The 142,511-nt window shown below is 45.5% G+C and overlaps 10 protein-coding genes across 17 annotated transcripts in view; 1 reads left to right on the top strand and 9 right to left on the bottom strand.

Moving 5' to 3' along the window:
• Positions 1–10,611, bottom strand: part of LOC110495044 (coiled-coil and C2 domain-containing protein 1A-like) — a 26,415-nt gene extending 15,804 nt beyond the window's left edge. The window contains exons 1-14 of one of the 2 annotated variants that reach the window (XM_036948999.1): positions 10,438–10,611; positions 9,905–9,994; positions 9,669–9,792; positions 9,411–9,520; positions 8,906–9,133; positions 8,325–8,643; positions 7,861–7,970; positions 4,813–4,885; positions 4,325–4,417; positions 3,999–4,126; positions 3,670–3,742; positions 2,744–2,871; positions 2,266–2,365; positions 1,865–2,037 (exon numbers count right to left, since the gene is read on the bottom strand). In XM_036948999.1, the coding sequence (XP_036804894.1) occupies positions 1,865–2,037; positions 2,266–2,365; positions 2,744–2,871; positions 3,670–3,742; positions 3,999–4,126; positions 4,325–4,417; positions 4,813–4,885; positions 7,861–7,970; positions 8,325–8,643; positions 8,906–9,133; positions 9,411–9,520; positions 9,669–9,792; positions 9,905–9,961 (1,716 nt within the window). In that variant the 5' untranslated portion in view covers positions 9,962–9,994; positions 10,438–10,611. The remainder of the gene's footprint in view (positions 1–1,864; positions 2,038–2,265; positions 2,366–2,743; positions 2,872–3,669; positions 3,743–3,998; positions 4,127–4,324; positions 4,418–4,812; positions 4,886–7,860; positions 7,971–8,324; positions 8,644–8,905; positions 9,134–9,410; positions 9,521–9,668; positions 9,793–9,904; positions 9,995–10,437) is intronic. The other variant, XM_036948998.1, reaches the window with a different exon arrangement.
• A 61-nt stretch (positions 10,612–10,672) lies between these two features.
• Positions 10,673–21,027, top strand: si:ch211-286b5.2 (uncharacterized protein C19orf57). The gene is made up of 7 exons (XM_036949000.1): positions 10,673–10,891; positions 11,112–11,163; positions 11,853–11,971; positions 12,070–13,515; positions 13,590–13,702; positions 17,535–17,612; positions 20,338–21,027. The coding sequence occupies exons 2-7, from the start codon at positions 11,136–11,138 to the stop codon at positions 20,444–20,446; spliced, it is 1,893 nt and encodes a 630-aa protein (XP_036804895.1). The 5' UTR covers positions 10,673–10,891; positions 11,112–11,135; the 3' UTR covers positions 20,447–21,027.
• A 4,184-nt stretch (positions 21,028–25,211) lies between these two features.
• Positions 25,212–26,244, bottom strand: LOC118940081 (putative uncharacterized protein DDB_G0290521). The gene has a single exon (XM_036948314.1). The coding sequence runs from the start codon at positions 26,235–26,237 to the stop codon at positions 25,212–25,214; it is 1,026 nt and encodes a 341-aa protein (XP_036804209.1). The 5' UTR covers positions 26,238–26,244.
• A 12,533-nt stretch (positions 26,245–38,777) lies between these two features.
• Positions 38,778–39,621, bottom strand: LOC110495041. Its single transcript, XM_036948311.1, has one exon. The coding sequence runs from the start codon at positions 39,596–39,598 to the stop codon at positions 38,933–38,935; it is 666 nt and encodes a 221-aa protein (XP_036804206.1). The 5' UTR covers positions 39,599–39,621; the 3' UTR covers positions 38,778–38,932.
• Positions 39,622–44,596: 4,975 nt separating this feature from the next.
• On the bottom strand, positions 44,597–45,437 carry LOC110495141 (nanos homolog 1-like). Its single transcript, XM_021570477.2, has one exon. It carries the CDS (start codon positions 45,430–45,432, stop codon positions 44,788–44,790), a length of 645 nt encoding a protein of 214 aa, XP_021426152.2. The 5' UTR covers positions 45,433–45,437; the 3' UTR covers positions 44,597–44,787.
• Positions 45,438–50,268: 4,831 nt separating this feature from the next.
• On the bottom strand, positions 50,269–52,373 carry LOC110493386. Its single transcript, XM_021567646.2, has one exon. It carries the CDS (start codon positions 52,098–52,100, stop codon positions 51,450–51,452), a length of 651 nt encoding a protein of 216 aa, XP_021423321.2. The 5' UTR covers positions 52,101–52,373; the 3' UTR covers positions 50,269–51,449.
• A 283-nt stretch (positions 52,374–52,656) lies between these two features.
• si:ch211-286b5.4 (afadin- and alpha-actinin-binding protein) lies at positions 52,657–63,800 on the bottom strand. 3 transcript variants are annotated; one of them, XM_036948994.1, is made up of 13 exons: positions 63,626–63,796; positions 63,423–63,497; positions 62,083–62,237; positions 61,408–61,476; positions 61,190–61,313; positions 59,321–59,390; positions 59,009–59,129; positions 57,951–58,104; positions 57,699–57,802; positions 55,478–55,639; positions 55,056–55,167; positions 53,176–53,359; positions 52,657–52,884 (listed from the first exon to the last, which is right to left on the bottom strand). In XM_036948994.1, exons 1-13 carry the CDS (start codon positions 63,687–63,689, stop codon positions 52,785–52,787), a joined length of 1,494 nt encoding a protein of 497 aa, XP_036804889.1. In that variant the 5' UTR covers positions 63,690–63,796; the 3' UTR covers positions 52,657–52,784. The 3 variants fall into 3 exon arrangements, with proteins under 3 accessions (XP_036804889.1, XP_036804891.1, XP_036804890.1); XM_036948996.1 differs by lacking the exon at positions 53,176–53,359 and having other exon boundaries at positions 63,626–63,800; XM_036948995.1 differs by lacking the exon at positions 63,423–63,497 and having other exon boundaries at positions 63,626–63,792.
• Positions 63,801–72,800: 9,000 nt separating this feature from the next.
• On the bottom strand, positions 72,801–95,935 carry LOC110485413 (histone-arginine methyltransferase CARM1-like). Of its 2 annotated transcripts, XM_036948992.1 has the most exons (16): positions 95,723–95,935; positions 94,770–94,895; positions 94,585–94,691; positions 94,075–94,179; positions 93,863–93,973; positions 92,015–92,192; positions 91,199–91,289; positions 90,859–90,940; positions 87,706–87,791; positions 85,162–85,251; positions 83,096–83,233; positions 79,591–79,680; positions 74,788–74,885; positions 74,532–74,615; positions 73,677–73,745; positions 72,801–73,440 (listed from the first exon to the last, which is right to left on the bottom strand). In XM_036948992.1, the coding sequence occupies exons 1-16, from the start codon at positions 95,862–95,864 to the stop codon at positions 73,301–73,303; spliced, it is 1,737 nt and encodes a 578-aa protein (XP_036804887.1). In that variant the 5' UTR covers positions 95,865–95,935; the 3' UTR covers positions 72,801–73,300. The 2 variants fall into 2 exon arrangements, with proteins under 2 accessions (XP_036804887.1, XP_036804888.1); XM_036948993.1 differs by lacking the exon at positions 73,677–73,745 and having other exon boundaries at positions 73,301–73,440; positions 95,723–95,864.
• A 609-nt stretch (positions 95,936–96,544) lies between these two features.
• On the bottom strand, positions 96,545–105,788 carry LOC110485410 (guanine nucleotide-binding protein G(I)/G(S)/G(O) subunit gamma-5-like). 4 transcript variants are annotated; one of them, XM_036948990.1, is made up of 3 exons: positions 105,564–105,788; positions 101,335–101,461; positions 96,545–99,895 (listed from the first exon to the last, which is right to left on the bottom strand). In XM_036948990.1, the coding sequence occupies exons 1-2, from the start codon at positions 105,651–105,653 to the stop codon at positions 101,336–101,338; spliced, it is 216 nt and encodes a 71-aa protein (XP_036804885.1). In that variant the 5' UTR covers positions 105,654–105,788; the 3' UTR covers positions 96,545–99,895; position 101,335. The 4 variants fall into 4 exon arrangements, with proteins under 4 accessions (XP_036804885.1, XP_036804886.1, XP_036804883.1 ...); XM_036948991.1 differs by having other exon boundaries at positions 96,545–99,892; XM_036948988.1 differs by lacking the exons at positions 101,335–101,461; positions 105,564–105,788 and adding an exon at positions 100,518–100,532 and having other exon boundaries at positions 96,545–98,736; positions 98,829–99,895.
• A 4,240-nt stretch (positions 105,789–110,028) lies between these two features.
• On the bottom strand, positions 110,029–121,476 carry LOC110539020 (uromodulin). The gene is made up of 7 exons (XM_036948987.1): positions 121,119–121,476; positions 119,727–119,932; positions 119,378–119,529; positions 111,841–112,086; positions 111,453–111,612; positions 110,602–110,677; positions 110,029–110,474 (listed from the first exon to the last, which is right to left on the bottom strand). The coding sequence occupies exons 1-7, from the start codon at positions 121,390–121,392 to the stop codon at positions 110,455–110,457; spliced, it is 1,134 nt and encodes a 377-aa protein (XP_036804882.1). The 5' UTR covers positions 121,393–121,476; the 3' UTR covers positions 110,029–110,454.
• Positions 121,477–142,511: the final 21,035 nt, after the last annotated feature.

Genomic DNA, 142,511 nt, shown 5'->3' with positions numbered 1-142,511 from the left:
GGAAACGGGATACCGAGTCAGAGAGTAGTCCTCCTCACTGACTGGAGCACTGGGGACCTGTGGGAGGAAACGGGATACCGAGTCAGAGAGTAGTCCTCCTCACTGACTGGAGCACTGGGGACCTGTGGGAGGAAACGGGATACCGAGTCAGAGAGTAGTCCTCCTCACTGACTGGAGCACTGGGGACCTGTGGGAGGAAACGGGATACCGAGTCAGAGAGTAGTCCTCCTCACTGACTGGAGCACTGGGGACCTGTGGGAGGAAACGGGATACCGAGTCAGAGAGTAGTCCTCCTCACTGACTGGAGCACTGGGGACCTGTGGGAGGAAACGGGAAACCGAGTCAGAGAGTAGTCCTCCTCACTGACTGGAACACTGGGGACCTGTGGGAGGAAACGGGATACAGAGTCAGAGAGTAGTCCTCCTCACTGACTGGAGCACTGGGGACCTGTGGGAGGAAACGGGAGACAGGGGAGAGGGGGAGAGGAGACAGGGGGAAGAGGAGACAGGGGGAGAGGAGACAGGGGGGAGAGGAGACAGAGGGAAGGGGGAGAGGAGACAGGGGGAGAGGGGGAGAGGAGAGGAGACAGGGGGAGAGGGAGAGGAGACAGGGGGAGAGGGAGAGGAGACAGGGGGAAGGGGGAGAGGAGACAGGGGGAGAGGGAGAGGAGACAGGGGGAGAGGGAGAGGAGACAGGGGGAAGGGTGAGAGGAGACAGGGGGAGAGGAGACAGGGGGAGAGGAGACAGGGGGAGGGGGAGAGTAAACAGGGGGAGAGGGGGAGATGAAACAGGGGGAGAGGGGGAGATGAGACAGGGGGAGAGGAGACAGGGGGAGGGGGAGAGGAAACAGGGGGAGAGGGGGAGATGAGACAGGGGGAAGGGGGAGAGGAGACAGGGGGAGAGGAGACAGGTGGAGAGGAGACAGGGGGAAGGGGGAGAGGAGACAGGGGGAGGGGGAGAGGAGACAGGGGGAGGGGAGACAGGGGGAGAGGTAGAGGAGACAGGGGGAGAGGAGTGTGTGTGGGGGGGGGGGGGTAAGTGTGTGTGTGTGTGGGGGAGATTGGGTGGAGGGGTGTGTGAAATTGTTAATGTCAAGGGATGAATTTAACACATAAACAAATATGCACACACACACACAGTTACCGACACACTGACACACGCACAAAAGACAGTGAGATAGAGAGAGGTGTGAAAAGTCAACAGCAGGAGATATATATATATCTCTCACACACACACACACACACACACACACACACACACACACGTGTCTTGGTCTCCCCCTGTCCTCTCCATCTGTTCCTGGCTTCTCCTGCAGTCTCAATGTTCCTCCTTTCCCCCCCCCCCCCTCCATCCCTCTTTTCCCTCCCCCCCTCCCTCCTTTCCCTCCCCCTACCCTCCTTAACACACACAGTCCTCCTCTCTCTCCCTCCCTCCATCTCCTCCCTCCTCTCCCTCCCCCTGCCCTCCTTAACACACACAGTCCTCCTCTCTCTCTCTCCCTCCCTCCTCTCCCTCCCCCTGCCCTCCTTGACACACACAGTCCTCCTCTCTCTCCCTCCCTCCATCTCCTCCCTCCTCTCCCTCCCCCTGCCCTCCTTAACACACACAGTCCTCCTCTCTCTCCCTCCCTCCATCTCCTCCCTCCTCTCCCTCCCCCTGCCCTCCTTAACACACACAGTCCTCCTCTCTCTCCCTCCCTCCATCTCCTCCCTCCTCTCCCTCCCCCTGCCCTCCTTAACACACACAGTCCTCCTCTCTCTCCCTCCCTCCATCTCCTCCCTCCTCTCCCTCCCCCTGCCCTCCTTAACACACACACAGTCCTCCTCGTGTTGGAAAACTAAAATGTGAAAGTAAAGCCCTCCACCTTGGTGATGTCTACAGGCAGGCCTCCCTTGGTGGCGCTGATCATCTGGTCCAGTCCTTTAGCGTGTCGGAGATGGACCGCCGCTCCCTGCATGTCCCTCATCTGTTTAGAACGCAGCGCCGCGCGGACGAACGCCTGTCGCCGCAGCAACAGGAAGTCCAACTGCTGCTGGGCTGCACCACAGGAAGGGACGTCACAGGGGGGAGGGAGGGAGTCAGGATGTGGATGTATGTGTGAGGGAGGGGGAGAGGGAAATGTGTGTGTGTGTGTGTGTAGGGAGACAGAGTGGCTAATGTAGAGGTGTCAATGGGAGAATGAATTTGTTCACGCCAAGCGGTGAATTTAACACATCTATGAATATGTACACACACACACACAAACTGACACCAACATACACACACCTTTAAGCCCCAGTCTGGAGCCCTGTGTTGTGTTGCCTCCAGAACCTGGTGTGGGAGGGGTCGGGGCTTTGCCTTTCTGGACTGGAGCTCCCACTGCAGGCTGGAGGGGGAGGGGGGGAGAGAGAGAGACGAGAGAGAGAGAGATGAGAGAGAGAGAAAGAAAGAAAGATAGACGAGAGAGAGAGAGACGAGAGAGAGACAGAGAGAGAGACAGAGACAGAGACAGAGAGACGAGAGAGAGAGAGAGAGACGAGAGAGACGAGAGAGAGAGACGAGAGAGAGACGAGAGAGACAGAGAGAGAGAGAGACGAGAGAGAGAGTTAAGTGAACAGAAGTTAAATATTGTAAGCATGAACATACTACCTATTCTGCGCGTCTAGGACATAGCATCCATATTTTCCCACTTTCCAGAACAATCTTGAGCGTCAAGAAATCTCATGACATCATGTGTATCAGTATAATAGGTCATGGTGGTTACCTTGGCCAATTCCCCTGTTCCGTCCTCGTCCTCTGCGTCTGCGTCCTGATTGGCTAGTTTCATGGCCGTCTCCAGGACGCCCATGAAGTTCTGCTGGCTGCTCTCTGAGCCCTGCAGCGGAGGACAGCCTGGGCCACAACAACACAGTACAGAGTAAACACAGAGAACAAAACCACGCTACGGCGTACACGCCAAAAACACGCTATGGTGTACACGCTACAAACACGCTACGGCGTACACGCTACAAACACGCTATGGTGTACACGCTACAAACACGCTACGGCGTACACGCTACAAACACGCTACGTGTACACGCTAAAACCACGCTACGGCGTACACGCTACAAACACGCTACGGTGTACACGCTACAAACACGATACGGCGTACACACTACAAACACGCTACGGCGTACACGCTAAGGCGTACACGCTACAAACACGCTACAAACACGCTACGGCGTACACGCTACAAACACGCTACGGCGTAACACGCTACAAACACGCTACGGCGTAACACGCTACAAACACGCTACAAACACGCTACGGCGTACACGCTACAAACACGCTACGGCATACACGCCTAGAGAGGTTTGCAGTGTGTGCAAACCTGGTCAAGAACTACAGGAAACGTATAATCTCTGTAATTGCAAACAAAGGTTTCTGTACCAAATATTAAGTTCTGCTTTTCTGATGTATCAAATACTTATGTCATGCAATAAAAATGCAAATTAATTACTTAAAAATCATACAATGTGATTTTCTGGATTTTTGTTTTAGATTCCGTCTCTCACAGTTGACGTGTACCCACGATGAAAATTACAGACCTCTACATGCTTTGTAAGTAGGAAAACCTGCAAAATCGTCAGTGTATCAAATACTTGTTCTCCCCACTGTAGATGATAAAAGCTGCAGCTAAATGCAGGTTACCTGGTGGTACAGGGAGATCAGCCAGGTTGACTGGTCGTCCAGCCTTATGAGACCTGATGGCATCCTGGTATTGCTGTTACACATACATACATATATATACATATATATATATATATATATATATATATATATATAAATAAAAAACATTAGTACGATATATCCAAGCAGGTATACATTACAGTGTGTGTGTGAGACGTTTCTGCTGTCAAAAGCATGGAACTTTTGGAGTTCTTTCTCATTCTTTGTGTGTGTGTGTGTGTACGTGTGTGTGTGTGTGTACGTGTGTGTGTGAACCACCAGTCATTTCTTTGATGTGTGTGTGCGCGTACCTTGACGATGCGCTGGTGCATGCGTGCCTTGCGGTCGTCTCCTTTGCTCTTGGCCCCCTCTGCTGCAGCTTTGTATCTGTCCATCCTCTGTTGTAACGCTTCCCCTACACTGCCTGGGGCTGGGAGGGCTGTCTCACACACACACACACACACACACACACACACACACACACACACACGTCTCCACTGAGCGACCTGGCACAAAATGGCCGCCGTGCATCAACCAGATGGGAGCTACACATTGGTGATGGAGGTGATTTCCCCCTTTAGAAAGACCCTTTATATATCCAATCCGTCATTATTATCATTAATATTATGTGTGTTACCGGAGTCGGCCACCGGGGGAGCTGCCAGGGGAGCTGCCGGGGAGGGCCTGGAGGAAGACTGGGGAGGAGCTGAACGCTCTACCACTGCATCTCCTGAGGAGAGAGAGGGATGAGAAGAAAGAGGAGTTGCGCCGTACGGGGGGGTTGAGATCAGATGTTTAGGGGTCAGGGCAGAATGTACGAAGTGTCTCAGAGTAGGAGTCCTGATCTAGGATCAGGTTCCCCATGTCCTCTTTTTCATTGTGATCTAAAAGGGAAAACTGATCCCAGATCAACACTCTCTCAGAGACTGAGACACTATGAATACAGACCCTGGTCTTCTAGGCTCTAGCAGGTCTTTAGGGATGAGACAGACACTATGAATACAGACCCTGGTCTTCTAGTCTCTAGCAGGTCTTTAGGGATGAGTTTCAAATGCAGCCTATAGGCCCTAGTCAAAAGTAGTGCACTATATAGGGAATAGGGTGTCATTGATAAACCAAGCGCACCTGGAGGGGGAGGTAGAGAGCTGAGGTCCACTGGTTCCCCTCTGTCCAACGCCTCTACTACTGGGTCTAGTTTCTGTAGAGGAGAGGTGGTGGAGAGGGAGAGGTGGTGGTGGAGAGGGAGAGGAGGTGAAGATGTGGTGGAGAGGGAGAGGAGGTGGTGGAGAGGGAGAGGAGGTGAAGAGGTGGTGGAGAGGGAGAGGGGGTGAAGAGGTGGTGGAGAGGGAGAGGAGGTGAAGAGGTGGTGGAGAGGGAGAGGAGGTGAAGAGGTGGTGGAGAGGGAGAGGAGGTGGTGGAGAGGGAGAGGAGGTGGTAGAGAGGGAGAGGAGGTGGAGAGGGAGAGGAGGTGAAGAGGTGGTGGAGAGGGAAAGGAGGTGGTGGAGAGGGAGAGGAGGTGAAGAGGTGGTGGAGAGGGAGAGGAGGTGGTGGAGAGGGAGAGGAGGTGGTGGAGAGGGAGAGGAGGTGGTGGAGAGGGAGAGGAGGTGGTGGAGAGGGAGAGGAGGTGAAGAGGTAGAGGAGGTGAAGAGGTGGTGGAGAGGGAGAGGTGAAGAGGTGGTGGAGAGGGAGAGGTGAAGAGGTGGTGGAGAGGGAGAGGAGGTGGTGGAGAGGGAGAGGAGGTGATGGAGAGGGAGAGGAGGTGAAGAGGTGGTAGAGAGGGAGAGGAGGTGGAGAGGGAGAGGAGGTGAAGAGGTGGTGGAGAGGGAGAGGTGGTGGAGAGGGAGAGGAGGTGAAGAGGTGGTGGAGAGGGAGAGGAGGTGAAGAGGTGGTGGAGAGAGAGAGGAGAGGGAGAGGAGAGGGAGAGGGAGAGGAGGTGAAGAGGTGGTGGAGAGGGAGAGGAGGTGAGGAGGTGGTGGAGAGAGAGAGGAGGTGAAGAGGTGGTGGAGAGAGAGAGAGGGAGAGGAGGTGGTGGAGAGGGAGAGGAGGTGAAGAGGTGGTGGAGAGGGAGAGGAGGTGAAGAGGTGGTGGAGAGGGAGAGGAGGTGGTGGAGAGGGAGAGGAGGAGAGGAGGTGGTAGAGAGAGAAAGGAGAGGGAGAGGAGGTGAAGAGGGATTGGAGGTGAAGAGGGAGAGGAGGTGGAGAGGGAGAGGAGAGGTGGTGGAGAGGAGGTGGTGGAGAGGGAGAGGAGGTGAAGAGGTGGTAGAGAGGGAGAGGAGGTGGAGAGGGAGAGGAGGTGAAGAGGTGGTGGAGAGGGAGAGGTGGTGGAGAGGGAGAGGAGGTGAAGAGGGAGAGGAGGTGAAGAGGTGGTGGAGAGAGAGAGGAGAGGGAGAGGAGGTGGAGAGGAGGTGGAGAGGGAGAGGAGGTGAGGAGGTGGTGGAGAGAGAGAGGAGGTGAAGAGGTGGTGGAGAGAGAGAGGAGAGGGAGAGGAGGTGGAGAGGGAGGAGGTGAAGAGGGAGAGGAGGTGAAGAGGTGGTGGAGAGGGAGAGGAGGTGAAGAGGAGGGGAGAGAAGGGTGGGTGGGTGAATAAAGGGAGAAGAGGTGAAGAGGTGGTGGAGAGGGAGAGGAGGTGGAGCGGTGTAGTCAGGTGGGTGTGTTCCTGTACATTGCCAACATGCCAGATCTCACACTGGCTGGATAGGTCACAGGAGGTTGGTGGCACCTTAACTGGGGAGGATGGGGCTCGTGGTAATGACTGGAGCAGAACTAGTGGAATGGTATCAAATACATCAGACACATGGTTTCCATGGTTTCCATGTGTTTGGTGACATTCCATTTGCTCCGTTCAGGCCATTATTATGAGCCGTCCTCCCCTCACCAGCCTCCACTGGGATAGGTGTTGAACATATCAGCTAAGCACATCATGTGACACAGCAACTTGATGTCAGACTGAGCAGTCGATGACGTGGCACGCAGCTATTGGTTGATGCAATGCAGCAGCTGGCATCTAGTCAGACAGGAACACCACCTTGTTTACTTTTACAACACTACATTCCTAAAGACAATTATGGACTTTTTACTCCATTTTCCCTGACTCCTAAAAGTACTTGTTACACTTTGAATGCTTAGCAGGACAGGAATATGGTCCAATTCACACACTTATCAAGAGAACATCTCATCCCTACTGCCTCTGATCTGGCGGACTCTCTAAACACACAGGCATCTTTTGTAAATTATGTCAGACTGTGCCCCTGGCTATCTGTACATTTAAAAAAACATGACATTTTTTTGCTAATTATAAGGAATTTGAAATGATTTTTACGTTTACTTTTGATAGTACTCAAGTAGTATTTTGCAGAGTGACTTGAGATATTTTCAGTTAAAGTATCTTTACTTTAACTCAAGTATGACAGTTGGGCACTTTCCCCACCAGAACATTCCACCTGGGAAAGTGTGCGTGTCCTTCTCATTTAACTCCTACAGGTTTTACAGGACCTCACTGCTGCCTCGTCTTTCTCTGCCATTTCTGACACTGTTAACGATGACGACGTAGTGGTGGAGAGTCGACTTCAAAATAATTGATTCCTCGACTCCCGGTGTCAACTTCCATTTCTGAGTGTCACGATTCGATTTCGCTAGGAATCAACTCCTACGATTCAGTATTTTTTAGATAGGGGGAGAATGATTGATTACCGTACACAAACACTCAAATCTTTCATAGCGAGCTAGCGAGGGACAGAGAGAGAGAGAGGGGGCACAGTATAGGCAGGTCAGATCCTTTAACCCCTAGTGGAGGTCCATGGAGGTCCTTTAACCCCTAGGGGAGGTCATTTAACCCCTAGTGGAGGTCCATTAACCCCTAGTGGAGGTCCTTTAACCCCTAGGGGAGGTCCTTTAACCCCTAGTGGAGGTCCTTTAACCCCTAGGGGAGGTCCTTTAACCCCTAGTGGAGGTCCATTAACCCCTAGTGGAGGTCGGTCCTTTAACCCCTAGTGGAGATTGGTCCTTTAACCCCTAGTGGAGGTCCTTTAACCCCTAGTGGAGGTCCTTTAACCCCTAGTGGAGGTCCTTTAACCCCTAGGGGAGGTCCTTTAACCCCTAGTGGAGGTCCTTTAACCCCTAGGGGAGGTCCTTTAACCCCTAGGGGAGGTCCTTTAACCCCTAGTGTGTGGGGTACCTTGGCGATGTGGTAGTGTTGTCTGGCCAGCTCTGACTCTCCTCCCTGCTTGGCGTGGAGGGCTGCCAGCTTATACTCCCTCTGTCTGTTTAGAACACACTGCTTCAACTCTACAGAGAGAGAGGAGAGGAGGGAGAGAGGAAGGAGAGAGGAGGGAGAGAGGAAGGAGCGAGGAAGGAGAGAGGAAGGAGAGAGGAGGGAGAGAGGGAGGAGGGAGAGAGGAGGGAGAGAGGAGGGAGAGAGAGAGGAGGGAGAGAGAGGAGAGGAGGGAGATAGGAGTGAGAGAGAGAGAGGAGAGGGGGGAGAGAGGAGGGAGAGAGAGAGGAGGGAGAGAGAGAGAGGAGGGAGAGAGAGAGGAGGGAGAGAGAGAGTGATATAACAACCAGAATGTTCCAGTGCTTAGGGGACTGCGTTGACATTTACAGGCTGGTATCTGTCTTCAAAAAGGTGTATGTGTGGTCTACCTGAGTGTCGTGCGTCTGGTTGAATGGGGGTGAGGGGGGAGATAGCAGGTGTATCCGGGGTAACGGCAGTGTGTTTCTGAGGGGGGACCAGGAGGCGGGGCTTAGGAGGCAGGGCAACAGGCGGAGCCTCCCTCAGAGGCTTCTGATTGGTGAACGGGGAGGGCGTCAGCACTGGGGTTGGCAGCTCCCGCTCTTTGATTGGTTTAGGCTGCTGCACGGGGGCTGGGGCAGACTTTCCACCTGTGGAGACAGGAGGCGGGATTTCCTCTTCGTTGACCGGTTTTCCTTTCTTGGCTGACGTCATCATGGACTGCAACGTCTAGGGGGAGACAACAAGCAAGCAAACATACAATTCAGCTGACTGGAAAAGTAGACCTTCACATATGGCTAGATGAATCTGGGGTAATTCATGTTCCTGGAGCCGCATGTATCAAGCGTCTCATAGGATTGCTGATCTAGGATCAGGTCCATCCTGTCCAGTAATCTTGTTCATTATAATCTTAAGGGAAAAACTGGTCATAGATCAGCACTCCTACTCTGAGACACATCATCATACAACCAGCCCATGGTCTCTGGCTCACCTTCAATCCGCGGTCGTATCTGCGAGCCTTGCTGGTCTCCCCCTCTGCATTAGCATTGGAGATGGCTGTCTGGTACATGTCAATGCGTTCAGCCAGGCAGGCCTCCAGCCCGGTTGCACCACTAGGAGTGCTGGGGGTGGATCGGGGGGTGGAGTTAGAGCTTGGAGTGGTGGCAGGTTTCTGAACCTCTTCATCATCATCGTCCTCCAACACCTCATTCAGCTCAGCCTGGGGATGGATAAAGACACATAAATGCATAAAACACACACAGATAGGGAGAGAGAAAGAGAGAGAGACACACACACACACACACACACACACACAGATAGGGAGAGAGAGAGAAAGAGACACACACACACACACAGATAGGGAGAGAGAGAGAAAGAGACACACACACACACACACAATTCAGGAAAAGTGTTGCCATTGGGAATGAAACAACAACAGATAGGAGGAAGATAAAGGACAAGAGAAGTGTGAAGAGGAGTGTAAACATGGTGGATACCAGGAGATCATCATCATCCTCCAGATCATCATCCCCATCATCATCATCCTCATCAAGGTCCTTCATACACAGAGCCGCCATACGCTCGATATCAGCCATGGGAACTGGAGCTGTGGAGAGGCAGGCAGGTCAGACACACACACACGGTTTCAACCCGGTTCTAGCGGTAGGGTCTGTGGAAGTTATTTCATACAAGATTGGGAGAAGATAATGGGTGAGGATGATGATGATGATGGTGAAGAATAGGATGATCCTCACCTTTTCCTGTCCCTTTCTTCCCCTGGGACCCGCCCATCAGAGCCAGTAGCTCCGCCTCCAGCTCTTTTTCATTTCCTCCTCCATCCATCCCTCCATCCGGAGACAGATCCAGGAGCAGCCCCATCTTACAGAGACAAAGAGAGGGAGAAATAAAGAGAATTGAAAACACAAATGACTGGTGTTATCAATGACCACTTGACTTACAGTTATCAAATCAATTATCAAAATGACGTTACCTGTTTGGCTCGCGCTGCCCCCTGTCCCCTGGGCGGGGGGTTCCGACTGTGACTCATGGAGAGAACCTTGTCAACGGACCTATGGCACAACTACAACAACACAGAGGAACCAAAGAGACCTATTGTAACATGTGGCAAATAGTTCCAGTAGATAGCTACATTCAGCTTTTATCGTACACGTGTTGACAGACAAAAATGGACAGCTAGCTACAGGACTCTGTTGAATTTACACTGCATTTAGCTAGTTGGATACGTTTCATTGATATCATGGCTGCTAATAACACATTCGTTGACTGCTCACGTTTTGTGTCAGTCTCTGACAACGCTTAGCAACAAATGAGTACAGTGACGTTAGCAGTTAGCTAGCTATCAACAGCAAATTCATAGTATCATCCATGGCACAAATGTTGTTTATCCTCATTCGATGTTGAGCAGCTCTGACTTGTAGTAGTTAGCTTGTTAACAAGGTAACGTTAGCTTGCTATAAGCTGCCATGTCATTTGTAAACATTGCCACTAAAATCTTTGTTTTACCTTGTCACACGTTATCCACGGACCATATGGTGAGCGCTTTCTTAGTCCATACGACGACTGATCATTTCGAAAACATACGAGAGAACCCTAGTCACGTATAAATTACTGCTAGTTAGAGAGCTATTAAAAACACGAAAAGGTGTGTACATTGGCTACTTCCTACTTCCTGCATTGGGTAACCATTGGCAACGCGACTATCTCGCTTTACGGCGTTTGAAGGACACGCCCAGAAATCGCTGAAAAATATTTTAACAAGTGTCTAGCTGTAAGGTCCAGTCAAAGTTATATGTAAAAAATCTTATATTCGTCACCGAACATTAGATTTGTTTAAATCTTAGCAAGACAGTTGTGCTTGGTATGCACTGTAGCTATATGTTTCAGTGAGAGTGTTAAACGTTTGATAGCTAGCAAGCAAGAGAGACCACTCACAATCCGTCTTGATCTGCACTGCCAGGTAGGCTAGCTACCTACAGTTGTGACCAAACCAAGAGCTTGAGGAGAAACTAAGATCTCCCATCAAAATTCAAAAGTATTAGCTAGATAGATGTTATTGGCTAGTTGTCTTTGTTTTGAATGAGATGTTTTGTCAGTGTCGTGATATCTGATATTATTGGCAAATCATTGTTAGCTAACTTAGCCAACTGACACGTTGTCTCTGTTTTGTTTTTGCATAGCATTGGAAGAGCTAGCTTGGGAGGATGACCAAAAAACAAAAGCAAACCACAAGTAAGACTGAAATAACCCCCGTTAAATTCACATCAACTGTATATTGGGGCTTAAAACGATCTCCAATACTTTCATTGGCTGAAATCATTCATTCCTAAAGTGAATACCTGGACATAAAACGTTCATCCAACATAGTTGAATTTATCTGATATTTTAATTGAACCAGGTAAGTCGACTGAGAACACATTCTCAGTTACAGCAACAACCTGGGAAATAGTTACAGGGATGAATGAGCCAATTGGAAGCTGCGGATGATTAGGTGACCAGGATGGTACGAGGGCCAGATGGGGAATTTACCCCAGACACCTTTATTAACACCCTTACTCTTACAATAAGTGCCATAGGATCTTTTAGTGACCACAGAGAGTCAGAACCCCCATTTAACGACCCATCCAAAAGACACCATACACAGGACAATGACCCCAATCACTGACCAATATTTGTTTTGACAAGAGGAAAGAGTGCCTCCTACTGGCCCTCCAACACTACTTCCAGCAGCATCTGGTCTCCCATCCAGGACCAACCCTGCTTATCTTCAGAAGCCAACCAGCAGTGGGATGCAGGGTGGTATGCTGCTGGCAAGATACTGAAAAACAAAGTGAAAGGTTGCCAGTCCACCCGTTTGCTTGCTAATGTATGTGTGAAAGAAAGGACAGTTCCTTAGCATGAAGTGGATGTTTTCTCTCCAGGTTTCACACCTCCCCAGCCTAGGTCACTCAGGTCAAGGAAGAGAAAGTGCAGTGATGAGTCAGAGGAGAGCTCCCCCTCTGGAGAGACAGTGGAAGCTCAGCCCTCACACCTAGAACAGGTAGCCACCAGAAGTTCCATTTGCTGGTTGAGCGTTTGTCAGTTACAATTCAAATGTTGCTATGTTCTAACTGATTCCTTCTCCTCTGCTGTGTGCAGCAGGACACTGAGGGAACAGTGTTAAACACCACCTCTCCTCCTAAAGATCCCCACTGCCCTCTGACGGCCTGTACTACTCATCCATCTCAGCAGGCTAACAAAGCGGGAGATACCACTGCACCCAAGCAAGAGGGGGATCCAGTGGAGGAAAGTCCGGTTGTGACTGGCTTCGAGGGAGAACAGGCCATTGGAGGGGCTGTGGAGCGGGTGGGCACAGAGGAGTCAGCTCCAACCAATCAGGATGGTGGAAATAGTCCACACGAAGACCATAGTGTGGAGTCCTCTGTCAAAGATGACAAGGGTAGAGAAGAAGAAGACATCAAGACACAGAGTTTCCTCAGCTTCGCCCCACACCCACTGACTGTAGCACAGCCCCAACCCCAGCCCTCCCTGCTTCCCTCCAAGGAGGTCAACGTTGGGGACGGGGACAGTCAAACCGACAAGAAAGAGGAGCAGTGTGGAGAGAAGAACCCAAAGCCCAATATGGAGGAGCTCGACAGTGAACAGCAGGAGGCTATAGATGACAGAGGTGTTTGTCTGGGTGGTGGGAGGGAGGGGCCACCAGTGGAGGAGGACAGATCTGTGGAGGAACCAGTGAAGAAGAGGAGAAGGAGAATGGGGATGTGTGGTCTGGGAGAGAGGGAGAGGAGGGGAATAGAGTGGCAGAAGGAACAAAAGAGTGTGACGGAAGGAGGGAGGGAGGGAGAAGAGATGGTGCTGGTGAGGAAAGCGGAGGAGGAGAAAGTGGAGAAAGAGAGCGAGGAGGACATCGGGCAGAGTGGTGATAGTGGTGGTGGTTGTGCCAACCTGGTGGCTGTAGAGGGAACTACAGCAGCATCATCCTCTGATCCGTCCCTCCTTTCATTCATCCCTCCATCCGCTCCTCTGGGGAGTACCACTGAGCAGAGGAAGGAAGAGGGGGAGAAGTTAGATGAGGAGCAGCTTCAGTCAGGGGGAGAGGCCAGCCATGCAGACCCCTGCAAAGTGGCTTATTCTGGGACAGAGCAGGTCACAGGAGAGGGTCTCCGGACCGGCCTGGAGGTGGACCCACTGAGTGAGCAGCCTGTGGTGTTGGTGGAAGAAGAGCTAGACACAGAGGGGGTTGTGGAGAAGAACCAGGAGGGGGACAGGGGGGGCTGTGGGTCTAATGAGCCAGAGGAGAGCCCCCCTAGGGCCCCTACACCATCCTCCACCACCACCCCTACCTCTATCTCCCTGGAGGATGGGACAGAGAGGGAGCACCACAGAGAGGTTCAGAGCTCACCTACCCAGAGAGAGGGGGGGGCTGAAGATGGGGTAGGGACTGTGGCCGACCCCCGGGCACTCATTCTGGCCCCGGCTGACAGAGGAGAGTCCACCATGCCTCCCCCCACAAAGCCAGGTCCTGGAATGGAGGGGCACAACCAGGCTCCAGTGACACCTGGTGGCTCGGAGGAGAACAACCACGTGAGTGTTTTTGTTGACGTCTTTGTTTGTTACTTTGTTTGTTTGTTTGAGTCCTGATTGTTTGTATATTTCAGTCCACCACCCCGGACCTGACCAGAGACAACGATGATGCTGCTGTCGTTGATCCGTTTGGAGTGCTGCCTCTGGACGACCTGTCTGACTCTCAACTCAACACCATCACTCTGACGTGAGAGAGGGGGAGGAAGGAGGGGGTATAGGAGGTAGACGCAGGCATGGGGGGAGGAAGGAGGGGGGTATAGGAGGTAAACTCAGGCATGGGGGGAGGAAGGAGGGGGTATAGGAGGTAGACGCAGGCATGGGAGGAGGAAGGAGGGGGGTATAGGAGGTAAACACAGGCATGGGGGGAGGAAGGAGGGGGGTATAGGAGGTAGACGCAGGCATGGGGGGAGGAAGGAGGGGGGTATAGGAGGTAAACACAGGCATGGGGGGAGGAAGGAGGGGGGTATAGGAGGTAGACACAGGCATGGAGGGAGGAAGGAGGGGGTATAGGAGGTAAACACAGGCATGGGGGGAGGAAGGAGGGGGTATAGGAGGTAGACACAGGCATGGGGGGAGGAAGGAGGGGGGTATAGGAGGTAGACACAGGCATGGGGGGAGGAAGGAGGGGGGTATAGGAGGTAGACGCAGGCATGGGGGGAGGAAGGAGGGGGTTATAGGAGGTAGACACAGGCATGGGGGGAGGAAGGAGGGGGGTATAGGAGGTAGACACAGGCATGGGGGGAGGAAGATGGGGGGTATAGGAGGTAGACGCAGGCATGGGGGGGAGGAAGGAGGGGGGTATAGGAGGTAGACACAGGCATGGGGGGAGGAAGGAGGGGGGTATAGGAGGTAGACACAGGCATGGGGGGAGGAAGGAGGGGGGTATAGGAGGTAGACACAGGCATGGGGGGGAGGAAGGAGGGGGGTATAGGAGGTAAACACAGGCATGGGGGGAGGAAGGAGGGGGGTATAGGAGGTAGACTCAAGCATGGGGGGAGGAAGGAGGGGGTATAGGAGGTAGACGCAGGCATGGGGGGAGGAAGGAGGGGGTATAGGAGGTAGACACAGGCATGGGGGGAGGAAGGAGGGGGTATAGGAGGTAGACACAGGCATGGGGGGAGGAAGGAGGGGGGTATAGGAGGTAGACACAGGCATGGGGGGAGGAAGGAGGGGGGTATAGGAGGTAGACGCGGGCATGGGGGGAGGAAGGAGGGGGGTATAGGAGGTAGACGCTGGCATGGGGGGAGGAAGGAGTGGGGTATAGGAGGTAGACGCAGGCATGGGGGGAGGAAGGAGGGGGGTATAGGAGGTAGACACAGGCATGGGGGGAGGAGAGAAGTGCTGATATGCAGATGAGGTAGATGAGATGCAGGTAGATGAGGAAATTAGAAAATAAGAGTGAGAATAAGAATAAGAGCCTCTTCTGTTCCTGAGAGCAAATGAGTCAAAAACTTTTGAGGACCATCTTTCACAGAGTCGCAGAATGTTTTAAACATAAACTAGCTTGGCTGTCAAATGTAGTACATTTTAGCAGTGAACGTAATACATGAACGGCCTGTTATAAACCTTTAGCATTGTGAAAAGTAAAATGGCTTATAACCCCAGAAATTGCGACCACCTGCAGTACCCAGCGATAACCACTGATCTAGATATACCACCTGCAGTATTCAACGATAACCACTGATCTAGATATACCACCTGCAGTACCCAGCGATAACCACTGATCTAGATATACCACCTGCAGTACCCAGCGATAACCACTGATCTAGATATACCACCTGCAGTACCCAGCGATAACCACTGATCTAGATATACCACCTGCAGTACCCAACAATAACCACTGATCTAGATATACCACCTGCAGTACCCAGCGATAACTACTGATCTAGATATACCACCTGCAGTACCCAGCGATAACCACTGATCTAGATATACCACCTGCAGTACCCAACAATAACCACTGATCTAGATATACCACCTGCAGTACCCAGCGATAACTACTGATCTAGATATACCACCTGCAGTACCCAGCGATAACTACTGATCTAGATATACCACCTGCAGTACCCAGCGATAACTACTGATCTAGATATACCACCTGCAGTACCCAGCGATAACTACTGATCTAGATATACCACCTGCAGTACCCAGCGATAACCACTGATCTAGATATACCACCTGCAGTACCCAGCGATAACTACTGATCTAGATATACCACCTGCAGTACCCAACAATAACCACTGATCTAGATATACCACCTGCAGTATTCAACGATAACCACTGATCTAGATATACCACCTGCAGTACCCAGCGATAACTACTGATCTAGATATACCACCTGCAGTACCCAACAATAACCACTGATCTAGATATACCACCTGCAGTACCCAACAATAACCACTGATCTAGATATACCACCTGCAGTACCCAGCGATAACTACTGATCTAGATATACCACCTGCAGTACCCAACAATAACCACTGATCTAGATATACCACCTGCAGTACCCAACAATAACCACTGATCTAGATATACCACCTGCAGTACCCAACAATAACCACTGATCTAGATATACCACCTGCAGTACCCAGCGATAACCACTGATCTAGATATACCACCTGCAGTACCCAGCGATAACTACTGATCTAGATATACCACCTGCAGTACCCAACAATAACCACTGATCTAGATATACCACCTGCAGTACCCAACAATAACTACTGATCTAGATATACCACCTGCAGTACCCAGCGATAACCACTGATCTAGATATACCACCTGCAGTACCCAGCGATAACCACTGATCTAGATATACCACCTGCAGTACCCAGCGATAACCACTGATCTAGATATACCACCTGCAGTACCCAGCGATAACCACTGATCTAGATATACCACCTGCAGTACCCAGCGATAACTACTGATCTAGATATACCACCTGCAGTACCCAGCGATAACCACTGATCTAGATATACCACCTGCAGTACCCAGCGATAACTACTGATCTAGATATACCACCTGCAGTACCCAGCGATAACTACTGATCTAGATATACCACCTGCAGTACCCAGCGATAACTACTGATCTAGATATACCACCTGCAGTACCCAGCGATAACTACTGATCTAGATATACCACCTGCAGTACCCAGCGATAACTACTGATCTAGATATACCACCTGCAGTACCCAGCGATAACCACTGATCTAGATATACCACCTGCAGTACCCAGCGATAACCACTGATCTAGATATACCACCTGCAGTACCCAGCGATAACCACTGATCTAGATATACCACCTGCAGTACCCAGCGATAACCACTGATCTAGATATACCACCTGCAGTACCCAGCGATAACTACTGATCTAGATATACCACCTGCAGTACCCAGCGATAACCACTGATCTAGATATACCACCTGCAGTACCCAGCGATAACCACTGATCTAGATATACCACCTGCAGTACCCAGCGATAACCACTGATCTAGATATACCACCTGCAGTACCCAGCGATAACCACTGATCTAGATATACCACCTGCAGTACCCAGCGATAACTACTGATCTAGATATACCACCTGCAGTACCCAGCGATAACCACTGATCTAGATATACCACCTGCAGTATTCAACGATAACCACTGATCTAGATATACCACCTGCAGTACCCAGCGATAACCACTGATCTAGATATACCACCTGCAGTACCCAGCGATAACCACTGATCTAGATATACCACCTGCAGTACCCAGCGATAACCACTGATCTAGATATACCACCTGCAGTACCCAGCGATAACCACTGATCTAGATATTTCATCTGGTTTCAGTAACATTACTGGTCAGATACATTTATCCATCTTCCTAGAACCAGTACACTATTTTCTAACTTTGTATTGGCTTGTTTTGAAGCCTACGATGAACCCTTATTCCCCATATAGTGCACATGTGGCCCTGGTCGAAAGTAGTGCATTATATAGGGAATGGTGCCATTCTCTGTCTCTCTCTTCCCCTTAACTAGTGAGAAAGAGGAAGAGGAAGGGCATGAAGACGCTACAGAACTGGTCTGTGGCCTGATCAGAGAACTCTCCTACCTAAAGTGAGTCTTCGTCTCTTTTCTCTCCTCTCCCTCCATCCTTCTACTGCTTCACCACTTTCTCCTAGTGATGACCTTTGACCTAATGAACTTTAGAAGTCAGCCTGATCCACCCCACAGATCTCTGAGCTCTGATTGGCTAGATGGCTGTCTGCTCAGATGGACATAGATTAGGATCTCACCTCCTTAGTTAACACAGGAGAGGAGGAGAACAGGGGATGAGGTTCTAAATTCTGCTGTTAGCTGTGTCATGTGTTCCTCTCCCTCCTCCTTCACTACTGTTAGCTGTGCCATGTGTTCCTCTCCCTCCTCCTTCACTACTGTTAGCTGTGTAATGTGTTCCTCTCTCTCCTCCTTCACTACTGTTAGCTGTGTAATGTGTTCCTCTCTCTCCTCCTTCACTACTGTTAGCTGTGTAATGTGTTCCTCTCTCTCCTCCTTCACTACTGTTAGCTGCATCAAATCAAATCAAATTTATTTATATAGCCCTTCATACATCAGCTGATATCTCAAAGTGCTGTACAGAAACCCAGCCTAAAACCCCAAACAGCAAGCAATGCAGGTGTAGAAGCACGGTGGCTAGGAAAAACTCCCTAGAAAGGCCAAAACCTAGGAAGAAACCTAGAGAGGAACCAGGCTATGTGGGTGGCCAGTCCTCTTCTGGCTGTGCCGGGTGGAGATTATAACAGAACATGGCCAAGATGTTCAAATGTTCATAAATGACCAGCATGGTCGAATAATAATAAGGCAGAACAGTTGAAACTGGAGCAGCAGCACGGCCAGGTGGACTGGGGACAGCAAGGAGTCATCATGTCAGGTAGTCCTGGGGCATGGTCCTAGGGCTCAGGTCAGTTGAAACTGGAGCAGCAGCACGGCCAGGTGGACTGGGGACAGCAAGGAGTCATCATGTCAGGTAGTCCTGGGGCATGGTCCTAGGGCTCAGGTCCTCTGAGAGAGAGAAAGAAAGAGAGAAGGAGAGAATTAGAGAACGCACACTTAGATTCACACAGGACACCGAATAGGACAGGAGAAGTACTCCAGATATAACAAACTGACCCTAGCCCCCCGACACATAAACTACTGCAGCATAAATACTGGAGGCTGAGACAGGAGGGGTCAGGAGACACTGTGGCCCCATCCGAGGACACCCCCGGACAGGGCCAAACAGGAAGGATATAACCCTACCCACTTTGCCAAAGCACAGCCCCCACACCACTAGAGGGATATCTTCAACCACCAACTTACCATCCTGAGACAAGGCTGAGTATAGCCCACAAAGATCTCCGCCATGGCACAACCCAAGGGGGGGCGCCAACCCAGACAGGATGACCACATCAATGAATCAACCCACTCAGGTGACGCACCCCTTCCAGGGACGGCATGAGAGAGCCCCAGTAAGCCAGTGACTCAGCCCCTGTAATAGGGTTAGAGGCAGAGAATCCCAGTGGAGAGAGGGGAACCGGCCAGGCAGAGACAGCAAGGGCGGTTCGTTGCTCCAGAGCCTTTCCGTTCACCTTCCCACTCCTGGGCCAGACTACACTCCTGGGCCAGACTACACTGCATGACAGTGGTGATCAGATGTTCTGTATCCCTCCTCCTTCACTACTGTTAGCTGCATGACAGTGGTGATCAGATGTTCTGTATCCCTCCTCCTTCACTACTGTTAGCTGCATGACAGTGGTGATCAGATGTTCTGTATCCCTCCTCCTTCACTACTGTTAGCTGCATGACAGTGGTGATCAGATGTTCTGTATCCCTCCTCCTTCACTACTGTTAGCTGCATGACAGTGGTGATCAGATGTTCTGTATCCCTCCTCCTTCACTACTGTTAGCTGCATGACAGTGGTGATCAGATGTTCTGTATCCCTCCTCCTTCACTACTGTTAGCTGCATGACAGTGGTGATCAGATGTTCTGTATCCCTCCTCCTTCACTACTGTTAGCTGCATGACAGTGGTGATCAGATGTTCTGTATCCCTCCTCCTTCACTACTGTTAGCTGCATGACAGTGGTGATCAGATGTTCTCTATCCCTCCTCCTTCACTACTATTAGCTGCATGACAGTGGTGATCAGATGTTCTGTATCCCTCCTCCTTCACTACTGTTAGCTGCATGACAGTGGTGATCAGATGTTCTGTATCCCTCCTCCTTCACTACTGTTAGCTGCATGACAGTGGTGATCAGATGTTCTGTATCCCTCCTCCTTCACTACTGTTAGCTGCATGACAGTGGTGATCAGATGTTCTGTATCCCTCCTCCTCCACTACTGTTAGCTGCATGACAGTGGTGATCAGATGTTCTGTATCCCTCCTCCTTCACTACTGTTAGCTGCATGACAGTGGTGATCAGATGTTCTGTATCCCTCCTCCTTCACTACTGTTAGCTGCATGACAGTGGTGATCAAATGTTCTGTATCCCTCCTCCTTCACTACTGTTAGCTGCATGACAGTGTTGATCAGATGTTCTGTATCCCTCCTCCTTCACTACTGTTAGCTGCATGACAGTGGTGATCAGATGTTCTGTATCCCTCCTCCTTCACTACTGTTAGCTGCATGACAGTGGTGATCAGATGTTTTGTAAGTAGTAGTAAAAACAGACAAATAGCAACTGAAAATAATATCACTCTCTCCCAATGCATCTCTTCCTCCCCTATCCTTCTCTCCTTTTCTCTCCCTCTTTTCTTTCCTCCCTCCATCTCTATCTCTCCCTCCTTCATCCCTCTCTTTCAGTCGGGTAGTGATGGCTACCCATCGGGAGCTAGAGTCTCTTCGCCGTGGCAACAAGACCGCGAGGCCTCCCCCACGCCGCGTCTTCCCCCCACGACGCTCTGAGATCTAGAATGCCTCCCAAATAGCACCCTATTCCCTATATAGTGCCCTACTTTTGACCTGGGCCCATAGACACTATATAGGTAATAAGGCTCTGGTCAACAGTGGAACACTATATAGGGAATAAGGTGCCATTTGGGACCTACAGCGAACCATCATCGCAATGCCCCCAAAGGCTCATGGGTAACAGTCTTCACATAGCGGAGGCTCACTTGAAGTTGATTTGTATTTATGTTTTGACTTGAATACTTAAGATCAGTTTGAGAACAATGATCCAAAGTATCAACCCAGATGAGAACTGAATGTTTGTTTAGTTATAGGGACACAACGTTATAATAATAATGACGGTCTATAAATCAAATCAAGTTTGTCTGTGTATATAGTGCAGCAGCCTCTAACGTGCAGTTGAATTGGCATAAAAAAGCTACCACCCGGTTTAAGGGTATAACTTAAGGGTTATTTTCTTCTCCTCTGCCTTTCCTAATGCTGAGGACATCAGTTTGGAACAGTATGTAGTTACTGTGTTTTGTAGAATGTGTTATAAAATAAATGATCACTAAGGTGAATCTTTGGTTATTGTACATCTCCTCATCTCAGTCGTGTCTCTATGAAACATGTGGCTTTAATAACTAACCAGTCTAAAGATTCCCAGCATAAAGATCACCTTTACCACTAAGACCTAAAGTCCACCTGTAGACAATGCCCTATATAGTGCACTAGTTAGACCACAGGCCTATATAGTGCACTACTTTAGACCACAGCCCTATATAGTGCACTACTTTAGACCACAATCCTATATAGCGCACTACTTTAGACCACAGTCCTATATAGTGCACTACTTTAGACCACAATCCTATATAGCGCACTACTTTAGACCACAGTCCTATATAGTGCACTACTTTAGACCACAGTCCTATATAGTGCACTACTTTAGACCACAGCCCTATATAGTGCACTACTTTAGACCACAGTCCTATATAGTGCACTACTTTAGACCACAGTCCTATATAGTGCACTACTTTAGACCACAGTCCTATATAGTGCACTACTTTAGACCACAGGCCTATATAGTGCACTACTTTAGACCACAGTCCTATATAGTGTACTACTTCATACCACCAATAAAATAAATAGTAGCATAGTAAATAACAGGAGGCTGTGGGTACCGATATAGAGTCAATGTGCGGGGGTACAGGTTAGTTGAGGTCATTTGTTGGTGTAGGTAGGGGTAAAGGGGGACAACAGTTCTGTTTTTTCCTCCCCAAAGTAGCAGGGAGAAACGTGGCTAAACGTCTAATTCTCTAATGAGAGAGAATTACGTTGTTAATGTTGTATATGACTGTTGTAGCTGGAAACGGCTGATTTTTTTATGGAATATCTACAGAGGCGTACAGAGGCCCATTATCAGCAACCATCACTCCTGTGTTCCAATGGCACAACATTACAACATTAACCATGTCTACACTGTATTTATGAGCACTGGTGTTATTTTAATGGACAAAGGACATTTCTAAGTGACCCCAAACTTTTGAACGGTTTTGGTTGGCCAACATGTGTTTTATGACTGCATATCACCGGCAAGGGTTTTGGTCGGCCAACATGTGTTTTATGACTGCATATCACTGGCAAGGGTTTTGGTTGGCCAACATATGTTTTATGACTGCATATCACCGGGAAGGGTTTTGGTTGGCCAACATGTGTTTTATGACTGCATATCACTGGCAAGGGTTTTGGTCGGCCAACATATGTTTTATGACTGCATATCACCGGCAAGGGTTTTGGTTGGCCAACATATGTTTTATGACTGCATATCACCGGGAAGTGTTTTGGTTGGCCAACATATGTTTTATGACTGCATATCACCGGCAAAGGTTTTGGTTGGCCAACATATGTTTTATGACTGCATATCACCGGCAAGGGTTTTGGTTGGCCAACATATGTTTTATGACTGCATATCACCGGCAAAGGTTTTGGTTGGCCAACATATGTTTTATGACTGCATATCACCGGCAAGGGTTTTGGTTGGCCAACATGTGTTTTATGACTGCATATCACCGGGAAGGGTTTTGGTTGGCCAACATATGTTTTATGACTGCATATCACCGGGAAGGGTTTTGGTTGGCCAACATATGTTTTATGACTGCATATCACCGGCAAGGGTTTTGGTTGGCCAACATATGTTTTATGATTGCATATCACCGGCAAGGGTTTTGGTTGGCCAACATATGTTTTATGACTGCATATCACCGGGAAGGGTTTTGGTTGGCCAACATATGTTTTATGACTGCATATCACCGGGAATGGTTTTGGTTGGCCAACATATGTTTTATGACTGCATATCACCGGCAAGGGTTTTGGTTGGCCAACATATGTTTTATGACTGCATATCACCGGCAAGGGTTTTGGTCGGCCAACATATGTTTTATGAGCGCAACAATACCCACTAAAATTACGTGAAATCAAGCTTATTAAACAGTATTGCCATTGATTAAAAAATAAATATATATTCACATATATGTATATAAATGTTTCCTGGCAGAGAGCCCAAAGAGGACCATTACTTGGAGTAAATCCTGAACGGTTTCAAAATGCCTACCTGTTGAATATCCTCGTCTGCAGCCAAGAAAGATATTATAGAGCATTGGTTAAATGCGGACATTCATACTACGGAAGAGTGGAGAGGTAGACTCAAATAACTGTATTTAATGGAAAAGATCACCCATAACATAAAACTACAGACAGATTTAGTCTACTTGAAAAGGATTGGAACCGCTTGTTGTAAATAATATTGTGTAGACACGACTCAGTCTCAAAGCAACCAAACATATGATAATTGTAGGATAATTATGTTATTGTTTAATTATTATGACTTTAGTTTCTTAGTACTAAAGTTATCTTGTTTATTGTATAGTCTATTTGCTGGTATCTCAGACGACCAGAACCTTAATAATAATCATCACACTTACGTCACAGACAATAATTCTACTAGTTGACTGAACGGACACCTAGCAGGATACTGAAACTCAGTCCGCAATCGGGAATGCGTTTTGGGGCTGGACACAAAGCAGGATACTGACATGTCTGCTCAGAAAAATCGACAACAGTATATATAGCAATACAAACACCATTTATAAAACGGGATTAAATAAATACAACATTAAGGTATATTCATAACGTTCAATAATGCAGAAAAATATATATAGGCTATGGTGTTTAAAATTGTATTTTCTCACGAATTAAGCCACAAAACAACGCACGATATCTGCTGAAATACATTATGTACATGCACGACTTGAATGTGAGATTGTGTTGTCAAATTGGCCTGAACCGGTTTTGAGTGACCATTTACAATTGATTTACAATCAATTTACAGAATAATAGCAAACCACTCAAGTCAATTGGGCACACATCAATTCACGGGAGACGGCCAGGGTTGGGTCACTAACCTTGATTTACAGAATAATGATGATTAATGGCCCATTTCAGGATCCGAGACTCATATTGTCATTGGGGCCTAAACAACAATGGTTTGATGATTGTCCATCTGTGGAACATTCTAGAAGGACTGGGCTGATCCAGAAAGCTGGTTGTGTGTCTTGTGCTGCCCTACTTAGTTTGTTCATTTGGGAGTAAAAGATTGCCTGTTGACAACATTGAAACGGTCTCTGTTTCTTTACATCAGTGTTTCCCAACTCCAGTCCCCCAACAGCACATATTGTTGTTGAAGCCCCGGACAAACTCAGCTGATTCAACTCACCACATCATAGTCTAAAAAACTAGTCAGCCTGTTCCAAACGACTTCTAAGCTAAATATCCACTCCTAAACCCTCTTACAATTGTCCGCATACAGTATGTTAGAGACGCTAAAGGAAGTCGCCAACACAACAGCCTGAACAGTCTCTTCAGCGCGTCTCTAGCTCCGGTCCCACCCATCTCGCAACAACAAGTATCTTCAGGCCTGGGGTAGTGTACCAACGGCCTGGACCAGAGTTAGGCTTCTCCGACTTGAACCAGTGGTGGAAAAAGTACCCACCTCATACTTGAGTAAAAGTAAAGATACCTTAATATAAAATGACTCAAGTATAAGTGAATGTCACCCGGTAAAATACCACTTGAGTAAAAGTCTAATAGTATATGGTTTAAAATAAAATAATAAAAGTTTCTAAAGTAAATGTAAATGCTAAAATATACTTAGGTATCAAAAGTAAAGCAAACCAGGTGGCACATTTTTGTTGTTCTTTATTAATTCACAGAAAGCCAGGAACACACTACAAGCATGTCGCTACAGTCGCATTAACATCTGCTACCCATTTGTATGTGACAAATAAAATGTGATTTGACACTCCAATACTCAGACATCATTTACAAACGAAACATGTGTTTAGTGAATCGGCCAGATCAGATGCAGTAGGGATGTTCTCTTGATAAGTGTGTGAATTACACAATTGTCTTTGTCCCGATGAGCATAAAACATCTGAATAATAGTTTTGGGTATCGGGGAAAATGTACGGAGTAAAAAGTACATCATTTTCTTTAGGAATGTAGTGAAGTAAAAGTAAAAACCGTCATTTAATTAGGGATGTCAATTAAGAACAAATTCGTATTTACAATGACGGCCAAACCCGGACGACGCTGTGCGATACCCTGTCTGTAGTGACGCCTCAAACACTGAGTTGCAGTGCCTTTAGACCGCTGCGCCATTCTGATGCCCAAGTAAAGGACAGATACCCCAAAAACTACTTAAGAAGTAATTTCAAGTACTTCACTAAAGTACTTTACACCAATGGTGAACAATGGTGCATGGTGGCGGCTTGGGCCCCGGTGACCCCGCAGAGAGGGCAAAGACTTAGCTGCAGGTACCGGCACATCATGTCCCCATCTTGGTTCTTGATGCTGTGGGACAGAAACACCGACTCGGGCTGCCCGTTGTATTTGCAGAAGCTGCAGAACTTGCGCTCGGGTGATGGCACCTCCTCCGGTGTGTTTCTCCCACCCTGGTACCAGGTGCGCTCGGGTGATGGCACCTCCTCCGGCGTGTTTCTCCCACTCTGGTAGCAGGTGCGCTCGGGTGATGGCACCTCCTCCGGCGTGTTTCTCCCACTCTGGTACCAGGTGCGCTCGGGTGATGGCACCTCCTCCGGCGTGTTTCTCCCACTCTGGCCCCAGGTGCGCTCGGGTGATTGCACCTCCTCCGGCGTGTTTCTCCCACTCTGGTACCAGGTGCGCTCGGGTGATGGCACCTCCTCCGGCGTGTTTCTCCCACTCTGGTACCAGGTGCGCTCGGGTGATGGCACCTCCTCCGGCGTGTTTCTCCCACTCCGGTCCCAGGTGCGCTCGGGTGATGGCACCTCCTCCGGCGTGTTTCTCCCACTCTGGTCCCAGGTGCGCTCGGGTGATGGCACCTCCTCCGGCGTGTTTCTCCCACTCTGGTCCCAGGTGCCAGCGGGGGATCTGGACGGTGCTGTAGGGGGCTCGGAACCCTTGGTGCTGCTCGGCGATAAAGGAGCGTCTTCATGCAAGAGGACGATTTCGGAATCCAGGGGTTCCATTTCGTGCCATAGGGGTGGTGTCGCCACGGGTGTTATCGGTGACAGCAAGGCTCGCGGCGGAAACTCCTCAAATTCCACCATGGTCGACCATATCCCGGAGTCATGACCCTCAACGGTTGACGGTTCTGGGGTGAACTTGCCTAACTGCATCTCACGCACTAGGTCAGCTAACTTCATGTAGTCACGCCACGGTTCGAAACTCTTGTTTTCGGACTCCATGTAAGGCGGTAGGTCTTGGAGTTGACAAATCATAGCGTTCATATTCCCACTTGTATTTTTTATAGCCCAACAGACTAGTGTCTGATAACGATCAGAATGTCCCAGAATAAAGAACGCTGGGTCTGAACTGACAACTCAACTGAAGGCAAATTTGACAACGTTCACCTTTTAACCTGTCCGTGTTTTGTTTACCAGCCAACCACATGGCGTTGTGAGGAGTCCGTTGAACGTGACAACAGCCAATCAAATGGTTTCAAACTGACAACTGCTGAATTGGTCATTTTAGAAGATCAACTATTTGGGATACAATTTTACACCTCAACAATATTAAAAACGTCAAATATAACTGTTTAATCTATTCTAGGGTCTAAATTGATAGGACTTATAATTCTTAGTTATAGGAAGCTGTTTGATAATAGCCTATTTTAACAAGAAAATATCAGTAAAATAACCGTTAAAATTCAAAACTGCTTTTTTATTTTTTTAATATTATTTTATTTCATCTTTATTTAACCAGGTTACGCCAGTTGAGAACAAGTTCTCAATTACAACTGTGACCTGGCCAAGATAAAGCAAAGCAGTGCGACACAAACAACAACACAGAGTTACACATGGAGTAAAACAAACATACAGTCAATAACACAATAGAAAAAAGTATATTTACAGTGAACTTCCTTGCTGTTTACTATGCTTCGACGTCCTTGCTGTTTACTATGCTTCGACGTCCTTGCTGTTTACTATGCTTCGACGTCCTTGCTGTTTACTATGCTTCGACGTCCTTGCTGTTCACTATGCTTCGACGTCCTTGCTGTTCACTACTGCCAAAACGATGTTATAACACATTGGAAATGACAAAGGAACAACAACTTAAACAGACCATATAAAACATACAATGGAAACGACATAAACAGGCATCCTACTGAAATGACCAGTCCAGACGGGGACGGGAGTTGGGGTAATCGGGGTTTGGAGAGAGGGATGGGGGACGGAGGGGAATACCGGGATCAGAAGAATGGGGAGATGGAGGAATTTAGTTACAGTCAAATAAATACACACGCAACAATCGAATTGAAGAAAGATGACAAAGAAGGAAGGATTTAAACAGTTTAGTAACTAGGTCTGCGTGATAAATGACACCACATTCCCATCCAAAGTATCAACCCAGATGTGAACTGAAAGTATGTGAAGTTATATGGGCCCAACATTATAAATATAATGCAGGTCTGTATATCACATTGTGGGTGTAGCGAAATGCTTGTGTTCCTAGCTGCAACAGTGCAGTAGTATCTAACTATTCACAACAATACACACAAATCTAAAAGTATGAAATTATGAAAATATAAATATTAGGCATTGACTTACATACAGTAGAATATAATTTTAAATTTTATTAATCTAGGCAAGTCAGTTAAGAACCAATTCTTATTTTCAATGACGGCCTAGGAACAGTGGAACTGCCTTGTTCAGGGGCAGAAACGACAGATTTGTACCAGCTCTAACCACTGGGCTGCGCTGTATAGTATATACATGAGATGAATAAAGCAGCATGAAAACATTATTCAAGTGATTCATGTTCCATTATTAAAGTGATTAATGTTCCATTATTAAAGTGATTACTGTTCCATTATTAAAGTGACTAGTGTTCCATTATTAAAGTGATTAATGTTCCATTATTAAAGTGATTAATGTTCCATTATTAAAGTGATTCATGTTCCATTATTAAAGTGATTCATGTTCCATTATTAAAGTGATTAATGTTCCATTATTAAAGTGATTAATGTTCCATTATTAAAGTGATTAACGTTCCATTATTAAAGTGACTAGAGTTCCATTATTAAAGTGATTCATGTTCCATTATTAAAGTGATTAATGTTCCATTATTAAAGTGATTAATGTTCCATTATTAAAGTGATTCATGTTCCATTATTAAAGTGATTAATGTTCCATTATTAAAGTGATTAATGTTCCATTATTAAAGTGATTAATGTTCCATTATTAAAGTGATTAACGTTCCATTATTAAAGTGACTAGAGTTCCATTATTAAAGTGATTCATGTTCCATTATTAAAGTGATTCATGTTCCATTATTAAAGTGACTAGAGTTCCATTATTAAAGTGATTCATGTTCCATTATTAAAGTGATTACTGTTCCATTATTAAAGTGACTAGTGTTCCATTATTAAAGTGATTAATGTTCCATTATTAAAGTGATTAATGTTCCATTATTAAAGTGATTCATGTTCCATTATTAAAGTGATTAATGTTCCATTATTAAAGTGATTAATGTTCCATTATTAAAGTGATTAATGTTCCATTATTAAAGTGATTAACGTTCCATTATTAAAGTGACTAGAGTTCCATTATTAAAGTGATTCATGTTCCATTATTAAAGTGATTAATGTTCCATTATTAAAGTGATTAATGTTCCATTATTAAAGTGATTCATGTTCCATTATTAAAGTGATTAATGTTCCATTATTAAAGTGATTAATGTTCCATTATTAAAGTGACTAGAGTTCCATTATTAAAGTGATTAATGTTCCATTATTAAAGTGACTAGAGTTCCTTTATTAAAGTGATTAATGTTCCATTATTAAAGTGATTAATGTTCCATTATTAAAGTGACTAGAGTTCCATTATTAAAGTGATTAATGTTCCATTATTAAAGTGATTAATGTTCCATTATTAAAGTGATTAATGTTCCATTATTAAAGTGACTAGAGTTCCATTATTAAAGTGATTAATGTTCCATTATTAAAGTGATTAATGTTCCATTATTAAAGTGACTAGAGTTCCATTATTAAAGTGACTAGAGTTCCATTATTAAAGTGACTAGAGTTCCATTATTAAAGTGATTCATGTTCCATTATTAAAGTGACTAGAGTTCCATTATTAAAGTGACTAGAGTTCCATTATTAAAGTGACTAGAGTTCCATTATTAAAGTGACTAGAGTTCCATTATTAAAGTGACTAGAGTTCCATTATTAAAGTGATTCATGTTCCATTATTAAAGCGATTAATGTTCCATTATTAAAGTGACTAGAGTTCCATTATTAAAGTGATTCATGTTCCATTATTAAAGTGACTAGAGTTCCATTATTAAAGTGACTAGAGTTCCATTATTAAAGTGATTCATGTTCCATTATTAAAGTGACTAGAGTTCCATTATTAAAGTGACTAGAGTTCCATTATTAAAGTGACTAGAGTTCCATTATTAAAGTGACTAGAGTTCCATTATTAAAGTGATTAATGTTCCATTATTAAAGTGATTCATGTTCCATTATTAAAGTGATTAATGTTCCATTATTAAAGTGATTAACGTTCCATTATTAAAGTGATTCATGTTCCATTATTAAAGTGATTAATGTTCCATTATTAAAGTGATTAATGTTCCATTATTAAAGTGATTAGTGTTCCATTATTAAAGTGATTAATGTTCCATTATTAAAGTGATTAATGTTCCATTATTAAAGTGACTAGAGTTCCATTATTAAAGTGATTCATGTTCCATTATTAAAGTGACTAGAGTTCCATTATTAAAGTGATTAATGTTCCATTATTAAAGTGACTAGAGTTCCTTTATTAAAGTGATTAATGTTCCATTATTAAAGTGATTAATGTTCCATTATTAAAGTGACTAGAGTTCCATTATTAAAGTGATTAATGTTCCATTATTAAAGTGATTAATGTTCCATTATTAAAGTGATTAATGTTCCATTATTAAAGTGATTAATGTTCCATTATTAAAGTGATTAATGTTCCATTATTAAAGTGATTAATGTTCCATTATTAAAGTGATTAATGTTCCATTATTAAAGTGATTAATGTTCCATTATTAAAGTGACTAGAGTTCCATTATTAAAGTGATTCATGTTCCATTATTAAAGTGACTAGAGTTCCATTATTAAAGTGATTAATGTTCCATTATTAAAGTGACTAGAGTTCCTTTATTAAAGTGATTAATGTTCCATTATTAAAGTGATTAATGTTCCATTATTAAAGTGATTCATGTTCCATTATTAAAGTGACTAGAGTTCCATTATTAAAGTGATTCATGTTCCATTATTAAAGTGACTAGAGTTCCATTATTAAAGTGATTAATGTTCCATTATTAAAGTGACTAGAGTTCCTTTATTAAAGTGATTAATGTTCCATTATTAAAGTGATTAATGTTCCATTATTAAAGTGACTAGAGTTCCATTATTAAAGTGATTAATGTTCCATTATTAAAGTGATTAATGTTCCATTATTAAAGTGATTAATGTTCCATTATTAAAGTGATTAATGTTCCATTATTAAAGTGACTAGAGTTCCATTATTAAAGTGATTAATGTTCCATTATTAAAGTGATTAATGTTCCATTATTAAAGTGACTAGAGTTCCATTATTAAAGTGACTAGAGTTCCATTATTAAAGTGACTAGAGTTCCATTATTAAAGTGATTCATGTTCCATTATTAAAGTGACTAGAGTTCCATTATTAAAGTGACTAGAGTTCCATTATTAAAGTGACTAGAGTTCCATTATTAAAGTGACTAGAGTTCCATTATTAAAGTGACTAGAGTTCCATTATTAAAGTGATTCATGTTCCATTATTAAAGCGATTAATGTTCCATTATTAAAGTGACTAGAGTTCCATTATTAAAGTGATTCATGTTCCATTATTAAAGTGACTAGAGTTCCATTATTAAAGTGACTAGAGTTCCATTATTAAAGTGATTCATGTTCCATTATTAAAGTGACTAGAGTTCCATTATTAAAGTGACTAGAGTTCCATTATTAAAGTGACTAGAGTTCCATTATTAAAGTGATTAATGTTCCATTATTAAAGTGATTCATGTTCCATTATTAAAGTGATTAATGTTCCATTATTAAAGTGATTAACGTTCCATTATTAAAGTGATTCATGTTCCATTATTAAAGTGATTAATGTTCCATTATTAAAGTGATTAATGTTCCATTATTAAAGTGATTAGTGTTCCATTATTAAAGTGATTAATGTTCCATTATTAAAGTGATTAATGTTCCATTATTAAAGTGACTAGAGTTCCATTATTAAAGTGATTCATGTTCCATTATTAAAGTGACTAGAGTTCCATTATTAAAGTGATTAATGTTCCATTATTAAAGTGACTAGAGTTCCTTTATTAAAGTGATTAATGTTCCATTATTAAAGTGATTAATGTTCCATTATTAAAGTGACTAGAGTTCCATTATTAAAGTGATTAATGTTCCATTATTAAAGTGATTAATGTTCCATTATTAAAGTGATTAATGTTCCATTATTAAAGTGATTAATGTTCCATTATTAAAGTGATTAATGTTCCATTATTAAAGTGATTAATGTTCCATTATTAAAGGGATTAATGTTCCATTATTAAAGTGATTAATGTTCCATTATTAAAGTGACTAGAGTTCCATTATTAAAGTGATTCATGTTCCATTATTAAAGTGACTAGAGTTCCATTATTAAAGTGATTAATGTTCCATTATTAAAGTGACTAGAGTTCCTTTATTAAAGTGATTAATGTTCCATTATTAAAGTGATTAATGTTCCATTATTAAAGTGACTAGAGTTCCATTATTAAAGTGATTAATGTTCCATTATTAAAGTGATTAATGTTCCATTATTAAAGTGATTAATGTTCCATTATTAAAGTGATTAATGTTCCATTATTAAAGTGACTAGAGTTCCATTATTAAAGTGATTAATGTTCCATTATTAAAGTGATTAATGTTCCATTATTAAAGTGACTAGAGTTCCATTATTAAAGTGACTAGAGTTCCATTATTAAAGTGACTAGAGTTCCATTATTAAAGTGATTCATGTTCCATTATTAAAGTGACTAGAGTTCCATTATTAAAGTGACTAGAGTTCCATTATTAAAGTGACTAGAGTTCCATTATTAAAGTGACTAGAGTTCCATTATTAAAGTGACTAGAGTTCCATTATTAAAGTGATTCATGTTCCATTATTAAAGCGATTAATGTTCCATTATTAAAGTGACTAGAGTTCCATTATTAAAGTGATTCATGTTCCATTATTAAAGTGACTAGAGTTCCATTATTAAAGTGACTAGAGTTCCATTATTAAAGTGATTCATGTTCCATTATTAAAGTGACTAGAGTTCCATTATTAAAGTGACTAGAGTTCCATTATTAAAGTGACTAGAGTTCCATTATTAAAGTGACTAGAGTTCCATTATTAAAGTGATTAATGTTCCATTATTAAAGTGATTCATGTTCCATTATTAAAGTGATTAATGTTCCATTATTAAAGTGATTAACGTTCCATTATTAAAGTGATTCATGTTCCATTATTAAAGTGATTAATGTTCCATTATTAAAGTGATTAATGTTCCATTATTAAAGTGATTAATGTTCCATTATTAAAGTGATTAATGTTCCATTATTAGAGTGATTAATGTTCCATTATTAAAGTGATTAATGTTCCATTATTAAAGTGATTAATGTTCCATTATTAAAGTGACTAGAGTTCCATTATTAAAGTGATTCATGTTCCATTATTAAAGTGACTAGAGTTCCATTATTAAAGTGATTAATGTTCCATTATTAAAGTGACTAGAGTTCCTTTATTAAAGTGATTAATGTTCCATTATTAAAGTGATTAATGTTCCATTATTAAAGTGACTAGAGTTCCATTATTAAAGTGATTAATGTTCCATTATTAAAGTGATTAATGTTCCATTATTAAAGTGATTAATGTTCCATTATTAAAGTGATTAATGTTCCATTATTAAAGTGACTAGAGTTCCATTATTAAAGTGATTAATGTTCCATTATTAAAGTGACTAGAGTTCCATTATTAAAGTGACTAGAGTTCCATTATTAAAGTGACTAGAGTTCCATTATTAAAGTGACTAGAGTTCCATTATTAAAGTGACTAGAGTTCCATTATTAAAGTGACTAGAGTTCCATTATTAAAGTGACTAGAGTTCCATTATTAAAGTGACTAGAGTTCCATTATTAAAGTGACTAGAGTTCCATTATTAAAGTGATTCATGTTCCGTTATTAAAGTGACTAGAGTTCCATTATTAAAGTGACTAGAGTTCCATTATTAAAGTGACTAGAGTTCCATTATTAAAGTGACTAGAGTTCCATTATTAAAGTGATTCATGTTCCATTATTAAAGTGATTCATGTTCCATTATTAAAGCGATCAATGTTCCATTATTAAAGTGACTAGAGTTCCATTATTAAAGTGATTAATGTTCCATTATTAAAGTGATTCATGTTCCATTATTAAAGCGATTAATGTTCCATTATTAAAGTGACTAGTGTTCCATTATTAAAGTGACTAGTGTTCCATTATTAAAGTGATTCATGTTCCATTATTAAAGTGACCAGTGATTCCATGCCTGTGTATATAGTGCAGCAGTCTCTAACGTGCAGTTGAATTGGCATAAAAAAGCTACCACCCGGTTTAAGAGTATAACTTAAGGGTTCTTTTCTTCTCCTCTGCCTTTCCTAATGCTGAGGGCATCAGTTTGGAACAGTATGTAGTTACTGTGTTTTGTAGAATGTGTTATAAAATGAACGATCACTAAGGTGAATCTTTGGTTATTGTACATCTCCTCATCTCAGTCGTGTCTCTATGAAACATGTGGCTTTAATAACTAACCAGTCTAAAGATTCCCAGCATAAAGATCACCTTTACCACTAAGACCTAAAGTCCACCTGTAGACAATGCCCTATATAGTGCACTACTTTAGACCACAGCCCTATATAGTGCACTACTTTAGACCACAGCCCTATATAGTGCACTACTTTAGACCACAGTCCTATATAGTGCACTACTTTAGACCACAGCCCTATATAGTGCACTACTTTAGACCACAGTCCTATATAGTGCACTACTTTAGACCACAGCCCTATATAGTGCACAACTTTAGACCACAGCCCTATATAGTGCACTACTTTAGACCACAGCCCTATATAGTGCACTACTTTAGACCACAGTCCTATATAGTGCACTACTTTAGACCACAGCCCTATATAGTGCACAACTTTAGACCACAGCCCTATATAGTGCACTACTTCAGACCACAGCCCTATGGCCCCTGATCAACAGTAGGGCACTATTTATGAAATACAATGCCATTTGGGACACAAACATGATGTGCAGAAAGGGACCTCCGCTTTGAGGATAACACAGTGCCACCAACGCGGCCGCTACCAAGGACTGTGTGCTCTCCTCCTCCGTGGCCGACTTGAGTAAGACATCTAAGCATGTTAACCCTCGACAAGCTGTCTGGAGTGTTTATGGACATATTCAATCTCTCCCTATCCCAGTCTGCTGTTCCCACTTGTTTCAAGTTGTCCACCATTGCTCCTGTACTCAAGAAAGCAAAGGTTATCGGAACTAAATGACTATCGGCCCATAGCACTCACTTTGCTTTGAAAGGCTAGTTAAGGATCATATCACCTCTACCTTACCTGACACCCTAGACCCACTTCATTTTGCATACCACCCCAATAGATCCACAGACGATGCAATCACCAATCGCACTGCACACTGCCCTATCCCATCTGGACAAGAGAAATACCTATGTAAGAATGCTGTTCATTGACTATAGCTCAGCATTCAACACCATAGTACCCTCCAAGCTCATCATTAAGCTCGTGGCCCTGTGTCTGAACCCCGCCCTGAGAGCATCCTGTCGGGCTGTATCACCACCTGATTAGGCAAGTGCACTTCCCTCAACCACAAGGCTCTCCAGAGGGTAGTATTGTCTGCCCAACACATCACCAAGGGGCAAACTACCTGCCCTCCAGGACACCTTCAGCACCCGATGTCACAGGAGGGCCATAAAGATCATCAAGGACATCAACCACTGCCTGTTCACCCCGCAATCATCCAGAAGGCGAGGTCAGTACAGGTGCATCAACGCTGGGACCGAGAGACTAAAAAACAGCTTCTATCTCAAGGCCATTAGACTGGTAAATAGCCATCACTAGTCGGCTCCCACCCGATTACGCAACCCTGCACCTTAGAGGCTGCTGCCCCATATACAGACTTAGAATCACTGGCCACTTTAATAATGGACCACTAGTCACGTTAATAATGGACCACTAGTCACGTTAATAATGGACCACTAGTCACGTTAATAATGGACCACTAGTCACGTTAATAATGGACCACTAGTCACGTTAATAATGGACCACTAGTCACGTTAATAATGGACCACTAGTCACGTTAATAATGGACCACTAGTCACGTTAATAATGGACCACTAGTCACGTTAATAATGAACCACTAGTCACTTTAATAATGGACCACTAGTCACGTTAATAATGGACCACTAGTCACGTTAATAATGGACCACTAGTCACGTTAATAATGGACCACTAGTCACGTTAATAATGGACCACTAGTCACGTTAATAATGGACCACTAGTCACGTTAATAATGGACCACTAGTCACGTTAATAATGGACCACTAGTCACGTTAATAATGGACCACTAGTCACGTTAATAATGGACCACTAGTCACGTGAATAATGTTTACATGCTGCTTTACTCATCTCATATGTATATGCTGTATTCTATTCTACTGTATTTTTAAAAAATGTCACTCCCGACATTGTTCGATCTAATGTGTACATATTTCTTAATTACGTTATTTTACTTCAATTTGTGTGTTTTGTTGTGAATTGTTAGATACTACCGCACTGTTGGAGCTAGGAACACAAGCATTTCGCTACACCCGCAATAACATCTGTAAAATATGTGTGTGTATGTGACCAATAAAATGTGATTTATTTGATATGCAGAACAGGGCAGAAAGTTACCTCCCCTGCAGCCGATTGTGTTGACGAGCTGGAACGCGCTCTGCATTACGTTGGGTTGAAAGTTGCCCATGTACAGCACTGATCGTGGGTCAGTTTTCCATTATTTTCTGGTCGGCTTGGGGAGAGAAAGCTGATCCTAGATAAGTTACTACACTACCATTCAAAAGTTTAAGGTCATTTAGAAATGTCCTTGCTTTTGAAAGAAAAGCAATTTTTTTTGTCCATTAAAATAACATCAAATTGATCAGAAATACAGTGTAGACATGGTTAATTTTAGAGCATTGGTTAAAGGAGGACATTCATACTAAGGAAGAGTGTAGTGGTAGACTGAAAGAACTGTATTTAATGGAAAAGATCACCCATAACATAAAACTACAGACAGATTTAGTCTACTTGAAAAGGATTGGAAACGCTCGTTGTGAATAATATTGTGTAGACACGACTCAGTCTCAAAGCAACCAAACATATGATAATTGTATATAATATATATATTGTGTTATTGTTTAATTATTATGACTTTAGTTTCTTAGTTCTAAAGTTATCTTGTTTATTGTATAGCCTATTTGCTGGTATCTCAGACGACCAGAACCTTAATAATAATCATCACACTTACGTCACAGACAATAATTCTACTAGTTGACTGAACGGACACCTAGCAGGATACTGAAACTCAGTCCGCAATCGGGAATGTGTTTTGGGGCTGGATACACCGCGAACCAGCTGTTGTCGATCACACATACTAATGCCACGTTCACGTGCAATCGGAGTTATCGGAAATCCCTAGTTCCGACTGGGAAGTTTCACTTGAATGACCCTCAAAATTGGAATTACAAGTGGGAAACAGAGAAAATGTTGTTGGCAATCTATTGGTTTATTAATTGTTCCAACTTGAAAATAACTTGAACACAATCATGTCGGAGTTACGACTTCCAATTTTCTAGTGTCCCAGGAGAATATGAAGCCAGCATAATACAGCAGTCAAGTGCTAGTCGGTGCTAGGAAACGGACATTTCTGACTCGCTAACATGATTGACACCGTAATAATCGTAATGATACGGCCTTGTAAGAGCCATAAGTGTCAACCAACATAATTCATTATTTTACATTAACCTGTTTAAATTGTATTAAATGCATTATGAAGAACATTGTGTGAATTAGGCTCCACGAAATATGAAATGCGTTATGAAGAATATCGTGTACTGTTGCCTTCACGAAAAAATGGGCCTTTCTGGCTACAAGTGCACCAGTATCCCAAAGTATTAAACGAAATCAAACATAGAAAACAGCAGTGGCATTAATACAAATGGTTCCCCCACGGATTAAGTCGCACATAAATGTGTGTTTTTTCAGAAATTCTGATCAGAATGTCTGCTCAGAAAAATCGAAAACAGTATATATAGCAATACAAACACCATTTATAAAACGGGATTAAATAAATACAACATTACGGTATATTCGTAACGTTCAATAATGCAGAAAAATATATATAGGCTATCGTGTTTAAAATATTGTCTTTTCTCTCGAATTAAGCCACAAAAAACGCACGACATCTGCTGAAATACATTATGTACATGCACGAATTGAATGTGAGATTGTGTTGTCAAATTGGCCTGAACCGGTTTTGAGTGACCATTTACAATTGATTTACAATCAATTTACAGAATAATAGCAAACCACTCAAGTCAATTGAGCACACATCAATTCACGGGAGACGGCCAGGGTTGGGTCACTAACCTTGATTTACAGAATAATGCTGATTAATGGCCCATATCAGGGTCCTAGACTCATATGGTGATTGGGGCCTAAACAACAATGGTTTGATGATTGTCCATCTGTGGAGCATTCTAGAAGGACTGGGCTGATCCAGAAAGCTGGTTGTGTGTCTTGTGCTGCCCTACTTAGTTTGTTCATTTGGGAGTAAAAGATTGCCTGTTGACAACATTGAAACGGCGTCTGTTTCTTTACATCAGTGTTTCCCAACTCCAGTCCCCCAACAGCACATATTGTTGTTGAAGCTCCGGACAAACTCAGCTGATTCAACTCATTGAGGGCTTGATGATTATCTGCCACCACGTCATAGTCTACAAAACTAGTCAGCCTGTTCCAAACGATTTCTAAGCTAAATATCCACTCCTAAATCCTCTTACAATAGTCCGCATACAGTATGTTAGAGACGCTAAAGGAAGTCGCCAACACAACAGCCTGAACAGTCTCTTCAGCGCGTCTCTAGCTCCGGTCCCACCCATCTCGCAACAACAAGTATCCTCAGGCCTGGGGTAGTGTACCAACGGCCTGGACCAGAAATGTAAATGCTAAAATATACTTAGGTATCAAAAGTAAAGCAAACCAGGTGTCACCTTTTTGTTGTTCTTTATTAACTCACAGAAAGCCAGGAACACACTACAAGCATGTCGCTACAGTCGCATTAACATCTGCTACCCATTTGTATGTGACAAATAACATGTGATTTGACACTCCAACACTCAGATATCATTTACAAACGAAGCTTGTGTTTAGTGAGTCGGCCAGATCAGATGCAGTAGGGATGTTCTCTTGATAAGTGTGTGAATTACACAATTGTCGTGTCCAGATGAGCATAAAACATCTGAATAATAGTTTTGGGTATCGGGGAAAATGTACAGAGTAAAAAGTACATCATTTTCTTTAGGAATGTAGTGAAGTAAAAGTAAAAACCGTCATTTAATTAGGGATGTCAATTAAGAACAAATTCGTATTTACAATGACGGCCAAACCCGGGCCAATTGTGCGATACCCTATGGGACTCCCAATCACGACCGGTTGAGATACAGCCTGGATTCGAACCAAGGTGTCTGTGGTGACGCCTCAAGCGCCTTACACCGCTGCGCCACTCGTAAGCCCAAGTAAAGTACATATACCCCAAAAACTACTTAATACTTAAGTAGTACTTTCAAGTATTTCACTAAAGTACTTTACACCACTGGGCGTGACATAGACAGAGCTGTAGGTGGTGTCGACCAGGGGACAATTGTGCTTGGTGGCGGCTTGGGCCCCGGTGGCCCCGCAGAGAGGGCAGACACACAGCCGCAGGTACGGGCACATCATGTCCCCATCCTGGTTCTTGAGGCTGTGGGACACAAACACCGACTCAGACTCCCCGTTGTGTTTACAGAAGCTGCAGAACTTGCGCTCAAGTGATGGCACCTCCTCCGGCGTGTTTCTCCCACTCTGGCCCCAAGTGCCAGCGGGGGATCTGGACGGTGCTGTAGGAGGCTCGGGACCCTCGGTGCTGCTCGGCCATAAAGGAGCGTCTTCATGCAAGAGGTAGATTTCGGATTCCAGGGGTTCCATTTCGTGCCCTAGGGGTGGTGTCGGCACAGGTGTTATCGGTGACAGCAAGGCTCGCGGCGGAAACTCTTCAAATTCCACAATGGTCAAACTTATCCCGGAGTCATGACCCTCAACGGTTGACGGTTCTGGGGTGAACTTGCCTAACTGCATCTCCCGCACTAGGTCAGCTAACTTCATGTAGTCACGCCACGGTTCGAAACTCATGTTTTTGTAAGGCAGTAGGTCTTGGAGTTGACAAATCATAGCGTTCATACTCCCACTTGTATTTTTTTTAGCTCAACGATCAGAATGTCCCAGAATAAAGAACGTTGGGTCTGAACTGACAACTCAACTGAAGGCAAATTTGACGACGTTCACGTTTTTAAACTGTCAGTGTTTTGTTAATCAGCCAATCAGATGGCGTTGTGCTGAGTCCATGGAACCTGACAACAGCCAATCAAATGGTTTCAAACTGACAACTGATAAATTGGTCAACTATTTGGGATACAATTGTACACCTCAACAATATTAAAAAATATCAGTAAAATAACCGCTAAAATTCAAAACTGCTTTTTTTATTTTTTAATATTTATTTGATTTCATCTTTATTTAACCAGATTGGCCAGTTGAGAACAAGTTCTCAATTACAACTGTGACCTGGCCAAGATAAAGCAAAGCAGTATGACACAAACAACAACACAGAGTTACACATGGAATAAACAAGCGTACAGTCAATAACACAATAGAAAAAAGTATATTTACAGTGAACTTCCTTGCTGTTTACTATGCTTCGACGTCCTTGCTGTTTACTATGCTTCGACGTCCTTGCTGTTCACTATGCTTCGACGTACTTGCTACCAAAACGATTTTATAACACATTGGAAATGACAAAGGAACAACAACTTAAACAGACCATATAAAACATACAATGGAAACGACATAAACAGGCATCCTACTGAAATGACCAGTCCAGACGGGGACGGGAGTTTAGGTAATCGGGGTTTGGAGAGAGGGATGGGGGACGGAGGGGAATACCGGGATCAGAAGAATGGGGAGATGGAGGAATTTAGTTACAGTCACACGCAACAATCTACACAAAAGTCCTTCTGTTATCATATAAGATCAATGATTACCTCAATCACCAATAACGATTTTCCCTTTGGGGATGATTAATAAAGTTACGTTGAAATCAATCGAATTGAAGAAAGATGACAAAGAAGGAAGGATTTAAACAGTTTAGTAACTAGGTCTGCGTGTTAAATGACACCACATTCCCATCCAAAGTATCAACCCAGATTTGAACTGAAAGTATGTGAAGTTATATGGGCCCAACGTTATAATAATAATGCAAGTCTGTATATCACATTTTATTTCGTCACATACACATATTTAAGCAGATGTTATTGTGGGTGTAGCGAAATGCTTGTGTTCCTAGCTGCAACAGTGCAGTAGTATCTAACTTTTCACAACAATGCACACAAATCTACAATTAAAATAATGGAATGAAGAAATATATAAGAAATATATAAATATTATGATGAGCAATGTCGGAGTGGCATTGACTTAAATACAGTAGAATATAATATAGTATATACATGAGATGAGTAAAGCAGCATGAAAACATTATTAAAGTGATTCATGTTCCATTATTAAAGTGATTAATGTTCCATTATTAAAGTGATTAATGTTCCATTATTAAAGTGATTCATGTTCCATTATTAAAGTGATTAATGTTCCATTATTAAAGTGATTAATGTTCCATTATTAAAGTGATTCATGTTCCATTATTAAAGTGACTAGAGTTCCATTATTAAAGTGATTAATGTTCCATTATTAAAGTGATTCATGCTCCATTATTAAAGTGATTAATGTTCCATTATTAAAGTGATTCATGTTCCATTATTAAAGTGATTCATGTTCCATTATTAAAGTGATGAATGTTCCATTATTAAAGTGATTCATGTTCCATTATTAAAGTGATTCAGGTTCCATTATTAAAGTGACTAGAGTTCCATTATTAAAGTGATTCATGTTCCATTATTAAAGTAATTCATGTTCCATTATTAAAGTGATTACTGTTCCATTATGAAAGTGATTACTGTTCCATTATTAAAGTGATTAATGTTCCATTATTAAAGTGATTCATGTTCCATTATTAAAGTGATTACAGTTCCATTATTAAAGTGATTCATGTTCCATTATTAAAGTGATTAATGTTCCATTATTAAAGTGACTAGAGTTCCATTATTAAAGTGATTCATGTTCCATTATTAAAGTGATTCATGTTCCATTATTAAAGTGGCCAGTGATTCCATGTCTGTGTATATAGTGCAGCAGCCTCTAACGTGCAGTTGAATTGGCATAAAAAAGCTACCACCCGGTTTAAGAATATAACTTAAGGGTTATTTTCTTCTCCTCTGCCTTTCCTAATGCTGAGGACATCAGTTTGGAACAGTATGTAGTTACTGTGTTTTGTAGAATGTGTTATAAAATAAATGATCACTAAGGTGAATCTTTGGTTATTGTACATCTCCTCATCTCAGTCGTGTCTCTATGAAACAGTGATTGGAGAGGAAGGCCCATCAAATGGTTGGAGTCATCCAAATCATGCCACTGCAAGCGATACCAGAGCGCCAAGTCTAGGTCCAAAAGGTTCCTTAACAGCTCCGACACCCGAGTCATAAGACTGCTGAACAATTAATCACGTGGCCACCCGGACTATTTACAGTCACACATTATCCGCCCTTTGTTTTTACACTTCTGCTACTCGCTGTTTATTATCAATGCATAGACACTTCACCCCTACCTACATGTACAAATTACCTCAACTAACCTGTACATTGACTCGGTACCGGTTCCCCCTGTATATAGCCTGTACATTGACTCGGTACCGGTTCCCCCTGTATATAGCCTGTACATTGACTCGGTACCGGTTCCCCCTGTATATAGCCTCATTTATTGTTGTTGTATTCTGTTACTTTTTCTTTTATTGTTTAGTGCCCTACTTTTGATCAGGGGCCATAGGGCTGTGGTGAAAAGTAGTGCACTATATAGGGCTGTGGTCTGAAGTAGTGCACTATATAGGACTGTGGTCTAAAGTAGTGCACTATATAGGGCTGTGGTCTAAAGTAGTGCACTATATAGGGCTATGGTCTAAAGTAGTGCACTATATAGGACTGTGGTCTAAAGTAGTGCACTATATAGGACTGTGGTCTAAAGTAGTGCACTATATAGGGCTGTGGTCTAAAGTAGTGCACTATATAGGGCATTGTCTACAGGTGGACTTTGGGTCTTAGTGGTAAAGGTGATCTTTATGCTGAGAATCTTTTTAGACTGGTTAGTTATAAAAGTTTTAAAAAACAAACAAGAAACCACACTTCTAGATCTATTAAAAAACAAGTATAACACTAAAATAGTAGCTAGCATGGTAAATTACAATGGCACAAAAGTAGCTCTGCACACCACGTCATAAAACAGAAGTTGTCTTGATGTCAATGGTAATGTTCTTATAATAGTTAATTTAGGCCCGTAGACTTGCATATGTACAGTTAGATTAGAGCATGTCGTTTTAAAGTCAGGAAAACAAGTCTCAAAACAAGACAACACTTCCGTTTTTTCCTCCCCAAAGTAGCAGGGAGAAACGTGGAAATACGTCTAATTCTGCAGTGAGAGTTTGTTGATAAGGGCGGTTTATTAGTAGACACAGTATTAGAGGTTGGGAGGTTTTACAAAATCTCACACCAACATGTAAAGACGCAGTTAGTTTGGTCACAGACAGACAGAGACATTTACACTTTAAAGTTAAAACAGAAAACTCAAACCCAACATGTGTTGAAAAGAACAACTGAACGGATATGCAAATAATCAAAAACCACACGTCATAAATACATAGAAATAAGTGGAAAAAAATGTTAACCACACGAGAAAAAGTAAAGTTAAAACAAATCACACGATAAACAGGCTATTACACAGACTACAAACTAGTCAGGCTATTCCAAACGACTTTTAAGCTAAATATCCACACCTAAATCCTCTTACAATTGTCCGCATACAGTGCTAGAGACGCTAAAGAAAGTCTGCAAAACAACAGCCTGAAGTCTCTCCAGCGCTTCTCTAGCTCTGGTTCCACCCATCTCGCAACAACAAGTTGACTATGTTAGTAGGTCTAGAGGGTAGCGCAGTAACGGCCTGGACCAGAGCTAGCGCTGCTATGACTTGACATAGACCCAGTTGTAGGTGGTTTCCACCCGGGGACAGAAGCGCTTGGTGTGGGCTTGAGCCCCGGTGGCCCCGCAGAGAGGACAGTCTATGATTTGGATGACTGGAGTATTCAATCATTTGTTCGGCCTTCTTCTCTAATCTAAGTAGCATACACGTTGAAAAGTAAAAAAACAAGTAAAAAAACAAACAAGAAACCACACTTCTAGATCTATTAAAAAACAAGTATAACACTAAAATAGTAGCTAGCATGGTAAATTACAATTACACAAAAGTAGCTCTGCACACCACGTCATAAAACAGAAGTTGTCTTGATGTCAATAGCAATGTTCTTATAATAGTTATTTTAGGCCTGTAGACCTGCAGATGTACAGTTAGATTAGAGCATATAGTTTTAAAATAATAGTCAGAAAAACAAGTCTCAAAACAAGACAACCATTCCGTTTTTCCTCCCCAAAGTAGCAGGGAGAAACGTTGAGTTTTGCCTGTTGTGTTTGCAGAAGCTGCAGGACTGGCGCTCCCTCCGGTGTCTTGAAGCGGGTCGCCTTCTTTCTCTCCTTTAAGACCCAGGTGCCCACGGAGGGTCTGGATGCAGCTGTAGGGGTCTTGGGACCCTTGCTGCTGCTCGGATGTAAAGGAGCGTCTTTACGCAAGGGGACAATTTTGGAAACCAGGTTTTTTTTCCCTCCTCAAAGTAGCAGGGAGAAACGTGGATATACGTCTAATTCTGCAGTGAGAGTTTGTTGATAAGGGCGGTTTATTAGTAGACACAGTATTAGAGGTTGGGAGGTTTTACAAAATCTCACAGCAACATATAAATACGCAGTTAGTTTGGTCAGACAGACAGACAAACCCAACATGTGTTGAAAAGAACAAGTGCACGGGCATGCAAATAATGAAAACCCACACGTCATAAATACATTGAAATAAGTGAAAAAAGTTGAAAACACACGAGAAAAAGTAAAGTTAAAACAAATCACACGATAAACAGGCTATTACACAGTCTACAGACTAGTCAGGCTATTCCAAAAGACGTCTAAACTAAATATCCACTCGTAAATCCTCTTACAATTGTCCGCATACAGTGCGCTAGAGACGCTCAAGAAAGTCTGCAAAACAACAGCCTGAAGTCTCTCCAGCGCTTCTCTAGCTCTGGTCCCACCCATCCCGCAACAACAAGTTGACTATGTTAGTAGGTCTAGAGGGTAGCGCAGTAACGGCCTGGACCAGAGTTAGCGCTTCTATCACTTGACATAGACAGAGTTGTAGGTGGTTTCAACCCGGGGACAGAAGCGCTTGGTGTGGGCTTGGGCCCCGGTGGCCCCGCATAGAGGACAGACATACTGCCGCAGGTACGGGCACACCACGCCCCCATCCTGGTCCTTTAGACTGTGGGACCCAAACACAGACTCAGACTCCCCGTTGTGTTTGCAGAAGCTGCAGGACTGGCACTCAGGTGATGGCACTCCCTCCGGTATCTTGGAGCGGGTCGCCTTCTTTCTCTCCCTCTGGACCCGGGTCCCCACGGAGGGTCTGGACGCTGCTGTAGGAGTCGTGGGACCCTCGTTGCTGCTCGGATGTAAAGGAGCGTCTTTACGCAAGGGGCCAATTTTGGAATCCAGGGGTTCCTTTTCGTGCCGTAGAGGTGGTGTCGCCACCGGTGCTATAGGTGACAGCAAGGCTCGCGACGGGAACTGTTCAAATTCCACCATGGTCGAGCATATACTGGAGTGATGACCGTCAACGGTTGACGGTTCTGATGTGAAGTTCCCTTTCTTCATCTCCCGCACTGCGTCCGCTAGCTTCATGTAGTCCCGCCACAGTTGGAAACTCTTATTTTCGGACTCCATTTTCGGTAGGTGTTGGAGTTGATAACTAAACGATGCCATGGTTCAATGAATTGAGAACTAAACTGAATGCAAGTTGGACAATACGCACGCTTTGACCTGTCTGCGTTTTGGAAAGCAGCCAATCAAATGGTGTTGTGCGGAGGCGGTGGGAGGTGACAACAGCCAATCAAATGGTTTCAAACGGACAACTGCGAAATTGGTCATTTTAGAAGATCAACTATTTGGGATACAATTTTACATCTCAACAATATTAAAAAACGGTTTAATCTATTCTAGGGTCTAAATTGATAGGACTTAGATTATAATTCTTAGTTATAAGAATATGTTTTATAATAGCCCATTTTAATAAAATATCACTTAGCGGGTCGCCTTCTTTCTCTGTTAAAATTCAAAACTGCTTCGACTTCCTCGCTGTTCACTACTACCACCATTAAGTTATTGTAGCATTTATCCTGGCTCATCGAGTCATTCCAGTAATAGTATTGGCACTGCGGAGTTGGAGGGATGGGTGGAGGGAATGGGGGTGAAGGAGAGGTTGGCGGGTAATGTTTCGGAGGAGGCATGGTTCCGGAGTCAATACTGGAGTTGCAGCAGTTGGGGTAAGACTGTAACTACCAATTGGATGTCACGAAATTTGGAAGAAAAAGGGGTAAAAAGTAAAACAAAATAAAGAATGGCCTTACTGAAGAGCTCAGTAACCTCAACTGTTGTTATTTGTGGAAGATTGTTGTTTTTGCGGACCACCTGCAGTACCCAGCGATAACCACTGATCTAGATATTTCATCTGGTTTCAGTAACATTACTGGTCAGATACATTTATCCATCTTCCTAGAACCAGTACACTATTTTATAACTTTGTATTGGCTTGTTTTGAAGCCTACGATGAACCCTTATTCCCCATATAGTGCACATGTGGCCCTGGTCGAAAGTAGTGCATTATATAGGGAATGGTGCCATTCTCTGTCTCTCTCTCCCCCTTAACTAGTGACAAAGAGGAAGAGGAGAAAGAGGAAGGGCATGAAGACGCTACAGAACTGGTCTGTGGCCTGATCAGAGAACTCTCCTACCTAAAGTGAGTCTTCGTCTCTTTTCCCTCCTCTCCCTCCATCCTTCTACTGCTTCACCACTTTCTCCTAGTGATGACCTTTGACCTAATGAACTTTAGAAGTCAGCCTGATCCACCCCACAGATCTCTGAGCTCTGATTGGCTAGATGGCTGTCTGCTCAGATGGACACATAGATAAGAAACTCTCCTTAGTTAACACAGGAGAGGAGGAGAACAAGCCCTCCTCCATCTCTTCTCTCTCTCAATTCAATGTTTCAAGTGAAATAAAAAATGAACAGTAAACATTACACAACATTTCAAAAGAATAAATACATTTCAAATGTCATATTATGTATATATACAGTGTTGTAATGATGTGCAAATAGTTCAACTACAAAAGGGAAATTAAATTGGGGAAACACACCGATCCATCATCCCAACGCCCCCAAAGGCTCATGGGTAATAGTCTTTACATAGCGGAGGCTCACTTGAAGTTAATTTATATTTATGTTTTGACTTGAATACTCAAGATCAGTTTGAGAACAATGATCCAAAGTATCAACCCAGATGAGAACTGAATGTTTGTTTAGTTATATGGACACAACGTTATAATAATAAAGACGGTCTATAAATCAAATCAAGTTTTATTGTGTCACATTCACATATTTAGCAGATGTTATTGTGGGTGTAGTGAAATGCCTGTGTTCCTAGCTCCAGCAGTGCAGTAGTATCTAACTATTCACAACAAAACACACAAATCTAAAAGTAAAATAATATAATTAAGAAATATATAAATATTGGGATGAGCAATGTCAGAGTGGCATTGACTAAAATACAGTAGAATAGAATACAGTATATACATATATGAGTAAAGTAGTATGTAAACATTATTAAAGTGACTAGTGTTCCATTATTAAAGTGGCCAGTGATTCCATGTCTGTGTATATAGTGCAGCAGTCTCTAAGGTACAGGGTTGAGTAACCGGGTGGTAGCTTTATTGGCATAAAAAAAGCTACCACCCGGTTTAAGGGTATACCATTTCTTCTCCTCTGCCTTTCCTAATGCTGAGGACATCGGTTTGGAACAGTATGTAGTTACTGCATCGGAATGGGGTTGGGGTACAGGGAACACAGGCGTATGTTACCAAACATAACAATGTGCATTTCATCAGTATTCTAATGAAATGTGTACATAAAAGGTATTAAACATGACTGTAGAACCACAACGAGTAAAGGTATTAAACATGATTGTAAAACCACAACGAGGACGTTAAAGGTATTAAACATGATTGTAAAACCACAACGAGGACGTTAAAGGTATTAAACATGATTGTATAACCACAACGAGGACGTTAAAGGTATTAAACATGATTGTAAAACCACAACGAGGACGTTAAAGTTATTAAACATGACTGTAAAACCACAACGAGGACGTGGAAGTCAGTTTTCATAAATCGTCGGGTAGAGTGCAAAAAAAAGCATCAGAGTCATTTGACCTTTTCAACATAACATGAACGTGCATTTATTTATTTTATTTAACTAGGCATGTCAGTTAAGAACAAATTCAAATGTGCAATGACAGCCTAGGAACAGTGGATTAACTGGTCTAGGAACAGTGGGTTAACTGGTCTAGGAACAGTGGGTTAACTGGTCTAGGAACAGTGGGTTAACTGCCTGTTCAGGGGCAGAACGACAGATTTGTACCTTGTCAACTCGGGGATTCGAACTTGCAAACTTTCGGTTGGTAGCCGAACGCTCGAACCACTAGGTACGTGGCACTGTTGCACAGTGCGCAGCCTCTGCATTTATAGCTACCATTCGGAAGAGGGCGTAAAAGCGCCTGGCTTACTTTATTTTGTGGCTGGCATATAAATAATACTCTTTGTAAAAAGAGAATGTTTTGGGATTTTCATCCTCCAGACAATATTGCCTAAAGGTCTTTTTATTTATTTATTTATTTTACCTTTATTTAACCAGGTAGGCAAGTTGAGAACAAGTTCTCATTTACAATTGCGACCTGGCCAAGATAAAGCAAAGCAGTTCGACAGATACAACAACACAGAGTTACACATGGAGTAAAACAAACATACAGTCAATAATATAGTATAAACAAGTCTATATACAATGTGAGCAAATGAGGTGAGAAGGGAGGTAAAGGCAAAAAAGGCCATGGTGGCAAGGTAAATACAATATAGCAAGTAAAACACTGGAATGGTAGTTTTGCAATGGAAGAATGTGCAAAGTAGAAATACAAATAATGGGGTGCAAAGGAGCAAAATAAATAAATTAATTAAATACAGTTGGGAAAGAGGTAGTTGTTAGGGCTAAATTATAGGTGGGCTATGTACAGGTGCAGTAATCTGTGAGCTGCTCTGACAGTTGGTGCTTAAAGCTAGTGAGGGAGATAAGTGTTTACAGTTTCAAAGATTTTTGTAGTTCGTTCCAGTCATTGGCAGCAGAGAACTGGAACTTTTAGTCAATGCCACTCTGACATTGCTCATCCTAATATTTATATATTTCTTAATTATATTATTTTACTTTTAGATTTGTGTGTTTTGTTGTGAATAGTTAGAAACCAAGGCTGTTGAGTCTGCCGATGAGGATGTGGTGATTGACAGAGTCGAAAGCCTTGGCCAGATCAATGAATACGGCTGCACAGTAATGTTTCTTATCGATGGCGGTTAAGATATCGTTTAGGACCTTGAGCGTGGCTGAGGTGCACCCATGACCAGCTCTGAAATAATTAACTATTAATTAATTAATTCATTACTGTTAATTATTGTCTTAATAATTAACTGCCCGGGCATATGATGCTGTAAATGTGAACCTTAATACCTCCACTTCATATTACTCTGACGGTTTATCCTGCACAGTACGCGATGATTTATAAAAATTTACTTGACGGGTCATGTCATCGTTGTGGTTTTACAGTATCGTTTAATACTTTATATACACACTTTATTAGAATACTTATGAAATGCACATTGTTATATGTGGTAACATATGCTTGTGTTCCCTCTACCCCAACCCCATTTGATGCATTGAACGGATGTGGGCAGAGCAATGTCTAAATAAGGGTGCAAATTAAAAACAGCTCTGAGCAAGGCCTCGAGGCTTAAAGCTTAATGAAGAGCAGTGGCAGGTTTATTATGTTTTCTCATTTTATTCAACTGTTACCAGGCATCTGCAACAAAGACAGCTCACATGTGCGATTGCCTTTTGAATAACTAACAAGTCTAAAGATTCCCAGCATAAATATCACCTTTACCACTAAGACCTAAAGTCTACCTGTAGACAATAGTGCACTACTTCAGACCACAGCCCTATATAGTACACTACTTCAGACCACAGCCCTATATAGTGCACTACTTCAGACCACAGCCCTATATAGTGCACTACTTCAGAACACAGCCCTATATAGTGCACTACTTCAGACCACAGCCCTATATAGTGCACTACTTCAGACCACAGCCCTATATAGTGCACTACTTCAGACCACAGCCCTATATAGTGCACTACTTCAGACCACAGCCCTATATAGTGCACTACTGCAGACCACAGCCCTATATAGTGCACTACTTCAGACCACAGCCCTATATAGTGCACTACTTCAGACCACAGCCCTATATAGTGCACTACTTCAGACCACAGCCCTATATAGTGCACTACTTCAGACCACAGCCCTATATAGTGCACTACTTCAGACCACAGCCCTATATAGTGCACTACTTCAGACCACAGCCCTATATAGTGCACTACTTTAGATCACAGCCCTATATAGTGCACTACTTTAGATCACAGCCCTATATAGTGCACTACTTTTCACCACAGCCCAATATAGTGCACTACTTTTCACCACAGCCCTATATAGTGCACTACTTTTCACCACAGCCCTATGGCTCCTGATCAAAAGTAGGGCACTATTTAGGAAATACAATGCCATTTGGGACACCAACATGATGTGCAGACAGGGACACCTCGCTGATAATTAAGACACACAGGAGTAGCCAATGCAGATATTATTGTTATTATTATTATTATTATAGAAGACATGTATCATAATAAACAAACATACTATTCAACATGGGGTAGCGCAGTTCTTTAAAGTGAGATTAGACTTAACATTAAAGTCCTGTACAGCCAAGGTAAGATGCATCGAAGTTGAAAAGTCAAATTTAAAATAAAAAAAACACTTCTAGATATATTAAAGTATAACAGTTCTTAATAGTAGCTAGCATGGTAAATGAGAAATACAAAGTAGCTCAGCACACCACGTCATAAAACAGAAGTTGTCTTGGTGTCAATGGTAATGTTATTTTAATAGTTATTTTAGGCTGTAGACTTGCATATGTACAGTTAGATTAGAGCATGTCGTTTTAAAGCCAGGAAAACAAGTCTCAAAACAAGACAACACTTCCGTTTTTTCCTCCCCAAAGTAGCAGGGAGAAACGTGGGATAAACGTTTAATTCTGCAGTGAGAGTTTGTTGGTAAGGGCGACACAGTAGGCGACACATTAAGAGGTTGAGGTTTTACAAAATCTCACACCAACATGTAAAGACACAGTTAGTTTGGTCACAGACAGAGACATTTACACTTTAAAGGAAAAAAAAACAAACTCAAACCCAAAATGTGTTGAAAATAAATGCACGGGCACGCAAATAATCACACGTCATAAATACATAGAAATACGCGACAATGGTTGAAAACACACGAGAAAAAGTCAAGGAAATAAATAATAAAAAAAAATCACACGACTAACAGGAAATTACACAGTCTACAAACTTGTCAGCCTGTTCCAAACTGCGTCTAAGCTAAATATCCACTCGTAAATCCTCTTACAATTGTCCGCATACAGTGCGCTAGAGACGCTCAAGAAAGTCTGCAAAACAACAGCCTGAAGTCTCTCCAGCGCTTCTCTAGCTCTGGTTCCACCCATCTCGCAACAACAAGTTGACTATGTTAGTAGGTCTAGAGGGTAGCGCAGTAACGGCCTGGACCAGAGCTAGCGCTTCTATGATTTGACATAGACCGAGCTGTAGGTGGTTTCGACTTGGGGACAGAAGCGCTTGGTGTGGGCTTTGGCCTTGGTGGCCCCACAGAGAGGGCAGATATATTGCCGCAGGTACGGGCATACCACGTCCCCATCCTGGTTCTTGAGACTGTGGGACCCAAACACAGACTCAGACTCCCCGTTGTGTTTGCAGAAGCTGCAGATCTTGCGCTCAGGTGATGACACCTCCTCCGGCGTCTTAGAGCGGGTCGCCTTCATTCTCTCCTTCTGGCCCCGGGTGCCCGCGGAGGATCTGGACGCTGCTGTAGGGGGCTCGGGACCCTTGGTGCTGCTCGGACGTAAAGCAGCGTGTTTATGCAAGGGGACGATTTCGGAATCCAGGGGTTTCATTTCGTGCCCTAGGGGTGGTGTCGGCACAGGTGTTATCGGTGACAGCAAGGCTCGCGGCGGAAACTCCTCAAATTCCACCATGGTCGACCATATCCCGGAGTCATGACCCTCAACGGTTGACGGTTCTGGGGTGAAGTTCCCTAACTGCATCTCCCGCACTGCGTCCGCTAGCTTCATGTAGTCCCGCCACGGTTGGAATCTCCTGTTTTCGGACTCCATGTAACGCGGTAGGTGTTGGAGTTGACAAATCATTGCGTTCATATTCCCAACAGACTTGTGTCTGACAATCAGAATGTGCCAGAATAAAGAAAGCGGTGTCTAAACTTCTGAACAATGCGATGGGTTCAATTAATTGAGAACTCGACTGAAGGCAAGCTTGACAACATGCATCTTTGGGCTTTTCCGTGTTTTGGAAAGCAGCCAATCAGATGGTGTCGTGCGCCAGCAGTGGAGAGTCCGTGGCACGCGACAACAGCCAATCAAATGGTTTTAAACTGACAACTGCTAAATTGGTCATTTTAGAAGATCAACTATTTGGGATACAATTTTACACCTCAACAATATTAAAACACTTCAAATATAACTGTTTAATCTATTCTAGGGTCTAAATTGTTAGGACTTAGATTATAATTCTTAGTTATAAGAATATGTTTTATAATAGCCTATTTTAATAAAATATCACTTAGCGGGTCGCCTTCTTTCTCTGTTAAAATTCAAAACTTCAAGACTTCCTCGCTGTTCACTACTACCACCATTAAGTTATTGTAGCATTTCTCCTGGCTCATCGAGTCATTCCAGTAAACATTAGTAGAGAAGGAACCTGTCAAACAATTAATCTTTATTAATCACATTAAAAAACGATTTCATAAAACACAATAGAAACGACAAACTGAAACAGACAAAATTATAAAACATACAATGGAAACGACATATAAAACAGCAATACTACTGAAATGACCCGTCCAGGTGAGGACCAGGGGGGGCGAACTGGAGCCTCTCTGCCCCCACATCCCAGCACTCTGACTGGGCATCACTCTCACTGGACCTGCAGAGTTGGAGGGACAGGGTGGGGTAATGGCAGAATTTATTTATATAGATTTGTCATTACCTCAATCACTAATAATGATTTTCCCTTTGGGGGTGCTTAATAAAACATCTTACTGAAGAATGATGAGACTGGATGGATTTAACAGTTTAGTAACTAGGTCCACATCTTAAATGACATCCCATTCCCTATATAGTGGCCTACTTCTGACCAGGCCCTGGTCAATAACAGAGCACCAAATAGGGAATAGGGGGCCATTTGGAACTGAGCCAGGACATGTCTGGGCCTGACCTGCAGCTGTAGGGCAGTTGGAGGGCAGAGTAGAGCTCCGGGGTGCTGGGCGTGTGAACTTTGACTTTGCCATGAACCTGCAGAGACACCGATGACCCTAACCAGGGTATGATCCCAGACTCGGCAGAGGAGGGCGTGGCCGGCCGGCAGCCGGACAAGATCATGTGATCAGAATCTGAGAGATCTGCGAGTGCACACAGGAATCCCCTGAAGTGACTAAAATACGATGCTATAGTAAAACCCTTTAGTAAAGCAATAACTATAGTCGAAACCAAACTAGTAACGCTTTTGCAAATATCTAGCAGTATGTAGTGTTCATTGTTGATTATAAACTGGGTAGTTGGAGCCTAAATACTGATTGGCTGAAAGCCATGGTATATCAGACATGTACCATGGGTATGACAAAAACAAAGTAAAAATGTACATTGGTGACCAGTTTACAATAGCAATAAGGCACCTCAGGGGTTTGTGGTATATGGCCAATATTTTAAATTTAACTAGGCAAGTCAGATAAGAACAAATTCTTATTTACAATGGACGGCCTACCGTGGCCAAACCCGGACAACGCTGGGACAATTGTGCGCCATCCTATGGGACTCCCTATCACGGCCGGTTGTGATACAGCCTGGAATCAAACCAGGGTGTCTGCTGTGACGCATCAGCCCTGAGATGCAGTGCCTTAGACCGCTGCGCCACTCGGGAATAACCAATATACACTACATTACAAAAGTATGTGGACACCCCTTCAAATTAGTAGCTTCGGCTTTTTCAGCCACGTTCCTTGCTGACAGCTGTATAAAATCCAGCACACAGCCATGCAATCTTCATAGACAAACATTGGCAGTAGAATGGCCTAACTGATTTTCAACATGGCACAGTGATAGGAGCTAGAGCTGCTCCTGTCAACTAAGTGCCATTATTGTGAAGTGGAAACATCTAGGAGCAACAACGGCTCAGCCGCAAAGTGGTAGGCCACGCAAGCTCACAGAACGGGACCACCGAGTGCTGAGGCACGTAGCGAGTAAAAATAGTCTGTCCTCGGTTGCAACAGTCAGTTCCGAACTGCCTCTAGAAGCAACATCGACACAATAACTGTTCGTCGGGAGCTTCATAAAGTGGGTTTCCATGGCCGAGCAGCCGCACACAAGCTTAGGACCACCATACACAGTGGTGTAAAGCTCACTGCCATTAGACTCTGGAGCAGTGGAAACGCGTTCTCTAGAGTGATGAATCACGCTTCACCATCTGGCAGTCCGACGGACAAATCTGGGTTTGGAGGATGCCAGGAGAACGCTACCAGCCCCAATGTATAGGGCCAACTGTAAAGTTTGGTGGTGGAGGAATAATGTTCTGGGGCTGTTTTTCATGGTTCGGGCTAGGCACCTTAGTTCCAGTGAAGGGAAATCTTAATGCTACAGCATACAATTACATTCTAGACGATTCTGCGCTTCCAACTTTGTGGCAACAGTTTGCGGAAGGCCCTTTCCTGTTTCAGCATGACAATGCCCCTGTGCACAAAGTAAGGTCCATACAGAAATGGTTTGCCGAGATCGGTGTGGAAGAACTTGACTGGCCTGCTCAGAGCCCTGACCTCAACCCCATCGAACACCTTAGGGAAAATTTGGAACGCCGACTATGAGCCAGGCCTAATTGTCCAACAGAGCCCGACCTCACTAATGCTCATGGCTGAATGGAAGTAAGTCCCTGCAGCAATGTTCCAACATCTAGTGGAAATCCTTCCCAGAAGAGTGGATGGGGACCAACTCCATATTAATGCCCATGATTTTGGAATGAGATGTTTGACCAACAGGTGTTCACATACTTCTGGTCATGTCATGTATATACAGTAGATGCATAGAACAAGATTTATGCTGACTCACTGAGGACGGTGCTCTCTCTCCTGTTGTGACGCTGCAACGTCCTCCCCAACGGAGAGTCAAACAGATACTGCTGCTTCACCACACAGGCCCTCTGCTGCTCAAACTCACGTCTCTACACACACACAGCAGTATTTTTCTAATGTATTACAAGCATTTCACTACACTTGCAATAACATCTGCTAACCATGTATGTGACCAATACAAATTTGAATTGATTTGAGACACTAAGTACGTAATAAAATAATCAGAGTCAAACACTTCACTAAGAGGGGTTGGGTTAAATGCGGAAGACACATTTCAGGTGACTGCATTCAGTTGTACAACTGACTTGGTTTCCCTCTTTCCCTAACCACCCATCCCTCTAAATATTTCTTTCAATCCAAGGAGACAGTTTTCACTCCCTCCCCCTTTCTGTCTCTCACCTCGTGGCCCAATCGGATGGCAGCGTCGGTGAAGGCCCGTCTCTCCCTATGGAAGCTCCGCTTCTGGTGTTCTAGCTCCGCCCAGCTGTCCTGAAGCCGCTCCCACTCTTCCAGGAAGTAGCAGTCTGTCAGAGCGGCCGGGACCGGAGTGATCACACTGTCCTGGGGAGGGGGAGATTACATGGGGAAATGGGGAGGAGAGGAGAAAGAGGGGCGTGGGGAGAGAGAGGGCACGGGAGAAGGGGGATGACACGGGAGAAGGGGGATGACACGAGGAAGGGGGATGACACGAGGAAGGGGGATGACACGGAGAAGGGGGATGACACGGAGAAGGGGGATGACACGGAGAAGGGGGATGACACGGAGAAGGGGGATGACACGGAGAAGGGGGATGACACGGAGAAGGGGGATGACACGGAGAAGGGGGATGACACGGAGAAGGGGGATGACACGGAGAAGGGGGATGACACGGAGAAGGGGGATGACACGGAGAAGGGGGATGACACGGAGAAGGGGGATGACACGGAGAAGGGGGATGACACGGAGAAGGGGGATGACACGGAGAAGGGGGATGACACGGAGAAGGGGGATGACACGGAGAAGGGGGATGACACGGAGAAGGGGGATGACACGGAGAAGGGGGATGACACGGAGAAGGGGGATGACACGGAGAAGGGGGATGACACGGAGAAGGGGGATGACACGGAGAAGGGGGATGACACGGAGAAGGGGGATGACACGGAGAAGGGGGATGACACGGAGAAGGGGGATGACACGGAGAAGGGGGATGACACGGAGAAGGGGGATGACACGGAGAAGGGGGAGAACCGGAGAGAAAGATAACTATGTAACTTCGTCCAAAATTTCAAAGCCCCTTCCTCCCACCCCAAGACCCCGCCCCTTCCTCCCACCCCAAGACCGTGGGGAGAGAGAGGGCACGGGAGAAGGGGGATGACACGGGAGAAGGGGGATGACACGAGGAAGGGGGATGACACGAGGAAGGGGGATGACACGGAGAAGGGGGATGACACGGAGAAGGGGGATGACACGGAGAAGGGGGATGACACGGAGAAGGGGGATGACACGGAGAAGGGGGATGACACGGAGAAGGGGGATGACACGGAGAAGGGGGATGACACGGAGAAGGGGGATGACACGGAGAAGGGGGATGACACGGAAAAGGGGGATGACACGGAAAAGGGGGATGACACGGAAAAGGGGGATGACACGGAGAAGGGGGATGACACGGAGAAGGGGGATGACACGGAGAAGGGGGATGACACGGAGAAGGGGGATGACACGGAGAAGGGGGATGACACGGAGAAGGGGGATGACATGGAGAACCGGAGAGAAAGATAACTATGTAACTTCGTCCAAAATTTCAAAGCCCCTTCCTCCCACCCCAAGACCCCGCCCCTTCCTCCCACCCCAAGACCCCGCCCCTTCCTCCCACCCCAAGACTCTTGCCTTAGCTGCCAAGTTAATGCCTAGACTAGCTCAGCGGATTAACATTCCTGTGTTTCACAGGTTTGAACCCAGCTGGTCACATACGTGTGTTTCTATGAACGCCAGTGTGTGTCGGTTTCTTTAGTAATTAGCCGCAACATTTTAGCGTGTGTTGGTTTCTTTAGTAACTAGCCATAACATTGTAGCGTGTCGGTTTCTTTAGTAATTAGCCGCAACATTTTAGCGTGTGTCGGTTTCTTTAGTAACTAGCCATAACATTGTAGCGTGTGTCGGTTTCTTTAGTAACTAGCCGTAACATTGTAGCGTGTCGGTTTCTTTAGTAATTAGCCGCAACATTTTAGCGTGTGTCGGTTTCTTTAGTAACTAGCCATAACATTGTAGCGTGTGTCGGTTTCTTTAGTAATTAGCGATAACATTGTAGCGTGTCAGTTTATTTAGTAACTAGCCATAACATTGTAGCGTGTGTCGGTTTCTTTAGTAACTAGCCATAACATTGTAGCGTGTGTCGGTTTATTTAGAAATTAGCCGCAACATTGTAGCGTGTGTCGGTTTCTTTAGTAACTAGCCGTAACATTGTAGCGTGTCGGTTTCTTTAGTAATTAGCCGCAACATTTTAGGCCGTGTCGGTTTCTTTAGTAACGAGCCGCCGTAACATTGTAGGGTGTGTCGGTTTCTATAGTAATTAGCCATAACATTGTAGCGCGTGTCGGTTTCTTTAGTAACGAGCCGTAACATTGTAGCGGGTATAGTCCACCTGTAGTAGATGCTGCTGCAGTTTGACCAACTGTTGACTCTGATCCAACTCTGTCTCTAGCTGGGCCAAGAGCTTATCCTGGTCGGTCCCCACAGCCACGTGACCTATACACACAAAAAACACTGAATATTTCTTTAGTCATAAACAAATTCATGTTTATCTCCTACAAGTCGCTGTGTGCGTCCAAAATGGCCCTATGTTCATAAGTGGTGCACTACGTAGGGAACACGGTGCCGCTTCATCCCCTCTCACCCTGACTCAGGAGGTCCCCTAGTCTCCTCTGCACACTCTTCCATCCCTGGACCACACCCCCTGTCACATGTTCGCCCAGGGACTCCTCTGACTGGACCAGCATATTGGCGCTGTCTGGGTCCTCTTCCTGGTCACCCACAGTGTCCAATAGGGTCTGTGGGAAAAGTGACAAAGTAGTAGCTTTCGGCCAATCAGCTCAATCCTCTCACCATACCCAGGGTTGGGTTCAGTTGCCAAATATTGCAGATAGAAATGCCATGAATAGAGCTGACATGATTCCATGCATCGAGAGGCATGTTAGTTCTACATAACATGTTTATAGCTGAATGTTCCAAAATGTTCTCCCCTGCTGACCGTGCACAAGTTTCAGTTCCCATCCGTAGCCCCTTCCTCCCGCCCCAAGACCGTGCCCCTTCCTCCACCCCAAGACCGTGCCCCTTCATCCCACCCCAAGACCGTGCCCCTTCCTCCCACCCAAAGACCGTGCCCCTTCCTCCCACCCCAAGACCCCGCCCCTTCCTCCCACCCCAAGACCCCGCCCCTTCCTCCCACCCCAAGACCCCGCCCCTTCCTCCCACCCCAAGACCCCGCCCCTTCCTCCCACCCCAAGACCCCGCCCCTTCCTCCCACCCCAAGACCGTGCCCCTTCCTCCACCCCAAGACCGTGCCCCTTCCTCCACCCCAAGACCGTGCCCCTTCCTCCCACCCCAAGACCGTGCCCCTTCCTCCCACCCAAAGACCGTGCCCCTTCCTCCCACCCCAAGACCGTGCCCCTTCCTCCCACCCCAAGACCGTGCCCCTTCCTCCCACCCCAAGACCCCGCCCCTTCCTCCCACCCCAAGACCCCGCCCCGCCCTGCCCCACCTGGTCCTGGGAACCAGGATGTGTTAGTACTAAGGCACCCCTTTGGTGGAGACCTCTCCCCAGGACCAGGAAAGGTACAGGTCTAGGACCAGCATCCCCTCCCCCAATCATAACCTTAAATCATTAGTGGAGGAAATGCAAAACAGTGTCTAGGGCCACCGTCACCCTGCTCTGAGCTATAGGAGCCGTCTAACCCGTTCCATGTCTGCTCTAAGCGCGTGCAGTAGCGTGGTGAGTTTGTGTCGGAGCTTCATGGCCTCCCTTATCTCCGCCTCTCGCCGCTCCAGCATCACACGTAGCGCTGCCTCCTCCTTCCTGTGTGTGTGTGTGTGTGGGGGGGGGGGGGTAAATCAGGTGCATTAGTGCTGGGCTGGAACAGAAGCCTGCGTCTCAATTTCCTGGATCAGAATAGGTGATCTCCGGGGTTCCAACCGGAGTCCACAGCCCCAGTAGTCAACAGTAGTGCACTATAAAGGGAATAGGGTGCCATTTTGGACTCTCTCTACCTTCCGTTGGTCCTGGCTGGTCTGTCCCTTTTCACCTGACCTCTGGGCACCGGGTTCAACAGCTCCATGGCTACAGAGAGAGGGAGAGAGACAAGGATGCAGTTAAGCCCCGCCCTCTTCAACATATCCATCAACAAATTGGCGAGGGCACTAGAACAGTCTGTCACCAAACAAGGAGGGTCTACAGCAGCACCTAGATCTTCTGCACAAATTCTGCCAGACCTGTGCCCTGACAGACCCTGGGCCCTGACAGACCTGGGCCCTGACAAAATCTCAGTAAGACAAAAATAACGGTGTTCCAAAAAAAGTCCAGTTGCCAGGCCCACAAACACAAATTCCATCTAGACCCCGTTGTCCTGGAGCACACAGGTACATACCTCGGCCTAAACATCAGCGCCACAGGTAACTTCCACAAAGCTGTGAACGATCTGAGAGACAAGGCAAGGGCCTTCTATGCCATCAAAATAAACTCAATTTGACATACCAATTAGGATCTGGCAAAAAATACTGGATTCAGTTATAAAACCCATTGCCTTTTATGCTTGTGAGGTCTGGGGTCCGCTCGCCAACCAAGAATTCACAAGATGGAACAAACACAAAATTGAGATTCTGCATGCAGAATCCTGCAAAATTACCCTCCGTGTACAACGTAAAACACCAGATAATGTATGCAGAGCAGAATTAGGTTGATACCCGCTAATGATCAATATTCATAAGAGACGTTTATTTTCCCTTTTGAAATGTCTAACTTGTGAGTGTAATGTTTACTGTACATTATTGTATTGTTTATCTATTTCACATGTGAACATGTTTTCCATGCCAATAAAGCCCCTTCAATTGAAATTGAATTGAGAGAGAGCTAATCATGTTTAGTCTGAAGTTACTTTAAAAACCTCTTAATTAACCTCTACAGGATTGGTGGGTCCCCCGCAGGACAGTTGAGCTAACGTAGGCTAATGCGATTAGCATGAGGTTGTAAGTAACAAGAACATTTCCCAGGACATATCTGATATTGTCTGAACGCATAAATTCTTGTTAATCTAACTGCACTGTCCACTTTACAGTTGCTATGACAGTGAAAGAATACCATGGTAATGTTTGAGAAGAGTGCACAGTTTTGAACTGGAAAAGTTGTTAAACAAATTAGGCACATTTGGGCAGTCTTGATACAACATTTTGAACAGAAATTCAATGATTCATTGGATCAGTCAAACTTTACATACACTGCTGCCATCTAGTGGCCATAATCTAAATTGCACCTGGGCTGGAATAATACATTATGGCCTTTCTCTTGCATTTCATAGATAGTTTTTTTAACAAACATTTTTTCTCCATTGTATTACCTTTTACCAGATCTAATGTGTTATATTCTCCTACATTCATTTCACATGTCCACAAAGTGTTTCCTTTCAGATGGTATCAGGAATATGCATATCCTTGCTTCAGGACCTGAGCTACAGCCAGTTACATTTGGGTCCTTTTAGGCAAAAATTTAAGAAAAAAAGTGGAAGATCCTTCAAGCCAATAAGAAAAAGTTAAATATATTACTGTAATTTATTTATAAGGACTGAATGCTAAGGTTACCTTGGTTGCTAGCAACTTCAATTAGCACTGAAGTGTGACGTGAGGTGTCAAAGCTCATGAGCCCAACAACAGCAGGAGAGTTTCACAGCCTCCCCCACCCAAATGCAAAGGCCCTTGAAGCCCTCTCCCTCTGTGCAGAGATCATTACAATAGGTAGGTAGAAGGAGAGTGGTAGAATGGTGTGTGGGTTTAAGATTAGGAGACATTTAGAGAGAAAGATGGAGTGGGATAGAATATGAGAGGGCACATTAAGTGTGAGAGAGATGGTTAGACAGAGATCCTTACAGGCGCCTCTCTCTCTGTGTCTCTCTGCAAGTTGGGTTAGTCTCTCCTTCAGTCTGGCGCTGTGCTGCTCTCTACGCCTCAACTCTGACCCCTGCTGATTACACCGACACTGCAGGCTGGAACCCTTTAGAGTGTGTGTGTGAAATAGATAAGAGGGAAATGGTTATTCATCAACATGGTTGATATTTTTCATCAAACTCATGACACATGAGACACACCTTCTCTCTCTCGCGTCTCAGTGCATCCTGTAGTCTGGCAACGTGCTGATTTCTCTCAACCAGTTGCTCCTGTGAACAAAACACTTTCTTTTTTTAAATCAACCCATATTTTACCAGGCGAGTTAACGGAGATCACATTCTCATTTACAGCAATGACCTGGGGAATGGAGGGGGGTATGAATGAGCCCTTTCTAAACTGGGGATGATTAGGGGGCCATGATGGTATGAGGGCCAGATTGGGAATTTAGCCAGGACACCAGGGTTAACACCTCTACTCTTACGATGAGTCCCATGGGATCTTCTTGCCTTGTCTCTCAGATCGTTCACAACTTTGTGGAAGTTACCTGTGGCGCTGATGTTTAGGCCGAGGTACATACATCCCATCCGAAAGACAGCACAGGGCAATGTCCCCTATCACTGCCCTGGGGCATTGGGATATTTCTTTAGACCAGAGGAAAGAGTGGGACCTATTGGTCCTCCAACACCACTTCAGCAGCATCTGGTCTCCCATCCAGGGACCAGATGCTTGAGGATGCAGGGATGCAGGGTGCTATGCTGCTGGCATGAGTTGTTAACACAGTAAAACACACTATTCTGTCACTCGCATTCTCACCTGACTGACTCTCAAACCCACAATATTAATTTGTTAAGTACACACCACACGCACAAGCTTACCCCAAGGGAGGGCCCTGTCTCTCTGTGCTCGTCCCTGCCAAGAGAGGGCCCTGTCTCTCTGTGCTCGTCCCTGCCAGACCACCAGGAGGCATGGAGAGACAGGTTACTGAGAGGGGGGCTAGGCTCCCCATGGAGGAGGTATGTGTCCTGGAGGTCTGGAGACAGTGAGAGAGGAGAGGGAGGGGGTTGGATGGTGGTATGAGTAGAGAGGGGGAGTGGGTTGGATGCTGGTATGAGTAGAGAGGGGGAGTGGGTTGGATGGTGATATGAGTAGAGAGAGGGAGGGGGTTGGATGGTGGTATGAGTGGAAAGGGGGAGGGGGTTGGATGGTGGTATGAGTAGAGAGGAGGAGGGGGAGGTATGAGTAGAGAGGGGGTGGTATGAGTAGAGAGGGGGAGGGGGTGGTATGAGTAGAGAGGGGGAGGTATGAGTTGAGAGAGGGAGGGGGTGGTATGAGTAGAGAGAGGGAGGGGGTGGTATGAGTAGAGAGGGGGTGGTATGAGTAGAGAGGGGGTGGTATGAATAGAGAGGGGGAGGGGGTGGTATGAGTAGAGAGGGGAAGGGGGTGGTATGAGTAGAGAGAGGGAGGGGGTGGTATTAGTAGAGAGAGGGAGGGGGTGGTATTAGTAGAGAGAGGGAGGGGGTGGTATTAGTAGAGAGAGGGAGGGGGTGGTATTAGTAGAGAGAGGGAGGGGGTGGTATTAGTAGAGAGAGGGAGGGGGTGGTATGAGTAGAGAGGGGGTGGTATGAGTAGAGAGGGGGAGGGGGTGGTATGAGTAGAGAGGGGGAGGGGGTGGTATGAGTAGAGAGAGGGAGGGGGTGGTATGAGTAGAGAGAGGGAGGGGGTGGTATGAGTAGAGAGAGGGAGGGGGTGGTATGAGTAGAGAGAGGGAGGGGGTGGTATGAGTAGAGAGAGGGAGGGGGTGGTATGAATAGAGAGAGGGAGGGGGTGGTATGAGTAGAGAGAGGGAGGGGGTGGTATGAGTAGAGAGGGGGAGGGGGTGGTATGAGTAGAGAGGGGGAGGGGGTGGTATGAGTAGAGAGAGGGAGGGGGTGGTATGAGTAGAGAGAGGGAGGGGGTGGTATGAGTAGAGAGAGGGAGGGGGTGGTATGAGTAGAGAGAGGGAGGGGGTGGTATGAGTAGAGAGAGGGAGGGGGTGGTATGAGTAGAGAGAGGGAGGGGGTGGTATGAATAGAGAGAGGGAGGGGGTGGTATGAGTAGAGAGAGGGAGGGGTAGAGGTGGTAAGAGATTATTTTTATTTAACTAGGCAAGTCAGTTAAGAACAAACAATTATTTACAATGACGGCCTCCACCTGCCAAACCCAGACGACGCTGGGCCAGTTGAGCACCGCCCTGTGGGACTCCCAATCATTTCCAGTGAGATGAGGGAGCGGTATATACAGTGGACTTGGACTGAAATAGGTTCCGGTACTCATTATGGGTGACAGTACTGTTTATATGTAGGTGCAGGAGCTCCACAATACTTCTGAGCTAATATTCTAGAAGTGGAACAGCAGGTGTGAATTAATATAAAGATTTACCTGAGCTCTCCTGTCGTCTCCTCTGGGACCCTGCTGCCCGTCCCTGCCCACATCTAGAAGCCATCTGTGTTAACGTTTACGAATGGTAACGAGCTTAACAGGTATTCAGGTGTGTGTTTGTTGTGTTGGCCGATCTACCTGAGCAGAGGTTTGCTACTTCACTTGGCCGCCATCTTTAATTACCAGCTGGCAAGTGCAACCAGGTGCTAGCATTTCAGCTAATCAATAACCTCATTGATTGACATGCTCACACCACTCTTTTTTCATACTGTTTGGTCACGTTCCTCTACTCAGACATTGCTGACGCATAACAGATCTTACAATGCCTGGATAGGTATTTTACGTACGCTATACAAAAGTATGTGGACACCCAAATTAGTGGATTTGGCTATTTCAGCCACACCAGTTGCTGACCGGTGTATACAATTGAGCACACCGCCATGCAATCTCCATAGGGAAACATTGGCAGTAGAATGGCCTTACCGAAGAGCTCAGTGACTTTCCACACAGGATGCCTCTTTTGCAACAAGTCAGTTCATCAAATTTCTGCTCTGCTAGAGCTGCATGTGCTGTTATTGTGAAGTGGAAACGTCTAGGAGCAACAGCGACTCAGCCACGAAGTGGTAGGCCACACAAGCGCACAGAACGAGACCCCTGAGTGTTGAAGTGCGTGAAAATCGTCTGTCCTTGGTTGCAACGCTAACGAGTTCCAAGCTGCCCCTGGAAGCATCGTCAGCACAATAACTGTTCGTCGGGAGCTTCATGAAATGGGTTTCCAAGGCTGAGTACACGATGCCAAGCGTCGGCTGGAGAGGTGTAAAGCTCTCCGCCACTGGACTCTCTCAGGTCAAACCTGGGTTTGCCGGATGCCAGGAGAACGCTGCCTGAATGCAGAGTGACAACTGTAAAGTTTGGTGGAAGAGGAATAATGGTCTGGGGCTGTTTTTCATGGTTTGAGCTATGCCCCTTCGTTGCAGTGAAGGGAATTCTTAACACTACAGAATACAATGAGTATCAGCTAACCACGTTATAGCAATCTGGTACCCGAGCACAGTCGATGACATAGCCCGCAACCATTGGTTGATGCATGCAACATCTGGGCAGGGGAACACGACCTATATGTGTAAAAGGATTGGAGAAATGTAAGCCATTTTGATTATTGACAATCCATTTAAAATGGCTTAAAATGTAGGCCTATAATAGTGTGTAATGTAAATGTTGATTATCTATATCAAGGGTGTCAAAACTCAAATCCTGGAGGGCAGTAAAGTACAAGAGAGGAGTGAAAAGCAGCAGACACTCGGCCCTCCAGGAATTGAGTCGGCACCCTGCTTTATATTCTAGGGCAGACGTATTCAACTCTGACCCTACGGGGAGCCTGCTGGTTTTCTGTTCTACCTAATAATGAATTGCGCCCACATGGTGTCCCAGGGCTAACTCAGTCCCTGATTAGAGGGGAACCACCCACATGGTGTCCCAGGGCTAACTCAGTCCCTGATTAGAGGGGAACCACCCACGGGGTGTCCCAGGTTCAACTCAGTCCCTGATTAGAGGGACCCACCAACACGGTGTCCCAGGGCTAACTCAGTCCCTGATTAGAGGGGAACCACCCACATGGTGTCCAGGGCTAACTCAGTCCCTGATTAGAGGGGAACCACCCACAGGGTGTCCCAGGTCTAACTCAGTCCCTGATTAGAGGGGAACCACCCACGGGGTGTCCCAGGTCTAACTCAGTCCCTGATTAGAGGGGAACCACCCACATGGTGTCCCAGGTCCAACTCAGTCCCTGATTAGAGGGGAACCACCCACGGGGTGTCCCAGGTTCAACTCAGTCCCTGATTAGAGGGTAACCACCCACAGGGTGTCCCAGGTCTAACTCAGTCCCTGATTAGAGGGGAACCACCCACATGGTGTCCCAGGTCTAACAAGGTCCCTGATTAGTGGGGAACCACCCACATGGTGTCCCAGGTCTAATTCAGTCCCTGATTAGAGGGGAACCACCCACATGGTGTCCAGGGCTAACTCAGTCCCTGATTAGAGGGGAACCACCCACATGGTGTCCCAGGTCTAACTCAGTCCCTGATTAGAGGGGAACCACCCACATGGTGTCCCAGGGCTACTTCAGTCCCTGATTAGAGGGGAACCACCCACATGGTGTCCCAGGTCTAACTCAGTCCCTGATTAGAAGGGAACCACCCACGGGGTGTCCCAGGTCTAACTCAGTCCCTGATTAGAGGGGAACCACCCACATGGTGTCCCAGGTCTAACTCAGTCCCTGATTAGAGGGGAACCACCCACATGGTGTCCCAGGTCTAACTCAGTCCCTGATTAGAGGGGAACCACCCACAGGGTGTCCCAGGTCTAACTCAGTCCCTGATTAGAGGGGAACCACCCACATGGTGTCCCAGGTCTAACTCAGTCCCTGATTAGAGGGGAACCACCCACGGGGTGTCCCAGGTCTAACTCAGTCCCTGATTAGAGGGGAACCACCCACATGGTGTCCCAGGTCTAACTCAGTCCCTGATTAGAGGGGAACCACCCACAGGGTGTCCCAGGTCTAACTCAGTCCCTGATTAGAGGGGAACCACCCACATGGTGTCCCAGGTCTAACTCAGTCCCTGATTAGAGGGGAACCACCCACATGGTGTCCCAGGTCTAACTCAGTCCCTGATTAGAGGGGAACCACCCACATGGTGTCCCAGGGCTAACTCAGTCCCTGATTAGAGGGGAACCACAGAAAGAATGCAGTGGAACTGACTTCCAGGTTCAGAGTGGAGTCTGAGGGTTCTACAGTAAAGTATCACATTCTCCCTATAAAATGGATGGGGCTCATTAAATACTTAATATTGCCATGAGACAGTCCACATACATTAGAAATCTGAGAATGCACACAACTGTATATTAGGAAGAATCCATACAATAGATATAAATTAGAAAGCTGACTTGTTCTCCAGCAATGTTTAATTTGCCTCTTTGGAGGGTATTTCTGTTTTAACTTTTTATTTATGGGGAAAAGGAAGAAAACAAAGAGATGAAAACAAAACCACGAACATTTTAGACCGTTTGACCAAACAGAAGATGTAGGGGGGACTGAGTCTTTATCTCAGGGATGGGTATCTCCCTAACAGAAGATGTAGGGGGGACTGAGTCTTTATCTCAGGGATGGGTATCTCCCTAACAGAAGATGTAGGGGGGGGGGACTGAGTCTTTATCTCAGGGATGGGTATCTCCCTAACAGAAGATGTAGGGGGGACTGAGTCTTTATCTCAGGGATGGGTATCTCCCTAACAGAAGATGTAGGGGGGGACTGAGTCTTTATCTCAGGGATGGGTATCTCCCTAACAGAAGATGTAGGGGGGGACTGAGTCTTTATCTCAGGGATGGGTATCTCCCAAACAGATGATGTAGGGGGGGACTGAGTCTTTATCTCAGGGATGGGTATCTCCCTAACATAAGATGTAGGGGGGGACTGAGTCTTTATCTCAGGGATGGGTATCTCCCTAACAGATGATGTAGGGGGGACTGAGTCTTTATCTCAGGGATGGGTATCTCCTAAACAGATGATGTAGGGGGGACTGAGTCTTTATCTCAGGGATGGGTATCTCCCTAACAGATGATGTAGGGGGGACTGAGTCTTTATCTCAGGGATGGGTATCTCCCTAACAGATGATGTAGGGGGGACTGAGTCTTTATCTCAGGGATGGGTATCTCCCTAACAGAAGATGTAGGGGGGACTGAGTCTTTATCTCAGGGATGGGTATCTCCCAAACAGATGATGTAGGGGGGGGGGGACTGAGTCTTTATCTCAGGGATGGGTATCTCCCTAACAGAAGATGTAGGGGGGGACTGAGTCTTTATCTCAGGGATGGGTATCTCCCAAACAGATGATGTAGGGGGGGACTGAGTCTTTATCTCAGGGATGGGTATCTCCCTAACATAAGATGTAGGGGGGGACTGAGTCTTTATCTCAGGGATGGGTATCTCCCTAACAGATGATGTAGGGGGGACTGAGTCTTTATCTCAGGGATGGGTATCTCCCAAACAGATGATGTAGGGGGGACTGAGTCTTTATCTCAGGGATGGGTATCTCCCTAACAGATGATGTAGGGGGGACTGAGTCTTTATCTCAGGGATGGGTATCTCCCTAACAGATGATGTAGGGGGGACTGAGTCTTTATCTCAGGGATGGGTATCTCCCTAACAGAAGATGTAGGGGGGACTGAGTCTTTATCTCAGGGATGGGTATCTCCCAAACAGATGATGTAGGGGGGGGGGGACTGAGTCTTTATCTCAGGGATGGGTATCTCCCTAACAGAAGATGTAGGGGGGACTGAGTCTTTATCTCAGGGATGGGTATCTCCCTAACAGATGATGTAGGGGGGACTGAGTCTTTATCTCAGGGATGGGTATCTCCCTAACAGAAGATGTAGGGGGGGACTGAGTCTTTATCTCAGGGATGGGTATCTCCCTAACAGATGATGTAGGGGGGGACTGAGTCTTTATCTCAGGGATGGGTATCTCCCTAACATAAGATGTAGGGGGGGACTGAGTCTTTATCTCAGGGATGGGTATCTCCCTAACAGATGATGTAGGGGGGACTGAGTCTTTATCTCAGGGATGGGTATCTCCTAAACAGATGATGTAGGGGGGACTGAGTCTTTATCTCAGGGATGGGTATCTCCCTAACAGATGATGTAGGGGGGACTGAGTCTTTATCTCAGGGATGGGTATCTCCCTAACAGATGATGTAGGGGGGACTGAGTCTTTATCTCAGGGATGGGTATCTCCCTAACAGAAGATGTAGGGGGGACTGAGTCTTTATCTCAGGGATGGGTATCTCCCAAACAGATGATGTAGGGGGGGGGGGACTGAGTCTTTATCTCAGGGATGGGTATCTCCCTAACAGAAGATGTAGGGGGGGACTGAGTCTTTATCTCAGGGATGGGTATCTCCCAAACAGATGATGTAGGGGGGGACTGAGTCTTTATCTCAGGGATGGGTATCTCCCTAACATAAGATGTAGGGGGGGACTGAGTCTTTATCTCAGGGATGGGTATCTCCCTAACAGATGATGTAGGGGGGACTGAGTCTTTATCTCAGGGATGGGTATCTCCCAAACAGATGATGTAGGGGGGACTGAGTCTTTATCTCAGGGATGGGTATCTCCCTAACAGATGATGTAGGGGGGACTGAGTCTTTATCTCAGGGATGGGTATCTCCCTAACAGATGATGTAGGGGGGACTGAGTCTTTATCTCAGGGATGGGTATCTCCCTAACAGAAGATGTAGGGGGGACTGAGTCTTTATCTCAGGGATGGGTATCTCCCAAACAGATGATGTAGGGGGGGGGGACTGAGTCTTTATCTCAGGGATGGGTATCTCCCTAACAGATGATGTAGGGGGGACTGAGTCTTTATCTCAGGGATGGGTATCTCCCTAACAGAAGATGTAGGGGGGACTGAGTCTTTATCTCAGGGATGGGTATCTCCCTAACAGAAGATGTAGGGGGGGACTGAGTCTTTATCTCAGGGATGGGTATCTCCCTAACAGATGATGTAGGGGGGACTGAGTCTTTATCTCAGGGATGGGTATCTCCCTAACAGATGATGTAGGGGGGACTGAGTCTTTATCTCAGGGATGGGTATCTCCCTAACAGAAGATGTAGGGGGGGACTGAGTCTTTATCTCAGGGATGGGTATCTCCCTAACAGATGATGTAGGGGGGACTGAGTCTTTATCTCAGGGATGGGTATCTCCCTAACAGATGATGTAGGGGGGACTGAGTCTTTATCTCAGGGATGGGTATCTCCCTAACAGAAGATGTAGGGGGGGACTGAGTCTTTATCTCAGGGATGGGTATCTCCCTAACAGAAGATGTAGGGGGGGACTGAGTCTTTATCTCAGGGATGGGTATCTCCCTAACAGAAGATGTAGGGGGGACTGAGTCTATCTCAGGGATGGGTAACTTCCAACCAGAAGATGTAGGGGGGGGACTGAGTCTATCTCAGGGATGGGTAACTCCCATCTCCCTAACAGAAGATGTAGGGGGGGACTGAGTCTATCTCAGGGATGGGTAACTCCAGTCCTCTGGGGCCTGATTAATGTCACACTTTTCCTCCAGCTCGTTACTACACCCGCCTCAATCAATCAACCAATCCTGATCTTCAGGTTGGAATGCAATTATATAAACACAACATGACACAATTTCAAAGATTTTCCTGAGTTACAGTTCATAGAAGGAAATCAGTCAATTTAAATAAATTAATTAGGCCCTAATCTATGGATTTCACATGACCAGGCAATGGGTGAGGTATAGGCCCACACTTGGGAGCCAGGCCAAGCAAATCAGAATGAGTTTCGCCCCACAAAATGGCTTTATTACAGACAGAAATACTCCTCAGCACCACCCCTCCTCCACAGACGATCCTGCAGGTGAAGATGCCAGATGTGGAGGACCTGGGTTGGCATGGTTACACGTGGTCTGTGGTAGTGAAGTCAGATGTGGATGTCCTGGGCTGGCGTGGTTACACGTGGTCTGTGGTTGCGAGGCCGGTTAGACGTACTGCCAAATTCTATAAAATTATGTTGGATTACGGTAGAGAAATTAACATTACATTATCTGGCAACAGCTCTGGTGGACATTCCTGCAGTCAGCATGTCAATTGCACGCTCCATCAACTTGAGACATCTGTGGCGTTGTGTTGTGTGAAAAAAAAAAAACAGCATATTTTTGAGCTGCCTTTTAAAATTGTCCCCAGCACAAGGTGCACCTGTGTAACAATCATGCTGTTTAAATCAGCTTCTCGATATTCCTTAACTTGTCAGGTAGATTAGCAAATGAGAAATGCTCACTAACAGGGATGTAAACAAATGTGCACAAAATTTGAAATAATGTTTGTGCGTATGGAAAATGTCTGGGATCTTTTATTTCAGCTGATGAAACATGGGACCAACACTCTACATGATGTGTCTGTCAGTGTCCCAAACGGCGCCCTATATAGCATACATCTGTAGACCAGAGCCCCAAGGGACCTTCATCAAAGGAGTCCACTGGGGAATATGGAGCCATTTGGGATTTCCTAGGAGGTTGCATGACGTGTCTCACAGTTCCCAATAAACACTTGTTAAACAGCGAAAACATTACACCCTAAACAACAGGGGCCATATTCAGTAAGGTGCCAGGACTCCCCTGGCTAGTCTACAGACTCCACCCTACAGACCCCCTGGCTAGTCTACAGACCCCACCCTACAGACCCCCTGGCTAGTCTACAGACCCCACCCTACAGAACCCCTGGCTAGTCTACAGACCCCACCCTACAGAACCCCTGGCTAGTCTACAGACCCCACCCTACAGAACCCCTGGCTAGTCTACAGACTCCACCCTACAGAACCCCTGGCTAGTCTACAGACTCCACCCTACAGAACCCCTGGCTAGTCTACAGAACCCACCCTACAGAACAGAACCCCAAGCTAGTCTACAGACCCCACCCTACAGAACCCCTGGCTAGTCTACAGACCCCACCCTACAGAACTGAACCCCTGGCTAGTCTATAGACCCCACCCTACAGAACCCCTGGCTAGTCTACAGACCCCACGCTACAGACCCCCTGGCTAGTCTATAGACTCCACCCTACAGAACCCCTGGCTAGTCTACAGACCCCAACCTACAAAACCCCTGGCTAGTCTACAGACTCCACCCTACAGAACCCCTGGCTAGTCTACAGACCCCACCCTACAGACCCCCTGGCTAGTCTATAGACTCCACCCTACAGAACCCCTGGCTAGTCTACAGACCCCACACAACAGAACCCCTGGCTAGTCTACAGACCCCACCCTACAGAATCCCTGGCTAGTCTACAGACCCCACCCTACAGAACAGAACCCCTGGCTAGTCGACAGACCCCACCCTACAGAACCGAACCCCTGGCTAGTCTACAGACTCCACCCTACAGAACAGAACCCCTGGCTAGTCTACAGACTCCACCCTACAGAACAGAACAGAACCCCTGGCTAGTCTACAGACTCCACCCTACAGAACTGAACCCCTGGCTAGTCTACAGACTCCACCCTACAGAACTGAACCCCTGGCTAGTCTACAGACTCCACCCTACAGAACTGAACCCCTGGCTAGTCTACAGACCCCACCCTACAGAACCGAACCCCTGGCTAGTCTACAGACTCCACCCTACAGAACAGAACCCCTGGCTAGTCTACAGACTCCACCCTACAGAACAGAACAGAACCCCTGGCTAGTCTACAGACTCCACCCTACAGAACTGAACCCCTGGCTAGTCTACAGACTCCACCCTACAGAACTGAACCCCTGGCTAGTCTACAGACTCCACCCTACAGAACTGAACCCCTGGCTAGTCTACAGCGGCTACAAACCCCGCCCTACAGAGACAGAGTCCTGTCCCGATTGGCTATAACCTGGATCACCCTCTCTTCCTCGTAGCTGCCGGTTTGGTCAGACACTCAGACGGTTTGCTTTGATTGGTCGGTTGAATAAGGTAACCTTGGGTGAAAGGTTAGGATTCAGGAATTTATTGATCGGGACGTTGGGTCACAAGCGACGGGCTGGGGAAGATGGGAGTGACTGATAAAACTTCACAGAAGCTCAAAGTCATTTCTGTCCTGCAGGAGGCTCTGTGTGTATAATACAACGTACGTGTGTGTGTGTGTGTGTGTATATAATACAACTGTGTGTGTGTGTGTATAATACAACTGTGTGTGTGTGTGTGTGTGTGTATAATACAACTGTGTGTGTGTGTATATAATACAACTGTGTGTGTGTGTGTATAATACAACTGTGTGTGTGTGTGTGTGTGTATATAATACAACTGTGTGTGTGTGTGTATAATACAACTGTGTGTGTGTGTGTGTGTGTGTATAATACAACTGTGTGTGTGTGTATATAATACAACTGTGTGTGTGTGTGTGTATAATACAACTGTGTGTGTGTGTGTGTGTGTGTGTATAATACAACTGTGTGTGTGTGTGTATAATACAACTGTGTGTGTGTGTGTATAATACAACTGTGTGTGTGTGTGTGTGTGTATATAATACAACTGTGTGTGTGTGTGTATAATACAACTGTGTGTGTGTGTGTGTGTGTGTATAATACAACTGTGTGTGTGTGTATATAATACAACTGTGTGTGTGTGTGTGTATAATACAACTGTGTGTGTGTGTGTGTGTGTGTGTATAATACAACTGTGTGTGTGTGTGTATAATACAACTGTGTGTGTACGTTTCTAAACCCCCATAGCCACAGTAAGTACATAAGATCCTTCTAAATGTTTCTATGTGGGTTGTGAATACATAAAACAGAATGGTTACGAGCACACACCTTTCACACTGCCTCAGAATGTGTTGAGATCAAGGGGATGTGTTTAGGCAACTACTAAAACCATCAACGGGTTGCAACCCAGACAGAACAAGTAGGACATCAGAAATCCTCCAACCAGAATGGAGAACCTGGACATTTGACAGCCCTGTCAGATGTTTCTGGACTGGGCCGGAGACATCAGGAACCAGAGAACGGAGGGGTGAAGGGAGGAGAGGCACGCCCATATTATCAGTCCAGTTTGGTTTCCTTCCAGGAGGGGGGGTGGGAGGGAGAGAGAGAAGAGGGGGATGGGAGGGAAGAGGGGGAGCTACGGACGGTTGGTAGGTCTTAGCTCCCATAGTGCATAGTGTTGCTAGGCATTGCCATGGGAGACGACATGGAGATGGAAGGCCCGCCCATGGTGAACTGGCTGTTGTTGATTGGGTATTGAGGACTGTTGCCGGGCCCCGATTGTCCAGTTGTCACTCCTGAGGAAGAGAGAAAACAGGAAGTGAATTGCGGTCTTCAAAGAGCAGCTCGGGACAGTTTCCCAGACCCAGATAAAACCTAGTGCTGGACTAGAAAGCACGCTATATCTAAAATAAATCAAACATTAAAACAACTAAAATGTCAGACCACACACTAACTGAACTGTGGACAAGACTACAATATTAGCAACAGTAAACAGCTGTAGCTCTGTAACCACGGCGACACACTCACTCACCCTGGCCCACGCCTGTACTCATGATAGACCCAACTCTAGAAGATGTATGGTTCACTACCCCTGTGTTCACTGCCCACACACACACACGTGCAAGCGCGCACACACACACACACACACACACAGAGAGGAGATAATTTACAAATTGGCAAATTTTATTTGGAACAAGAAAACACAGCAAAACTAGCATACAAAAGGTCAGTTACAGATACAGCCGGAGTCCAACACATAGATACACAACTGACATTACACACAGTCAGGGTTACAACATCCCAGTAACTTTCACAACCTTTCCACAAATCCTGGTAGGACAAATAACAGATTTCCAGGAATATTCTAACTGGAATTTCTGGAAAACTTGGGGAACATTTCCAGTATGTTGTAACCTGATACAGCAGAGTTATTCCACTGGAACGTCTAGACTACTGCTGGTTTTCTACCTGATTATTCATTACACACCCACCTGGTCTCCCAGGTGGAAATCAGTCCCTGGAACGTCTAGACTACTGCTGGTTTTCTACCTGATTATTCATTACACACCCACCTGGTCTCCCAGGTGGAAATCAGTCCCTGGAACGTCTAGACTACTGCTGGTTTTCTACCTGATTATTCATTACACACCCACCTGGTCTCCCAGGTGGAAATCAGTCCCTGGAACGTCTAGACTACTGCTGGTTTTCTACCTGATTATTCATTACACACCCACCTGGTCTCCCAGGTGGAAATCAGTCCCTGATTAGAAGGGATTCATTTTTAAAAAGCAGTGAAACTGGCTTAGGAGATTCAAATGTGAATTTGAGGGCTATACAGAACAGTAAGGAGGGTTAGGGGTTGGTCAGTCACACACACACAGCGTACCAAGAGGGATGAGATTGTTGTGAGACACGGTGGAGCCCCCGCCACCGATGACCGTACTGAGGTCATACACAGCAGGCATCCCTCCTGATAGACAGAGAGACACATTAACAACAGGAAAGACACTTCTGTATTCACCTGTCTGCGTGTGTAGTACCTTATTAATGCCGTGTGTGTGTGTGTGTGTGCGCGCGTATAGATCTATATGTGTGGTGTGTGTAGTACCTGATTAATGCCGTGTGTGTGTGTGTGTGCGTACCCTGGTTCATGTTGTAGACTCCTCCATTGCTCCACATGTTCTCTGAGGGGGAGGAGTAGTGAGAGCCTGGGGGCGGGGCTGACGTGCTGCCTGTGTACCTGCGGAACACACAATCAACCAATCAGAGGGAGGCAAGCTCAGGGACAGTAGGTCATATACAGAGGACTTTAACGTGTCTAGCAGGGAAAGAGGTTTGAGACCACGATAAAGAGGAGGATAGATAGCAGATAAATAACAGCTTTAGGAACAACACAAGGGACAGAAAGTGAAAGAGAAGGAAGGAGAGAGAGAGACGGTATAGTGTTGTTGACTTGGAGAGAGAGAGAGAGAGAGAGAGACGGTATAGTGTTGTTGACTTGGAGAGAGAGAGAGACGGTATAGTGTTGTTGACTTGGAGAGAGAGAGAGAGACGGTATAGTGTTGTTGACTTGGAGAGAGAGAGAGAGAGAGAGAGAGAGACGGTATAGTGTTGTTGACTTGGAGAGAGAGAGAGAGAGAGAGAGAGACGGTATAGTGTTGTTGACTTAGAGAGAGAGAGAGAGAGAGAGAGAGACGGTATAGTGTTGTTGACTTGGAGAGAGAGAGAGAGACGGTATAGTGTTGACGACTTGGAGAGAGAGAGAGAGAGAGAGAGAGACGGTATAGTGTTGTTGACTTGGAGAGAGAGAGAGAGAGAGAGAGACGGTATAGTGTTGTTGACTTGGAGAGAGAGAGAGAGAGAGAGAGAGAGAGAGACGGTATAGTGTTGTTGACTTGGAGAGAGAGAGAGAGAGAGAGAGAGACGGTATAGTGTTGTTGACTTGGAGAGAGAGAGAGAGAGAGAGAGAGAGAGAGAGAGAGAGAGAGAGAGAGAGAGAGAGAGAGAGAGAGAGAGAGAGAGAGACGGTATAGTGTTGTTGACTTGGAGAGAGAGAGAGAGAGAGAGAGAGACGGTATAGTGTTGTTGACTTGGAGAGAGAGAGAGAGAGAGACGGTATAGTGTTGTTGACTTGGAGAGAGAGAGAGAGAGAGAGAGAGAGAGAGAGAGAGAGAGAGAGAGAGAGAGACGGTATAGTGTTGTTGACTTGGAGAGAGAGAGAGAGAGAGAGAGACGGTATAGTGTTGTTGACTTGGAGAGAGAGAGAGAGAGAGAGAGAGAGAGAGAGAGAGAGAGAGAGAGAGAGAAAGACGGTATAGTGTTGTTGACTTGGAGAGAGAGAGAGAGAGAGAGAGAGAGAGACGGTATAGTGTTGTTGACTTGGAGAGAGAGAGAGAGAGAGAGAGAGACGGTATAGTGTTGTTGACTTGGAGAGAGAGAGAGAGAGAGAGAGAGAGAGAGAGAGAGAGAGAGAGAGAGAGAGAGAGACGGTATAGTGTTGTTGACTTGGAGAGAGAGAGAGAGAGAGAGAGACGGTATAGTGTTGTTGACTTGGAGAGAGAGAGAGAGACGGTATAGTGTTGTTGACTTGGAGAGAGAGAGAGAGAGAGAGAGAGACGGTATAGTGTTGTTGACTTGGAGAGAGAGAGAGAGACGGTATAGTGTTGTTGACTTGGAGAGAGAGAGAGAGACGGTATAGTGTTGTTGACTTGGAGAGAGAGAGAGAGAGAGAGAGAGAGACGGTATAGTGTTGTTGACTTGGAGAGAGAGAGAGAGAGAGAGAGAGAGAGAGAGAGAGAGAGAGACGGTATAGTGTTGTTGACTTGGAGAGAGAGAGAGAGAGAGAGAGAGACGGTATAGTGTTGTTGACTTGGAGAGAGAGAGAGAGAGAGAGAGACGGTATAGTGTTGTTGACTTGGAGAGAGAGAGAGAGAGAGAGACGGTATAGTGTTGTTGACTTGGAGAGAGAGAGAGAGACGGTATAGTGTTGACGACTTGGAGAGAGAGAGAGAGAGAGAGAGACGGTATAGTGTTGTTGACTTGGAGAGAGAGAGAGAGACGGTATAGTGTTGTTGACTTGGAGAGAGAGAGAGAGACGGTATAGTGTTGTTGACTTGGAGAGAGAGAGAGAGAGAGAGAGACGGTATAGTGTTGTTGACTTGGAGAGAGAGAGAGAGAGAGAGAGAGAGAGAGAGAGTGTATAGTGTTGTTGACTTGGAGAGAGAGAAAGACGGTATAGTGTTGACGACTTGGAGAGAGAGAGAGAGAGAGAGAGAGACGGTATAGTGTTGTTGACTTGGAGAGAGAGAGAGAGACGGTATAGTGTTGTTGACTTGGAGAGAGAGAGAGAGAGAGAGAGAGAGAGAGACGGTATAGTGTTGACGACTTGGAGAGAGAGAGAGAGACGGTATAGTGTTGACGACTTGGAGAGAGAGAGAGAGAGAGAGAGACGGTATAGTGTTGTTGACTTGGAGAGAGAGAGAGAGACGGTATAGTGTTGTTGACTTGGAGAGAGAGAGAGAGACGGTATAGTGTTGACGACTTGGAGAGAGAGAGAGAGAGAGAGAGACGGTATAGTGTTGTTGACTTGGAGAGAGAGAGAGAGACGGTATAGTGTTGTTGACTTGGAGAGAGAGAGAGAGAGAGAGAGAGAGAGACGGTATAGTGTTGTTGACTTAGAGAGAGAGAGAGACGGTATAGTGTTGTTGACTTGGAGAGAGAGAGAGAGAGAGAGAGAGAGAGAGAGACGGTATAGTGTTGTTGACTTGGAGAGAGAGAGAGAGACGGTATAGTGTTGTTGACTTGGAGAGAGAGAGACGGTATAGTGTTGACGACTTGGAGAGAGAGAGAGAGACGGTATAGTGTTGTTGACTTGGAGAGAGAGAGAGAGAGAGAGAGACGGTATAGTGTTGTTGACTTGGAGAGAGAGAGAGAGAGAGAGAGAGAGAGAGAGAGAGAGACGGTATAGTGTTGTTGACTTGGAGAGAGAGAGAGAGAGAGAGAGAGAGAGAGAGAGAGAGAGAGACGGTATAGTGTTGTTGACTTGGAGAGAGAGAGAGAGAGAGAGAGAGAGAGAGAGAGAGAGAGACGGTATAGTGTTGTTGACTTGGAGAGAGAGAGAGAGAGAGAGAGAGAGAGAGACGGTATAGTGTTGTTGACTTGGAGAGAGAGAGAGAGAGAGAGAGAGAGAGAGAGAGAGACGGTATAGTGTTGTTGACTTGGAGAGAGAGAGAGAGAGAGACGGTATAGTGTTGTTGACTTGGAGAGAGAGAGAGAGAGAGAGACGGTATAGTGTTGTTGACTTGGAGAGAGAGAGAGAGAGAGAGAGAGAGAGAGAGAGAGAGAGAGAGAGAGAGAGAGAGACGGTATAGTGTTGTTGACTTGGAGAGAGAGAGAGAGAGAGAGAGAGAGACGGTATAGTGTTGTTGACTTGGAGAGAGAGAGAGAGAGAGAGAGAGACGGTATAGTGTTGTTGACTTGGAGAGAGAGAGAGAGACGGTATAGTGTTGACGACTTGGAGAGAGAGAGAGAGACGGTATAGTGTTGTTGACTTGGAGAGAGAGAGAGAGACGGTATAGTGTTGTTGACTTGGAGAGAGAGAGAGAGACGGTATAGTGTTGTTGACTTGGAGAGAGAGAGAGAGAGAGAGAGAGAGAGAGAGAGAGAGAGAGAGGGTATAGTGTTGTTGACTTGGAGAGAGAGAAAGACGGTATAGTGTTGACGACTTGGAGAGAGAGAGAGAGAGAGAGAGAGACGGTATAGTGTTGTTGACTTGGAGAGAGAGAGAGAGACGGTATAGTGTTGTTGACTTGGAGAGAGAGAGAGAGAGAGAGAGAGAGACGGTATAGTGTTGTTGACTTGGAGAGAGAGAGAGAGACGGTATAGTGTTGTTGACTTGGAGAGAGAGAGAGAGAGAGAGAGAGAGAGACGGTATAGTGTTGTTGACTTGGAGAGAGAGAGAGAGACGGTATAGTGTTGTTGACTTGGAGAGAGAGAGACGGTATAGTGTTGACGACTTGGAGAGAGAGAGAGAGACGGTATAGTGTTGTTGACTTGGAGAGAGAGAGAGAGAGAGAGAGACGGTATAGTGTTGTTGACTTGGAGAGAGAGAGAGAGAGAGAGAGAGAGGGTAGTGTTGACGACTTGGAGAGAGAGAGAGAGAGAGAAAGACGGTATAGTGTTGTTGACTTGGAGAGAGAGAGAGAGACGGTATAGTGTTGTTGACTTGGAGAGAGAGAGAGAGAGAGAGACGGTATAGTGTTGACGACTTGGAGAGAGAGAGAGAGAGAGAGAGACGGTATAGTGTTGTTGACTTGGAGAGAGAGAGAGAGACGGTATAGTGTTGTTGACTTGGAGAGAGAGAGAGAGAGAGAGAGAGAGAGACGGTATAGTGTTGTTGACTTGGAGAGAGAGAGAAAGACGGTATAGTGTTGTTGACTTGGAGAGAGAGAGAGAGAGAGAGAGACGGTATAGTGTTGTTGACTTGGAGAGAGAGAGAGAGAGAGAGAGACGGTATAGTGTTGTTGACTTGGAGAGAGAGAGAGAGACGGTATAGTGTTGTTGACTTGGAGAGAGAGAGAGAGAGAGAGAGAGAGAGACGGTATAGTGTTGTTGACTTGGAGAGAGAGAGAAAGACGGTATAGTGTTGACGACTTGGAGAGAGAGAGAGAGAGAGAGAGACGGTATAGTGTTGTTGACTTGGAGAGAGAGAGAGAGACGGTATAGTGTTGTTGACTTGGAGAGAGAGAGAGAGAGAGAGAGAGAGAGACGGTATAGTGTTGTTGACTTGGAGAGAGAGAGAGAGACGGTATAGTGTTGTTGACTTGGAGAGAGAGAGAGAGAGAGAGAGAGAGACGGTATAGTGTTGTTGACTTGGAGAGAGAGAGAAGGTAGAGAAGAGGGGTAGAGAAGAGGGGTAGAGAAGAGGGGTATAGAGTGCCTCTGACCTGAAGAAGGGGTTCTTGAGATCCAGCAGGTTGCTAGACTTGCTTCCTGTCTGGTCCACCTGGGCCACCATACTGATGTCATAGCTCTGTCTGGGAGCACAGGTCAGATGAATCCTTTAAGGGGGTACCTTGGCAGGTGTGTGTGTTCAGTGTGGTAGTGACCTGTTTAGGTGTGCAGGTGTGTGTGACCTGTTTAGGTGTGCAGTGTGGTAGTCACCTGTTTAGGTGTTCAGTGTGGTAGTCACCTGTTTAGGTGTGCAGTGTGGTAGTCACCTGTTTAGGTGTTCAGTGTGGTAGTGACCTGTTTAGGTGTGCAGTGTGGTAGTCACCTGTTTAGGTGTTCAGTGTGGTAGTCACCTGTTTAGGTGTGCAGTGTGGTAGTCACCTGTTTAGGTGTTCAGTGTGGTAGTGACCTGTTTAGGTGTGCAGTGTGGTAGTCACCTGTTTAGGTGTTCAGTGTGGTAGTCACCTGTTTAGGTGTGCAGTGTGGTAGTCACCTGTTTAGGTGTTCAGTGTGGTAGTCACCTGTTTAGGTGTGCAGTGTGGTAGTGACCTGTTTAGGTGTGCAGGTGTGTGTGACCTGTTTAGGTGTGCAGGTGTGTGTGACCTGTTTAGGTGTGCAGGTGGGTGTGACCTGTTTAGGTGTGCAGGTGGGTGTGACCTGTTTAGGTGTGCAGGTGTGTGTGACCTGTTTAGGTGTGCAGGTGTGTGTGACCTGTTTAGGTGTGCAGGTGGGTGTGACCTGTTTAGGTGTGCAGGTGGGTGTGACCTGTTTAGGTGTGCAGGTGTGCGTGACCTGTTTAGGTGTGCAGGTGTGTGTGACCTGTTTAGGTGTGCAGGTGTGCGTGACCTGTTTAGGTGTGCAGGTGTGTGTGACCTGTTTAGGTGTGCAGGTGTGTGTGACCTGTTTAGGTGTGCAGGTGTGTGTGACCTGTTTAGGTGTGTGTGACCTGTTTAGGTGTGCAGGTGTGCGTGACCTGTTTAGGTGTGCAGGTGTGTGTGACCTGTTTAGGTGTGCAGGTGTGTGTGACCTGTTTAGGTGTGCAGGTGTGCGTGACCTGTTTAGGTGTGCAGGTGTGTGTGACCTGTTTAGGTGTGCAGGTGTGCGTGACCTGTTTAGGTGTGTGTGACCTGTTTAGGTGTGTGTGACCTGTTTAGGTGTGCAGGTGTGCGTGACCTGTTTAGGTGTGCAGGTGTGTGTGACCTGTTTAGGTGTGTGTGACCTGTTTAGGTGTGCAGGTGTGTGTGACCTGTTTAGGTGTGCAGGTGTGCGTGACCTGTTTAGGTGTGCAGGTGTGTGTGACCTGTTTAGGTGTGTGTGACCTGTTTAGGTGTGCAGGTGTGTGTGACCTGTTTAGGTGTGCAGGTGTGCGTGACCTGTTTAGGTGTGCAGGTGTGTGTGACCTGTTTAGGTGTGCAGGTGGGTGTGACCTGTTTAGGTGTGCAGGTGTGTGTGACCTGTTTAGGTGTGTGTGACCTGTTTAGGTGTGCAGGTGTGTGTGACCTGTTTAGGTGTGCAGGTGTGCGTGACCTGTTTAGGTGTGCAGGTGTGTGTGACCTGTTTAGGTGTGCAGGTGGGTGTGACCTGTTTAGGTGTGCAGGTGTGTGTGACCTGTTTAGGTGTGTGTGACCTGTTTAGGTGTGCAGGTGTGTGTGACCTGTTTAGGTGTGCAGGTGTGCGTGACCTGTTTAGGTGTGCAGGTGTGTGTGACCTGTTTAGGTGTGCAGGTGTGCGTGACCTGTTTAGGTGTGCAGGTGTGCGTGACCTGTTTAGGTGTGTGTGACCTGTTTAGGTGTGTGTGACCTGTTTAGGTGTGTGTGACCTGTTTAGGTGTGCGTGACCTGTTTAGGTGTGTGTGACCTGTTTAGGTGTGCAGGTGTGCGTGACCTGTTTAGGTGTGCAGGTGTGTGTGACCTGTTTAGGTGTGTGTGACCTGTTTAGGTGTGCAGGTGTGTGTGACCTGTTTAGGTGTGCAGGTGTGTGTGACCTGTTTAGGTGTGCAGGTGTGTGTGACCTGTTTAGGTGTGCAGGTGTGTGTGACCTGTTTAGGTGTGCAGGTGTGTGTGACCTGTTTAGGTGTGCAGGTGTGTGTGACCTGTTTAGGTGTGCAGGTGTGTGTGACCTGTTTAGGTGTGTGTGACCTGTTTAGGTGTGCAGGTGTGTGTGACCTGTTTAGGTGTGCAGGTGTGCGTGACCTGTTTAGGTGTGCGTGACCTGTTTAGGTGTGCAGGTGTGCGTGACCTGTTTAGGTGTGCAGGTGTGCGTGACCTGTTTAGGTGTGCAGGTGTGTGTGACCTGTTTAGGTGTGCAGGTGGATGTGACCTGTTTAGGTGTGCAGGTGTGTGTGACCTGTTTAGGTGTGCAGGTGGATGTGACCTGTTTAGGTGTGCAGGTGTGTGTGACCTGTTTAGGTGTGCAGGTGGGAGTGACCTGTTTAGGTGTGCAGGTAGGTGTGACCTGTTTAGGTGTGCAGGTGTGTGTGACCTGTTTAGGTGTGTGAGTGGTAAAGTTACCCGGGGGTGTGTGTGACCTGTTTAGGTGTGTGAGTGGTAAAGTTACCCGGGGGTGTGTGTGACCTGTTTAGGTGTGTGAGTGGTAAAGTTACCTGGGGGTGTGTGTGACCTGTTTAGGTGTGTGAGTGTTAAAGTTACCTGGGGGTGTGTGTGACCTGTTTAGGTGTGTGAGTGGTAAAGTTACCTGGGGGTGTGTGTGACCTGTTTAGGTGTGTGAGTGGTAAAGTTACCTGGGGGTGTGTGTGACCTGTTTAGGTGTGTGAGTGGTAAAGTTACCTGGGGGTGTGTGTGACCTGTTTAGGTGTGTGAGTGGTAAAGTTACCTGGGGGTGTGTGTGACCTGTTTAGGTGTGTGAGTGGTAAAGTTACCTGGGGGTGTGTGTGACCTGTTTAGGTGTGTGAGTGGTAAAGTTACCCGGGGGTGTGTGTGACCTGTTTAGGTGTGTGAGTGGTAAAGTTACCCGGGGGTGTGTGTGACCTGTTTAGGTGTGTGAGTGGTAAAGTTACCCGGGGGTGTGTGTGACCTGTTTAGGTGTGTGAGTGGTAAAGTTACCCGGGGGTGTGTGTGACCTGTTTAGGTGTGTGAGTGGTAAAGTTACCCGGGGGTGTGTGTGACCTGTTTAGGTGTGTGAGTGGTAAAGTTACCTGGGGGTGTGTGTGACCTGTTTAGGTGTGTGAGTGGTAAAGTTACCCGGGGGTGTGTGTGACCTGTTTAGGTGTGTGAGTGGTAAAGTTACCCGGGGGTGTGTGTGACCTGTTTAGGTGTGTGAGTGGTAAAGTTACCCGGGGGTGTGTGTGACCTGTTTAGGTGTGTGAGTGGTAAAGTTACCCGGGGGTGTGTGTGACCTGTTTAGGTGTGTGAGTGGTAAAGTTACCCGGGGGTGTGTGTGACCTGTTTAGGTGTGTGAGTGGTAAAGTTACCCGGGGGTGTGTGTGACCTGTTTAGGTGTGTGAGTGGTAAAGTTACCCGGGGGTGTGTGTGTGTGTCTCACCTCTTGTTAGCGATGAGCGTTGCAGTACCAGACAGGGTGTCTCCTGCCTTGGTGAAGAGAGGGGACTGGAGCAGACAGCGGACCTGGTACCAGTGGGTCAGAGGCTCCGTAGGAGAGGTGGAGAGCCACACTGTTACCCTGGACACACAGTTAGATGGACCCACACACACAGTTAGATAAACACACACACACACACAGTTACAGTGGGGCAAAAAAGTATTTAGTCAGCCACCAATTGTGCAAGTTCTCCCACTTAAAAAGATGAGAGGCCTGTAATTTTCATCATAGGTACACTTCAACTATGACAGACAAAATGAGAAAAAAATCCAGAAAATCACATTGTAGGATTTTTAATGAATTTATTTGCAAATTATGGTGGAAAATAAGTATTTGGTCAATAACAAAAGTTTCTCAATACTTTGTTATATACCCTTTGTTGGCAATGACAGAGGTCAAACGTTTGCTGTAAGTCTTCACAAGGTTTTCACACACTGTTGCTGGTATTTTGACCCATTCCTCCATGCAGATCTCCTCTAGAGCAGTGATGTTTTGGGGCTGTTGCTGGGCAACACAGACTTTCAACTCCCTTCAAAGATTTTATATGGGGTTGAGATCTGGAGACTGGCTAGGCCACTCCAGGACCTTGAAATGCTTCTTACGAAGCCACTCCTTCATTGCCCGGGCAGTGTGTTTGGGATCATTGTCATGCTGAAAGACCCAGCCACGTTTAATCTTCAATGCCCTTGCTGATGGAAGGAGGTTTTCACTCAAAATCTCACGATACATGGCCCCATTCATTTTTTCCTTTACACGGATCAGTCGTCCTGGTCCCTTTGCAGAAAAACAGCCCCAAAGCATGATGTTTCCACCCCCATGCTTCACAGTAGGTATGGTGTTCTTTGGATGCAACTCAGCATTCTTTGTCCTCCAAACACGACGAGTTGAGTTTTTACCAAAAAGTTCTATTTTGGTTTCATCTGACCATATGACATTCTCCCAATCTTCTTCTGGATCATCCAAATGCTCTCTAGCAAACTTCAGACGGGCCTGGACATGTACTGGCTTATGCAGGGGGACACGTCTGGCACTGCAGGATTTGAGTCCCTGGCGGCGTAGTGTGTTACTGATGGCAGGCTTTGTTACTTTGGTCCCAGCTCTCTGCAGGTCATTCACTAGGTCCCTCCGTGTGGTTCTGGGATTTTTGCTCACCGTTCTTGTGATCATTTTGACCCCACGGGGTGAGATCTTGCGTGGAGCCCCAGATCGAGGGAGATTATCAGTGGTCTTGTATGTCTTCCATTTCCTAATAATTGCTCCCACAGTTGATTTCTTCAAACCAAGCTGCTTACCTATTGCAGATTCAGTCTTCTCAGCCTTGTGCAGGTCTACAATTTTGTTTCGGTGTCCTTTGACAACTCTTTGGTCTTGGCCATAGTGGAGTTTGGAGTGTGACTGTTTGAGGTGTCTTTTATACTGATAACAAGTTCAAACAGGTGCCATTAATACAGGTAACGAGTGGAGGACAGAGGAGCATCTTAAATAAGAAGTTACAGGTCTGTGAGAGCCAGAAATCTTGCTTGTTTGTAGGTGACCAAATACTTATTTTCCACCATCATTTGCAAATAAATTAGTTAAAAACCCTACAATGTGATTTTCTGGATTTTTTCCCCTCATTTTGTCTGTCATAGTTGAAGTGTACCTATGCTGAAAATTACAGGCCTCATCTTTTTATGTGGGAGAACTTGCACAATTGGTGGCTGACTAAATACTTTTTTGCCCCACTGTAGATGGACCCACACACAGTCAGATGGACCCACACACACACACACACAGATGGACACGGACACACACAGATGGACACACACAGATGGACACACACAGATGGACACACACAGATGGACACACACAGATGGACACACACACAGATGGACACACACAGATGGACACACACAGATGGACACACACACAGATGGACACACACACAGATGGACACACACAGAAAATATGAAGGAAAGCAGGTCAATCAAGACTGACAAGAGTTTACACAACACACACAGGGGACTCACGCTGAGCCGATGAAAGCCACGTCAAACCAGAAGGCCAGACCATGGACCAGACCTGACGTCATCATGTGGAACTTGAAGGGAATCTCCATCCTGAGAGAGAGAAGAGAGAGGGAAGAGGAGAGCGAGAAAGAGGAGAGCGAGAAAGAGGAGAGCGAGAAAGAGAGCGAGAAAGAGGAGAGCGAGAAAGAGGAGAGCGAGAAAGAGAGCGAGAAAGAGGAGAGCGAGAAAGAGGAGAGCGAGAAAGAGGGGCGAGAAAGAGGGGCGAGAAAGGGGAGAGAGGGGGGCGAGAAAGAGGAGAGAGGGGGGCGAGAAAGAGGAGAGAGGGGGGCGAGAAAGAGGAGAGAGGTTTAAGTGGACTAAACTCTCAGCAGTAACCTCAGTCAACAGAACCCTCAGATTAAACACAACATCAGGCCCTGGATTCATAACCAGTCTCAGAGTGCTGATCTAGGATCAGCTCCCCTGTCCATTCATTATCATCTAAAAATAGGCTAAATTGATCCTGGATCAGCATTCCTACTCCAAGTCTCTTTCTGAAGAAGAGAGCTCTCTAAATACTACAGGCCCCAGAAGGAGAGCTCTCTAAATACTACAGGCCCCAGAAGGAGAGCTCTCTAAATACTACAGGCCCCAGAAGGAGAGCTCTAAATACTACAGGCCCCAGAAGGAGAGCTCTCTAAATACTACAGGCCCCAGAAGGAGAGCTCTCTAAATACTACAGGCCCCAGAAGGAGAGCTCTCTAAATACTACAGGCCCCAGAAGGAGAGCTCTCTAAATACTACAGGCCCCAGAAGGAGAGCTCTCTAAATACTACAGGCCCCAGAAGGAGAGCTCTCTAAATACTACAGGCCCCAGAAGGAGAGCTCTCTAAATACTACAGGCCCCAGAAGGAGAGCTCTCTAAATACTACAGGCCCCAGAAGGAGAGCTCTCTAAATACTACAGGCCCCAGAAGGAGAGCTCTCTAAATACTACAGGCCCCAGAAGGAGAGCTCTCTAAATACTACAGGCCCCAGAAGGAGAGCTCTCTAAATACTACAGGCCCCAGAAGGAGAGCTCTCTAAATACTACAGGCCCCAGAAGGAGAGCTCTCTAAATACTACAGGCCCCAGAAGGAGAGCTCTCTAAATACTACAGGCCCCAGAAGGAGAGCTCTCTAAATACTACAGGCCCCAGAAGGAGAGCTCTCTAAATACTACAGGCCCCAGAAGGAGAGCTCTCTAAATACTACAGGCCCCAGAAGGAGAGCTCTCTAAATACTACAGGCCCCAGAAGGAGAGCTCTCTAAATACTACAGGCCCCAGAAGGAGAGCTCTCTAAATACTACAGGCCCCAGAAGGAGAGCTCTCTAAATACTACAGGCCCCAGAAGGAGAGCTCTCTAAATACTACAGGCCCCAGAAGGAGAGCTCTCTAAATACTACAGGCCCCAGAAGGAGAGCTCTCTAAATACTACAGGCCCCAGAAGGAGAGCTCTCTAAATACTACAGGCCCCAGAAGGAGAGCTCTCTAAATACTACAGGCCCCAGAAGGAGAGCTCTCTAAATACTACAGGCCCCAGAAGGAGAGCTCTCTAAATACTACAGGCCCCAGAAGGAGAGCTCTCTAAATACTACAGGCCCCAGAAGGAGAGCTCTCTAAATACTACAGGCCCCAGAAGGAGAGCTCTCTAAATACTACAGGCCCCAGAAGGAGAGCTCTCTAAATACTACAGGCCCCAGAAGGAGAGCTCTCTAAATACTACAGGCCCCAGAAGGAGAGCTCTCTAAATACTACAGGCCCCAGAAGGAGAGCTCTCTAAATACTACAGGCCCCAGAAGGAGAGCTCTCTAAATACTACAGGCCCCAGAAGGAGAGCTCTCTAAATACTACAGGCCCCAGAAGGAGAGCTCTCTAAATACTACAGGCCCCAGAAGGAGAGCTCTCTAAATACTACAGGCCCCAGAAGGAGAGCTCTCTAAATACTACAGGCCCCAGAAGGAGAGCTCTCTAAATACTACAGGCCCCAGAAGGAGAGCTCTCTAAATACTACAGGCCCCAGAAGGAGAGCTCTCTAAATACTACAGGCCCCAGAAGGAGAGCTCTCTAAATACTACAGGCCCCAGAAGGAGAGCTCTCTAAATACTACAGGCCCCAGAAGGAGAGCTCTCTAAATACTACAGGCCCCAGAAGGAGAGCTCTCTAAATACTACAGGCCCCAGAAGGAGAGCTCTCTAAATACTACAGGCCCCAGAAGGAGAGCTCTCTAAATACTACAGGCCCCAGAAGGAGAGCTCTCTAAATACTACAGGCCCCAGAAGGAGAGCTCTCTAAATACTACAGGCCCCAGAAGGAGAGCTCTCTAAATACTACAGGCCCCAGAAGGAGAGCTCTCTAAATACTACAGGCCCCAGAAGGAGAGCTCTCTAAATACTACAGGCCCCAGAAGGAGAGCTCTCTAAATACTACAGGCCCCAGAAGGAGAGCTCTCTAAATACTACAGGCCCCAGAAGGAGAGCTCTCTAAATACAGGCCCCAGAAGGAGAGAGGAGGCGATGGGACTCACCTGTGCAGATCCCCCTCCTTCGCGTCCAGGAAGTTGACAGTGTATTTGACAGACTTGGACATGAGGATACGGATATCAAAGGTGTCCTGAGAGAGAGAGAGAGACAGAGAGAGAGACAGAGATCATTACATTTCTGTATTAGATTGATAAGAGATATACAGTTGAAGTCAGAAGTTTACATACACTTAGGTTGGAGTCTTAAAACTTGTTTTTCGATTAGGACATATACTTTGTGTATGACACAAGTAATTTTTCCAACAATTGTTTACAGACAGATTATTTCCCTTATAATTCACTGTATCACAATTCCAGTGGGTCAGAAGTTTACATACACTAAGTTGACTGTGCCTTTAAACAGCTTGGAAAATTCCAGAAAATGATGTCATGGCTTTAGAAGCTTCTGATAGGCTAATTGACATCATTTGAGTCAATTCGAGGTGCACCTGTGGATGTATTTCAGGGCCTACCTTCAAACTAAATTCCTCTTTGCTTGACATCATGGGAAATCAAAAGAAATCAGACCAGGTTCATCTGTACAAACAATAGTACGCAGGTATAAACACTATGGGACCACGTAACCCTCATACCGCCCAGGAAGGAGACGCGTTCTGTCTCCTAGAGATGAACGTACTTTGGTGCGAAAAGTGCAAATCAATACCAGAACAACAGCAATTGACCTTGTGAAGATGCTGGAGGAAACACGTACAAAAGTATCTATATCCACAGTAAAACGAGTCCTATATCGACATCACCTGAAAGGCCGCTCAGCAAGGAAGAAGCCACTGCTCCAAAACCACCATAAAAAAGCCAGACTACAGTTTGCAACTGCACATGGGGACAAAGATCGTACTTTTTGGAGAAATGTCCTCTGGTCTGATGAAACAAAAATAGAACTGTTTGGCCATAATGACCATTGTTATATTTGGAGTTAAAAGGGGGAGGCTTGCAAGCCGAAGAACACCATCCCAACCGTGAAGCATGGGGGTGGCAGCATCATGTTGTGGGGGTGCTTTGCTGCAGGAGAGACTGGTGTACTTCACAAAATAGATGGCATCATGAGGATGGAAGTTACGTGGATATATTGAAGCAACATCTCAAGATATCAGTCAGAAAGTTAAAGCTTGGTCGCAAATGGGTCTTCCAAATGGACAATGACCCCAAGCATACTTCCAAGGTTGTGGCAAAATGGCTTAAGGACAACAAAGTCAAGGTATTGGAGTGGCCATCACAAAGCCCTGATTTCAATACTACAGAACATTTGTGGGCAGAACTGAAAAAGTGTGTGCGAGCAAGGAGGTCTACAAACCTGACTCAGTTACACCAGCTCTGTCAGCAGGAATGGACCGAAACGTTTGACCCAAGTTAAACCATTTAAAGGCAATGCTACCAAGTACTAATGCTACCAAGTACTAATGCTAACAAGTACTAATGCTACCAAGTACCAATGCTACCACGTACCAATGCTACCACGTACTAATGCTACCACGTACTAATGCTACCACGTACTAATGCTACCACGTACTAATTGAGTGTATGTACACTTCTGACCCACTGGGAATGTGATGAAAGAAATAAAAGCTGAAATAAATAATTCTCTCTACTATTATTCTGACATTTCCCATTCTTAAAATAAAGTGGTGATCCTAACTGACCTAAGACAGGGTATTTTTACTAGGATTAAATGTCAGGTGTTGTGAAAAACTGAGATTACATGTATTTGGCTAAGGTGTATGTAAACTTCTGACTTCAACTGTATGTATATAGTTTTTTTTTATTTTGATAGTTGTTCTGAGTGACTTGGCTTCAGCAACATTCACCTTGTCAATCATGCCATTAAAGCATACTGAATTAGAGAGAGAGAACTGAGGATGAGAACCTAATAGAATAGAGAGAGAGGAGGGGAGAGAGAGGAGGGGAGGATGAGAACCTAATAGAATAGAGAGAGAGGAGGGGAGAGAGAGGAGGGGAGGATGAGAACCTAATAGAATAGAGAGAGAGGAGGGGAGGATGAGAACCTAATAGAATAGAGAGAGGAGGGGAGGATGAGAACCTACTAGAATAGAGAGAGAGGAGGGGAGGATGAGAACCTAATAGAATAGAGAGAGGAGGGGAGGATGAGAACCTAATAGAATAGAGAGAGGAGGGGAGGATGAGAACCTAATAGAATAGAGAGAGGAGGGGAGGATGAGAACCTAATAGAATAGAGAGAGGAGGGGAGGATGAGAACCTAATAGAATAGAGAGAGGAGGGGAGGATGAGAACCTAATAGAATAGAGAGGAGGGGAGAGAGAGGAGGGGAGGATGAGAACCTAATAGAAGAGAGAGAGGAGGGGAGAGAGAGGAGGGGAGGATGAGAACCTAATAGAATAGAGAGAGGAGGGGAGGATGAGAACCTAATAGAATAGAGAGAGGGGAGGATGAGAACCTACTAGAATAGAGAGAGAGGGGAGGATGAGAACCTAATAGAATAGAGAGAGGGGAGGATGAGAACCTACTAGAATAGAGAGAGGAGGGGAGGATGATAACCTACTAGAATAGAGAGAGAGGAGGGGAGAGAGAACTGAGGATGAGAACCTAATAGAATAGAGAGAGGAGGGGAGGATGAGAACCTACTAGAATAGAGAGAGGAGGGGAGGATGATAACCTAATAGAAGAGAGAGAGAGGGGAGGATGAGAACCTACTAGAATAGAGAGAGGAGGGGAGGATGAGAACCTACTAGAATAGAGAGAGGAGGGGAGGATGAGAACCTACTAGAATAGAGAGAGAGGAGGGGAGGATGAGAACCTAATAGAATAGAGAGAGGAGGGGAGGATGAGAACCTACTAGAATAGAGAGAGAGGAGGGGAGGATGAGAACCTAATAGAATAGAGAGAGGAGGGGAGGATGAGAACCTAATAGAATAGAGAGGAGGGGAGAGATAACTGAGGATGAGAACCTAATAGAATAGAGAGAGAGGAGGGGAGAGAGAACTGAGGATGAGAACCTAATAGAATAGAGAGAGAGGAGGGGAGAGAGAACTGAGGATGAGAACCTAATAGAATAGAGAGAAACTGAGGATGAGAACCTAATAGAATAGAGAGAAACTGAGGATGAGAACCTAATAGAATAGAGAAACTGAGGATGAGAACCATATTGGGGGGGAAGAGTCTCACCACAATGGGTTGTCTGAAATACTCGTCTACTGCAGCTTCTCTCAGTGATGACAGATCAACACCATGGAACGATGGCTGATACCTGACAAACAGAGAGAGAGAGACCGTGGGAAGTGGCTTTAGTTAGTTGACGTAGTGACAATTAAATATTTGTGTATAGTTGTTATTTAAGGTCTGGTGAATTCCCCCCCCCCACACCCCCCCAACACTTTCCAGGTGAAAATTAAGTTTTAATAATATAGTAAATAAAGTGAAAGGAGATTCACCAGAAGTTGCATAAGTGAGAGTTAGACTGTAGCTTGTTAAATGAAGGTAGTAAGTAAAGTGAAAGGAGATTCACCAGAAGTTGGCCTTGGTAAACTGTTCCATGTATAACTGTTCGTCTGTGAAGGGAGCCAGGTGGACGTCACCTAGAGTGGGGAACATGTTACCTAGGAGAGGAGAGAGGGTTAGGGCTGTCGGCAACACCTCTATACACCTGTTTACTGTTGGTCTGTGAAGGGAGCCAGGTGGACGTCACCTAGAGTGGGGAACATGTTACCTAGGAGAGGAGAGAGGGTTGGGGCTGTTTACATTTAATTTCCTCATCCCGCTATTTCTTTACTTCCATATCTCCTGTTCTCCATCTTACCGTTGGGCTGTATCCCTCCTTCTCTCATCCATCAGTTCCTGTATCCCTCCCTCTCTCATCCATCACCCCTCTCTCTCTCATCCCCTCCACCACTTCCTCTCCCTCCCTCTGTCATCCACCACTTCATCCATTCCTCCCTCATCCATCACGTTCTCTATCCCTCCCTCATCTATCACGTCCTCTATCCCTCCCTCATCCATCACGTCCTCTATCCCTCCCAACCTCTCTCGTCCATCACTCCCTCCCTCATCGATCACCTCCCTCATCCATCACGTCCTCTATCCCTCCCTCATCCATCACGTCCTCTATCCCTCCCTCATCCATCACGTCCTCTATCCCTCCCTCATCCATCACGTCCGCTATCCCTCCCAACCTCTCTCGTCCATCACCTCCTCCCTCTCTCTCTCAGCTTTAACAACTTCTTGGCATGTAGGAAGCTCCCCAGCATGTAGGAAGCTCCCCAGCATGTAGGAAGCTCCCCAGCATTCTCTAACCTCCTCTCTCCTTCCTTCCATCCCTCCTCACCGTTGGGTTTGAGGAACTTCTTGGCGTGTAGGTAACTCTCCAGCATTCTCTCGTTGAAGAGCATGTATCCCATGGGTTCAGAGATGATGATGTCCACCTGCTCTGGTAGAGAGATCTCCTCCACCTTCCCTGCTATCACCACCACACGATCCCCCATTCCGTTGGAGTTTACCAGCACCTACACACACGGGGTTAGGGTGTGTATGTGATATAGAGGCCTCCTCGACCACGCGCTCTCAGTGTAGTCTAATTAACAACAACTACATCACTAAGAATCACCACAATAATATATCACAGCAAAAGAAACTAACCCACACTCATACTGTCAGTGTGGTGGTGGTCAGTGTGGTGGTGGTCAGTGTGGTGGTGGTCAGTGTGGTGGGCGGTCAGTGTGGTGGTGGTCAGTGTGGTAGGTGGTCAGTGTGGTGGCGGTCAGTGTGGTAGGCGGTCAGTGTGGTGGTGGTCAGTGTGGTAGGTGGTCAGTGTGGTGGTGGTCAGTGTGGTAGGCGGTCAGTGTGGTGGTGGTCAGTGTGGTAGGCGGTCAGTGTGGTGGTGGTCAGTGTGGTAGATGGTCAGTGTGGTGGTGGTCAGTGTGGTAGGTGGTCAGTGTGGTGGCGGTCAGTGTGGTGGCGGTCAGTGTGGTGGGCGGTCAGTGTGGTAGGCGGTCAGTGTGGTGGTGGTCAGTGTGGTGGTGGTCAGTGTGGTGGTGGTCAGTGTGGTAGATGGTCAGTGTGGTGGCGGTCAGTGTGGTGGTGGTCAGTGTGGTAGATGGTCAGTGTGGTGGTGGTCAGTGTGGTAGGCGGTCAGTGTGGTGGTGGTCAGTGTGGTAGGTGGTCAGTGTGGTGGTGGTCAGTGTGGTGGGCGGTCAGTGTGGTGGTGGTCAGTGTGGTAGGTGGTCAGTGTGGTGGCGGTCAGTGTGGTGGTGGTCAGTGTGGTGGTGGTCAGTGTGCTAGGTGGTCAGTGTGGTGGCGGTCAGTGTGGTGGTGGTCAGTGTGGTAGGTGGTCAGTGTGGTGGCGGTCAGTGTGGTGGGCGGTCAGTGTGGTGGCGGTCAGTGTGGTGGCGGTCAGTGTGGTGGTGGTCAGTGTGGTGGTGGTCAGTGTGGTAGGCGGTCAGTGTGGTGGTGGTCAGTGTGGTAGGCGGTCAGTGTGGTAGGCGGTCAGTGTGGTAGGTGGTCAGTGTGGTAGGCGGTCAGTGTGGTGGTGGTCAGTGTGGTAGGCGGTCAGTGTGGTAGGCGGTCAGTGTGGTAGGTGGTCAGTGTGGTGGCGGTCAGTGTGGTAGGCGGTCAGTGTGGTGGTGGTCAGTGTGGTAGGCGGTCAGTGTGGTAGGTGGTCAGTGTGGTAGGCGGTCAGTGTGGTAGGCGGTCAGTGTGGTAGGCGGTCAGTGTGGTAGGCGGTCAGTGTGGTAGGCGGTCAGTGTGGTAGGCGGTCAGTGTGGTAGGCGGTCAGTGTGGTAGGCGGTCAGTGTGGTAGGCGGTCAGTGTGGTAGGCGGTCAGTGTGGTGGGCGGTCAGTGTGGTGGGCGGTCAGTGTGGTGGTGGTCAGTGTGGTGGGCGGTCAGTGTGGTGGTGGTCAGTGTGGTAGGCGGTCAGTGTGGTGGTGGTCAGTGTGGTAGGCGGTCAGTGTGGTAGGCGGTCAGTGTGGTAGGTGGTCAGTGTGGTGGGCGGTCAGTGTGGTAGGCGGTCAGTGTGGTGGGCGGTCAGTGTGGTGGTGGTCAGTGTGGTGGTGGTCAGTGTGGTGGTGGTCAGTGTGGTGGGCGGTCAGTGTGGTGGTGGTCAGTGTGGTAGGCGGTCAGTGTGGTGGTGGTCAGTGTGGTAGGCGGTCAGTGTGGTAGGTGGTCAGTGTGTGTTACCTCTGCGTGCTGGGCCATGGTGCTAGCCTCCACAGCGTAGACCTTCCTGGCTCCGGCCTGCGCCGCAAAGAACGACAGAATACCTGAACCACAGCCCACATCTAACACCACCTAGAGAGAAGGGGAGGGAGGAAGAGGAAGAGAGATCACAGATCATTGGACTGGCAGCACACATAAATCAGTCACTGTGCGTGTGTGTGTGTGTGTGGTACCTTGTCCTTAAAGTCAGCGTGGTTCTGAAGGATGGCACGTTGGTAGGTTCCGGTCCGAACATAGTCCTGCATCATGTTCTGCTGCTGAGAGAGATAGCCATAGAACTGGAGGGAGAGGAGGGGCAAAGGGCAGAAGGCAAAGGTCATTCAGAGGCCAATCAGTCAAAGTTCAGCAGTTCTCTCCAATGTCTTTTATACTTGATAACGCTGTGTGTGTGTGTGTGTCTCTGTGTGTGTGTGTGTGTGTGTGTCTCTGTGTGTGTGTGTGTGTGTGTGTCTCTGTGTGTGTGTGTGTGTGTCTCTGTGTGTGTGTGTGTGTGTGTGTGTCTCTGTGTGTGTGTGTGTGTGTGTGTGTCTCTGTGTGTGTGTGTGTGTGTGTGTCTCTGTGTGTGTGTGTGTCTCTGTGTGTGTGTGTGTGTGTGTCTGTGTGTGTGTGTGTGTGTGTGTGTGTGTGTGTGTGTGTGTGTGTCTCTCTGTGTGTGTGTGTGTGTGTGTGCGTGCGTGTCCCACCTGAAAGTATTGCACGGCAGAGGACTCTTCTGTCCTGTCACTGAAGACGGAGTGTTCTGCATTGTGGCCCCGGCAACTCTTCAGAATGTTATAGAAGGAAGTAAACTCTACACACACACACACACACACTTAGAAACAGACTTTACATCACTGCACAACTTTTGTAAAACATTCACACAGCCTACCTGCAGGTGTGGAGAACTGTAGCAGGACACTGTTGCAGCCCAGTGTGATGATGAATGACTGTTTCCCCACGCGACTGCATTCCGTTTCCCTGGACAACGAACACTTGAAGACTGATGTCTCATCGCCTGTTGACAAACCACCACAGACAGGTAAGATAAAGCCACACACACACACACACACAATATTTCCAAAGTAGAATTAAACCAACTTTTCAAAGCACTGGTAGGAGTTAAAATGTCTCTATCAGTGCTTCACCTGAAGCATCCGCAGAAGCATGTAAACAGGTGCAAGAGCTTGGCAAGCACGCATGCTTCTATGTTCAACTTGCTTCAGGTGAGACATTTTAACACAATAGTACTTTGAAAAGTTGATTTAATTACACTTTTTTGTATAGTCTCATTTCTACACGCACGGGTAAAGTAAGTTCAAATATATTTTTTTATTCAACATTCTGGCTTGCAGAGGTCTAATTACAACGATTCAATTATCGCCCAACATCAAATTCAATGAGATTCAACGTCGGGTTTCCAGGCTAACTGACGTTACTCTACAATGAAAGATGTGAAGCTACAGGACAAAGCCACCAAGATGTATAAGGCACACCAAGCCTCAAACTTAGCATGCTAGTTACCTAGCCATCTCATAACGTTAATAAAGATGCTATTGTATATGTACTGTATCAATATTCTGGTAATAACCACCCGATTTCTACAACATCAGTTCATTTTGGAAAAACACATTTGGGCTGAACTTGTGCTATCCCAACGCACCGGCCCATCACAGTGAAATGCTACCTGGTTAGCAAGATGCTAAAGTCAGTTAGCCGCCGCTTTACTGATTGATTCTTCATAGCATCGTGAAGGGTTGTCCGGCTGCCACAAGGCAGGAAGCGCTAGCTAACTAGCGGATAGTCTAATCAATACGCCGGGAGCTGGTTATAGCAGCTACTTACTATTGGAGAGATTTAGGAGAGCCGTGTCTGGGGTGCTTTTAACCTCCAACCTCAGGGGCTGTTGCTCGGAGTGTCGCTGGATCTCTCCGTTCGCGTCCCCGATGGACCGCAACCGCACACAGGGAAACACCGATACCGCCATCTTTGCTACTTGACTTTGCTTCGTCGGCTCAGACTTCACGATCACGCAAACTACGGTGCTGCTCGCTACTGCCACCCACAGTCAGTCGGGGCATAACAGAAGCTGCATCTTGTGAAATACCAAGGCTATCTGTCTTTGTTTCTGAAACCTGGGGGACAGAGGGTAGTCCAATAATGTGTGTGTGTGTGTGTGTGTGTATGTATATATATATATATCTCCATTAAAAAGTTTGCGGTCACTTAGAAGCATTTTTTTTGCCCATTAAAATAACATGAATTGATCAGAAATACAGTGTAGACATGGTTAATGTTGTGACCATTGCAGCTAGAAACTACTAATTTTTTATGGAATATCTACACAGGCGTACAGAGGCCCATTATCAGCAACCATCACTCCTGTGTTCCAATGGCACGTTGTGTTAGCTAATCCAAGTTGATGATTTTAAAAGGCTAGTTGATCATTAGAAAACACTTTTGCAATTATGTTAGAACAGCTGAAAACGGTTGTGCTGACTAAAGAAGCAATTACAACTGGCCTTCTTTAGACTAGTTGAGTATCTGGAGCAATAGCATTTGTTTTGTTGCTCTGTTGGCACATTGGAAGTATGCCTTTCAAAAATGTTTAGGCATCAACAATCTATCCAAAGAACCACCCACATACATAAAGTAGTCACACACACATAGTGGTAAATGTGATTTACTAGGTTGGAAACACAGTTACAAAGTTCAGGCACAGAGGATGGACAGTATAACACAGTTACAAAGTTCAGGCACAGAGGATGGACAGTATAACACAGTTACAAAGTTCAGAAACAGAGGATAGACAGTATAACACAGTTACAAAGTTCAGGCACAGAGGATGGACAGTATAACACAGTTACAAAGTTCAGGCACAGAGGATGGACAGTATAACACAGTTACAAAGTTCAGGCACAGAGGATGGACAGTATAACACAGTTACAAAGTTAAGGCACAGAGGATCGACAGTATGACACAGTTACAAAGTTCAGGCACAGAGGATGGACAGTATAACACAGTTACAAAGTTAAGGCACAGAGGATAGACAGTATGACACAGTTACAAAGTTCAGGCACAGAGGATGGACAGTATAACACAGTTACAAAGTTCAGGCACAGAGGATGGACAGTATAACACAGTTACAAAGTTCAGGCACAGAGGATGGACAGTATATCAGGTATCAAATTAAAACTCCTCATTCAAGGCCGGTAGCGAGGCTAGACAGTTCCACGCTCACAGTTCAACGATAAAAACAAACTGCGATGTAGGCTGATGGAATCATAAAAATGGTAGTCATGGTGATGTGGCTAATCAGTAACCTGAAACAAGCCGAAGCACCAGCTGTGGCATATGGAAATTAGTGTTTGTCTTAGTTAAATACGTTCCCATTTGCTATTGTGTTATCTGTGACAATGTAGGCTAGTGTAAAAAGATGCTATAGTGTTATCTGTGACTGAATGTAGGCTAGTGGAAAACCATGCTATAGTGTTATCTGTGACTGAATGTAGGCTAGTGGAATACCATGCTATAGTGTTATCTGTGACTGAATGTAGGCTAGTGGAAAACCATGCTATAGTGTTATCTGTGACTGAATGTAGGCTAGTGGAATACCATGCTATAGTGTTATCTGTGACTGAATGTAGGCTAGTGGAAAACCATGCTATAGTGTTATCTGTGACTGAATGTAGGCTAGTGGAATACCATGCTATAGTGTTATCTGTGACTGAGTGTAGGCTAGTGTTAAACCATGCTATAGTGTTATCTGTGACTGAATGTAGGCTAGTGGAAAACCATGCTATAGTGTTATCTGTGACTGAATGTAGGCTAGTGTAAAACCATGCTATAGTGTTATCTGTGACTGAATGTAGGCTAGTGTAAAACCATGCTATAGTGTTATCTGTGACTGAATGTAGGCTAGTGGAATACCATGCTATAGTGTTATCTGTGACTGAATGTAGGCTAGTGTAAAACCATGCTATAGTGTTATCTGTGACTGAATGTAGGCTAGTGGAATACCATGCTATAGTGTTATCTGTGACTGAATGTAGGCTAGTGTAAAACCATGCTATAGTGTTATCTGTGACTGAATGTAGGCTAGTGGAAAACCATGCTATAGTGTTATCTGTGACTGAATGTAGGCTAGTGGAAAACCATGCTATAGTGTTATCTGTGACTGAATGTAGGCTAGTGTAAAACCATGCTATAGTGTTATCTGTGACTGAATGTAGGCTGGTGGAAAACCATGCTATAGTGTTATCTGTGACTGAATGTAGGCTAGTGGAAAACCATGCTATAGTGTTATCTGTGACTGAATGTAGGCTAGTGGAAAACCATGCTATAGTGTTATCTGTGACTGAATGTCGGCTAGTGGAAAACCATGCTATAGTGTTATCTGTGACTGAATGTAGGCTAGTGGAAAACCATGCTATAGTGTTATCTGTGACTGAATGTAGGCTAGTGGAAAACCATGCTATAGTGTTATCTGTGACTGAATGTAGGCTAATGGAAAACCATGCTATAGTGTTATCTGTGACTGAATGTAGGCTAGTGGAAAACCATGCTATAGTGTTATCTGTGACTGAATGTAGGCTAGTGGAATACCATGCTATAGTGTTATCTGTGACTGAATGTAGGCTAGTGGAAAACCATGCTATAGTGTTATCTGTGACTGAATGTAGGCTAGTGTTAAACCATGCTATAGTGTTATCTGTGACTGAATGTAGGCTAGTGGAAAACCATGCTATAGTGTTATCTGTGACTGAATGTAGGCTAGTGTTAAACCATGCTATAGTGTTATCTGTGACTGAATGTAGGCTAGTGTAAAACCATGCTATAGTGTTATCTGTGACTGAATGTAGGCTAGTGGAAAAAACGTGAGAAGGACATGAGTATTTCCAGGGAAAAAGGCCAAGGACAGGAGTGTCTTCCTAAAAAAAAGGTACAGGAGGGCACAACAATGTAACATTTAAGATCACATCAGTATCATCACAACCGAATGAACGAACCCTTCGATAAAAAGGCAGATTATTTCATAAAATCTTAAATAAAATAGGTTGACGAAAGTTTAAAATAAACATGTAACTGCCAGTCTCTTGTATAGAGTACAACTGGGGAGATGTGGTTAGTGTTCCGCATTAATTCTAGATTCTAATTCTATGGTTCTGGATCCCTGGGTTGAGAATGTCAACCTGTACCATGTGGTAGTTTGTACCAGGAAGTATACTGCACGTGGAACACAAGCAATAGAAGGTGACAGGACAGCATGTAGGCCAATAGGCTAGAACTGTAGGCTAAATATCAATACGTACCCTGGTTAAAACATTCAACGGTTGGTCACTTCCTTATTGTGCGGAACATGTCGTCGGACACATAAGTTGCATCCCAAATAACACCCTATTCTCTATATACTGCACTATAGGGCTCTGGTCTAAAGTAGTGCACTATATAGGGAATAGGGTGCTATTTGGGAGACAACCTCAAAGGCACATTCACTGGCTGCCTGCCTATCAGAGGCTGATATCATACTGGTGGAAAGTACAGTGCATAGATACAATGTAGGGTTGGAGAACTACAGTAACTTTCCAAAACTTGACAGATTTTTCCAGAAATTCCAGTAGAAGATTCCTGGGTTTTCTGCTTATTCCCTCCCGATTCCAGGAATCTTACAACAGGAATTTCTGGAAAACTGGGGAATTTTCAGGAAGTTACAACCCTAATACAATGTCATCATCATGATCATCATAACAAATAGGATATCACATCAACATCCTGAACATACATGTATAATGGCACTACTAGGCTTTATCTTAATACACAGACTGTCTAGCCTGGTCCCAGATCTGTTTGTGCGGTCTTGCCAACATCTTTGGTCATTGTCGTGCCTTGGCATGCCAGATCTGGGATCAGGCTAGAGGGATAGCTGCAACACACAAATGGACCAGCAGTAGAGAGAGAAGAGGAAGGGTCCCTCATAGGACATACAGCAACAACTCCTCCTCCATACACTGACTGCTGCTGCAGAGAGAGACAGACAGAGGGGGTGGGGGGAGAGAGACAGACAGAGGGGGTGGGGAGAGAGACAGACAGAGGGGGTGGAGAGAGAGACAGACAGAGGGGGTGGAGAGAGAGACAGACAGAGGGGGTGGAGAGAGAGAGAGACAGAGGGGGTGGAGAGAGAGAGAGGAGAGAGGGGGTGGAGAGAGAGAGTGGAGAGAGAGAGAGTGGAGAGAGAGAGAGAGAGAGAGTGGAGAGAGAGTGGAGAGAGAGAGTGGAGAGAGAGAGAGAGAGAGAAGAGAGAGAGAGAGAGAGGAGAAAGAGAAAGAGAAAGAGAAAGAGAAAGAGAGAGAGAGAGAGAGAGAGAGAGAGAGAGAGAGAGAGAGAGAGAGAGAGAGAGTAAATAAACAAAATACTATCAACCACACACATAATTATTATAATTAGGAGCATCTGACATATTGCCAATTCACCAGCATCTATCTCATCCAAAACCCAGACAGGAGACTGGAACAGGTGAGAGAGTGGAGAAGAGAGGAGGAGGGATAAGAGGAGACAAAGGTGTACATCCTTAGAACAGGCTGCAGGACTCTGGAGAGAGAAGGAGAAGAGGAGGAGAGTGGATGAAGGTGTCCTAGACTACCTCAGAACAGGCTGCAGGACTTAGAGGGGTGAGAAAGGAAGAGGATAGGAGACTGTGTACTAGGTTACCTCAGACCAGACTGCAGGACTTGGCAGAGAGAAGGAGAAGAAGAGGATAGGAGACTGTGTACTAGGTTACCTCAGACCAGACTGCAGGACTTGGCAAAGAGAAGGAGAAGAGGATAGGAGACTGTGTACTAGGTTACCTCAGACCAGACTGCAGGACTTGGCAGAGAGAAGGAGAAGAAGAGGATAGGAGACTGTGTACTAGGTTACCTCAGACCAGGCTGTAGGACTTGGCAGAGAGAAGGAGAAGAGGATAGGAGACTGTGTACTAGGTTACCTCAGACCAGACTGCAGGACTTGGCAGAGAGAAGGAGAAGAGGATAGGAGACTGTGTACTAGGTTACCTCAGACCAGACTGCAGGACTTGGCAGAGAGAAGGAGAAGAAGAGGATAGGAGACTGTGTACTAGGTTACCTCAGACCAGGCTGTAGGACTTGGCAGAAAGAGGTAATAATATATTTTTTTGGGGGGGTTAATATTTGTCCTGTTACACACGTGTGTAATGTAAATGTGTTTCTTGCATATCCCAACTCCCCCTGTGGGGTCACAACCAGGGTCACCATTGTACAGCACCCCTGGAGTAATTCGGGTTAAGTGCCTTGCTCAAGGGTACAGCGGCAGATTTGTCACCTTGTCGGCTCCGGTGTCCGAACCAGTGACCTTTTGGTTACTGGTCCAATGCTCTAACCTCGAGGCGACCTGCCGAGAAGAAGAGGAAGAAGAGGAGAGAGGACAAAGGTGTTCTAGGCTACCTCAGAACAGGCTGCAGGACTTGGGGGGTCTGAAGGGGTTGTCACTGGAGGGGACCCCCATCAGGAGAGGGTCCTGGTGAGCATTCTGCAGACAGTAGTTCTTCAGGTCCACTGCAGCCTGTGACACCTGGGGGTTCATTATAATAATTATTAATTACAGAATACAAAAAGATATATGACTGGGACTGATGCATTATGGGGCGGCTTCCCAGACACAGATTAAACCTAGTCCTGAACTAGACAGTGATCTCAATGGAGAATGTCTATTAAAAGCTGTTATTAGTCGAGGACCAGGCTGAATCTGTGTCTGGGAAACGGCCCCTAGAAACTATATACCACGGCTCTCCAAACCCGTTCCTGGAGAGAAACCCTCCTGTAGCTTCACTCCAACCCTGTTCCTGGAGAGAAACCCTCCTGTAGGGTCACTCCAACCCTGTTCCTGGAGAGAAACCCTCCTGTAGCTTCACTCCAACCCTGTTCCTGGAGAGAAACCCTCCTGTAGGGTCACTCCAACCCTGTTCCTGTAGAGAAACCCTCCTGTAGCTTCACTCCAACCCTGTTCCTGGAGAGAAACACTCCTGTACATTTTTGCTCCAACCCTGTTCCTGGAGAGAAACACTCCTGTTGGTTCACTCCAACCCTGTTCCTGGAGAGAAACCCTCCTGTTGGTTCACTCCAACCCTGTTCCTGGAGAGAAACCCTCCTGTAGCTTCCCTCCAACCCTGTTCCTGGAGAGAAACCCTCCTGTAGCTTCACTCCAACCCTGTTCCTGGAGAGAAACCCTCCTGTAGCTTCCCTCCAACCCTGTTCTTGGAGAGAAACCCTCCTGTAGCTTCACTCCAACCCTGTTCTTGGAGAGAAACCCTCCTGTAGCTTCACTCCAACCCTGTTCTTGGAGAGAAACCCTCCTGTAGCTTCACTCCAACCCTGTTCTTGGAGAGAAACCCTCCTGTAGCTTCACTCCAACCCTGTTCCTGGAGAGAAACCCTCCTGTAGCTTCCCTCCAACCCTGTTCTTGGAGAGAAACCCTCCTGTCGGTTCACTCCAACCCTGATCTAGTGCACCTGATTGTAATAATTAGCTGGTTGATGCGTTTAATCAGGTTGGTTACAACTGGGGTTGGAGTAAAAACCTACAGGAGAGTTTCTCTCCAGGAACAGGGTTGGAGTGAAGCTACAGGAGGGTTTCTCTCCAGGAACAGGGCTGGAGTGAAGCTACAGGAGGGGTTCTCTCCAGGAACAGGGTTGGAGTGAAGCTATAGGATAGTTTCTATGGACCGGTTCCCCCGGACACATACCAAGGAGCAGGTTTAATCTGGGAACCCGGGCCTGTATGCTACTAACACATGACAGGTGTAGACAGTGGAGAGCTGACATGGAGGAAACATGGTCTCCGTACTGCATATCGACTGGCTACGTCACTGCTTAGTATGGCAACAGCACCGCCCTGGATCGCATGGCGCTACAGAGGGTTGTGTGGACGGCCCAGTACATCACCGGGGCCGAGCTCCCTGCCGTCCAGGACCTCTATCAGGCGGTGGGAAAAGAAGACCAAGGCGCCAACCACCCAAGCCAGACTATTTTCCACACAGCAACAGGTACCGGTGCATCAAGTCTGACACCAACAGGCTCTTGAACAGCTTCTATCCCAGAGTAATACGACTGATACAGAGTTCACCTTGGATCTTTATTGACCTTTTATGTCAATCTTTGTCTCTGTGCAAACTCACAGGGCCCTACACACTGTCACTCCAACACACACACAGCTACTCTGTGTGTATCTTATATCCAGTATCCCTGTCTCCTATACATATCTACCTCCATCCCTCCAGTATCCCTGTCCCCTATACATATCTACCTCCATCCCTCCAGTATCCCTGTCCCCTATACATATCTACCTCCATCCCTCCAGTATCCCTGTCCCCTATACATATCTACCTCCATCCCTCCAGTATCATTGTCCCCTATACATATCTACCTCCATCCCTCCAGTATCCCTGTCCCCTATACATATCTACCTCCATCCCTCCAGTATCATTGTCCCCTATACATATCTACCTCCATCCCTCCAGTATCCCTGTCCCCTATACATATCTACCTCCATCACTCCAGTATCCCTGTCCCCTATACATATCTACCTCCATCACTCCAGTATCCCTGTCCCCTATACATATCTACCTCCATCCCTCCAGTATCCCTGTCCCCTATACATATCTACCTCCATCCCTCCAGTATCCCTGTCCCCTATACATATCTACCTCCATCCCTCCAGTATCCCCTTACCCCTATACATATCTACCTCCATCCCTCCAGTATCCCCTTACCCCTATACATATCTACCTCCATCACTCCAGTATCCCTGCACATGTAAATATGTTATTGGAACTGACTTATTATATTTCCTGTATATAGAATGCTGACCTACATACTGTACTTTATCCTGTACTTCATATTTCTTATTTCATGTGTTTTTTTTCTAGTAATACATTGTTATTGATTATTGCATTGTCGGGTTTTGAGTTTACAAAAAAGGCATTTCACTGTTCTTTGTGCTTGTGACATTAAAACCTGTACTGCACTGGTGTTACTACACAGCCTCATTTCCATAGTAACAGATGTCAACACAGAAGTTTTGAATACATTTTCTAGTGACTAAACGACCGTTAGGCTACAGCTGGATTTCCAATGCAAAGAAGAGAGTACTTCATGCCCTGTACAGGAAGTAGCCTGCCCCATTCATAGATGCTAACTACTTTAGTGCTTATTGACAATAAGTGTCTTCTGACCAGGGGATCTTTGTTCGGAGCCCTGATGCTATTAACACGAAAACACATCGCTTGTGGTACCGTTCTGGAAACATAAGGAACGCATCAAGAGGCGTCACTACAGTCCCTGGTTCGATTCCAGGCTGTATCACATTTGGCCGTCATTGGGTGTCCCATAGTGCGGCGTACAATTTGCCCAGCATCGTGTGGGTTTGGCCGGGGTAGGCTGGCATTGTAAATAAGAATTTGTTCTTAAACTGACTCGCCTGGTTAAATAAAGGTTAAATAAAAACATCTAATTTCAGCGAGAAATAAATGTCCAAAACAACATGCAAATGATTAGACATCATAATAGAGTTACGGTTAGTGTTCCTACATGGCCATATGTCCATGTTACAGCTTTGTTTGAGGAAGACATAGCTAATTAGCTAACAGGTGGCGGCCTATCTAGCTGCTCCAAACAACTGTGCGTTACGCCCCATCAAATTAGTGCACTAGGCCTTTTAGGCTACTCGTGTATGGGCTGAGGAAATACTGGTCAGCAGAGCGGGGAGAAATGCCGCCCCCTATGGCTACAATAAGATACACACGTCAATCATCGATTTCCTGAAACGGCTTTCGCAACCTATGCTGATATGCCCCTAGTCTTTAATGTCAGATAGAAATAATCTTTCAAATAAAAAAATATACACCTACTGTAGACATAGCCCCTCCCCACCCACTGTCTATGGCTACAGTAACTGTATATGCTATTATTTAAAATATTTTGAGAAAAGACAATGGGCATATTAGCATAGATGCGATGATTATTGACGTTAAAACACAGCTTCAGAATTGTAGTTTACATACACAGAGCAAAATGTGGGCGAATGTAATGGCTGAAAACCCTACATGCGGAAAAGGGTTTTCGGGAGCTAGAAGTAGCCTAGCTACAGTAGAGAGAGGCAGTTATATGGCAAGTTTACTTAGAGAAAGAAAAAATGGCTTCGGAATATTACTAACCCGTGGGAATGTCAGTGAACTGACTCATCCAAGATAGGCCAACACTCAGACCCGACTTTCAATCTATTTCACTAGGCCACCGATGCAGGACCATGGTCCTAGGACTGTCTCGATAGCAGGCAAAAGTTGATTGAATTATGAATTACTTTCCTATTTGATCGATGTTATTATTTTGGCTGTCAACAATTACTAGCCTACGGACAGTAGGCGACGATGTAGACTAACTAGCCTACTGTTCAATATACATTTGTAACATGACAACATTGATACAAGGTAGCAACATGTACAACTGTATTATACCTAACATGACAACTTCATAAAGCCACATTTGCATCATTGTAACTTCGTGTTTGCTACTTTGTTTCACGTCACTAGCCTACTCCAAGCGGCTACGCTGTTCCCAGCGACAGGAGTGTCGTTAACAGCTCTTCCGTGTTAGTGTTGCTGCTACGATCCCGTTTACCTTGATCCTACGGACACTGGCCTCCAGCCGCAGCTGTTTCACTACTCTCTGAGCGACGACCAAGTTGCTGCTGGCGTTGTTGTTTGACATGTCGAGGGTCAGAAGAGTGAAAGTAGGTTAATCCTTACTAGGGCGACTGTGAGAGAAAGTGTCAAGAGTTTGTGAAAGCAGTCCGTCTGTCGTTCTCTCCCCGCCCACTCGACACAATGTTTCCTCAACGACATTCTAATTGGTTGTCGGTCAATCGATCACCTACTATGTTTACATTCACACTAACTATTTGATATTAAAACGGATTATGGGTGAAGGCCGAGTATGGCAATAGTCATATAAACACCTTGCTCTTCTTATCTTAAATCGGCGTAAGGTCATGATCGAAGTAAGCATAAGTTGATTAAAACACCTGGGTTTCGGAGCAATTGAAAAAAACATATTAGGACACGTAAACAGCATAATCGCCGTAGCACCCGGTAGCGCAAGCTTCGCTCTAGACGCGAATGAGATGAGTTCGGAAAAAGTGAAAGTATTCATTTTAGAAACAATTTTCACATACAAACTTTGTCATTATATGTCCTAACTCAGAATCAAATAGTCTTCGCAAAGACAATATGGTCACTGTGGTAGAACGTTTATTTTGATTGGCGATGTTCTGCATTTATCAAAAGGCCCATCAGTAGCCTGATGTGGCCATATAAACTGGCTTATTAGGGAAATCGTTATTAATCGCTATTTTATTAATCTGACTATCCAGAATATTATTGTGTGCATGTAACCACTTTGTAGTCTACGCAGTCTCTGATATGGTGTAATTGCAGAACGCAATTCGGGTTGTTTCTTCATGTGATCGTTTCTTGACATCAGGAAACGCCCATTGGTGCTTGTCTTTGGTCAGTTCCGATGATAATGAGACTGACCTGTTTCTCGACACAAATAATTTGTTTATATAGCAGGTTAGGATAACTAACGTGGCAGGTTAGGCTTCACAACAGTGAGTAGGTTCGATTAATCTGGCCCGTTTTACACCAGCTGAGAGTTGATCGCATTCGATTTGGAACCTGGCTGCCTCCCTGGCCTATGGCGAAGTCGGGTGAAAACAGATGACTTAATTAAGCCCGTGGATTGATGAGTACTATTGTGTGTTCCAATGCAAAAGTGATTGCTTTAAAACAGAACAGGGGGTAACGTTAGTCTCCTTTAGTCCATTATTGGGCTAGGAGCGATGACTTGTTGGAAGAAACCATTCTTTTACCTCGTTTTACACTTCAAGTCATTTACTTCTTGCTAGAGATATATTTAAACTTAAATGGCCCAAAATGCCAATCGGTGCAGCGGTCTAAGGCACTGCATCTCAGTGCTAGAGGCATCCCTACAAGACCCTGGTTTGATTCCAGGCTGTATCACAACCGGCCGTGGTTGGGAGTCTCATAGGGCGGTGCACAATTGTCCCTGGTCGTCCGGGTTTGGCCGGAGTAGGCTGTCATTGTCAATAGGAATTTGTCCTTAACTGACTTGCCTAGTTAAATAGAAAAATAAATAAAACGTGTGTGTGTGTGTGTGAGTGTGTGAATATGTATGAATTGAAATAATAAAAATGTATGTGAATTTTTTTTTAATAATAAGTTGTTGTAGCAACTGCAGATGGCCCCTTCATAGCCGACATGAAGAAATAACTGAATAAATAGGCTACCGTTTGAAGTCAAATGTTGTGTTTGTTTATTGAAGTGACGGGAAACTCGCATGGTGTCCATTTGACACGGCTGGTCTGTTTATTAGCCTACATTAACCCCTGCTGGCGTAAACGGTTTACTGCAGGGAAAATAGACAATCATTAGACAATGACCATCATCATACAGAGTTATTTATTGACATCATCAAATCCCAGCATACACACACAGCAACTCAGGTTTCGTTGGAACTTCGGTCTTCTCATGAAACGTCTGTAGCGTCCAAACCGTTTGGCCGACCACTCTATTGAAAGGGGAGACTCTCGCGACACGATGGTGGGCTCCATTTTGCTCTATGACCCCCACAGGTGTCATGGGTCTCGTCTGAAGGCCACCGATAATGGTAAAAATAATGAATGGAGGTAGTTCTGTACCTATCCAAAATAATAAATGGAGGTATGGAGGTAGTTCTGTACCTATCCAAAATAATAAATGGAGGTATGGAGGTAGTTCTGTACCTATCCAAAATAATAAATTGAGGTATGGAGGTAGTTCTGTACCTATCCAAAATAATGAATGGAAGTATGGAGGTAGTTTTGTACCTATCCAAAAAAATGTTAAACACATATTTGCTGAGCATTCTTATTTCTACTAGATAAAGGACAGACAATTCAAAATTGTTTTCATTATGATTTTTTTTATACTGTCTTTTGTTTGCTATTTATTAATGTGTTATTCAATGCGTTTCTTTGGGCTATAGTAGTAAAGGCCAAATTCAATATTTTATTAAATATTTGTTATTCTTTTTTCGGGATACCTAAAGGGGTCCTAAAATTACAAATCAAAGAGCTAAATGATCTATGGTATGAACATGTTAAAACCGTTCCATATGTCAGCTCAGAACCCCCCAACGGCTTAGACTATTAGGAATGAACCTGTCTCCTCCCCTTCACCTTTAACCTGTCTCCTCCCCTTCACCTTTAACCTGTCTCCTCCCCTTCATCTTTAACCTGTCTCCTCCCCTTCATCTTTAACCTGTCTCCTCCCCTTCACCTTTAACCTGTCTCCTCCCCTTCACCTTTAACCTGTCTCCTCCCCTTCACCTTTAACCTGTCTCCTCCCCTTCACCTTTAACCTGTCTCCTCCCCTTCACCTTTAACCTGTCTCCCCCCCTTCACCTTTAACCTGTCTCCTCCCCTTCACCTTTAACCTGTCTCCTCCCCTTCATCTTTAACCTGTCTCCTCCCCTTCACCTTTAACCTGTCTCCTCCCCTTCACCTTTAACCTGTCTCCTCCCCTTCATCTTTAACCTGTGTCCTCCCCTTCATCTTTAACCTGTCTCCTCCCCTTCACCTTTAACCTGTCTCCTCCCCTTCATCTTTAACCTGTCTCCTCCCCTTCATCTTTAAACTGTCTCCTCCCCTTCACCTACACTGATTTGAAGTGGATTTAACAAGAGACATCAATAAGGGATCATAGCTTTCACCTGGATTCGCTTTATCTTTTGGAAAAATCCAACACATCACTTCATATTTTAAAGCATGGTGGTATGCTTGTCATTGGCAAGAATTAAGGATAAAAATAAACAGAATACAGCTATTAGCACAGGCAGAATCCTAGAGGAAAACCTGGTTCAATCTGCTGTCCACCAGACACTGGGTGACAAATTCACCTTCAGCAGGACAATAACCTAAAACACAAGGCCAAATCTACACCGAAGTTCCATACCAAGACGAGATTGAATGTTCGTGAGAGGCCTAGTTACAGTTTTGACTTAAATTGGCTTGAAAATCTATGGCAACGATTGAAAATGGCTGTCTAGAAATGATCAACAACCAACTTGACAGAGCTTGAAGACTTTTTAAATAACAATATGCAAATGTTGTACAATCCAAGTGTGTAAAGCTCTTCGAGATTTGAAAGGCTCACAACTGTAATTGTGAAAGGTGATTCTAACACGTGTTGGCTTAGGTGGTTGAATACTTACAGTGCATTCGGTAAGTATTCAGACCCCTTCCCCTATTCCACATTTTGATACGTTACAGCCTTATTCTAAAGTTGATAAAATTAAATGTTTTCCTCGTCAATCTGCAAAGAATATCGCATAACGACAAAGTGAGAACACAATACCTTATTTACAAAATAGACCGCTGTGCCATCCGGGAGAAAGTCATTAGATTTGAGATTCAACACATGAAGAAAGATTATTAAAAGGACAATTACTCCACTTTTCAACCTCATATTCATTATCTCCAGCACGATGTCATTATCGATGTACAGTGTGGAACGAGATTATTACCCTTGATAAAAGATGATCAATTATGACTGTATAAAATAAATAATTCAAATACTGTGCTATATTGTATGCTATATTTGGGGGGAATGATGTGTATGCTATATGCGGGGGGAAATTATGTAAGGGATTAACGCAGACGTTCTGTATATTACCATCGGAATAATGGATGACGCAGCGGGACGACGTGGAGCTGAGTTTGATTACAAGATGTCCAAATAACTTATTTGTTCTGGAGATAATGAAAATGAGGTCGAAAATTGGTGGACTTGCCCGTTAATTATTGAATTAATAAAAAAGTATTTGTAAGTCTGCTGTTGTTGTGTCGTGATGATGCAGACTTCTACCAGTGTTTCTGGGGTAATACTGACACCTACTGGTTCATCATTGTCTTGACTGATCCCAAAGAGAAAGAACTAAGCTATAGCAATAGTACACTACATGCCCAGTACATTATTCACACATTAATACATGTATACATATATTCATCATTTATATTTTATTAACACTATTAAATGACTGCACATACAAAGCATTTTAGAGCAATAGGATGAAATGATTTTATAGCTGCAGCTTAAACCAGAAAGGGAGATGTTTGTGTTGATATAATCACAACTAGATGTCCATTTATTTTAACGTTACACACATTAGTGACCAGCACATACACTTTCTGGCCTCAAGCCTTAGTTAAAGGTTCAACAATTCAATTGTGTTGGTTCGAATAGAAATATCTTACTAATCATTCTAGAAATACGAGAAATATAAAAATATCCTTAAAATATCATTATTTATAACTGGATGTATGTAAGATATTAAATAAGAAAGGGCTTGGTTTAGGACATAAATGATGTATAGGTGAGATAGATTTATGAACTTTACATTAATCATTTAGATAACTGGATTCATTGTTTAGGATACAGGAAGCATGACAAGTTCAATCTTCATTTTGGGACCCTGAAAGTCAAAAACAAATACACTGTTATTTAGTTACTTAGTTACCTGAGTGTCCATCACTGACATCAACATCATTTGTTTGATTGACATCTATTATTGGTTTTGATTGATAAGAGGTCGTACTCACAGGTGATTGGTCCGATGGTGAGGGGTTCGAGGGGGACAGAGGGGGTGACAGAGCGGTATTTCCTTTTGGTGCACATCTGAGGAGAGAGACGAGAGGGAGTCAGAGAGATCAGATACTGAGACAGAGAGACCAGAGCGAGTCAGAGAGACCAAACACTGAGACAGAGAGACCAGACACTGAGACAGAGAGACGGGAAGGAGTCAGAGAGACCAGACACTGAGACCGAGAGGCCAGAGAGAGTCAGAGAGATCAGACACTGAGACAGAGAGACGAGGAGTCAGAGAGACCAGATACTGAGACAGAGAGACGAGAAGGAGTCATAGAGATCAGATACTGAGACAGAGAGACCAGAGCGAGTCAGAGAGACCAAACACTGAGACAGAGAGACCAGACACTGAGACAGAGAGACGGGAAGGAGTCAGAGAGACCAGACACTGAGACCGAGAGGCCAGAGAGAGTCAGAGAGATCAGACACTGAGACAGAGAGACGAGGAGTCAGAGAGACCAGATACTGAGACAGAGAGACGAGAAGGAGTCAGAGAGACCAGACACTGAGACAGAGAGACGAGGAGTCAGAGAGACCAGACACTGAGACAGAGAGACGGGACGGAGTCAGAGAGACCAGATACTGAGACAGAGAGACTCAGGAGAGTCAGAAACCACCACACACAAACTGTGTGAGACCAGAGAGAGACCACAAACTGAGTGAGACCAGAGAGAGACCACAGACTGAGTGAGACCAGAGAGAGACCACAAACTGAGTAAGACCCGTGAGAGACCACAGACTGATTGAGACCAGAGAGAGACCAGAGACAGAGTGGATGAGTCAGCGGGAAAGATGCAGGACTCACTGGAGTGCAGGAGGAGCTCCTCTGGTCACACAGGCTGAGTCTGCAGTGCAGGAAGACGTCCCGGTAGTCCCCCTGGTACAGGAACAGCAGAACAGAGAAGCGAGCCCTGAGAGACGAGCCGCTCTCCTCCACCCTCACCTGACGGAATTCAGTCGGACATCTAGGAAACAGGGAGGATCATGGGTTTAGGTTAGATAACGCAACAAAAAATACACAAACATTAGGGTTCGTTTCCCAGAAAGAATAATCCTGATCCTGGAGTAAAAAGCATTCTCAATGGAGAAGCTACATGTAAAGTGTTGTTAGTCCAGAACCAGACTAAATCTGTGTCTGGGAAAACCTCCTCCATATGTTCCCTGAGTATAAACCAAGACACCTGCACACATACTTGTTCTGAATGATGTAGTATCGCATGATGTCTTTAGGGTCGGGGGATTGCGTGGCATAGCAGTCCTCCAGAACAACCACGAAACGCTCCGTCTCGGACTCCTCTACGGACACGCCCACGTGCAGCACGGAACCCACCGGCAAGGTGACTCCGCCCGCTGGGTAAGCCTTTGTGAAGTCGTCGCTGTGGTACAGAGTCATGTTGGAGCCCACTCTGGAGCCCTTACCGACTCTGGAACCTTTCAGCCTGTCAAATGGGCCAATGGGAGGTTTGGTTTTGTTAGATTCCAAATAAACAGAGTAGAAAACTCACGGATGTTTAGTAAAGCTGAAACCAAGTTTATTCACCACTGGGTCATACAGCAGCATGACAAAGACATGTTTCCACTAGTGGTAGTATATATATAGACCCCAAAGTGGGTGGAGCATCCTCCTTCCCTCTAAACATGACATGTTTATTGCTGGGCAGGAAGTTAAGTGATGCAGGCAATAAACTGTTCCTTCTCCCTTAACATGACCTGACCTCCATTCCTCACTAACCCACATCTCTCCATCCTTATCAGTTCCTGCAACCATGTGATTGCCTTTCCTTTACTCAATACATTCCAAGCTTAACTGCCTCCACCACAAACATTCCTCCTCCAGATAACCATTAACATCTGGTGTAGAAACCTGACTATGGTATTCAATATTTCAAGTTTAGGAGTCAGAGCCCATCAGTTAAGAGATGCAGTCAGAGATGGTGAAGGACAAACAAAGTGCCTTGGGTGAGAAATTTTACAATTTTTAACTTTACAGGCTCAGTAAAATGAATCGTTAATATTATTAGTTAATATTATTATTATTTATAATGAATTATAATTAAATTAGTTCTAATAAAAATAATAAATGCACATTATTGTTGAAGCACTTTTCAAGACACCAAAAGTCACTTTAGATAGGCAAGATAAGAAATGATTATTATTATAGTTTTAGCACTATTACACAGCCAGTTTCAACTACATATCTTGGTGGAACAACCAGAACAACCAGTAGTGTGATGAGTGGACAGAGGAGGAGATAAACTCTTAACTAGTTACCTAAAGGATCATCAAGAACCACAGGTTTGGAGTATAAACTGTCTACGCATTAACAGGATACTGACAGTCCGACGTGTTCGCCTGCATTAACAGGATACTGACAGTCCGACGTGTTCGCCTGCATTAACAGAATACTGACAGTCCGACATGTGTTCGCCTGCATTAACAGAATACTGACAGTCCGACATGTGTTCGCCTGCATTAACAGAATACTGACAGTCCGACATGTGTTAGCCTGCATTAACAGGATACTGACAGTCCGACATGTGTTCGCCTGCATTAACAGGATACTGACAGTCCGACATGTGTTCGCCTGCATTAACATGATACTGACAGTCCGACATGTGTTCGCCTGCATTAACAGAATACTGACAGTCCGACATGTGTTCGCCTGCATTAACAGGATACTGACAGTCCGACATGTGTTCGCCTGCATTAACAGAATACTGACAGTCCGACATGTGTTCGCCTGCATTAACAGAATACTGACAGTCCGACATGTGTTCGCCTGCATTAACAGAATACTGACAGTCCGACATGTGTTCGCCTGCATTAACAGGATACTGACAGTCCGACATGTGTTAGCCTGCATTAACAGGATACTGACAGTCCGACATGTGTTCGCCTGCATTAACAGAATACTGACAGTCCGACATGTGTTAGCCTGCATTAACAGAATACTGACAGTCCGACATGTGTTCGCCTGCATTAACAGGATACTGACAGTCCGACATGTGTTCGCCTGCATTAACAGGATACTGACAGTCCGACATGTGTTCGCCTGCATTAACAGAATACTGACAGTCCGACATGTGTTAGCCTGCATTAACAGGATACTGACAGTCCGACATGTGTTCGCCTGCATTAACAGAATACTGACAGTCCGACATGTGTTCGCCTGCATTAACAGGATACTGACAGTCCGACATGTGTTCGCCTGCATTAACAGAATACTGACAGTCCGACATGTGTTCGCCTGCATTAACAGGATACTGACAGTCCGACATGTGTTCGCCTGCATTAACAGGATACTGACAGTCCGACATGTGTTCGCCTGCATTAACAGGATACTGACAGTCCGACATGTGTTCGCCTGCATTAACAGAATACTGACAGTCCGACATGTGTTCGCCTGCATTAACAGGATACTGACAGTCCGACATGTGTTCGCCTGCATTAACAGAATACTGACAGTCCGACATGTGTTCGCCTGCATTAACAGGATACTGACAGTCCGACATGTGTTCGCCTGCATTAACAGAATACTGACAGTCCGACATGTGTTCGCCTGCATTAACAGGATACTGACAGTCCGACATGTGTTAGCCTGCATTAACAGAATACTGACAGTCCGACATGTGTTCGCCTGCATTAACAGAATACTGACAGTCCGACATGTGTTCGCCTGCATTAACAGAATACTGACAGTCCGACATGTGTTCGCCTGCATTAACAGGATACTGACAGTCCGACATGTGTTCGCCTGCATTAACAGGATACTGACAGTCCGACATGTGTTCGCCTGCATTAACAGGATACTGACAGTCCGACATGTGTTCGCCTGCATTAACAGAATACTGACAGTCCGACATGTGTTCGCCTGCATTAACAGAATACTGACAGTCCGACATGTGTTCGCCTGCATTAACAGGATACTGACAGTCCGACATGTGTTCGCCTGCATTAACAGGATACTGACAGTCCGACATGTGTTAGCCTGCATTAACAGAATACTGACAGTCCGACATGTGTTCGCCTGCATTAACAGGATACTGACAGTCCGACATGTGTTCGCCTGCATTAACAGAATACTGACAGTCCGACATGTGTTCGCCTGCATTAACAGGATACTGACAGTCCGACATGTGTTCGCCTGCATTAACAGGATACTGACAGTCCGACATGTGTTAGCCTGCATTAACAGGATACTGACAGTCCGACATGTGTTCGCCTGCATTAACAGAATACTGACAGTCCGACATGTGTTCGCCTGCATTAACAGAATACTGACAGTCCGACATGTGTTAGCCTGCATTAACAGGATACTGACAGTCCGACATATGTTAGCCTGCATTAACAGGATACTGACAGTCCGACATGTGTTAGCCTGCATTAACAGAATACTGACAGTCCGACATGTGTTAGCCTGCATTAACAGAATACTGACAGTCCGACATGTGTTAGCCTGCATTAACAGAATACTGACAGTCCGACATGTGTTCGCCTGCATTAACAGGATACTGACAGTCCGACATGTGTTAGCCTGCATTAACAGAATACTGACAGTCCGACATGTGTTCGCCTGCATTAACAGAATACTGACAGTCCGACATGTGTTCGCCTGCATTAACAGAATACTGACAGTCCGACATGTGTTAGCCTGCATTAACAGAATACTGACAGTCCGACATGTGTTCGCCTGCATTAACAGAATACTGACAGTCCGACATGTGTTAGCCTGCATTAACAGGATACTGACAGTCCGACATGTGTTCGCCTGCATTAACAGAATACTGACAGTCCGACATGTGTTCGCCTGCATTAACAGAATACTGACAGTCCGACATGTGTTCGCCTGCATTAACAGAATACTGACAGTCCGACATGTGTTCGCCTGCATTAACAGAATACTGACAGTCCGACATGTGTTCGCCTGCATTAACAGGATACTGACAGTCCGACATGTGTTCGCCTGCATTAACAGGATACTGACAGTCCGACATGTGTTAGCCTGCATTAACAGGATACTGACAGTCCGACATGTGTTCGCCTGCATTAACAGGATACTGACAGTCCGACATGTGTTAGCCTGCATTAACAGAATACTGACAGTCCGACATGTGTTCGCCTGCATTAACAGAATACTGACAGTCCGACATGTGTTAGCCTGCATTAACAGGATACTGACAGTCCGACATGTGTTAGCCTGCATTAACAGGATACTGACAGTCCGACATGTGTTAGCCTGCATTAACAGAATACTGACAGTCCGACATGTGTTAGCCTGCATTAACAGAATACTGACAGTCCGACATGTGTTAGCCTGCATTAACAGAATACTGACAGTCCGACATGTGTTCGCCTGCATTAACAGGATACTGACAGTCCGACATGTGTTAGCCTGCATTAACAGAATACTGACAGTCCGACATGTGTTCGCCTGCATTAACAGAATACTGACAGTCCGACATGTGTTCGCCTGCATTAACAGGATACTGACAGTCCGACATGTGTTCGCCTGCATTAACAGAATACTGACAGTCCGACATGTGTTCGCCTGCATTAACAGAATACTGACAGTCCGACATGTGTTCGCCTGCATTAACAGGATACTGACAGTCCGACATGTGTTAGCCTGCATTAACAGAATACTGACAGTCCGACATGTGTTCGCCTGCATTAACAGAATACTGACAGTCCGACATGTGTTCGCCTGCATTAACAGGATACTGACAGTCCGACATGTGTTCGCCTGCATTAACAGAATACTGACAGTCCGACATGTGTTCGCCTGCATTAACAGGATACTGACAGTCCGACATGTGTTCGCCTGCATTAACAGAATACTGACAGTCCGACATGTGTTCGCCTGCATTAACAGGATACTGACAGTCCGACATGTGTTCGCCTGCATTAACAGGATACTGACAGTCCGACATGTGTTCGCCTGCATTAACAGGATACTGACAGTCCGACATGTGTTCGCCTGCATTAACAGAATACTGACAGTCCGACATGTGTTCGCCTGCATTAACAGGATACTGACAGTCCGACATGTGTTCGCCTGCATTAACAGGATACTGACAGTCCGACATGTGTTAGCCTGCATTAACAGGATACTGACAGTCCGACATGTGTTCGCCTGCATTAACAGGATACTGACAGTCCGACATGTGTTCGCCTGCATTAACAGAATACTGACAGTCCGACATGTGTTCGCCTGCATTAACAGAATACTGACAGTCCGACATGTGTTAGCCTGCATTAACAGGATACTGACAGTCCGACATGTGTTCGCCTGCATTAACAGAATACTGACAGTCCGACATGTGTTCGCCTGCATTAACAGAATACTGACAGTCCGACATGTGTTAGCCTGCATTAACAGAATACTGACAGTCCGACATGTGTTCGCCTGCATTAACAGAATACTGACAGTCCGACATGTGTTCGCCTGCATTAACAGAATACTGACAGTCCGACATGTGTTCGCCTGCATTAACAGAATACTGACAGTCCGACATGTGTTCGCCTGCATTAACAGGATACTGACAGTCCGACATGTGTTCGCCTGCATTAACAGAATACTGACAGTCCGACATGTGTTCGCCTGCATTAACAGAATACTGACAGTCCGACATGTGTTCGCCTGCATTAACAGAATACTGACAGTCCGACATGTGTTCGCCTGCATTAACAGAATACTGACAGTCCGACATGTGTTCGCCTGCATTAACAGGATACTGACAGTCCGACATGTGTTCGCCTGCATTAACAGGATACTGACAGTCCGACATGTGTTCGCCTGCATTAACAGAATACTGACAGTCCGACATGTGTTCGCCTGCATTAACAGGATACTGACAGTCCGACATGTGTTCGCCTGCATTAACAGGATACTGACAGTCCGACATGTGTTCGCCTGCATTAACAGAATACTGACAGTCCGACATGTGTTCGCCTGCATTAACAGAATACTGACAGTCCGACATGTGTTCGCCTGCATTAACAGGATACTGACAGTCCGACATGTGTTCGCCTGCATTAACAGGATACTGACAGTCCGACATGTGTTCGCCTGCATTAACAGAATACTGACAGTCCGACATGTGTTAGCCTGCATTAACAGGATACTGACAGTCCGACATGTGTTCGCCTGCATTAACAGGATACTGACAGTCCGACATGTGTTAGCCTGCATTAACAGGATACTGACAGTCCGACATGTGTTAGCCTGCATTAACAGAATACTGACAGTCCGACATGTGTTAGCCTGCATTAACAGAATACTGACAGTCCGACATGTGTTAGCCTGCATTAACAGAATACTGACAGTCCGACATGTGTTCGCCTGCATTAACAGGATACTGACAGTCCGACATGTGTTAGCCTGCATTAACAGAATACTGACAGTCCGACATGTGTTCGCCTGCATTAACAGGATACTGACAGTCCGACATGTGTTAGCCTGCATTAACAGAATACTGACAGTCCGACATGTGTTCGCCTGCATTAACAGGATACTGACAGTCCGACATGTGTTAGCCTGCATTAACAGGATACTGACAGTCCGACATGTGTTAGCCTGCATTAACAGGATACTGACAGTCCGACATGTGTTCGCCTGCATTAACAGGATACTGACAGTCCGACATGTGTTAGCCTGCATTAACAGGATACTGACAGTCCGACATGTGTTAGCCTGCATTAACAGAATACTGACAGTCCGACATGTGTTCGCCTGCATTAACAGAATACTGACAGTCCGACATGTGTTCGCCTGCATTAACAGAATACTGACAGTCCGACATGTGTTCGCCTGCATTAACAGGATACTGACAGTCCGACATGTGTTAGCCTGCATTAACAGAATACTGACAGTCCGACATGTGTTCGCCTGCATTAACAGGATACTGACAGTCCGACATGTGTTCGCCTGCATTAACAGAATACTGACAGTCCGACATGTGTTCGCCTGCATTAACAGAATACTGACAGTCCGACATGTGTTAGCCTGCATTAACAGGATACTGACAGTCCGACATGTGTTCGCCTGCATTAACAGAATACTGACAGTCCGACATGTGTTCGCCTGCATTAACAGAATACTGACAGTCCGACATGTGTTAGCCTGCATTAACAGGATACTGACAGTCCGACATGTGTTAGCCTGCATTAACAGAATACTGACAGTCCGACGTGTTCGCCTGCATTAACAGGATACTGACAGTCCGACATGTGTTCGCCTGCATTAACAGAATACTGACAGTCCGACATGTGTTAGCCTGCATTAACAGGATACTGACAGTCCGACATGTGTTCGCCTGCATTAACAGGATACTGACAGTCCGACATGTGTTCGCCTGCATTAACAGAATACTGACAGTCCGACATGTGTTCGCCTGCATTAACAGGATACTGACAGTCCGACATGTGTTCGCCTGCATTAACAGAATACTGACAGTCCGACATGTGTTCGCCTGCATTGTGTTACATTGTGCTACATTATATTACATTGTGTTACAGGGTTTGGATTTAGAAGTGGGAGGGGCATGATTATTATCGTTTTTAAATCCAGTCGTAAAAACACTCCAAACGGCTCGGAGGCGTCCGCATGGTCCTAAAGTCCACCGCTGCCTCGTATTGTATCACATTCCAATGATAAAAAAAGATGCGCCCCTGTTGTGTTACATTGTCCATGTTTTACAGTGTTTACTGTAACGTCACGTCTCCACTTACGACAGGTAGGGTTTGATGGCCACATCCAGGCTGGTCTCTGATTCCAGAGGGTAGGCACAGGAGAAAGGCACGCTCACGGGTCGGCTGAAGGACACGTTGTGAACGTGGTAGATGAATAAACTGTTGGAAAAGATGGCGTCAGTTCCGTTTGTCTGGTGAAAGGGGGAAAAGGGAAGAAGATTAGAAGCCAGGAGAGGACCTCTCACCAGTTCTCACAATAATATAATTCTGGGACTATTGTATTTCAGTTCATCTGTTCATCATTTTCTGTTGATGGCAACATGTCTCCCAGCAAGTGTTCTCTGTTGAACATTTTGGGGAGGAACGGGGTGAACGGGTCTGTTCTCACCACCAGAGTGTTTCCGCAGGCGCCCTCCTTGCGCTCCACCTGGTACCATACCATGCCGCCACGCTCTTCGTCAGCGGCACACCGGGGGTCGGCCAGGTTAGCGGTGGTGGCGTCCAGACCAGCGGCCTCCAGGTTAGTCCTGTTGAGACCCACCTGTACCAGGCTCCGCCCACACACTACCTCTGGGTGCAGCAAAACAGGCTGATCTGTAAGAGAGGAAGAGAGAGACAGAGGGATGAGAAACAGGCTGATCTGTAAGAGAGGAAGAGAGAGACAGAGGGATGAGAAACAGGCTGATCTGTAAGAGAGGAAGAGAGAGACAGAGGGATGAGAAACAGGCTGATCTGTAAGAGAGGAAGAGAGAGACAAGAGGGATGAGAAACAGGCTGATCTGTAAGAGAGGAAGAGAGAGACAAGAGGGATGAGAAACAGGCTGATCTGTAAGAGAGGAAGAGAGAGACAAGAGGGATGGGAAACAGGCTGATCTGTAAGAGAGGAAGAGAGAGACAAGAGGGATGGGAAACAGGCTGATCTGTAAGAGAGGAAGAGAGAGACAGAGGGATGAGAAACAGGCTGATCTGTAAGAGAGGAAGACAGAGACAGAGGGATGAGAAACAGACTGATCTGTAAGAGAGGAAGAGAGAGACAGAGGGATGAGAAACAGGCTGATCTGTAAGAGAGGAGGAGAGAGACAGAGGGATGAGAAACAGGCTGATCTGTAAGAGAGGAGGAGAGACAGAGGGATGAGAAACAGGCTGATCTGTAAGAGAGGAGGAGAGAGACAGAGGGATGAGAAACAGGCTGATCTATAAGAGAGGAAGAGAGAGACAGAGGGATGAGAAACAGGCTGATCTGTAAGAGAGGAAGAGAGAGACAGAGGAATGAGAAAAGAAAGAAAGAGTGTTATGCAAGAACCCCAATTGAAAAGAAGGAATTACAAATTCTCACATGCACTCTTAGAAAAAGTTATTTCAAAATGGTTCTTCGGCTATTTCCATAGGATAACCCTTTTTGTTTCCAGGTCGAACCCTCTAGGGAAGGGGTTCAACTTGGAACCCAATAGGGTTCTACCTGGAACCAAAAAAGGGTTCTTCAAAGGGTTCTCCTCTGGGGACAGCCGAAGAACCCATTTAGGTTCTAGAGAGCACCTGTTTTTCTAAGAGAGTACATAGGTCCTCAAGCAGGTGTTTTCTGAGAACTCACCTGGCCTCTCACACCGCCAAGTGACCCCATAGGTCCTCAAGCAGGTGTTTTCTGAGAACTCACCTGGCCTCTCACACCGCCAAGTGACCCCATAGGTCCTCAAGCAGGTGTTTTCTGAGAACTCACCTGGCCTCTCACACCGCCAAGTGACCCCATAGGTGCTCAAGCAGGTGTTTTCTGAGAACTCACCTGGCCTCTCACACCGCCAAGTGACCCCATCGGTGCTCACGCAGGTCTCCCCCTCTCTGCAGGCACCACACATTGCTTTTGGCGTAGTCGTGGCAACCTGTGACTGTGTTGTTGTTGTGGTGCGATTGTTGTCTACTGGTGTTTTTGTCGAGGTGACAACATCTACTGGTGATTTTGTCGTAGTGGTGATATTTATGGATGTTTGTGTTGTCGTGGTGATCTTAATAGGTGTTTGTGTTGTCATGGTGATCTTAATAGGTGTTTGTGTTGTCATGGTGATCTTAACAGGTGTTTGTGTTGTTGTGGTGTCTTTTACAGGTGCATTTGTTGTCTTCGTGACCTTTACAGGGGTTTGTGTTGTCGTGTTGACCTTTACAGGGGTTTGTGTTGTCGTGGTTGTTGTTGTTGTGGTGGTTGTTGTTGTGGTTGTTGTTGTGACTGGTTTTGGTGTTGTGGTGGGAGCTGTCACATCTGGAACAAGGAGTTAAACAGGAAACACAGTTATGAGGGAACATTCATCGCTCATGTTTTGAAAGAACTAGTATGCTGGTATTACCAGAATCATACAATACGCCTGTATGAATGAATGGATGAATATGCTGAGTACTGTTGATATCTCGACCATAAGAAGAACATCATGGTGTATATAACCAGCTGGTGAATGACTAAGTAGTAAACAGTTTATAAATACAATAACTTCAATTCAAAAGGCAGAACAACGTCAACAAGCCCCACTCAGAACTTGGCAAAGCAGGAGGCAAAACCTTACATGCACAATAGGCGAAGTAGCACCCGGGAGGCATGACGAACTTGTACACAAAGTAGTTCCCAGGGCATGCCTTGACGTGGATGGGCTGAGACTGCACCCAGCAGCAGTCCCCATTGAAGCTGGCGCACACTGCACTCTGGACAATTTCATCCACTTGCTGGGGGGGAGGAAACGCCAGCCACAAGGGAGCCTGGGTGCCGCACTTGAAGGAATCCACGCACTTGTCCGGCATGGACACGCTCTGGTTGCCGATGAACATGCGGTAATAGCCGTCCCAGCGGACGTTGCGGTCGCAGTGCTTGTTGCCCACGTGGTTGTTGGTGGAACGCCAGGCGTCGTTCAGGACCGTGTAGATCTTACAGGGGTTGGAGCACTGCTGGATGCCGTCGACCGTGATGCAGTCCTCCCCGTCGGCGCACTCGTTGAAGCCGCAGCTGAACCGGACATGGGCAAGGTTGGTGTTGGAGGTGGGGTAGGAGCGGCGGACACGGCGAGGGGCGTGGTGGTCGGCGGCGGCGGTGTGGCCAGGTAAACAGATGAGGCCGTCTCCGGAGAAGCCCTTCTTACAGGTGCATGTGATGTCACCTGCCATGGCGAAGGTGCGGCAGACGGCTTGTTCGTGACACACCTCGCAGCTGGTGACAATCGTACCTGTGGGAATTTGGGAATGTATGGGTTCATCGTCTTTTTAGGTTGAGGTATCATGATACACCTGAATTGTTTTGATGCCTCCATTTTAAGGTTCTGAGACTAAAGAGCAGAGAAGATACAGAAGTCAGTTGTGTGGTGGGTTATTTAAGCAATAAGGCATGAATATATGTACATGGCCAATATACCACAGCTAAGGGCTGTTCTTAGGCATGATGCATACCACAAACCCCAGTTGCCTTATTGCTATTATAAACTGGTTACCAATTAAATTAGAGGAGTAAAAATATATGGTCTGATATACCACGGCTTTCATCCAATCAGCATTCAGGGCTCGAACCACCCAGTTTATAAATACTATTAAACTCTATTAAAATACTTAGTAAATAGAATACTTAATACATAATACATGTATCCCTATACTGTCTAACCAAATATATTTGATCTCTTAATATGGCAGACACTCAGTGAGAAAATCTATTTTTACAAATGATATATTGTCTGTCATATATAGTATTCATTATGTAATATATATTATGGACACACCTACTCATTCAAGGGTCTATCTTCTGTATACCACCCCTACCTTGTCACAACACAACTGATTAGCTGATACGCATTGAGAAGGAAAGAAATTCCACAAATGAACTTTTAACAAGGTACACCTGTTCATTGAAATGCATTCCAGGTGACTACCTAATGAAGCTGGTTGAGAGAATGCCAAGAGTGTGCAAATGTGTCATCAAGGCAAAGGGTGGCTACTTTGAAGAATCAAATATATAAACTATATTTTGATTTGTTTAAACACTTTTTTTTGGTTACTACATGATTGCATATGTGTTATTTCATAGTTTTGATGTCTTCACTATTATTCTACAATGTAGAAAATAGCAAAAATAAAGAAAAACCCTTGAATGAGTTCAAACTTTGGACTGGTACTGTAAATATTTTGATGTATTAAATATATAGTATATATGTGTGTACCTGAGGTATGTCCAGCTGTTGATGTATTAAATATATAGTATATATGTGTGTACCTGAGGTATGTCCAGCTGTTGATGTATTAAATATATAGTATATATGTGTGTACCTGAGGTATGTCCAGCTGTTGATGTATTAAATATATAGTATATATGTGTGTACCTGAGGTATGTCCAGCTGTTGATGTATTAAATATATAGTATATATGTGTGTACCTGAGGTATGTCCAGCTGTTGATGTATTAAATATATAGTATATATGTGTGTACCTGAGGTATGTCCAGCTGTTGATGTATTAAATATATAGTATATATGTGTGTACCTGAGGTATGTCCAGCTGTTGATGTATTAAATATATAGTATATATGTGTGTACCTGAGGTATGTCCAGCTGTGGATGTATTAAATATATAGTATATATGTGTGTACCTGAGGTGTGTCCAGCTGTTGATGTATTAAATGTATAGTATATTTGTGTGTACCTGAGGTATGTCCAGCTGTTGATGTATTAAATATATAGTATATTTGTGTGTACCTGAGGTATGTCCAGCTGTTGATGTATTAAATATATAGTATATTTGTGTGTACCTGAGGTATGTCCAGCTGTTGATGTATTAAATATATAGTATATATGTGTGTACCTGAGGTATGTCCAGCTGTTTCTGTATTCAATATATAGTATATTTGTGTGTACCTGAGGTATGTCCAGCTGTTTCTGTATTCAATATATAGTATATTTGTGTGTACCTGAGGTATGTCCAGCTGTTGATGTATTAAATATATAGTATATATGTGTGTACCTGAGGTATGTCCAGCTGTTGATGTATTAAATATATAGTATATTTGTGTGTACCTGAGGTATGTCCAGCTGTTGATGTATTAAATATATAGTATATATGTGTGTACCTGAGGTATGTCCAGCTGTTTCTGTATTCAATATATAGTATATTTGTGTGTACCTGAGGTATGTCCAGCTGTTTCTGTATTCAATATATAGTATATTTGTGTGTACCTGAGGTATGTCCAGCTGTTGATGTATTAAATATATAGTATATTTGTGTGTACCTGAGGTATGTCCAGCTGTTTCTGTATTCAATATATAGTATATTTGTGTGTACCTGAGGTATGTCCAGCTGTTGATGTATTAAATATATAGTATATTTGTGTGTACCTGAGGTATGTCCAGCTGTTTCTGTATTCAATATATAGTATATTTGTGTGTACCTGAGGTATGTCCAGCTGTTTCTGTATTCAATATATAGTATATTTGTGTGTACCTGAGGTATGTCCAGCTGTTGATGTATTAAATATATAGTATATTTGTGTGTACCTGAGGTATGTCCAGCTGTTGATATATTAAATATATAGTATATATGTGTGTACCTGAGGTATGTCCGGCTGTTGATGTATTAAATATATAGTATATATGTGTGTACCTGAGGTATGTCCAGCTGTTGATGTATTAAATATATAGTATATATGTGTGTACCTGAGGTATGTCCAGCTGTTGATGTATTAAATATATAGTATATATGTGTGTACCTGAGGTATGTCCAGCACTGAACAGAACCAGTAGAGGCACCAGCAGAGCCACCAGGATCATCCTCATCAACACTAGTTACTTCTACAGGGGCAGAAACGGGGAACACAACCTGAAGGAAAATACACTTATTATATTAATCCACACTTTATCCACAATTTACATCCACTGGAACGTCAGGCACGTTTAAATGCAAGTTTGACTTGATTTAATTTGACTGTATCTATACAGGTCATCCTATGGTGATAAAACACATTTTATTTTCTGTCACAATAAACCACATTCTGCAATAAACCACATTAGAAAACATCTAATACATTAATAGATATTAAACATGGACACACATTCTCTGGAGGGTATTATAACAACACATCTAATACAATAATAGATATTAAGCACGGACACACATTCTCTGGAGGATATTATAACAACACATCTAATACATTAATAGATATTAAGCATGGACACACATTCTCTGAAGGGTATTATAACATTTCAAACTCAGTGCAGATATATTAATTTCACCAAACCAAAAATAACTTTGTTTAACCAGACAGGATGAATAGTGATCTGAGAGAAGTACCGACTTACCAAATGTTGATGCTGACTGCTGGAACCACCTGTAAACTAGGCATTTATACACTGGTTATCTGGGAGTGGGGGAAGCAGGTCACATTGTGCAATATTCCCAGGGACAATACCTTAGTCTGGGTCCCAGTCTGTTCAGCTCTCATTCCACTCCTTGCCACTCCTTGTCATGATAAACTGTTTGGCAATGACACAGAGGACATGGAGTGAAATGTCAGTCGAAACTGACTGGATTTCAGACTAACAATAGGTGTGGAAGAGGTTCAATGACAACTATCACTGTTCATACGCAAGGAATGCAACAATCGCCTGATCACCATGGAAACCTGGGCTGTGATTAAGCTAAAGTCTATATGCTCTGTTGGGTGGCATGTCGATTAAATTGGATGTTTTCAAACGAATTAAACAAACTTAAAAGAAATCTCCAAAACCTTAAATCAACAGGACAGGTGTGGTGGCTGATGGGTGGCATTAGGTCAACACCATGTGATATATGAGGTGATTCATGTCTCACAATAACCCAGAGAACAATTTAACATTTGGCTGACTTCTTACACCCAAGACATGCTAACCTCTCACCATTGCAATAACAGGGGAGGTTAGCATTATATATCATACCCCCAAGACATGCTAACCTCTCACCATTACAATAACAGGGGAGGTTAGCATTATATATCATACCCCCAAGACATGCTAACCTCTCACCATTACAATAACAGGGGAGGTTAGCATTATATATCATACCCCCAAGACATGCTAACCTCTCACCATTACAATAACAGGGGAGGTTAGCATTATATATCATACCCCCAAGACATGCTAACCTCTCACCATTACAATAACAGGGGAGGTTAGCATTATATATCATACCCCCAAGACATGCTAACCTCTCACCATTACAATATCAGGGGAGGTTAGCATTATATATCATACCCCCAAGACATGCTAACCTCTCACCATTACAATAACAGGGGAGGTTAGCATTATATATCATACCCCCAAGACATGCTAACCTCTCACCATTACAATATCAGGGGAGGTTAGCATTATATATCATACCCCCAAGACATGCTAACCTCTCACCATTACAATATCAGGGGAGGTTAGCATTATATATCATACCCCCAAGACATGCTAACCTCTCACCATTACAATATCAGGGGAGGTTAGCATTATATATCATACCCCCAAGACATGCTAACCTCTCACCATGACCAATAACAGGGGAGGTTAGCATTTTTTGGGGGGAGTGTGAAATTTATGCCTTTAACTTTCTTACTCATTATTAACAATTAATTCAGGATTATCTGTAACCATGGTAGCATCCACATTAATGTAGAAGTGTTTAGAAACATATTCTATTCTTATTTACGTTAAAAGTGACTCCAAAATAACACAACACATTATTTACTGTACATTTCTATTGGGCACAAAATAATCTGAAACACAACAAGAACAAATAGCAAACACATCCAACTAATGTATGTAGTCATTGTGTGCTGTGAATATGGGACTAAATACTCCACTTTTGACTACTTTAATACCCATATAAGTGAATTTGTCCCAATACTTTCGGTCTCCTAAAATCGGTGGACTGTATACTAAAGGTTCTGTAATTTCTAAACAGTTTCACCCGATATGGATGAAAATACCCTCAAATTAAAGCTGACAGGCTGCACTTTAACCTCAACGTCAGCAAATCATTTCAAGACTGAGGGAAGTAACTTCATTTGCATGTGGGATGGACTCATATGTTGTATGTGTATAAAAACAGAGCCAGGAAGTGCTCTGGAAAAGTGTGTGTTCCGCGGACCATCTAGGCTTCTAGATATATATTGTATTAAAAGCCTATATTGAATTCACAAGTTCTTGTAAGTGTTATATTTTGTAACGATCCTCCACGACACAGGATGCCCTTTAACCTCAACGTCAGCAAATCGTTTCCAATACAAAGTCCCAGAGTACAAAACCACTAAATCTGTGTCCCTGTCCCAATACTTCTGGAGCTCACTGTCCCAATACTTCTGGAGCTCACTGTCCCAATACTTCTGGAGCTCACTGTCCCGATACTTCTGGAGCTCACTGTCCCAATACTTCTGGAGCTCACTGTCCCAATACTTCTGGAGCTCACTGTCCCAATACTTCTGGAGCTCACTGTCCCAATACTTCTGGAGCTCACTGTCCCAATACTTCTGGAGCTCACTGTCCCGATACTTCTGGAGCTCACTGTCCCAATACTTCCGGAGCTCACTGTCCCGATACTTCTGGAGCTCACTGTCCCAATACTTCTGGAGCTCACTGTCCCAATACTTCTGGAGCTCACTGTCCCAATACTTCTGGAGCTCACTGTCCCAATACTTCTGGAGCTCACTGTCCCAATACTTCTGGAGCTCACTGTTCCAATACTTCTGGAGCTCGCTGTCCCAATACTTCTGGAGCTCGCTGTCCCAATACTTCTGGAGCTCACTGTCCCAATACTTCTGGAGCTCACTGTTCCAATACTTCTGGAGCTCACTGTCCCAATACTTCTGGAGCTCACTGTCCCAATACTTCTGGAGCTCACTGTCCCAATACTTCTGGAGCTCACTGTTCCAATACTTCTGGAGCTCACTGTTCCAATACTTCTGGAGCTCGCTGTCCCAATACTTCTGGAGCTCACTGTCCCAATACTTCTGGAGCTCACTGTCCCAATACTTCTGGAGCTCACTGTCCCAATACTTCTGGAGCTCACTGTCCCAATACTTCTGGAGCTCACTGTTCCAATACTTCTGGAGCTCGCTGTCCCAATACTTCTGGAGCTCGCTGTCCCAATACTTCTGGAGCTCACTGTCCCAATACTTCTGGAGCTCACTGTTCCAATACTTCTGGAGCTCACTGTCCCAATACTTCTGGAGCTCACTGTCCCAATACTTCTGGAGCTCACTGTCCCAATACTTCTGGAGCTCGCTGTCCCAATACTTCTGGAGCTCACTGTCCCAATACTTCTGGAGCTCACTGTTCCAATACTTCTGGAGCTCGCTGTCCCAATACTTCTGGAGCTCGCTGTCCCAATACTTCTGGAGCTCACTGTCCCAATACTTCTGGAGCTCACTGTTCCAATACTTCTGGAGCTCACTGTCCCAATACTTCTGGAGCTCACTGTCCCAATACTTCTGGAGCTCACTGTCCCAATACTTCTGGAGCTCACTGTTCCAATACTTCTGGAGCTCACTGTTCCAATACTTCTGGAGCTCGCTGTCCCAATACTTCTGGAGCTCACTGTCCCAATACTTCTGGAGCTCACTGTCCCAATACTTCTGGAGCTCACTGTCCCAATACTTCTGGAGCTCACTGTCCAGTGTTCTTGTCTTTGTTCCCTTTAAATCGTTCAGTTTTTGTCTTCTGTCTGTACTATAGATATGCCTGTTTCAACTGTGTCGTTCTCACGTAATACATCTCCATTTAGTCTTCTGTTTGTACTATAGATATGCCTGTTTCAACTGTGTCGTTCTCACGTAATACATCTCCATTTAGTCTTCTGTTTGTACTATAGATATGCCTGTTTCTCCATTTAGTCACGCTGAATCAGCAGATTAATAACAACAAAAGATCTGACCTGATCCCTTTGTCTTACTCCAAACCCTTTTCTCTTTGCTCTAGATGACCAACAATAGCCAGTTGTCACCACGATGACATCATATCAACTATTCACGCTGAGGGAAAGGTGAACTGTTCCCACTCGTCTAAACACAGACTCAAATGGCACCCTATTCCCTATATAGTGCACTACTTTTGTTTACTAAGATGGTCAAAAGTAGTGCCATAAGTAGGGAATAGGGTGCCATAAGTAGGGAATAGGGTGCCATAATTAGGGAATAGGGTACCATAAGTAGGGAATAGGGTACCATAAGTAGGGAATAGGGTGCCATAAGTAGGGAATAGGGTGCCATAAGTAGGGAATAGGGTACCATAAGTAGGGAATAGGGTGCCATAAGTAGGGAATAGGGTGCCATAAGTAGGGAATAGGGTACCATAAGTAGGGAATAGGGTGCCATAAGTAGGGAATAGGGTGCCATAAGTAGGGAATAGGGTGCCATGAGTAGGGAATAGGGTACCATAAGTAGGGAATAGGGTGCCATAAGTAGGGAATAGGGTGCCATTTGAAACGGGGCCATAGTGTTCCACAGGCATTATCCCTCTCTCTATGGCTTATAGACGATACAGCAAGTTTTGTTATTTTGTTTTAGTGTTAAGTCACTTCTACATGCCTGAACAATTTGAGAGCTTGGTATTTAATGTTTAGAGCCCATGGGAATCCATGAAACTCATGTATCCATGAATCTCATTAGCACATACTTAAAAAAATGGTTGCCCCCTTATATTTTCAGTCGTGAAGAGGGCCTGACAACGCTTCCTCTCTCCTCAGGACGCTGTATTGGCCCTCAGATCCTCAAAATGTTGTACAGCTGCACCACTGAGAGGATGGTGGCTGGCTGCATCACCGCTTGGTAAGGCAGTTATGAAGTTAGCACATACTTTTAAAAAAACGGTTTCACCCTTACAAGGGAGTCAAATAACATTAAGCCTGATCAATCAATTAGAACACCTTAGTAAATAACTTACTCAACACCTTAGCAACGGGCCTACGACCAAATATGGTCATGTCATGTCTGTACATACTGGAAGAAATGGGTCCACCGTTCTCATGTTAGGACCAACAAAACATATATGAACCCTTTAATGGAGGACGAAGGAAGCAACGCCTCCTGATGATTTAAGCCCTGCTGTTTAGTTACGTCAACTGTGAAACATTAAGTCGAAAAAAGAATTAGGAAAATAAATGACACGAACAAGATGAAATTCTATCAGAACCTCAGCTTAGCCATAACTCTGCTTCACCTAAAGTCAACAGCAAGACATTGATATAATGACACAACAGACTGATGTAATAGTAAAAAGGTACAGTTCACTTTATTATCTCAGTCGTTAAGATGCAGAAGCTCTCTGTTGTCCCATTGCAAGGCTGTTTGGTTCAATCTGGCCATTTGGTTCCATGGAAGACAAACAGTGAAAATACAAGGTTACCAGTGAGGTGTTTGTGTTACGGTTGGGAACTGCCAGGGACCTCACAATATGATATCATCACGATACTTAGGTGCCGATACGATGTATTGCATTTCTTACAATTTTCACGATTGTATAGGTAATATTGTTACTCGATACTGCGATTTTATTGTGATGTGATGTTCTGAACATATGGCTCACTATATGTCAGCTGTTCCAAACATATGGCTCACTATATGTCAGCTGTTCCAAACATATGGCTCACTATAATTCTGATGTTCTGAACATATGGCTCACTATATGTCAGCTGTTCCAAACATATGGCTCACTATATGTCTGATGGTCTGAACATATGGCTCACTATATGTCAGCTGTTCCAAACATATGGCTCACTATATGTCTGATGTTCTGAACATATGGCTCACTATATGTCAGCAGTTCCAAACATATGGCTCACTATATGTCAGCTGTTCCAAACATATGGCTCACTATATGTCTGATGTTCTGAACATATGGCTCACTATATGTCAGCTGTTCCAAACATATGGCTCACTATATGTCAGCTGTTCCAAACATACGGCTCACTATATGTCAGCTGTTCCAAACATATGGCTCACTATATGTCAGCTGTTCCAAACATATGGCTCACTATATGTCAGCTGTTCCAAACATATGGCTCACTATATGTCAGCTGTTCCAAACATATGGCTCACTATATGTCAGCTGCAGAGAAAATGAGTTTTGATCAGTCATGGAAATAAAAGTGTTGAAAACATGTTGATTCACTATTTAAAGACAAGATGGAGAACAAGATATAGGATGAAACATATTGGACTTTTGTTGCATCTACAGCCAACTAGCGCTTGCTAATGCTGTTTAGCAAAATAAATGGAAGTATCAATTTAAGTCAGATTTGGCTCAGTTCAGGGTTCAATTTGAATGTAAATGAAAACCAGGAAAAATGTAATTGGGTAAACACAGTGTGTAAACATGTCATATTTCTCCCAGGTAGGTCTGACGGCTCCATCCAGGCTGCTCTCCAGGGGATAGACACAGTGTGTAAACATGTCATATTTCTCCCAGGTAGGTCTGACGGCTCCAACCAGGCTGCTCTCCAGGGGACAGACACAGTGTGTAAACATGTCATATTTCTCCCAGGTAGGTCTGACGGCTCCAACCAGGCTGCTCTCCAGGGGATAGACACAGTGTGTAAACATGTCATATTTCTCCCAGGTAGGTCTGACAGCTCCATCCAGGCTGCTCTCCAGGGGACAGACACAGTGTGTAAACATGTCATATTTCTCCCAGGTAGGTCTGACGGCTCCAACCAGGCTGCTCTCCAGGGGACAGACACAGGAGAAAGGAAGGCTCCCTGGTCCAGTGAGGGAGTCTAGCAGCTTCTTAAACCAATAGGCTGTTGGAGTAGACAACCTGGGTGGTGCTAAACCAATAGGCTGTTGGAGTAGACAGCCTGGGTGGTGCTAAACCAATAGGCTGTTGGAGTAGACAGCCTGGGTGGTGCTAAACCAATAGGCTGTTGGAGTAGACAGCCTGGGTGGTGCTAAACCAATAGGCTGTTGGAGTAGACAGCCTGGGTGGTGCTAAACCAATAGGCTGTTGGAGTAGACAGCCTGGGTGGTGCTAAACCAATAGGCTGTTGGAGTAGACAGCCTGGGTGGTGCTAAACCAATAGGCTGTTGGAGTAGACAACCTGGGTGGTGCTAAACCAATAGGCTGTTGGAGTAGACAACCTGGGTGGTGCTAAACCAATAGGCTGTTGGAGTAGACAGCCTGGGTGGTGCTAAACCAATAGGCTGTTGGAGTAGACAGCCTGGGTGGTGCTAAACCAATAGGCTGTTGGAGTAGACAGCCTGGGTGGTGCTAAACCAATAGGCTGTTGGAGTAGACAGCCTGGGTGGTGCTAAACCAATAGGCTGTTGGAGTAGACAACCTGGGTGGTGCTAAACCAATAGGCTGTTGGAGTAGACAGCCTGGGTGGTGCTAAACCAATAGGCTGTTGGAGTAGACAGCCTGGGTGGTGCTAAACCAATAGGCTGTTGGAGTAGACAGCCTGGGTGGTGCTGGTCTGGAGAAAAGACGAAAGGCAGTAAGGTAGATGTTTTATTTACATAGTCAGTTACTCCTCCAGTGTTGCATAATCTTTTGGCACAAATTGAGGAAATTTGTTCTCACCTCCAGAGTGTTCCAACCTGGTACCACACCTTGCCGTTAGCCTCCTTGCGGTCAGCCAGGTAGGAAGAGGAAGCGTTCAGACCAGCAGCCTCCAGGTTAGCCCTGTGGAGACTCACCTGTACCAGGCTCCGCCCACACACTAGCTCTGGGGCCGTGATAGGTTGCCCTTTAACGTGGACAGAAGGGGAGTGGAGAGAAAAGTTGAAAGAGGGAAAGAGGGAAAGATAAAAAGATGGAGAGGTCACTAACAGCCAATGTTACTATCAGACAAGGTGAGCATGCCGACTGTCAAACACACATAGGAAGTTCCTGTCCCATTGTCAAACACACACAGGAAGTTCCTGTCCCACTGTCAAACACACATAGGAAGTTCCTGTCCCACTGTCAAACACACACAGGAAGTTCCTGTCCCACTGTCAAACACACACAGGAAGTTCCTGTCCCACACCAGCTCTGGAGCTCAGTGATAAAGTCAGCAGGTAAAAAAACATCAACAGAAAAAAAAGTTCAATGAAATATACAAACATTACATCAGCAGCTTAAAATGAACAGTTCATGCTACAAAAACAACTTCATAACAGGTTTTTAAAATAGGGTATATTTTAAAAACACTGCTTCACAGTGGGAAATACACTTGCGGAGAACATCCGTTCCCCCAACACCCGGTTGGAACCAAAAATCTCCAATTTGGACTCCAGGCTAAAATTTCCACCGGTCTAATGTCCATTGCTCGTGTTTCTTGGTCCAAGCAAGTCTCTTCTTCTTATTGGTGTCCTTTAGTAGTGGTTCATTTGCAGCAATTCGACCATGAAGGCCTGATTCATGCAGTCTCCTCTGAACAGTTGATGTTGAGGTCTGTCTGTTACTTGAACTCTCTGAAGCATTTATTTGGGTTGCAATTTCTGAGTCTGGTAACTCTAATGAACTTATCCTCTGCAGCAGAGGTAACTCTGGGTCTTCCATTCCTGTGGCGGTCCTCATGAGAGCCAGTCATCATAGTGCTTGATGGTTTTTGCAACTGCGCTTGAAGAAAGTTCTTGAAATGTTTCGTTTTGACTGACCTTCATATCTTAAAGTAATGATGGACTGTCATTTCTCTTTGCTCATTTGATCTATTCTTGCCATAATATGGACTTACTATTTTACCAAATAGGGCTGTCTTCTGTATACCCCTCCCCTACCTTTTCACAACACAACTTATAGGCTCAAACGTATTAAGGAGGAAATAAATTCCACCAATGACCTTTTAAGAAGGCACACCTGTTAATTTAAATGTATTCCAGGTGACTACCTCATGAAGCTGGTTGAGAGAATGCCAAGAGTGTGCAAAGCTGGGCTAACAGAATTAAGGCCAAATTCAAATAATTGATGTGTTTATATATATTTTTATACTTCAATGGGTTTTAAAATTCCAAATCAAATAACTAAATGATCCTCGGTATGACCCCCCCCCCCCCCCCCCCCCCCCTCCCGGTTTAGATTATGGAGGGTTAACGCATCCCTGTGAAACAGCGCCCCTCTGTCTCCGTATGTGTAGACCGTGTGATGCTGTCTGGACAGCGCCCCTCTGTCTCCGTATGTGTAGACCATGTGATGCTGTCTGGACAGCGCCCCTCTGTCTCCGTATGTGTAGACCATGTGATGCTGTCTGGACAGCGCCCCTCTGTCTCCGTATGTGTAGACCATGTATCTGATGCTGTCTGGACAGCGCCCCTCTGTCTCCGTATGTGTAGACCATGTGATGCTGTCTGGACAGCGCCCCTCTGTCTCCGTATGTGTAGACCGTGTATCTGATGCTGTCTGGACAGCGCCCCTCTGTCTCCGTATGTGTAGACCATGTGATGCTGTCTGGACAGCGCCCCTCTGTCTCCGTATGTGTAGACCGTGTATCTGATGCTGTCTGGACAGCGCCCCTCTGTCTCCGTATGTGTAGACCGTGTATCTGATGCTGTCTGGACAGCGCCCCTCTGTCTCCGTATGTGTAGACCGTGTATCTGATGCTGTCTGGACAGCGCCCCTCTGTCTCCGTATGTGTAGACCGTGTATCTGATGCTGTCTGGACAGCGCCCCTCTGTCTCCGTATGTGTAGACCGTGTATCTGATGCTGTCTGGACAGCGCCCCTCTGTCTCCGTATGTGTAGACCGTGTATCTGATGCTGTCTGGACAGCGCCCCTCTGTCTCCGTATGTGTAGACCATGTATCTGATGCTGTCTGGACAGCGCCCCTCTGTCTCCGTATGTGTAGACCATGTATCTGATGCTGTCTGGACAGCGCCCCTCTGTCTCCGTATGTGTAGACCGTGTATCTGATGCTGTCTGGACAGCGCCCCTCTGTCTCCGTATGTGTAGACCGTGTATCTGATGCTGTCTGGACAGCGCCCCTCTGTCTCCGTATGTGTAGACCGTGTATCTGATGCTGTCTGGACAGCGCCCCTCTGTCTCCGTATGTGTAGACCGTGTATCTGATGCTGTCTGGACAGCGCCCCTCTGTCTCCGTATGTGTAGACCGTGTATCTGATGCTGTCTGGACAGCGCCCCTCTGTCTCCGTATGTGTAGACCGTGTATCTGATGCTGTCTGGACAGCGCCCCTCTGTCTCCGTATGTGTAGACCATGTATCTGATGCTGTCTGGACAGCGCCCCTCTGTCTCCGTATGTGTAGACCGTGTATCTGATGCTGTCTGGACAGCGCCCCTCTGTCTCCGTATGTGTAGACCGTGTATCTGATGCTGTCTGGACAGCGCCCCTCTGTCTCCGTATGTGTAGACCGTGTATCTGATGCTGTCTGGACAGCGCCCCTCTGTCTCCGTATGTGTAGACCGTGTATCTGATGCTGTCTGGACAGCGCCCCTCTGTCTCCGTATGTGTAGACCGTGTATCTGATGCTGTCTGGACAGCGCCCCTCTGTCTCCGTATGTGTAGACCGTGTATCTGATGCTGTCTGGACAGCGCCCCTCTGTCTCCGTATGTGTAGACCGTGTATCTGATGCTGTCTGGACAGCGCCCCTCTGTCTCCGTATGTGTAGACCGTGTATCTGATGCTGTCTGGACAGCGCCCCTCTGTCTCCGTATGTGTAGACCGTGTATCTGATGCTGTCTGGACAGCGCCCCTCTGTCTCCGTATGTGTAGACCATGTATCTGATGCTGTCTGGACAGCGCCCCTCTGTCTCCGTATGTGTAGACCGTGTATCTGATGCTGTCTGGACAGCGCCCCTCTGTCTCCGTATGTGTAGACCGTGTATCTGATGCTGTCTGGACAGCGCCCCTCTGTCTCCGTATGTGTAGACCATGTATCTGATGCTGTCTGGACAGCGCCCCTCTGTCTCCGTATGTGTAGACCATGTATCTGATGCTGTCTGGACAGCGCCCCTCTGTCTCCGTATGTGTAGACCATGTATCTGATGCTGTCTGGACAGCGCCCCTCTGTCTCCGTATGTGTAGACCATGTATCTGATGCTGTCTGGACAGCGCCCCTCTGTCTCCGTATGTGTAGACCATGTATCTGATGCTGTCTGGACAGCGCCCCTCTGTCTCCGTATGTGTAGACCATGTATCTGATGCTGTCTGGACAGCGCCCCTCTGTCTCCGTATGTGTAGACCGTGTATCTGATGCTGTCTGGACAGCGCCCCTCTGTCTCCGTATGTGTAGACCGTGTATCTGATGCTGTCTGGACAGCGCCCCTCTGTCTCCGTATGTGTAGACCGTGTATCTGATGCTGTCTGGACAGCGCCCCTCTGTCTCCGTATGTGTAGACCATGTATCTGATGCTGTCTGGACAGCGCCCCTCTGTCTCCGTATGTGTAGACCGTGTATCTGATGCTGTCTGGACAGCGCCCCTCTGTCTCCGTATGTGTAGACCGTGTATCTGATGCTGTCTGGACAGCGCCCCTCTGTCTCCGTATGTGTAGACCGTGTATCTGATGCTGTCTGGACAGCGCCCCTCTGTCTCCGTATGTGTAGACCATGTATCTGATGCTGTCTGGACAGCGCCCCTCTGTCTCCGTATGTGTAGACCGTGTATCTGATGCTGTCTGGACAGCGCCCCTCTGTCTCCGTATGTGTAGACCGTGTATCTGATGCTGTCTGGACAGCGCCCCTCTGTCTCCGTATGTGTAGACCGTGTATCTGATGCTGTCTGGACAGCGCCCCTCTGTCTCCGTATGTGTAGACCGTGTATCTGATGCTGTCTGGACAGCGCCCCTCTGTCTCCGTATGTGTAGACCGTGTATCTGATGCTGTCTGGACAGCGCCCCTCTGTCTCCGTATGTGTAGACCATGTATCTGATGCTGTCTGGACAGCGCCCCTCTGTCTCCGTATGTGTAGACCGTGTATCTGATGCTGTCTGGACAGCGCCCCTCTGTCTCCGTATGTGTAGACCGTGTATCTGATGCTGTCTGGACAGCGCCCCTCTGTCTCCGTATGTGTAGACCATGTATCTGATGCTGTCTGGACAGCGCCCCTCTGTCTCCGTATGTGTAGACCGTGTATCTGATGCTGTCTGGACAGCGCCCCTCTGTCTCCGTATGTGTAGACCGTGTATCTGATGCTGTCTGGACAGCGCCCCTCTGTCTCCGTATGTGTAGACCATGTATCTGATGCTGTCTGGACAGCGCCCCTCTGTCTCCGTATGTGTAGACCGTGTATCTGATGCTGTCTGGACAGCGCCCCTCTGTCTCCGTATGTGTAGACCGTGTATCTGATGCTGTCTGGACAGCGCCCCTCTGTCTCCGTATGTGTAGACCGTGTATCTGATGCTGTCTGGACAGCGCCCCTCTGTCTCCGTATGTGTAGACCGTGTATCTGATGCTGTCTGGACAGCGCCCCTCTGTCTCCGTATGTGTAGACCATGTATCTGATGCTGTCTGGACAGCGCCCCTCTGTCTCCGTATGTGTAGACCGTGTATCTGATGCTGTCTGGACAGCGCCCCTCTGTCTCCGTATGTGTAGACCATGTATCTGATGCTGTCTGGACAGCGCCCCTCTGTCTCCGTATGTGTAGACCGTGTATCTGATGCTGTCTGGACAGCGCCCCTCTGTCTCCGTATGTGTAGACCATGTATCTGATGCTGTCTGGACAGCGCCCCTCTGTCTCCGTATGTGTAGACCGTGTATCTGATGCTGTCTGGACAGCGCCCCTCTGTCTCCGTATGTGTAGACCATGTATCTGATGCTGTCTGGACAGCGCCCCTCTGTCTCCGTATGTGTAGACCGTGTATCTGATGCTGTCTGGACAGCGCCCCTCTGTCTCCGTATGTGTAGACCGTGTATCTGATGCTGTCTGGACAAACAGAGCATGTCATACTATTTCTGTCCACACAGCATCAGATACATGGGCTACATATAGAGGGGCGCTGTTTCGCTCACTCGGAGGCTTACTCTGGTGACATCATTTCAGCAGAGAGGAAGAGGTCGAAGAGAGAGGGCTCACTCTCGCCAAAATCTGTCCAGAATAAGCCCAAATTGCCCAATTGCGTTTCTATAGGCATCATTTGCACAAATGATATAATTCCTTCTGTCTGGGTCTTTATGTTTTTGGTTGGATAGGTTTCTCAGTTTCTTTCTTAGGGTTTTGCTGTCTTCATACTGTTTAGGCTTTCTACTGCCAAGTTACACCTCCACTGTCTTCTTCATACTGTTCAGTTCCTTTGGCTTTGATGCCTCATGGTTGAGTACTGCTCTGTTCAGGTAGACTGTGATGTTGCTGTGATCTGATACGGGTGTTTAGTGGGCTGTTCCTTTGGCTTTGATGCCTCATGGTTGAGTACCGCTCTGTTCAGGTAGACTGTGATGTTGCTGTGATCTGATAGGGGTGTTTAGTGGGCTGTTCTTTTGGCTTTGATGCCTCATGGTTGAGTACTGCTCTGTTCAGGTAGACTGTGATGTTGCTGTGATCTGATACGGGTGTTTAGTGGGCTGTTCCTTTGGCTTTGATGCCTCATGGTTGAGTACTGCTCTGTTCAGGTAGACTGTGATGTTGCTGTGATCTGATACGGGTGTTTAGTGGGCTGACTGTGAACGCTCTGAGAGACTCTGGCTTGAGGTCAGTGATACAGTAGTCTACAGTACTACAGCCAAGAGATGAGCTATAGGTGTACCTACCATAGGAGTCCCATCAAAGCCTACCATTGACTATGTACATACCCAGCATGCGACAGAGCTGCAGTAGTTGTGGCCCATTTTTGTCATAGTTGTGTCTAGGGGGGCATATTTGGGAGGGAATACTGTCATCTCCAGGTAGCTGTTTGTACCCCAGTGTGCTGACAGTGTCAGGTTCTTGTCCAGTTCTGGGATTTAGGTCCCCACAGACTAGTAGAGTACATTTCCCTGGCCCTGGAAATGGTTCATCTCTCCCTCTAGGATGGAGAAGCTGTCATCGTTAGAGTATGGGGATTCTAGTGGGGAGATATAGATAGCACACATGAGGACGTGTCTCTGTTGAGATCATTTTCTTGTTAATTTCTAGCCAGATGTAAAATGTTCCGGTGTTGACTACCGTAATTAGACTACCGTAATTAGACTACCGTAATTAGACTACCGTAATTGCTGGACTATTAAGCGCACCGGAATATAAGCCACACCCACTGAATTATTAAAAAATATGTATTTTGTACATAAATAAGCCACAGGTGCCTACCGGTACATTGAAACATGTCTATAAGCCGCAGGTGCCTACCGGTACATTGAAACATGTCTATAAGCCGCAGGTGCCTACCGGTACATTGAAACATGTCTATAAGCCGCAGGTGCCTACCGGTACATTGAAACATGTCTATAAGCCACAGGTGCCTACCGGTACATTGAAACATGTCTATAAGCCGCAGGTGCCTACCGGTACATTGAAACATGTCTATAAGCCGCAGGTGCCTACCGGTACATTGAAACATGTCTATAAGCCGCAGGTGCCTACCGGTACATTGAAACATGTCTATAAGCCGCAGGTGCCTACCGGTACATTGAAACATGTCTATAAGCCGCAGGTGCCTACCGGTACATTGAAACATGTCTATAAGCCGCAGGTGCCTACCGGTACATTGAAACATGTCTATAAGCCGCAGGTGCCTACCGGTACATTGAAACATGTCTATAAGCCGCAGGTGCCTACCGGTACATTGAAACATGTCTATAAGCCGCAGGTGCCTACCGGTACATTGAAACATGTCTATAAGCCGCAGGTGCCTACCGGTACATTGAAACATGTCTATAAGCAGCAGGTGCCTACCGGTACATTGAAACATGTCTATAAGCCGCAGGTGCCTACCGGTACATTGAAACATGTCTATAAGCCGCAGGTGCCTACCGGTACATTGAAACATGTCTATAAGCCGCAGGTGCCTACCGGTACATTGAAACATGTCTATAAGCCGCAGGTGCCTACCGGTACATTGAAACATGTCTATAAGCCGCAGGTGCCTACCGGTACATTGAAACATGTCTATAAGCCGCAGGTGCCTACCGGTACATTGAAACATGTCTATAAGCCGCAGGTGCCTACCGGTACATTGAAACATGTCTATAAGCCGCAGGTGCCTACCGGTACATTGAAACATGTCTATAAGCCGCAGGTGCCTACCGGTACATTGAAACATGTCTATAAGCCGCAGGTGCCTACCGGTACATTGAAACAAATGAACTTGGTCACGGTCTTCCTCCTCCTGTGCACTGAAACCACTGAAGTCATCTCCTTCGGTGTCGGAGTTGAATAGCCTCAGATTTGCTTCATCCGATGTTGGATCGTTTTCATTGTCGCTCTCGTCACTTTCATCCGGAGGCAAATACCCCGCTGAGCTCACGCTGCCCCTTCAACACGCAGCAGTCCAGCCTTTCTAAACCCGTTGATGATAGTGGATTTTTTGACAATGCTCCACGCTGTCAGGACCCACTGGCAGACTTGACCATAAGTTGCTCTTCGCATGCGGCCCGTTTTAGTGAAGGATTTCTCCCCACTTGTCATCCAAGCCTCCCACTGAACAATTTACACTGATGTCGAGTGGCTGCAAATACTTTGGGCCATCTGCTTTTCTTCCCTCTGAAAGGTTTGTTGTCTTTTTGCACTGAGTCAGTTCCTCACGCTGCTGTTTCCAACATCTTATCGACTCATTAAGGCCAAGCTCCCGTGCAGCAGCTCTATTTCCTTTTCCAACAGCCAGATCGATCGCCTTCAACTTGAAAGGTTTGTTGTCTTTTTGCACTGAGTCAGTTCCTCACGCTGCTGTTTCCAACGTCTTATCATCGACTCATTAAGGCCAAGCTCCCGTGCAGCAGCTCTATTTCCTTTTCCAACAGCCAGATCGAGCGCCTTCAACTTGAAAGCTGCATCATATGCATTTCGCCGTGTCTTTGCCATGATGAGGGTGACAAAATGACTACCGTAATCAGAATGATGGGAAGTTTGAGCGCGCTCGATTTACGTCACATTATGTGACGGTGCTCAGTTTTTTGGCGGCAGGAATCTTGTGAAAGCGGGAAAAATCCATAAATTAGCCTCGTCATTGTATAAACCGCCAGGTTCAAAGTTTGGGAAAAAAGTAGCGGCTTATAGTCCAGCAATTACGGTAATTTAATAGAGTGGGTTAGGTCTGCTCTATACCAAATTACCCCCTGAGTCTCTTCCCTGATTCACACCTGGTAGTGTGGTGGAATATACACCTTGTATATTCCAGGATGAGATAGTAAAAGCTTTGTGTTCCATAGTGTCTAGTGTTGCCTCTCTCTCCCATTCCCCCCCTCCTCTGTAGATTCTCCATCCTATCATTATAGTTGAAATGATTAATAATGTATACATTTCAATTAGAACCATTTATTCTAATACTATTATGTTATGGTATGAAATGTATGGGTTCTTGGTTAAGTTGTTACTGAAAATGTAAGTAAAACGAATTAATTGTCTGTACCTTGCGGGAAGTTTAAGGGAGAGGGATGATATATATTTTCTGACAGATAAGAATGGTCCTTGATATTCCATTAGTGGAGGAGAAGATATCTTTTAGACAGATTGGAATGTTTGGTTTATGAGGGGAGTAGAAGACATCTCCAGACCTGAAAACACTGCGCTAATTGTGTGGATCGGAGAGGGTGTGGGAAACTGATGATGTCATTTTATGTTGTCTCTTTAAAATGTTGGTTCTTTGTATTTTGCTTCAGTACTCTCTTGCAATAAACACTGTTACCTGGCTTTTAAGACTGGTCTCGATCTACTTCATGCATAATTCATGAATTTACAACTCATTAATGAACTAGAGAGAGTGCGAATTTGATTTTGGCTATAAAACATATAGGAATTGTTAGAATTCCTCTAACACAGAGTGAGAGTGCTGTTAAGTTTAATGTCTAGTGATGTAACGATGGCCATGATGTAGCGATGGCCAACAGGAAGTCATGCACTGTTGCTATGATAAACAAAAAACATGATTGGAAATGGTACATAAGGCTCAAATGGGAAACGTAGTCAGATATTTAGAAATAATAATTTCTTCATGTTAGAGTATTTATCATTGTGAAATACATAACAGGGTAGAATGACATATTTGTACCTTGTCAGCTCTGGGATTTGAACTTGCAACCTTTCAATTACTAGTCCAATGCTCTAACCACTAGGCTACCTTCCGCTCCTATATGTAATTCTATGGTCTGA

The sequence above is a fragment of the Oncorhynchus mykiss genome, chromosome 17 (genome assembly GCF_013265735.2).
Source record: "Oncorhynchus mykiss isolate Arlee chromosome 17, USDA_OmykA_1.1, whole genome shotgun sequence".
Classification (NCBI taxonomy): domain Eukaryota; kingdom Metazoa; phylum Chordata; class Actinopteri; order Salmoniformes; family Salmonidae; genus Oncorhynchus; species Oncorhynchus mykiss.
Note: the sequence above shows the minus strand (reverse complement) of the source record. Positions and strands in the feature narration are given on the sequence as shown.

Coding starts and splice junctions, on each gene's coding strand:
- LOC110495141 (XM_021570477.2), bottom strand. CDS start 45,432: ATGGCATCGTTTAGTTATCAACTCCAACACCTACCGAAAATGGAGTCC.
- LOC110495041 (XM_036948311.1), bottom strand. CDS start 39,598: ATGAACGCTATGATTTGTCAACTCCAAGACCTACTGCCTTACAAAAAC.
- LOC110485413 (XM_036948992.1), bottom strand. CDS start 95,864: ATGGCGGTATCGGTGTTTCCCTGTGTGCGGTTGCGGTCCATCGGGGAC. Junction 92,193..93,862: donor CCATGGCCCAGCACGCAGAG/GTAACACACACT, acceptor CCGTGTGTGTAG/GTGCTGGTAAACTCCAACGG. Junction 91,290..92,014: donor GAAGTTCCTCAAACCCAACG/GTGAGGAGGGAT, acceptor CTCCTCTCCTAG/GTAACATGTTCCCCACTCTA.
- LOC118940081 (XM_036948314.1), bottom strand. CDS start 26,237: ATGATTTGTCAACTCCAAGACCTACCGCCTTACATGGAGTCCGAAAAC.
- si:ch211-286b5.4 (XM_036948994.1), bottom strand. CDS start 63,689: ATGGCTTCTAGATGTGGGCAGGGACGGGCAGCAGGGTCCCAGAGGAGA. Junction 62,238..63,422: donor CACAGGGCGGTGCTCAACTG/GCCCAGCGTCGT, acceptor CACTGTCTCCAG/ACCTCCAGGACACATACCTC. Junction 58,105..59,008: donor TTAGAGCAGACATGGAACGG/GTTAGACGGCTC, acceptor CTTTTCCCACAG/ACCCTATTGGACACTGTGGG.
- LOC110493386 (XM_021567646.2), bottom strand. CDS start 52,100: ATGAACGCAATGATTTGTCAACTCCAACACCTACCGCGTTACATGGAG.
- si:ch211-286b5.2 (XM_036949000.1), top strand. CDS start 11,136: ATGACCAAAAAACAAAAGCAAACCACAA. Junction 13,516..13,589: donor GCTCGGAGGAGAACAACCAC/GTGAGTGTTTTT, acceptor TGTATATTTCAG/TCCACCACCCCGGACCTGAC. Junction 13,703..17,534: donor CTCAACACCATCACTCTGAC/GTGAGAGAGGGG, acceptor CCCCTTAACTAG/TGAGAAAGAGGAAGAGGAAG.
- LOC110539020 (XM_036948987.1), bottom strand. CDS start 121,392: ATGACAACACAAACACCTATTAAGATCACCATGACAACACAAACACCT. Junction 110,678..111,452: donor GGAGCTCCTCCTGCACTCCA/GTGAGTCCTGCA, acceptor CTCTCTCCTCAG/ATGTGCACCAAAAGGAAATA. Junction 110,475..110,601: donor CACCATCGGACCAATCACCT/GTGAGTACGACC, acceptor TTTGACTTTCAG/GGTCCCAAAATGAAGATTGA.